Here is a 114855-nt window from a genome sequence, read left to right as displayed (position 1 = left end):
TATATAGTGAACTTCTATGGTGCCCGCAAGTCTGAACTTCCAAAATGTTGTTTAAATGCAGCTTCAAGGGGCTCTAAACTATCCCAGCTGAGGAAGGGTCTTATCTAGTGAAACGATTGGTTATTTATAAAAAAAAAAAATTATATCCACAAATGCTCATCTTGTCTAGCTCTGCGATACGCATGCATACTCTGTACATTCCGGTTCAAGACAGTTAGGGTAGGAAATACACTAAAGTTATTTGTTTTTGGGTAAAAATATTGAATATTGTAAGTCAAATCATTGGTAAAGTAATTCCTCTTGATCCCAGGTTGTGTATATTACATATTTGTCCTCTGAATTTTAAAGTTACCAAACATGAAAGATTGTTGTTAATTATCTGTTTGTTGGAAGCTAAATGTGTAATTGTATGTTCTTGGAAAAAAGAAGAAAGTCCTGCCGTGTCTCAGTAGATAAAGGGGATGACTTCATGCCTTACCTTAGAAAAGATTACATATTTTTTGAAAAACAAACTTCATGTAATTTGGTTCATCTGGAAAGTGTTCTATGACTTTTTGCAAAGTCTAGATGGTGACTCTTTAGTGGAACTGATGGGCATTGAGACAAGTATATAGACAAGTTTTTGTATTTATTAACATTTTAACATTTACATTTTGTCATTTTGCAGACTCTTTTATCCAAAGAAACTTACAATAAAAAAATAAATAAAAAAGTAAAAAAATAAAAATAAATAAATGATCGGTTCACTAGAGAAGACCCTTATTCCTCAGCTGGGATCATTTAGAGCCCTTTGAAACTGCATTTAAACTGCATTTTGAAAGTTCTCCTTGAAATGTGCAGAGCTCATTTATATAGTGAAATCATAGCCTTTTTAAGTTAAAAGTAGCGACCTCTCCTGGTTGGAGATAGTTTTAACATATTAATCTGAAAGGTATCTTTTTTTGTGACTTACTTTTCAAATGTTGTAAAATTGATCATCCGATTCAAATATGATCCAGCAGGCCGTGCTAAAAGACATTGGTCTTTTTGACATGGGTCGCCAGTTGCCCATCCCTGCCTTAAATAGATTTTCTTTATCAATTAACTTCTATTAACTAAATTAAATAAACATTTGGTGTGACCATCCTTTGCATTTAAAGCAGCTTTGCCCTATGTGCACTTGTGCATAGTTTTTTAGGTAGGTCTCTTGAAGTCTCTTGGAGACATTGCCACAGTTCTTCTGGATTTAGTCTGTTTCAGTTTGCTCAGTTTTCTCAGTGAGATCAGATCTCTGTGTGGAGCACTGTCAGAGTCCTTGTGCAAACAAAAATCTATATTACAATTAATCTCAATGAATGTTTGGAAATGTTTGTAAACTAATATTTCTACTGACACACTACAGCAAAAGGTTGAAATAACTGACTTAAAACAATTTTTAGCTGGTGAAAATACTAGTGTTCTAATAATTTTGGCCATCACTGTATTAGGGCTGCACGATATATCGAAAAATTATCGTTATCGTGAAAGTAGTATACGCGATATCAGTATCGCAGAGAGTTGCGATAATTTACATTTACTTTATGTGCCAAACATTTGTGCGTTGCATGCATAGGTTGTCCTCATTTGACCAAACAGATGGGGGCTTACTATCTTTATACCCGCCTCCCAAGTAGGTTCTATAATGCTATTGGCTAGAACGGGCGAACAGGTGAACCCGGTGGCTCAGAGCAGAGAATGAAAAATAAATACGGCAGGAGTATGAAGGGAGAAAATGACAGCAGCGCTGAACTTTTGCCTAAAAAGAACTGTACAGGAATCAAAATTGCCACCGTTTATGCTCCCAAAATTTAATCTGCAAAACCTCAAATTATATTTGGGAGCATTTGTGCGAGTGCTAGAAATTGTTGTGGTGCGACCTAGTTTCATATCTTTACAAAACTTTTGCTAACCTAACTACTGCACAGACTGCTGTGAGCTGATGCGTTCGCCGTTCTCTCCAACATTACATAACCATTTAAACTTAATCTTTATTGCTACCTTTAAAGGAACACTTTTTTTGGAAATGGGCTCATTCTCCAACTCCCCCCGAGTTAATAAGTTGAGTTTTACCGTTTTGAAATCCATTCAGCTGTTCTCCTGTTCTGGCGATATCACTTTTAGCATAGATTAGCATAGATCATTGAATCCTGTTAGACCAATGGCATTACGTTCAAAAATGACCAACGAGTTTCGATATTTGTCCTATTTAAAACTTGACTCTTAGATTAGATTAGATTCAACTTTATTGTCATTACACATGTACAAGTACAAGGCAACGAAATGCAGTTTAGGTCTAACCAGGAGTGCAATAAGCAGCAAGTGCAGGATAAAGGTATAATTTATAAGTTATAAGTGCACTTATAGGAGATTATTTACAGATGAAGTACTGTGAACATAATTTACAGATGATAATTAACTACAATTAGAATGTATAAATAGATGAACACAATATACAGGTTACTATTATCTACAATGTAAAAATTGCAGGTAGATTTGAACATAATATACAGGTTGCTGTTTACTAAAGCAGACTCTTCTGCAGTTATATCGTGTACTAAGACCGGTGGAAATGCAAAGCTTCAATTTTCTAGGCTGATAAGATTAGGAACTACACTCCCAGGACAAATATGGAAACTTGTTGATCATTTTTGAACGCGATGCTATTGGTCTAATAGGATTCAATGATCTATGCTAAGCTATGCTAAAAGTGATATCGCCAGAACAGGAGAACGGCTGAATGGATTTCAAAACGGTAAAAATCAACTTATTAACTCGGGGGGAGTTGGAGAATGAGCCTATTTCCAAAAAAAGTGGAGTGTTCCTTTAATGAAGATTTGAGATATTAGCCGTCTTCCTGTCAGTGACAATGCGCACCGCTGAACTAGGAACCGGACGTTTTTTTTCTGAAACCTTTGTTCCGGATTTGCACAAACTGCATTGCAATTAGGGGTGTGTGGTATGACGATTTTTGATTGTGGACAGTAAAAAGGTTCTGTACAACGTGGCATTCATTCACATCAGATGATAACTCAGCGGCCGAGTTCCACTCACGAAGGGGAGTATTTTCCACTGGGGACACGCTTTTCAAAATCCTGTTGGTGTCCTCCGACTTTCGAATGGTTTGTTAAATTAATGTCTTGTATTGCAGAGTGCATGCTATGCACTGCCGAAAGTTTCGTGCGATCCTTAAAACGAAACCAAAAGTAAAACGCGTAGGCTATGCGCATTTAAAAGCAATTTTAATACCCCACGTTTAGAGAGCGACTCCCCAATGCACACAAATTAGGCTAGATAAAATATCTAGGCTGTTATTAGAATGTGGGCTATAATAAGTTGTGAAGTTGTCTATAACTCTGTTTCATACTTCGGTCTCTATATTGCAATTTGAATATTGAAAGAGTAGTCTACTTTGAATATGGCTGCATTTATTGTCTATTTTTTGTTATTTATACTGTAATTTAAAAAAAAAATTGATTCTGAGGCTTTCAGAAACAGCCCATTTGAATTGCCTGGCAATTGGAATCAGCCATGAAGAATAAAGATCAGTGCATTACTAAAAAGAAATCGGGTGTTCCTATTTTTTTTTTTTTTTTTTTTTTTTTTTGATGCTCCTAACTTTTTGAAGTTTAATAGTAATTTTAATACAATTTTTGTTTAATAATATGTTTTATTAAAAAAAAAAATAATAATAATAATATCAGGCAAGGCAAGGAAATATTTAGTTTAAAAGATGCTCTTACATGTAAATAAAAAGTAATGTTTGAAAGCAATTCATTTTGTGTTTTCAGGTCTATGGTAACAGCAAACCAGAAATCAGAATATCTGCCGAGGTTTTAAGTCATTCATAGTGTTTTAAAGTCAAAATTTTTGCAACTTCCTTGACATAATTTTTTTTTTTTGCCTGAATTAGATTTATTTCAGATGACAAGAATATCTATTACCTGTTTATTTTAGCATGATCATTACATATATAAAAGATTTAAAAAATAGATAATAACAATAATAATTATTAAAGCATTTCTCTAGGGAAATGTAATATCGCAAGAAATATCGTTATCGCAATATTCAACACCCATATCGCATATTTTCCCAATATCGTGCAGCCCTACACTGTATGCAATGTTTAAAATATGTTTGCTTGCATTTGGAATATATTTATTTTATTTATTGATTTTTTTTTTTCTTTCAACAAGTCTACTGGCATTTGAATAAATATTAGTTGCTTAATTTCTTGTCTTTATGTAATTGAAACAGGTTTGGGCTGGACTTATAGAAAGGTTACCAGTTTATTTTATTCAGAACTTTTTAGGGATACTCTATCGTGTAGGTGGCATCAAATCTAACACACATGGATCTAATGCCAGTGTGTAATGTATTTATTTATTTTTCTCTCAAATAGAGTAGAAGAGACTGTAGATGGTTCGCACTCTGAAAAACTAGACAAAGTCTTTAACAACAAGAATCAATTATTTTAATAGAGCAAGAGCAGACGTTTCAGCCATCCAGCTATTCTCAATGCTCATAATCATAATTAATTATTAATTATTCTCAATGCTCATAATCATAATTCGCAATTGGCGCCCCAATTGCGAATCAGAAATCCTGATGTGTGGGGGGAGCCCTGAGGACAAACACGCTTACGAGCTAGAGATTATCACATGAAACAAAACAATATCCAATCAGAAAGCGAGCTGACCGAAGACGGAAGCATAACAAACGCAGTCGTGGCCATGTTTTTGTTATTCAATTTATTATTATTATTATTATTATTATTATTAACTAGGTGAAATGACATGTGTTTGACAAACATTATTCAAGATATAAAGAATAAAAATTATATAAACCAATTATACGCTGTATACATATTCAGGTTTTTATATTTAAAAAATTCAAGTGTTTACAACCTTTCTCCATTTTAATGGTTCTGTTTCATTCCTCCTGACCGCCAGAGGCGGTGCTTAGCACTAGTGGATAATCGCTGCGCCAGCTAGATAGGTCGAGAAGAAATACCAACAAAGTCATGTAATGACGTAGACCGAGATGCAAGGATATAAACCACAGCAGCTCGGCACCCAGCCTCTTTCGCTTTCTCGCTTATGATAGGTTGTTGATTAGCGCTGTTCCGTGCAGCTTACCTGAGTTGCGAGGACTCGCCCTCCTAAGCTGTGACAGCGCGTTCTGCACTATCATCGGATATTTCGGATCCTTTTTTCTTCATTTACGTGAGTATACATTTACATTTGATTGTGGTGTCGGCGATACCCTGTGCTTCACGGTACTATCCGGTGGCTGGTTTCGACCGCACTTAGGTAGCGTTTTCCCGCTGACCTATAACGTTATATATTTGAATTGTCGCGTATTTGTCGTCGTACAAGATTTCATTTGCCCCGCGGTTCTATCCGAAGGCAGCTCTGATATTCCAGTGTGATTCATCTCACTTAATCTTTCGGTTCTATCCGAAGATATTATCAACGCCTGATCTCCTGTGCGTGTATTCGATCAGTTTTGAGTTCCTACGGTGCTACCGAGGACCTGTTTTTGACTGAGTCATGGCACACAGCTCTCATATCGCCATCTCTCCACCGAGCTGCAAACTGTGCCCAAACACATTACTTCCCGATGACGGACACTATCGTTGCGCATCGTGCTTGGGGATTCAGCATCTGAAAGAAGCATTGACTGACCCATGTTTGAATTGTGCTATGCTGCCGCTATCAGAAAGACAGCTTCGTCTTGCAGAGCTAGATCCTAACTCGTCTGCTAGCCTTGCACAGTCGCATTCAGTGCCACGGCGTGCTCAAAAACATAGCGCATCAGTGGCTGCTGGTGCTCCGCCGACTAAAAAGAAATCTTCACCGCAGACAGAAACATCGCTGTCGAAGACTGTTGCTACTCTCTCCTCAGAGATGGCAGAGTTGAAACGTCTTCTTCAGTCATTACAACCCCCAGTATTAGCCGCACCTATTGAGGACGCTTCAATGAACGAGTTTGATTTCCAACCTCCAGATACTGTCGATGTTGACGTTCTATCCATGAGTGCATCTAATTCACATTTCCTTGATGAAGCGTTGGTGGAACCTGCCATACAGTCTGCCCCTCCACAGGATGTTCTCTCCGGCCTGTCTGCTGCTGGTGGTTCAAGCGGTGGGTCTGTACATTCATCTAGTGCAGACCAGTCTTCTCCTGATGACATTCTTTCGATTCTGCAGATGGCAGTGGCTCGTTTGGGTCTTGATAACTGTGTTCAGCCTGCTCAAACTAATGTGTTCTTCAAGCAAAATGCTGATAATACATTTGCTATGCCTCCATGCAAGGACTTTGTGACTGAATTCTCCAATGTGTTAACAGGCTCCAATGTGCCTAAGAGGAGGTCAAAGACAGCCCAAACTCTTGCATCAATGGCTGAGTCTGACTCTATAGGAGTTGGTCGGGCACCTGAAATTGAACAGCCGGTGGCAGCTTTGGTGGTATCACCAGATGAAGCGCTTCGAGGCGATGTCCGCTGCCCAAGCGCCCAATGTAATCGTACTGACATGTTATTGAAAAGAGCATACGAGTCTGTAGCTTACATAACTCGGGCAGAGAATACAATTTGCCAGCTGCTGCTTGCCTGTAACACCACATTAGTGTCTGTGAATGTTGACCCCTCTGTATCTCAGTTCTTACAGACTGCCCTATTGACTATAGGTCATGTGACGCATTAACTTGGGACGCTTTCGGCAACCCTTCTAACGGCCCAACGCCAGGTATGGCTCGCTCAGGCAAGGTTGTTTGAACATTGTAAGAAGACGCTGAGGGAACTTCCAATTGTGCCGGGACATCTTTTTGGCTCCAATGTTTCTGAACTATTAGAAAAGAGATTGAAGTTGTCAGAGGCCACCCGTCAGTTAACCCAGGTCCCACGGGCTCCTTCTTTTAGGATGCCATTGACGCCAGCTCACCTACGCTACTCAAGCTTAGAGCAGCGGATGCGTCATCATGGTGGTCCTCAACTTCAGACGTCACAGCGACACAGAGTGACCGAAGAGGCTCAGTCACGTCGCCCTTTTCCCCGTCACCATCAAGGGGGGCCACGTCTTCGTCCCCCCACAGGTTCAAATGGCAGAAACCAGAAACCCTGAAGTTTCGGGGCTGGCAGTCGGTCGTTTCACTGCACAGCATCTACATTACTGGGAAACATCAACATCCGACCCCTGGGTTCTGACGACTCTGAACAGGAGATACACATTGCAGTTCCGACGCCGGCCTCCAAAGTTTTCAGGAATTCTTCCGACAGTCGTCAAAGATGCAACCAGTTCAATGGCCCTTTCCATGGAAATTCGTTCGCTGTTGTTGAAGGAAGCCATAGAAAAAGTTCCCCCTCTCAGACAGAGGGACGGTTTTTACTCAACGTACTTCCTTGTTCCAAAAAAGGATGGCGGGTTCCGACCAATTCTGGATCTTCGACGCCTCAATGTGTTCCTAAAGGGTCTTCATTTTCGGATGTTACAAACAGTCGACGTTCTTCGGTCTGTGATGAAAGGAGACTGGTTTGTAAGTGTGGACTTGAGGGATGCTTACTTCCATGTTCCTATTGCTCCCCACCACAGGAAGTTCCTAAGATTCAGTTTTCTGGGTCAAGTCTATCAGTTCCGAGTCCTGCCATTCGGTCTGTCTCTTGCTCCTCGTGTTTTTACGAGGTGTGTGAGTGCAGCTCTATCTCCTCTTTGGTCCAAGGGCATGAGGATTCTGCCTTACTTGGACGATTGGCTACTCTGCGCCCCAAAAAGATTGCATGCTCTACGCGATACCAGGATTGTTCTGGAGCATATGCAGAAGCTAGGCCTTACTGTGAACGAGACAAAGAGTCATTTGGTTCCAGAGCAGACCATAACCTTTATAGGAATGACACTCAATTCTGTCACAATGTCTGCCACACTGTCTCACACTCGGAACGTCAGTATTCTTCAGTTGTTGACTCGTTTCCGTCTGAGGGCAAAGATACCTTATGGTGTTCTTTTACAACTGATGGGGATGTTAGCGGCCGCCACATCCGTGATTCCCTTAGGGTTACTTCACCTCAGGCCTCTTCAGAGGTGGAGCAACAGCTTAAGGCTAGATTCAACAAGGCATCGCCGTCGCATGATTGTTGTTTCTTCCGTTTGTGTCAGAGCACTGAAACCCTGGAGACGGGTGACATTTCTGAGGGCTGTAGTGTCACTAGGAGTGGTACCTTCTCGTCGGGAAGTGATCACAACCGATGCTTCTCTAACAGGATGGGGGACAACATGGAACCAGAGGGGGATTGGAGGCCACTGGTCAACAAAGGAGGCTTTCGAACATATCAATGTTCTGGAACTGAAGGCAGTGTATCTAGCGCTACAACACTTTTTGCCAAATCTGTTAGGCCACCATGTACTTGTCCGGTCCGACAACACGTACACAGTCTTTCATTTGAATCACCAGGGCGGCACCCGGTCTCTTGCGTCCTTACAACTAACTCACAAGATTCTCAAATGGTCTTAAGGCCGACTGGCTTCATTAAAAGCAGTTTATCTTCCAGGCTCGGACAATCAAGTGGCGGATGCTCTGTCCAGGGATCTGCTGCTTCCGGGCAAATGGAGGCTTCACCCGGATGTGGTGCAGCTGATTTGGCAACGGTTCGGCAAGGCAGAGGTCGATCCGTTTGCCTCGGAGCTAACCACGCATTGCCGTTGGTGGTTTGCGAGGAAGGAGGCATCCAACCCATTGGGACAGGATGCGTTGGCTCACGAATGGCCGAACTGCCTATTGTACGCATTCCCTCCTTTTCCACTTTTATGGGAAACCCTACACAGAGTGCTCCTGTCCAAACACAGGGTGCTTTTAGTGGCACCTCGTTGGCCAGCAAGGCCATGGTTTCCTCTTCTTCTGAGTCTGCTACATGGCGAACCGTGGCAGCTTCCCATCAGACACGACCTCCTTTCTCAGCTGAACGGCTGTGTTTGGCATCCAGATCCTGCTTTTCTTCAGCTTTGGGTTTGGCCAGTGGGTCCACTTCTCACTTAACTGATTGTGAGCCAGCAGTGTTGAACACTATTGGTAACGCTAGGGCTCCTTCAACACGACAGCTTTATGCGGCTCGTTGGAGGATTTTTTCATCTTGGTGTGGGGATCAAGGACTTGACCCAGTTCATTGTACTGTGCCAAAAGTATTGAGTTTTTTACAGCATCTCTTGGATGACAACAAGGCGGCTACTACCATAAAAGTTTGTTGCTGCCATCTCTACTTATCATACCCCGGGTCGATGGTGCATCCTTGGGGTCTCACAACCTTGTATGTCGTTTTCTGAAGGGAGAAAGGCATTTAAAGCCTGTTCGTTCTACTCCCTTTCCTGTTTGGGACTTGTCGCTTGTTCTAGAGTTTCTTTATACACCACAGTTTGAACCATTGGAGGTTGTGGATATTAAGTTTCTGTCTTTGAAAGTGTCTTTTCTGTTAGCCATTGCTTCTGCTAAACGTGTTGGTGAGCTTCATGCCCTGTCAGTGAGTCAGTCGCGCTTACACTGGTTACCAGAGGATTCTGGGGTCATTCTTCGGCCTAATCCAGCCTTTCTTCCTAAGGTCTTGTCACCTCAATTTGTAAACCAGTCTATTCATCTGGCTGCATTTCAATCTGCTCATTCTTCCTCCGATGCAGGTGGGGGGAGGTCTCATCTGCTGTGGCCTGTATGGGCTTTGAGGGCCTATGTGAAGTCTTCTGCTTCTTTCAGACGAACAGATCAGTTATTCGTCTGTTATGGTGAGGTACGCAAAGGCGCTCCTTTGTCTAAGCAAAGGCTAGCACGCTGGATTGTCGAGGTGATAAAGTTAGCGTTTAGCCATTCTAACTAACCTTTACCAGTGGGTGTTACTTGTCACTCTACTAGGGCTGTCTCTTCATCTTGGGCCACTTTACGGGGAATTTCCTTGGCGGAGGTCTGTGCAGCTGCTACCTGGTCCTCTCCATGTACGTTTGCACGATTCTACAAGGTCAACGTGGCTTCCCATGATGTGAGTTCTGCAGTCCTTCTGGAGCATCTTTGATGCAAGTGGGTGGCATTCCTCATGACTGTGTTGGCACGTGTCATCCACTAGTGCTAAGCACCGCCTCTGGCGGTCATGAAAAATGAAACAGAACGCTAGTTACGTATGTAACTGTGGTTCTGTGAATTCCGGATGACCGCCAGAGCTCTTCGTCATTCGGAATGCGCGAGAAAGCATTCTGAGGCTGGGTGCCGAGCTGCTGTGGTTTATATCCTTGCATCTCTGTCTACGTCATTACATGACTTGTTGGTATTTCTTCTCGACCTATCTAGCTGGCGCAGCGATTATCCACTAGTGCTAAGCACCGCCTCTGGCGGTCATCCGGAATTCACAGAACCACAGTTACATACGTAACTAGCGTTTTGTTTTATAGTAAATCGTATAGTATCAATATAATGCTGCATTCCTTCCTAAAAGAAAAAAACAAAAGTTTTTAACTTGAACTTTAGATTTATCATGTAGATGTGACTGAGCTTTTCTTTGCTGTTCTCCAAGATACCAAATAATACATTTCTATAACAAAAAAATATCAATATTTTGTACAATAAAATCACAGACATTTGCCAAAATAGTTTTACAAAAGGAAAATGCCTAAATAATGTACCACTGTTTCAGGGCAACTGACACAAAAGGAGATTTTGTGAGATTTCCCGTGTTCACTACCGGGACTCTGGTTGAAAACCTGTAGTGTGTGGTGTGCTGTCTTTGTCACATTGTGGCACACCACACACTATGGGAGCAAACTGGTTAAATCTAGGATTTTTTGTCCTCAAGTTTGTGGTCTCTTACATTTCAAAGATCTTATAAGATTTAAAAAATCTTTTTGTGTGTACCCATCTTAAGGCCCGGTTTCACAGACAGGACTTGGCTTAATCCATGACTAGACCTTATTTAAATAAAGATATTTAAGTCAAGTCAAGATTATTTATACAGCGCTTTTTACAATACAAGTTGTGTCAAAGCAACCTTACAGTATTAAAATAATCTGGGGCTCATCTAGTTGACACGGTATCCGCTGACATTCGGCTGTAGGTGTTGATCCACCATCTGCTCTAGGTTTGGACTGGATCCGGGCGACTGCAGTGACCATCTGATCTGGATATGGACTGGATCTGGTGGCTATGGTGACCTGGGAATAAGAAACAAACAGACTAATATTAATGTAGATGCAAGAGTTCCAAGTTGCCACAAAATCAGATTGGAGAGGACTCATCTGGTTTTCGCTGTCTTGCGTCGATGGCCGTCTAGGTGATGAGGTCTTCACTGATGATCTGTCTTTGATGTGGTCTCTGCTGACATTCAGGGCTGTAAAGGATATCTCTGGGTGCTGATGGGTACGGACTAGATCCGGGAGACTGCAGTGACCGTCTGATCTGGATTCAGGTGGCCAACGGTGACCTCGGAATAAGAAGGAAAGATACTAATATTAGCATAGATGCCATTCTTCTTCTGATGCAACGAGTACATCAGGTGTTATAGGAAGTGTCCCTGGTTCCGGTTGACCTAAATAATGCAGCCTAACAATCCTTTAACGGATTTGGATTATGAAATGTATTAAGTGTAGGCCAGGTTAAAGAGATGGGTCTTTAATCTAGATTTAAACTGACAGAGTGTGGCTGCCTCCCGAACAGTGTTAGGTAGATTGTTCCAGAGTTTGGGCGCTAAATATGAAAATGATCTGCCGCCCGCAGTTGATTTTGATATTCTAGGTACTATCAAATTGCTGGAATTTTGAGAACGCAGCGGACGTGAGGGACTATAATATGATAAGAGCTCGCTCAAGTACTGAGGAGCTAAACCATTCAGGGCTTTATAAGTTATTAGCAAGATTTTGAAATCTATACGATGTTTAATAGGGAGCCAGTGCAGTGCTGACAGAACCGGGCTAATATGGTCATACTTTCTGGTTCTAGTAAGAACTCTAGCTGCTGCATTTTGGACCAGCTGGAGTTTGTTTATTAAGCGTGCAGAACAACCACCCAATAAAGCATTACAATAATCCAGCACTTCTCAAAGTCCGGACTCCGGTCCGGATCCGAACCCGGAGGGAATTCAATCCGGACCCGCCACCATCTCGTATTTCAACAGCAGTAATTTAAGGGATTAAAAGTCTGAATTTCCTACTTTGATAAACGTATGTCAGAATCATTTGTTTAGTGTTTTATGTCTTTTTGGAGATGGTCCGAAATTAAAGCGAGGGCGAGATATTTAAAGTTTTTCTTCGTGATTCAGTTGCCATGACATCCAGTGAGTGTATACTTTTGACGTAATCGGGCGCGAGCCGCGCAACGCGACACTTCACCGCAGTAAGCGTTTGAATGGGTCTGGAGGATGTCATTGTCCAGGAAAAGGAAAGTTGACGAAGAAAATAGAGTTTTCAAAGATGATTGGACAGAGAGGTATGCGTTCATTTTGCCCCAATCCAGCACGAAGCCATTCTGTTTAATTTGTAACGAGACAGTTGGAGTTGTGAAGAGTGGAAATGTCAAACGGCATTATGAAACAAAACACGGTCATTTTGAACGGCAATATCCACAAAATACAGAGGTACGGACAGCAAAACTTCGACAGCTAAAGTCTTCATATGAATCATCAAATAAGTTGCTTGTGAGAGCTGTGACACAGCAAGAGAGCTACAGAAGCATCTTTCCGAGTGGCCTGGGTACTAGGCAAAAACAAGAAGCCATTCACTGATGCAGAGATAGTTAAGGAGTGTTTAGTGGAGGTAGCAGATGCTTTGTTTGAGGGAAAGGAGAGACAGGAGATTTCAGAGAAATTAAAGAAAATTCCACTGTCCAATGACACTTCAACTAGGAGGACAGAGGTACTTGCCGATGACTTAGTAAAGCAGTTAACTGATGATATCAAAGATGCACCCTGCCTTTCACTTGCGGTGGATGAGTCAACAGATAGCACAGACCAAGCCCAGCTATGTGTGTTTGTCAGATATTTCAGCAAGGCAAAGGGGACATTCTGTGAAGACATACTGGGCCTTACTCCACTCTGTCACTGTTCCGTTTTCTTCCCACGGAAAGGGCAACCCAGTGTACAAAGAGGATACTACTCGGTATTCCACATTTGTTTGTTTATTTTTGGTTCAAAAAAGGGTAACCAGGTAATAAACCAAGTGGCTGCACACCGGGTTGAAAGTTATTACAAACTGAATGAATCTCACGCTTCCTTTTCACGTAGTAAATACCGGTCACATGTGCTCATAGCACACTCCTCTCTTAAAGAGCCACTACACTATTGGGCTGTTAAATGTAACTTGCAACATTAGTAGCTCTAATTTAAAGTAAATTTAAACATTAAACATTTAATTAAACATATAAATAACAAAACTCCACAGAAAACACAACACCTCCCACTTAAGTTCCTGATTTTATAATCCAGGAAACTTACCAAAATCACTCAACGGCCCCCTCTTAATGACACCCTCTTCATTTTTTTTTTTTTTTTTTCCACAAATTATACACACATATATATATATATATATATATATATACACTTTTTTTTTTTTTTTTTTTTTTCTATATATAATTGTCTAATGAAGGCACAACTAATGGAAGAGCAGCAGCTTAGTCCAATGTCCAAGTCAATCACATCCCTATGGCAGGTGTGATGTACTGCCCGGGTATGCGATGTATGGGATGTGCATGCTCTAACTTCTTCATGTATGTGCAATGTGATAGGCATGGTGGCAGCGCTAGGCTTGCACCAACCAGCCAACAAAGGTAAGGGCCATGACAAGGTGAAAGGGGTTTGAACACTGAATGATATGGGTTTGGGCCAGGGGGATAGGGCAGTGTGCAGAATGAGAGGGGTTCAGGAAGAGACGGGTGTCAAGGTGGCTGAGGTGGATGAGTTTCGTCCACCGGGAGAAGAACCACCAGTCTTCTCACGTCTCTTCTGATAACTGTCATGGGCAGTGAAGAACTCCTCTTCTTTCGGCCATCCACTAAGGAAACAGGAAGGCCAGTACATGTTACAATGTCAGCATCCCTGACAATTCCTTTACTGTCAGGATAAACTGTCAAAATCCGGCCCAGACGAAACTGACCTCTCAAAGCATTTGGGTCAGCAATCCAGACGAGGTCGCCGACTTTGACGTTTCTCTCTGTCCGGTGCCACTTATGTCGGATGAACAGATTTGGGCCAGCTAGTTCCCTCCACTTTGCCCAGAACCGATCAACTCCGATTTGAATAGCCCTTAGACGACGCCAGGGATGGGTCTCTAGGTCAAGCCCGCTGGTATCTCCTCCAAGCGATGCTCGACCCAGTATGAGGGAGTTGGGTGTTAAGTACTCGACCAAATCCTCCTGTTCTTGAGCTCTGGCATCGATTGGGCGTTCGTTTGTCAGGTTGGCTGCCTGATAGAACAGAGTTTGGAGCTCCCCCCATGTGAGAGATCCTGTAGCTCCTCCGAGGCTCATGAGCGCCCTCTTCAACAGCTTCACAGCGGCCTCCGCGGCTCCATTCCTGTGGGGTGCATCTGCTGGGTGAAAATCCCACTTCCACTCAGTCCCGTTCTTAGCGGCTACATCTTCTATGGACGCAGCCTGCAGGCAAGCTAGATGTTTATTCAGCTCACACAGAGCCAACTTAGCACCAACGAAGTTGGTGCCTCTGTCAGACCATAGTTTCCTTGGATGCCCCCTCAGAGCAACAAAGCGGGAGTATGCTTGGAGGAAGCTTTCTGCCGACTGGTCATCGGTGAGGTCCGCATGGACGGCTCTTGAGGACATACAACAGAAAACAATGCCCCAGACCTTCTTGCTTGTCCTTCTTTTAACAGCGTCCTTCACCTCAAAGGGACCAAAAAGGTCGAGGGTTGTATACTCGAATGGGCTTGCTCTTTGGGTACGCTCTTGAGGGAGATCACTCATTACTTGCTGGCACATCTTGGCTCTTTGCTTTCTGCAGGCGACACAGTTGTTCAGCACCTTCTTAACTATTCTTCGTCCCTGTATGATCCAGGCTTTCCCTCTTGTCCGTAGAAGGGTAGAGGCAACACCTTCGTGGTTTTCTTCATGTGCCTCCCTGGCCAGTAGGGTTGCGAGCCACGACTGGCATGGGATTAGCGGTACAGCCACTCTATCCTCATTCCAGCGTTGGATTCTCCCTCCGCAGAACAAAAGTCCTGTCTTTTCCTCTTTCTGAACAACCAGACGATCCAGGGTTGTGTCCCGGAACTCGACACCATCTTGAGCTGCAAGAGCTAGATCTTTGAAAGCTGTTGCTCTTTCTTCCACAGACAGGTATGGTCTTGCCTCCCACTTTGACCGAACTGGGGCCTGGCTGTTGCCCAACCAGATTTGTACTGCTCGTCTCATCCAGGCGATGGTCCCGCACAATCGTGCCAGTGAACTGAACCTTCGGGGGTCCACTAAGCACACAAGCGCAACACTGGTTGGGCCTGACCATTTCCTGGGCTGGGCTCCTCCTGTGACCAGTGCCGAGAACGCCTTCCTCCGAAGTCCCCCTATCTCTTCAACAACAGAGGGGTTGATCTCTCTGGCAGTTTTCACAGGCCAATCTGATTCAGGCAACTTCAAGAATTCTGGGCCTTCCTGCCAGACTGATCCTTCAGCAAGCTCCTCAGGGGATGCCCCCCTTGTGACGAGGTCGGCGACATTCTGTCTTCCTTCAACCCACCTCCAGCTATCTACTGATCCGGCCTTTTGGATTTCTCCAATCCGGTTTGCAAAAAATGTCTGATAGCCATAGCTATCCTTTTGGATAGCTCCCAAGATTGTCTGACTATCGACAAAATGGATCCACTGATCAATCTTGATGTAACAGTGTTTCTCGAAGTATGTCTTCAGGCGGGATGCAAAGACAGCCCCGCACAGCTCTGCTTTAATAACATCACCTTTCTGGTCTAAAGGGGTGAGCTTGGCCTTAGACTCAACCAGCTTCACTACGACTCCATCTTCTGTCTGCCACCGTAGGTAAAGAACAGCTCCATAAGAAGCTTCACTACCATCAGAAAATGTGATTCCCATCGGGTGACCTATGGCTCCAAGGGGTGTGAGGCTCCTGTCGAATCTGAGTTGGCCAAGCCTCACATATTGCTCAAAGAGTTTTATTGCAGCCTCTCGAAGACGTGGTGAAAGAGGATCGTCCCAGGTGTCCTTGGAGGAATGGTCTCTTCCTGCTTCCTGAAAAGACTCTCTTATGAGCATCGCTCCTCGTTGCTTGGCAGGTGAGGCCAGGCCAATGGGGTCAAAGAACCCTGCAATCTGACTCAGCAGCATGCGTCGGGTGAGAGGTTCGGGAGTGCTGCCTCTGATCTCATCCTCTCGTAGATCCAGACCTGTTCTCATCTTTCCTCGCCTCCTTGAGAAGTTCACCGACGTCAGCACACGGAGTTTATCAGATTCGGGTTCATATCCCAATCCCAATGCCTTATTCTCCTCGTCCCGCATCTGGTTGGGAAGTATCAGGGTCTTGGGTTCTGTTGACCTGACGTTGCTGGGGTCAGTGGGTTTTCCACTCCTCCCACTTTGGCCTGTCAGAATCCAGGGCTTGAGAGAGAAGCCACCTGCTCTTAAGATCTCTTCTACTCCTTCGGTCATCCTGATCAGAGTCTGAAGATCATCATGCGATGTCAAGATGTCGTCGACATAGCAATCCTCTGTCAGGATCCGGCGCTCTTCAACCATGGATGTAAACTGAGGCAGGTTTGCCGTCTCTCTCATGGCAACCTGAGCGATGCATCCGGCAGGTTTATCGCCGATGTTGACCCTGACGACGGCAAACACACCGATTTCATCTTCTGGGTTATCCCTCCAAAGGAATCGATGGAGGTGGACCTCCTCGTCCTTCAGCCACACTGAATTATACATTTTTTTAACATCGCCAAGGGCAGCATACAATCTGCTTCTAAATCTCAGCAAAACACCTCGGATTGGATTGAGGACATCAGGGCCTTTGTGCAGGAGGTTATTCAGGCTCAACCCTTTAAACTCCTGGCTGCTGTTCCAGACTATCCTCACTGGCGTTGAGCTAGAATGAGGATTTGGGGCAACCAAATGGCTGATGTACCAGATTGGGCCGTTCCATCCCTTGATCTTTTCCTTCGTGAACTTGATGGCTGCTCCTCTTGATACCATCTCACGGATCTGCTCTCCATATGCCGCTTTCCACACAGGTTCTCTAGCCAGCCGAGCCTCGGTGTTCAGGAATGTTGCTTCCACTGCTCGGCGGTTATCTGGCAGAATCGCTGGGCTTACTTTCCATGGGTAGGCCGCATCCCAGTGTGGAGCGTCGCTGTGTTTGTCCGCTAGCACATAAAAGAGGCAGTCCTTTATCTTTTCTAAGTCCCTTTCTTCTCCAAGGGTCATCTCTTTGCCTCCCGGAGGGCACTTGCTGCACTTGCAGCTCCCACATTTCGGGTCACACGCTGCTCCAATACTATCCCACTTGAACCATTCAAACACCTCCTTATTCGTAGCAGTGGTGCTGCTGAAGGTCACTTCTTCCATCCTCGTTGGGTACTCACTCAGGCCTTTGGTGTCTACAACAACCTCCTTGTACACCCTTGAGGATGTTCTCATAGACCTTGCAAAGTGAGTTTCAGACTGGTGCAGCGTTAGGTCGACTACCTCGAAGAGGTCAGGGTGAGTACCACCAACAGTTTTGCCCAATGGGCCGTCCCAAAGGACTAGATCTCCCTCCAACTTGAACGGCTGTGGAACTAGACGACCTTCCCTGTGGCTGATCAGAAGATCGATGTTCTCAGGGCGGACCAGCTCTTCAATAGCGACATCAGGAAAGATCTTTTGCAGTTGTTGCGGAGTGACAGATTGACTTATCTCCGCAATACTCTCCAGGCCATAGCAGAGCAATTTGTGTTCCATTACTATCCCCTTGGTGGTCTTCACTCTTAGTCGCAGGGAGTACCTCTTGGTTGTGACTGTTGTTCTCATCCCTCCTATTCCATGGACAATTAACTTGATGCACTCACCAATCAGTCCAAGGCGCTGAGCAGCGTTGTTTGTTATGTAGTTGGTGTCAGAGGCAAGATCAATAAGAGTGCCTATTAGCTGGCCTGAGTTAGTTGTCACTTCCAGTAACATCATTATAACTGGATACTCTTTCAGTCCACCTCCAGCAGTGCAGACCGTGGTTGAGGCTTTGTTGGAAAATGCCTTCCTAAATTCTGCTCTTAATTCCGGAGTGACTTTCGCCAGGAGCTCTTCTTGCTTGCTGGTCAGTCCGAGGCCTTTTCTCTCCACCCTTTTGGTACCTTGCACTTCTCTGCCAGCGTCTTTCTCTTGAGCGATGGACTTGGGGCAGAGCAGATAGTGGTGAGGCTCTTCTTTGCGGCAGTCCATTTTACTGCAAAGGAACTTTGGGTTGCAACGGCCATCCTTTAGGTGGAGGCACAAACAACGATTGCAAATCCCATGGGTATTTAGATGGGTCTTTCTCTTCTGGAGATCCATCTCCCTGAAGCCTTTGCAAGCAAATAGCCTGCCAGCATGTGTCTCATCAGCACAGGCAGTGCACAAGCCCAAGCGTAGCTTCGACTGAGCCTCTCTACGGCCTGAGGTAGCTTTGGAGAATGCTTTCTTGACTCCTCTTTCTGGTTTGTCTGCCAGGCCTTTCACTGAGGAGCTTCCCTCTCTAGGGCTTACCTCCAGCTGATCCAGTTCCTCCAGGATTGCCTCCTGCTTCTTCAGGAAGTTCAGTAAGCAGTCAAAATGATTATGTGGAGCAAAACCACTCACAGCCTCAGTCTTGTGTGCAATCCATTTCTCTTTCAGAGAACTTGGTAGCTTGCTTTCAAGAGACTGCGCTACCCAACGGTTCTTTATAACCTCTTCTTCTCCCAGGATCACAAGGTTACTAAGGGCCCGCTCCACTGCTTGGATTAGTTCAATTGCTTTCCTAGGGTTGTCACCCTTTACAGGGGGTAGGCCCTGAACCTCCTCGGATATCTTCAGGACGATTTTCGCCTTGTTCCCGAAACGGTTGTCGAGGCGCCTGAACATTTCATCCGCCGACGCACAGCTAGACAGAACCAAGTCTTTCTTAACTCTATCGCTGAGACTTGCCAGGAGGTGGAACCTTGTAACACCAGCCGTTCTCTGTGGGTTTACCAGCTGTTCCAGCTCTTCCCACTCAGTTTTCCACCGATAGTAGTCGGTCATGTCTCCCGAGAACGTGGGCAGGCGTGTTCTTTCAAGACTGATCTGTGGTCTGAAGCCGTACGCTCCAGGGTGCAGGCCAGGGATACTTTGTGGTGGTGCATATGGGAACGCAGCTGCTCCAGTACTGGATACAGGTGTTACACTGGGGATTTGAGGCTGCGTGCAAGCTCTAGTGGGCTCCTCTTTGGACTCGCTATGCTCTTCGTTAGCACCTGCTTCTTCAACCTCTTCTGTCCGCTTCAACTTTTGCCAGCTCCGCACCCAGTCATGCAATCTGTTGACCAGCTTGTATAGCTGCTGCTTATACACTGTTATCTTAGCTTCAGGGACAAGACCTTCCCATTCAAGCACCTTCTGCTCAAGCATTTTGATTCTCTCCACCAGGCCCTCTCTCAGGACTTGAAAGTCTTCATCTGCCAACTCCTTCAAATCAGTGTTCTCCACTTCAGCACACTTCTCCTCTGCACCGTCAGCATACAATTTAAGGTCAACATAGGCAAATTTGGACCATAACGTCTCTTTAGCGAGCCGGAGCGTTTCTGTATAGGTGGCAAGGCACTTCGCCATTTTCTCCTCTACATGAGCCGCTTCTTTTTCTGCTTTTTCTTCCTCACTTTCCACTTCTCCTAGAGCATCAACATATTCGAGTCCAGTGTCGTGCAGCTTTCCAAAGTCCACACCAAGTGCTCTGATCTCGTCGATGAGCACCGTTTTTTCTAGGAGGTCTACAGTGAGGAACAGCTTTTTGGCTCTCTTGCTAAAAGAGCTCTGTGCTGTGGAGCGTTTTCCTTTTAGGGCCACTAATTCTGCCAAATCCATCTTCCTTTCTCTGCACTGACCAAGGCGCTATTGACAGAGGGGTCTATTTGGCCTATCCTCTTCCCTTGGTGCTCCTTCACTGGTCAATGCTGATAGGGCAGTGGCAAACTTGGCTTAACGCTCTCAAGCAATTGGTTTATTACTGTTCCGTTTTCTTCCCACGGAAAGGGCAACCCAGTGTACAAAGAGGATACTACTCGGTATTCCACATTTGTTTGTTTATTTTTGGTTCAAAAAAGGGTAACCAGGTAATAAACCAAGTGGCTGCACACCGGGTTGAAAGTTATTACAAACTGAATGAATCTCACGCTTCCTTTTCACGTAGTAAATACCGGTCACATGTGCTCATAGCACACTCCTCTCTTAAAGAGCCACTACACTATTGGGCTGTTAAATGTAACTTGCAACATTAGTAGCTCTAATTTAAAGTAAATTTAAACATTAAACATTTAATTAAACATATAAATAACAAAACTCCACAGAAAACACAACAGTCACACTAGAGGAGAGGACATATATGAAGCTATCATGCAGATGCTTAATGAACGGGGAATTGATGTCAAGCATATTGTGTCCATCACTACTGATGGTGCTCCAGCCATGATAGGGAAGGAGAAGGGAGCCGTTCAACGTCTGAAAGAGCAGCACTCCGACCTGCTGACATACCACTGTATAATACACCAGTCGGTGCTGTGTGCTAGCCTTGGAAAAGAATATTCAGACGTCATGGAAACTATTATGAAGCTTGTGAACTACCTGAGAGCATCCTCTGCCCTTCAGCACCGTCTTCTGCGGGCATTCCTGACTGAGGTGAGAATTTCTTTGACTTTTTACTTCTACTGTGTTTTTGTGTGTGTGGGTCAATAGGGGTTTATTAAGTGTTGATCACACGCACGCACACACATACACACACACACACACACACACACACACACACACACACACACACACACTCACCTACTCACTTACTCACAGAGAGAGAGTAAGAGACCCAATAAAAAAATAAAAAGCATTTACATCTTTAACAATTTGAATCAATGTGTAACTAAGGCATAATTAATGCAGGAAATGCTGAAAATCTCCCCACTGACTGATCATAAGTCAACCCTTATTCCACAAATGTTTTTTATTTATTTAATCATTTTTAATTGTGAATAAAATGTAATTATATGCATTTTGAACTATTAAAGGTTGGCATCAAAATCTACTTACAACAGACTTTAACCATTTACATTTACAGAATTTACAAAGGTGTTTGTGTTCACTTAATGAATATTTATGCAACACAAAAATGTCATGTATTTATTTATTTGTATATTTTTTTTTTTCTTTCTCTTATCAGGTAAATGCTGCTTATGACGACTTACTCCTCCATAACAATGTTAGGTGGCTGAGTAAGGGAAGAGTCTTGGAAAGGTTTTGGGCCATCAGGAAAGATTTGGAGATGTTTTTGTCCCAGCAGAAGAACGTCAAAGCCAGCCATTACTTGGATTTTCTGAGGGATAATGACACCATGGAGGTTGTGGCCTTTTTAGTGGACATAACATCTCATCTAAATGAACTAAATCTGAAGCTCCAGGGCCAAGGCAACACAGTGTGTGATCTGATGGCAGCAGTACGCTCCTTTGAAAGGCGGCTGGAGATATTTAAGAGTGACATCACAGGGCCACATATCCACTTTCCAACTCTTCTCCAGCAGACTAATGGCAATCACCATCGTCACCATCTTTCCTTTTTGGAGAAGCTAGCTGAAAATTTCAGGATGCGCTTTGAGGGCTTCAATGTAGGCAGACAAGTGCTGCTCTGCATTCCATCTCCATTCCTAGTCAAGAATGTTGAGGAATTCTCAAAAGAAATCAAGAGCATCTTCCCGTGGGCAAGCATGGCATCCCTGCAGACTGAACTCATTGACTTGCAGGAAAATGTGGCTTTGCAGGAAGTGGACTGTGACACTGTTACCTTTTGGACTAAAATGGTCACAGCTGAAAATTTCCCCAATCTACAGAAAGTAGCCATCTGTGTTCTTACCATGTTTGGGTCAACCTATCGGTGTGAGCCTGCATTCTCAGCAATGAATGCTGTAAAGAACTCACACCGCAGCAGCTTGACTAATGAACATTTAGGCCAGTGTCTCCGTCTAGCAACCACACCTTTTGTGCCACGGTTTCGGCAGCTGATGGGAGACAGACAGTGCCATTTCTCACATTAGACTGCTCTGTATTTTGCACCATGTTACTTTTGTGGTGTTTTGTTAAGAGAAATCCAGACTCTATAATTATTTTTGCAACTTTTGCACTTGTTATTCATGTATTTTGAATGCAAAAGGCACCTTATTTTTTCATAAAATGAATGTTGATTTGTTATACATGTTTATTAAAAACAAGTTTTGTAATTACCAATAGTTCCGGACCTTTGTCATTGAGGAAAATTTAGATTTGGACCTTTGAATGTAGACTTTGAGAACCCCTGCAATAATCTATCCTTGAGGTCATGAACGCATGGCAGCTTTTGTAAAAAAAAGCAGCTTTTACAAAAAATGCCTTAAAAGAAAATGTTACTGGTGTGTATCTGGAGACAGAACAATGGAACTGACATATTTTAAGATACGTCAGAGCAAGGTATTTTCAGTTAAGACAGCTCAAACATGCATTTTAGTCTGAGACTAGCTTAAGCCTTGTCTGTGAAACCGGGGGTATATGTTTATGTATTTTAATTCTGAAAAAATATTTTTATTTTTAATTATTTTTTCATTTTTATTTCACCAAACAGCTTGTGAACAGTGCCACTGATATTTGCAAACAGGATTTACATGGGAATCACATGAGTTAAAAATTTAATGTAAAGTTGTACAGCAAGGTTGATAGGTGAATTCATTGCACTAAATCAAAACACTGTTTAATTTTTACCCTGGTTCAGTACCATAGATTTCCACTGTAAGCATATTACTCTAAACACAGTTTCTGTTTGTTTTTACAGACCGAAAGACAAGTCAAAATTCTTTTCTGTGCAATTCGACAATCAGCCACAGATGCTGTCGATAGAGCTTAGCTTTAATTGAACTGGAACGTTGGTTTTAAAAGCATTGCATATTTCTAAATACACATATCCATTTGGGAGCAGTGTTGTTTTAAGATTGCTTTTAGTCCCTTGCTCAACTATTCTCTTTCACATTCCTTGCCAATCCTATTCTCTCTCACCTCAGGGCTGGTGCAGTTGGATGAGGGCAGGAAGATAGTGTTTGCTCCGGGCCAGTCTATTCCCCTGACAATTGTCAAATCGGATGGAGGCTACACTTACGATACCTCCGATCTAGCTGCCATCAAAAACAGGCTGTTTGATGAGAAAGCTGACATCATCATCTACGTGACCGACAGTGGCCAGGTGTGTGAGTATGCCACAGAAAGTGTTGATGAACAGACCCCAGAGAACAAACCTTCCCACAGTTATCTAATATGTGAGCCTGGACCACAAAACCAGTCTTAAGTCGCTGGGGTATATTTGTAGCAATAGCCAAAAATACATTGTATGGGTCAAAATTATTGATTTTTCTTTTATGTCAAAAATCATTAGGAAATTAAGTAAAGATCATGTTACATTTAAGATTTTTTGTAAAATTCCTACTGTAAACCTATCAAAATGTAATTTTTGATTAGTAATATGCATTGTTAAGAACTTAATTTGGACAACTTTAAAGGTGATTTTCTCAGTATTTTGATTTTTTTGCACCCTTATATTCCAGATTTTCAAATAGATGTATCTCGGCCAAACATTGTCCTATCCTAACAAACTATACATCAATAGAAAGCTTATTTATTGAGCTTTCATATGATGTATATATCTCAGTTTTGTAAAATTTAACCTTATGACTGGTTTTGTGGTCCAGGGTCACATATGTATGAGGACACATGCAGCAGAGGTCAAGGGCACCAAGCAAGATAGAAGCACACCCCAGATTTGAAACATCTGTATGTTTATAAATATGTGCAGTAGATTCTTCACCTCAAATATTAATGCGGTCTAGGTCAGGAACCAGTGTCTGCTAACATCATTGTCAACACAGTTTAGTTTACGATTCTGCTCTGTTTAAACAGAAAGAAAGATGTGTTCCATTTTCCATGGCTAAAATTGATTTATGATGAAGATCTTGAACTTTTTTGTTTATTCTGTAAATTTTATTTGTATTGATGATGAGATAACTGAATGTTTTTCAATGTGTCTTTTTTTTTTTTTCTTGCAATTGTCTGCAATGTATTTACAGGCAATGCACTTCCAAGTGGTCTTTGCTGCTGCTCAGCTGATAGCCTGGTATGACCCCAAGGTCACACGGGTAGAACATGCAGGTTTTGGTGTGGTGCTCGGGGAGGATAAGTAAGTGCACTAATCAATATGGGAGTAACCTTTATCTTCTTTCCACCAGGTTGACCCATAGGGTTGTAACAGCTAGTAATCAATAAAATTAATAATACAAATAATCAGCATATTTTAATTGGTTGAGACGAGATGCATAGAGCGTAGCATAAACAGAAGCGAATTAATTTTAAATAAAGCATTATTTACTGTTGATCATGTCAGATTAGTTAAAATCCTGTGTGCAACGCAAGTAATAGTATTTTTATATGAACAGCCATTAGATTACTTAGGATAACTGAAAGATTATTACATTCTGATGTTCAAAGGAGAGAACTTTGCTTTTAAGCTGTGAAATTATTACTGTGTTGTAACAGAACTATTTTAAACCATAGCATTACACTAATGTTCAGAAGTTTAGGGTTGGTAAGAATTATAATATTTAATATATAATACATTAAATTATACTTTAAAATCAGTAATATGTGACCCTGGACCACAAAACCAGTCTTAAGTCGCTGGGGTATATTTGTAGCAATAGCCAAAAATACATTGCATGGGTCAACATTATTGATTTTTCTTTTATGCCAAAAATCATTAGGAAATTAAGTAAAGATCATGTTCCATGAAGATTTTTTGTAAAATTCCTACTGTAAATATATCAAAATGTAATTTTTGATTAGTAATATGCATTGTTAAGAACCTAATTGGACAACTTTAAAGGCAATTTTCTCAGTATTTCGGTTTTTTTGCACCCTCAAGTTCTAGATTTTCAAATAGATGTATCTCGGCCAAATATTGTCCGATCCTAACAAACCATACATCAATAGAAAGCTTATTTATTTCATATGTTGTATACATCTCAGTTTTGTAAAATTTAACCTTATGACTGGTTTTGTGGTCCAGGGTCACATATTGTAAAATATTATTGTAATTTTCTATGTTAATATATTTTAAAATTTATTCCTCTGATGGCAAAGCTGAATTTTCAGCCACCATCTCTCCAGTCTTCAGTGTCACGTCATCCTTCAGAAATCATCATGCAATATAATTGCATCTCAAGAACATTTCTTGTTATCCGTGTTGTTAATCAGTTTTTTCACTGTTGACATTAACATATTTTAATGATGGTAATAATTTTACCACCAACAACGCAATTTATTAACACCTTAATCTTATAGAATATATCAAAGAATATTAACAACGTAAAGGAACCGTATGTAGGATTGTGGCCAAAACTGGTACTGCAATCACTTTCAAAATACTGTAGAACGGTGTATCCCCTCCCCCTCCCCCCTGACTCGAGGTTGCCAGCTAAGCTGCAGGAGTAGGCTGCTACAAGGAGCTTCCAATGGCAAGTGACGAGTCCTACACAGTAATTTGTTTTTCTTCTGTTAATTATGTTTATGCTTCACAAGAGATGTTTTGCGAAGTAATTATGTATCGCAAAAATTTACAGATGGCGATTAGCCAAATATTTCGCAAAGATGTACTGTAATACCACATTTCAGTCGGAACATAGATTGTTTTCATACCCTGCTAGTGGTGCGATATAAAGCTTTTTATGAACGCATTTAGCACGGCCGACCGTGGAAAATCCACTGTGTACGGAAGCAAAGTTAGCCAAACATAGATGAATCTTACCTGTACAGGAGAAAATTAGCAACGTTGGTGTCTATCTTCAAATTCTTCTTCGTTTTCAGCCGTCTCCATCTTTCAAAGGCATCTCCTATACCAATCCTTGTTTTATTTCGGACTTTGTCACAACGTATTTCGGATTCATAACGAGGTCTTTTAGGTTTCGTAACGTTATACATGTTTTATCCGACACGTTCGTATAGCTGCAGCTGTAACAGAGCGGGACTCACTAAATTCCAGGGGTTTCATTACCACGACATAAAATGGGCGTCCCTGGGGGCGTTGGGAAAACGCCCCTTTCAAAAAAAAAAATTATTAAGAGAGGTCACCGACCATGCGCAGTAAGTCAGTTTTTTTGCGCGGGCATTTCAAAACCTAGGAGGATCAGCACTGATGGATAATGAAGGACAACACAGTCATACAGGTTATTTTTATGTTTTAAAATCTTACATTTAAACGATTTTCGAAAACAAATAAACAGCCGTTATAGAAATGTAAAACGTGTAGCGTCTATTTACGAAAATAAATCATGGTTTACAACGGTATCGTGGACAGGTATTTCAAGACACTGTATATTAAATATGAAGGGCACGAAACCCCTGCAATCGTGGCCAGGTATTTCAAAATACTGTATATGAATATAATTATGAAGTGCACGAAACCCCTGCGTTCGTGGACAGGTATTTCAAGACACTGTATATTAAATATGAAGGGCACGAAACCCCTGCGATCGTGGCCAGGTATTTCAAAATACTGTATATGAATATAAGTATAAAGTGCACGAAACCCCTGCGTTCGTGGACAGGTATTTCAAGACACTGTATATAAATATGAAGTGCACGAAACCCCTGTGAATGTGGAAAGGTATTTCAAGACACTGTATATAAATATGAAGTGCACGAAACCCCTGTGAATGTGGACAGGTATTTCAAGACACTGTATATAGATATAATTATGAAGGGCACGAAACCCCTGCGATCGTGGACAGGTATCTCAAGACACTGTATATAAATATGAAGTGCACGAAACCCCTGTGAATGTGGAAAGGTATTTCAAGACACTGTATATAAATATAATTATGAAGTGCACGAAACCCCTGCGTTCGTGGACAGGTATCTCAAGACACTGTATATTAAATATGAAGGGCACGAAACCCCTGCGTTCGTGGCCAGGTATTTCAAGACACTGTATATGAATATAAATATAAATATGAAGTGCACGAAACCCCTGCGATCGTGGACAGGTATCTCAAGACACTGTATATGAATATAAATATAAATATGAAGTGCACGAAACCCCTGCGATCGTGGCCAGGTATTTCAAGACACTGTATATGAATATAAATATAAATATGAAGTGCACGAAACCCCTGCGATCGTGGACAGGTATCTCAAGACACTGTATATAAATATGAAGTGCACGAAACCCCTGCGATCGTGGACAGGTATTTCAAAATACTGTATATGAATATAAATATAAATATGAAGTGCACGAAACCCCTGCGATAGTGGACAGGTATTTTAAAATAATGTATATGAATACAAATATAAATATGAAGTGCACGAAACCCCTGTGAATGTGGAAAGGTATTTCAAGACACTGTATATAAATATGAAGTGCACGAAACCCCTGTGAATGTGGAAAGGTATTTCAAGATACTGTATATAAATATGAAGTGCACGAAACCCCTGTGAATGTGGAAAGGTATTTCAAGACACTGTATATAAATATGAAGTGCACGAAACCCCTGTGAATGTGGAAAGGTATTTCAAGACACTGTATATAAATATAAATATGAAGTGCACGAAACCCCTGTGAATGTGGAAAGGTATTTCAAGACACTGTATATGAATATAAATATGAAGTGCACGAAACCCCTGTGAATGTGGAAAGGTATTTCAAGATGTATATGAATATAATTATGAAGTGCACGAACCCCTGTGAGTGTGGAAAGGTATTTCAAGATACTGTATATGAATATAATTATGAAGTGCACGAAACCCCTGCGAACGTGGACAGGTATTTCATGATACTGTATATGAATATGAAGTGCACGAAACCCCTGTAATAGTGGAGGTATCTGAAGCAAATTCCCTAACTGCGCATGATCGGTGACCTATGCAAATTCTCAAATAGGCCACGCCTGCCTGGTGACGCAGTATCGATTACGCTGTACTGAAACCCCTGGAAAAAAGTGCATCCCGTAACAGAGCTGGCAACCCAGATCACAAAACTCTACTGATTTCGTGATTGGTAGATAGCTGGAGGGTGGAGCCTCAGACCAAAACACAAAATGACAACAATAACATCAGTTGAGGGCTGCAACTCTCACTTTTAAATGGCAATATCCTGGCCGGACCACTGTTGTCAGTGATATAAGTATTTGAAATGAACATGATTTCTTAATGTCTAGTGACATGTCAGGGCCATTTTATGATTAACTGACATAAATTTCTTACATACGGTTCCTTTAATATTCTAGTTTCCATGACTTAAAATGCATTATATAAAAATGAGGCAATAATGATTGGTTTCATTGAATACAAATTTTAATGTAATACAAAATAATATACAGTATGTATACAAATGTATTTACATTACATATTATTTCAAATGCCTACAAAGGGTGCACCTACAGAACAATCAAATCCTTGTTTAATCTTTAATTTTTGGCCACCTTTTGCAATAGAAATACTACAGCCTTTATACTTTCTTCAACAAAAACATGTGGACATCACAACCCTTTGCCATGGTTTTATAGTAGTAAAACTGCTTAATTTTCTTTTGGTGATTTTGGAATGCTTGAGACAATAAAATCAATCAGACAACTGTATTAATAAAATCATTACCATAGGTAACTGTCTAAAGCTATAATAGTAATTTGTAAATAATACAGTTGAATTAAAAATGAACTTTACCATAATATTTAGGGAGAGGACAATTCTGCACCCATTTGGCCAGCAGCGGCTCTGTTAAAAATAGTTGTGCTGTGCTGATTTTTGTGGATTTTTTTTTTTCAGGATTCTTAAAGAACAAATTTAAAAAGATCAACATTTATTTAAAACAGAAATATTTTGTAACATAATGAATGTCTTGGGTTGTCACTTTTGATCAATTCAGTGTGTCCTTGATAACTAAAAGTATGAATTAATTTTGGTATTAATAAAGAAAAAATATTTAATGTAATAATAAAAACATACAGACCCCAAACATTTGAATGCAAATATATATAAACATATAATTAGTTAGACTTTGATTTAGACATCATTTTGGGGAGAATGCTGGGCAAGATATTACATAGAATATTAAAATTTGATTACTCAACAGTCAAATCAACAGATTATTTGGTTCCTCAACATAGTTTTGTTTTAGTTGCAGCCGTAGTGCCTCGTGAAAATATTGTGTTGAATAATGTTTTATATGAATTTATATTAAATCTCCTTTCCAGGAAAAAGTTTAAAACTCGTTCAGGGGACACAGTTCGTCTAATGGACCTTCTGGAGGAGGGTCTGAAAAGATCCATGGACAAACTGAAGGAGAAGGGGAGAGATAAGGTGAGCCCCTTAAACTGAGAAAATTTGCACCTTATTATGTCACCCTGAAAGCCTCCATCTGACTTCCCTTGTGTGTCTCAGTTCAGTTCAGAGGAGATCAATAGATCTCAAATGAGAACAGGGACCAGTTATACCAATTATTGCCTATATTACGCACAGCTTCTTTGCACTCAGAAATGAAGCACCTCCTAATGCCTAATACACTTGATTGATGTCTCACAAATAGCCCAGAGTGCTTTTGACAGTGAAGGATTTTGAAAAAAGTACAATTATGTTGTTTTAAACACAAGTAGGCGAAGTAAAAGTGTTTAAAAATCTGCATGACATCTAAATGTCTAAAGTTTTTACCTGCAAAATTTTACTTATGTGTCTGCATCTTAAATGTAGCTATTTTTTTCCTTCTTGAGTATTTGGGACATACTTGGTAACTTGTTTTTTTTTTTTTTGTTTTGTTTTTTTTTTTGTAAGGGTGGTGAAAGGTCTTGCCTGCTCTAACTTCACAAGTTTTTGAAACCATATATTGCAGGTTCTGACCCCGGAAGAGTTGGTAAAGGCTCAGCGTGCCGTGGCTTTTGGATGCATTAAATATGCAGACCTTTCGCACAACCGCATCAATGACTACGTCTTTTCCTTCGACAAGATGTTGGATGACAGGGGAAACACTGCAGCCTATCTCCTCTATGCCTTCACACGCATCAGGTAAACCCTCAAGTCAAGGCATCTTCTCTATATATATGTATGTGTATATATACCAAAACTATACCTCGTAGATTATTTCTTATTATGGAGACTCTTTGAGGACTGGTTATTGACACAGATTGCACAATTTGCGCCAAATTCTGTTATAACTCTGATTTGATTGATTCAAATTCATGATTGATGCATTTGGATATATATCCGGTACAGTACGCCTCAGTTTTTCATAAGGAAAAATAAATAACTCTCAATTAAAACTGTAAATTCACCCTACCTCTAAAATTGTATTTGCGTATGGCAGTATAATTATCGTTGATGACTAAGTTAAAATATTTTTGTTAACAGAAATAAAACCTAGCATAACTAGGAAAAACTTAAACTATGGAGATATTTTAATGTCAAAATGATTTGCATACGCGGGGTAAGAGTTGCGTAAGTGTACGTAAGACTGTAGGCGTAAATTAAATTTGCATGCGCAAGAGAAGCTTTGTAAAGGTGTAAATCGCGTTTCAAGCGTAAGAAAAAAATCATTTGCAGCATTTTACTGTTACTCGTACGTAAAATCCATGTATTGTGAAACTGCAGCTTCATGCTAATGCAAAATAAATATGATCTGCATTCTTCTGACTTCCATTTCTCGTGCTTACACTTTTGGCACGTTGTTTTCGACAAAATACGGTCAAAAGTACTGCAAGTCTGTGAACTGTGATTTGCACGCGAAAACAACAGTTTAAAGAACGGCAAAACGTATTGACTGCGTAGAACCAATCTGTATGTGTAAAAACAAACTGTTGCAAATGTCTAAAGGCTTGCTGTGTATGTAGGGCAAAACGTTGCCGTAATAATCCGATATGTACAGTTCCGTCTTTTTTTTTTATCTGCGCTTGCACTTTTGGCACGATTCTCTCACTCACTGAGTTTTGCAAGCGTGAGAGGGAGGGTGGGTCCGCCACCTTCTTGTAGCCAATCAAATGAGGCTCTCGCGGACTCTCCATTTACTCTTATCTGATTGGTTCAGTAAACACAGAACACACCAAAACAGTTATCTGTATTTAGTTCAGGATCGTTCTCTCTGCCGGTGAAGTAGTATTTTAATGTACACATACATAAAAAAGTAAATAAATAACAATTAAAACATGATACTTCAAGTTGTGTATCATTAAGCTGTGTGTTCATAATGAATTTCAAGCTGTATAGTATCCTTTTTAGGATATATATGATGTATTAGTTCATTGTAATATTGTAGTTTTGATAATAATTGCTGATGGCCTAGTATTTGCACTATGCACATGCATAACTTCACCTGTCTACTGATCAGGGACAATTAATTTTTTTTATACGAAAATTTGGTTCAATATAATAATTGAACTAACAGTAATATTTTTTTCACTTTAACACGTTGTAATTTAAGGGGATTTTGCTAAATATTAATAAAATATTTATTAAATGTTTATCTCTAACTTATTTGCCATTTATTATCTGTAATACCATTGTGTAAACACTAGATGGCTGTTTTGCTCTCTATATAATCGTTGCTGTGTGTAGTCCGGTGACGCATTGCTGCCACACATTTTCCACTTAATTCTGTCTAATAACGAGATGTCATGATGTTATGTTACGTTAAAACAACATCTTTTCTCGTAATAAAATGTTTTCTTGTTAAAACGACATTTATTATTATTTTGTTTTATTTGAAAAGTGGACAAACGAAAATTAAGCTAGAATTTTTGTATTTTTTGTTTCTGCACTTCTCAGGTCAGCTGCGCCGGTGCGATCCCTTACACTGTGATAACAGGAAGGAAATATAAATGTTTGCTTTATTTTATGTACCTCCACAATAATAACTAAACGTTACAAATTGCTTTTGTTTCGCGACTTTCTGTCGCACCGTGTTATGTCTAGCCTATAGACAGCTTAAAAGGTCTACTTCGATAAAACAATTGAAAACAAATTTGTGTTTATTTAATTCATATAAATCCAACAAGAGGTACAATCTTTCCCATGTGAGCTCATTTTCTGTACTATTGTGCTCACACCCAGGCACAGTGCAGCCTTAGTATAAAGCCTGGAATTCATCCCAGAAGAACAATGCGATGCGACGTGCAGCTTGATTCAGCTAAAGTTACCATTTAATAATATATAATAAATATAATTAAAATATGATCAGACTAAGTATCTAATCCGCCAACGCATGTGACAGAAATATTTAAGCGATAACGAAAATAATAATAATAGGCTAATAATACTAATGATAACAATAATAACAGGCTAATTATTATTATAAAATCTCTTTATTTCTTTCTGTTCGTATTTCGATTTGCTATTAAATCAAACGATATTCGAATAAAGAAATATTCCAAGCCCGATTATTCAAGTCATATCCTCTGGGTCTGAGTTGGATAGCATTATATTGTGGACAGATTGGAGATTAATCCTAATAAAATAATCAAATCTGGACACAAAGAAAGCATTTTGTTACTCACACTTATCATGTAGTAGCTTATCATCAGTCACATGAAATAATCAGAATTAGTACCGAAATTTCAAAATATACAGTGTTAAATACGATATGGTCTGAAAAACTGACAAATTCCGATAAATGTAGCTTTATTGTTATAGTAAAAAGATTTTATGAAGTATAGCACTCGGATACTCTAGTGTTGAGCATTGTCAATTAACATAATTTTGACTGTAATGTTTAACATCAGCTCAGTGGTGTAAGCAGATTATATGATGTATGAAATTTCAATGTAAAGGCAAAACAATCCAATAATGTTAACACCAGCTCGCAACACATAGGAATTTAGCTTAATGGTGCAGAACTTATAAAGTATTATGTTTTTATTTATGTTTTTATACATTTATATAAAATACCATTTGACCGGCAAGGAGAACAATCCTGAACTAAATACAGATAACTGTTTTGGTGTGTTCTGTGTTTACTGAACCAATTAGATAAGAGTAAATGGAGAGTCCGCGAGAGGCTCATTTGATTGGCTACAAGAAGGTGGTGGATCCGCCCTCCCTCTCACACTTGCAAAACTCAGTGAGTGAGAGAATCGTGCCAAAAGTGCAAGCGCAGATAAAACAAAGACGGAGCTGTACCTATCGGATTATTACGGCAACTTTTTGCTCTACGTACACAGCAAGCCTTTAGACATTTGCAACAGTTTGTTTTTACACATACAGATTGGTTCTACGCAGTCAATACGTTTTACAGTTCCCTTAAACTGTTATTTTTGCGTGCAAATCACTGTTCACAGACTTGCAGTACTTTTGACCGTGTTTTGGCGAAAAAAAACGTGCCAGAAGTGTAAGCGTGGAGAAATGGAAGTTGGAAGAATACAGATCATATTTATTTTGCATTAGCATGAAGCTGCAGTTTCCTAATACATGAATTACACGTACGAGTAACAGTAAATGCTGCAAATTATTTTTTTCTTGCGCTTGAAACGCGATTTACACCTTTACAAAGCTTCTCTTGCGCATGCAAATTTAATTTATGCTTACAGTCTTATGTACACTTACGTAACTCTTAGCCCGCGTATGCAAATCATTTAGGCACAATTATAACACCATATTAAACTAATATACAGTTTCATGTGTAATTTATTGACAGTGTGCACATTAAAGAACACAATGCAGCCAGATAATTTCCATAATGACCAGCGCAATCTACCAAGAGCAAGAGCCTGTTTAAGACATGCTTTTTGGGGGGCGTTAAATAATGGCGCAAATAACAGTAATTTGACGAGCGCAAACGTTAGTAAATAGTTTCATGATTCATTTTAATACTCTCCTTCAATATATTTTGCATCTGAAAGTGAAATTCCTAGTAATGCATATTTAATAAGGTCAGGCGCAAAAATAACTGTGTCCACACCTTTTCAGTGCTAATTCTTCACTGCACGTCAATTAATAAATCCTGACAGTAGTATTTTAATGCCAAAAGATGATTTGTGCTGGCGCAAACTGTTAGTAAATCTTAATTGCTAATTATTAATACTAAAGTTTAATATTGAAGGTTTGCTGTCTAAGCTCAATTTGATTTTCAACCGAACATAATGTGTCTAGATTGACAATTCGGAAATGTCATAACACCCATTCTCCTTCCATTTACGTCCAGGTCTATAGCTAGACTGGCTAACATCCATGAGGCCACCTTGCGCAAAGCAGCTGAGACCACAGAGGTCCTACTGGATCATGAGAAAGAGTGGAAACTGGGTAGGTGCATCCTGCGCTTCCCTGAGATTCTGCAAAAGATCACAGATGACCTGCTGCTTCACACACTGTGCGACTACCTCTACGAGCTGGCCACCACCTTCACAGAGTTCTACGACAGCTGCTACTGTGTGGAGAAGGACCGACAGACAGGTGGGTCCCCCTAACTAAGAAAGAAAAACATGTTCTGTGCCCAAAATCTTTTATGTTTACAAGCAGTGTTTAAATTGGGCCGGGGCCGTTCAGGGCTGAGCCTTGACACATAGACTCCAGGGCTCGACATTCACGCTTCATTAACGCAGACAGTTATTCTAATTAAAACATCAATAACCAAAAATAATCAGGAAATCACCAAAAACACAAGTATTATTCTGATTGTATTACATTTAGAGTAAGTGGCTACTGTATAATGCATACTTTAGGTTATGCTGCTAAGATGAGGCTCACGCTGCCTCTCCAGGAGAACTCAAAATGTGCAACACAAAGAAAATAGTGAAAATAATTCCAAAGAAAGACACAGCAGAACCACAGCGCATGTTGTTTTGAGCTAGTCAGTTGAGTCAAAGTTTTATTAGCCCATGCATAACCATCTGATGAATCAGCTGATTGAACGAATTGTTTATATGATTGACTCAATGACTCACTCATTAGACGATTATTTGTTGTTACCTACTGGCTTTTTAATTTAATTTAAAAGTATCATTTACCCCCATCATGTCTTATCTGTATATATATATTTTTTTAATATTTAAAACAATCTCATTAAATTGGTTAATACAGTTGTATTTTTTTTTCAGTGTAAATGATTTCATTTGATAATGTACAGATAACAACAATCATATTATTGTAATTGAATTCATAGATCAAATGTAAGATTTTGAAATTAAAGAGGTTAGGGGGGGAAATGCGCTCTATAAAGGTAAAAACATACAACAAATCCTAATTTAACCCATGAGTTCTTAATGGATAATTAAATTTAGGTTGTGTTTTTTGCTCTTTAGCAGATGTGTCAGGGGTGTAATTGGTCCAGAAATGCATTTAGTTTCAAAACTTTTAATGTAATGACGGATGCTAAATAGAAGAGCTGTAATTTTAATTAAATTTAAATAAAACAATTTACAATTTAGTTTTCTCCCATTTTAATGTCCTCATTAAAAGCTAGTTACTTCAGCACTGATAAAACTACCGTCTCTTGATTTGTACAGCTCCTTTAGTCTTTTTATATATACTAAAAAAATTGTACTGTACTCAAGAGTTTGAATATGGACTTCTGAGTTTTCTTTTATAATTCTTTAGTTGTAAATACAGTAATTTAAAAGCTTGTGGATTTGAAGATAAATAATGGGTTACTTATGCATCTTGCATAAAACTAGGAGAAAAAGTATTTTACGATAGCAATAAAAATGATAAAACTTTAATAAATTTTACTGACCAAGACATGGTAAAACATCCTTGATTTTATTGAAATGAATCTGCCTCTTTGCAAATGGCTCTTTTAACTAATGTATGCTCTGCATCATTCTTCTCAGGGGAAGTGGTCAAAGTCAACATGTGGCGGATGCTCCTCTGTGAAGCCACTGCAGCAGTGATGGCCAAAGGTTTTGACATTCTGGGTATCAATCCAGTTGAGAGGATGTGAACTGGTCAATGTCTTCCTATTCTGAACACGAGACCTTTTTGAAAAAAAAAAAAACATTGATCTCTTGAGGGATTCTTATACAGAAAAAAAAATTGTACAACTGTCCATAACAAAAGCTTTGACTTGCTGGTCATTTTCCTCATGTAAATGCCAGGACCATCTGGACCCTGAAAACAACCAAAAAGTTTTTCCATCCCTTCTATATAACAATCTTATTCTAGTCAGTCAAAAATAATTTGCTCACTTAATTTTGGTTTACCTAAAGCTTTTACAAAAAAAAAAAAATAATCCTCATTTAGCTTTTGGACTTCTTAATCCACAGTATGTATAAAATATTATTCTCCCTTGTATTGTAATGCAATAAATGAATTTCTTAATGTGATTCTGTTTCCTGGTTTATTTCTGTGTCTGCTTTCCATTCTTGCTAGAGGCTTTTGGAGCATTATTCAGTTTGAGTGAGTAAGTTATTTAATTTAGGAGTTCAGTGTTTGTTTTGCACTTGCCATCAGGATTAAATTAATTGGGGCTGATAAATGCATCATCTACGCCTGATAATCTGTATGAAGATCAAGTGGAATAATGTAATTCTCTAATGGGGTCAATGGTTATTTACTCACTGGATGCCCTGCAAACTGGGATTTTCTTGATTTCTAGTCTGAGATAATACGTAAAGATACAAACATTTAATCACTTGGTTAAATCCAGGTGATCCATGTTTAGTAGACCTACTTTTCAACCCAAAACACTGTTTCCAATCAAGTGCAATTCAGTGCAGTTCAGTTTGGAAGCTGGAGAGGCAATAGCAAGAGGCCTTTCAAAAAGGCAGTTGCTCTCTCCTTATTTTTCCTGACTGCTTTGTCATTAGTATTATTTTGATAGAGTCATTGTCACTCTTTTTAGCATGAGGCAGTACCTGCAGCCAAATCTTGTTGCACAGGTAGTCCTCTGTTGAGGTTTGGTGTGTTTCCCAGCACAGTTCAAGAATATGGAGGAGATACCTGGGCCCAGTTTTTCAAAAGTAATCCAGTGGGATTTTGTATCACGGAATGGATCAAATCTTGGAAATGGGTTTTTCAGAAGTAAAAGAGGCATTTTGAATTAAGATCAGACCATGTAATCCAAACTTACATTTGATTTGGATCAAACCTGCCCTTTGGGTTATTCAAAACTTTGAACTCAGATTGGGATCTATTTGATCCAAAAAAAAAAAACAGGATTATCCTGATCCCATCAGAAGGGTGGATTCAGCTGTGATTTTTTTTAACCAAATAAACCAAATAAAATAAAAGTTTTATTTTTTAAGTGAATGATCACAAACTTAATGGTTACTGATTATATATAAATTCCTTCATATTTGAAGCTTATATGAAGCATGTCACATCTAATTAGATGGTAAACAACAACAACAAAATAATATCAAAGCTATCAGATGTCAAATAAATGTCACTGTTGCTCATAGCTCTATAATTCCACAGTATATTAATGGCAATGACCACATCAGATATACTCAGTCATTCAATAGCCTAGTTAAAAGTAATTTCTCACTATTGCATCTCTAATTGCATGTCCAGCGTGTCCTTCGTTATGTAAGAACATTGGTGGCTGTTCTGGTTCTACATCAGGCTCAGGTTCATCAAAATTGTCATCAAGAGAGACATGATGCCTGGTTGCAATGTTATGCAAAACAATGCATGCAAGGATTATGTTGCATGCCACCTTGGGTTGCACTTTCAAGTAGTTAAGACATTTAAATTAAAATTAAAACAATTAAAACTAACAATGGCTATTTGTGGCCACTGGTATTTTGCCTACCTGTTGTTCTTTGCTGAGCCAGTAGGCTACACTGTTGGTTCCATTTAAGGCTCTGGTAAACAGGATTTGGTAATCCCAAAATTTGGTATTTGGATCACAGTGATCCAACCCAATGTTCCTTTAAAAACTGTCATAGAAGTAAGATAGATCAGTTAATCCTGCATAGCAAAACATGGGATTTCCAAATCCGGACCAATTTGATCCAGATTAAATTTTTTGAAAAACTGGGCCCTGGGAGATTTAGGTGAGAATAGTTTGACAGGTCCATAGAAGGGCAACACACCAGCAGCAGGATTGGTATCTGCTCTTTTGTGCAAAGAGGTACAGGAGGAGCATTGGCAGAGCCCTACAAAATGACTTTCAGCAGACTACTGGTAAATGTGTCTGATCAAACTGTTAGAAAAAGATTCCATAAGGGTGGCATGAGGACTTTGACTGGCCCTCACATTCCTGAGACCAGAATTCAATTCACACCATCCGCCATCTCATCAGGAACATACCCAGACGTTGTCTGGAGTGAATACAGGAAATTCATACACGTTGGATCCTCCTGTAGTTCCTGTAGTTTTTTTTTTTTGTTTTGTTTTTTGTTTTTTTTTTGGGTGTGATTTTGAATTCAGCCCTCATGTTGTTTGAAACCCATAAGACAATTAAGATATTTTTTTATGAAATTCAAGAGCTTTCTGATCCATTATAGACAGCAACCCATCTACCACATTCAAGGCCCAGAAAGGTAGCGAGGACATTGTTAAAACAGTCCATGCGACATCAGTGGTTTAACCTTTTTATGAAGCTACAATAGAATACTTTTTTGTGCGCAAAGGAAACTAAATTAAGTTTATTCAACAATTTCTTCACTTCTGTGTCAGTCTTAAATGTACATTCAGGGGAGTACCATGACGTACTGACACAGGAGTCAGCGATCTGACGTAGAGTGTTCATCTTTCTTAGTTCAGTTTCAGTCCTCTTTGTGGCCCCACTCTGGAGGAATCAGACATGGTTTGCCCTAGTTGATCCAGCTGCTATTGGCAGCCCCTTGGCCAATTCTATTGAGGAAGGACCTCCCCTCTCAAACGAGAGGCAAGATCTTGCATCCCTGGCCCAGGCTGTGGAGCCTTTATGTTTGGCCATTCGAGTCTTTACAGCTCCCAGTGAGGGTGACTAACAGCATTTGGAGGCTAGAACCCCATCTATAAGATGCCTCTATGCCAGGGTTCCCCAAATCTTACCCTGGAGGTCCAATGCGCTGCAGAGTTTAGCTCCAACCCTGATCACACTCACCTACCTGTTATTCTCTAATGATCCTGAAGACCTTGATTAGCATGCTCAGGTGCGTTTGATTAGGGTAAGAGCTAAACTCTGCAGGAAAATGGATCTCGAGGTCCAGATTTGATGATCCCTGCTCTATGCCATAAAATGGTCAGTCTTTTCTGACTGGTACAGATGGTGTGCAGCACGGAGCGAGGACCTGTCATATTGTCCTCATCTGTGATAACCTTTATGCAAAGGCTGCTGGACACTCCGCTTCTATGCTGAGGGTTTATGTGGCAGCCATTGCGGTGAAGCAGAAGTAGTGGCTGACTAGTCAGTCAGCAAAAAAGACCTTGTCATTAAGTTCCTAAAAGGAGCTCAGAGATCGAATCCACATTGTCCTCATACTGTGCAGACATGGGACTTCTCCAGTCCTTAGGACTCGCCTGACTTGCGCCCCCTGTTGCTTAAGACCACCCTTCATGCCTTGAGTTTGGGCCTAACGACTGTAGAGTTGTCCTCGAGCCAAGACACGACTATGTACCTGAGGTGCTCTTCATTCCTTTCAAAGCGCACATCATTACCCTTCTGACTCTTCCTAACTCAGAGGATAAGAAGGGTCAAATTTTCTCTGCCCGGTTCAGGCTCTTAGATTGTATGTAAAGCGCTCTAGCCTATTCTGGCAATCAGAGCAGCTTGTTTGCATCAGAGGCTGCTCTAAAGGGCTGCCAGTCACAAAGCAGAGACTATGTTGCTAGATAGTTGATGATATAGCCCTGGCTTATGTCTCAGTGGGCTTGCAGTATCTTATTGGAGTTGGAGCCCATTCTACTAGGGGGATGGCCTTCTCCTGGGCTTGTTCTAGCAGAGTTTCTATTGGTAATATTTGTATGGCTGCCAGCTGGTTTGATAACTTAGATATTCCTGCCCTCCAGACACAAATGTTGTCCACCTAATTTACCTAATCCCCTCTGTAAGTGGAGAAGAAGCCTAGCGGCTTGGGTTTCATAATTGGATCATGTTTATAGGAGCACTCATTATGGGCACTCCAGGGGCTTTGTTCTGCACTTGCTTATAGCACTGCATTACTAAATTATATAGTAGTAGGCGAGCAGAAGCGCCATTTATACGTGCAACTACACAAACATGAACAAATCTGCCTTCATTATTCAGAGTAAACAGAGTTTCCCTACAGCATGCAAGGTTACATTAGTAACCAGAACATTTGGTTCTCATTTTTCATCCAGACCAATAACTACCATAAGTAGTCTCAAATGATAAGATGTGTGAAAGTTTGTTGTGATAGCGCTATTTTAAAAAAAGGCTAAGTGCCCCCAACTCTTTTTTTCACCACTTTTGAATATGTATTACTATGTATAATATATCTGTGTTTTATTAGTTGTAGTTGCTCCCTTCTTTCCACCCTCTATACTCCCATTTTATACAGCTTTACATGTTTATTTCGTGAGTTTTTTTTTTTTTTTTTTTTTTGTAAATCTGAGGTGTGAATGACTAGTGCTAAAACTGGGATTTCACGACTCGTACTAGCTGGTACTAGCTGAAAATAGTATAGTTTAATGTATGATAATGTATGTTTAATGTTCTACTCACATAAAACAAGTATTTTATTTTGTTCAATAATCTTATAAATGTATGAGGTGGCAAGGGGGGCCTTTTATCTCACACAAGGGGTAAAAGATTAATTTTAAAATACTGAAACTAAATAATTTTAAAAAGTAAAGATTCTGAAAGTCTTAAAGAAGATCTGAATAATTTAATGTAGATTTACAGTAGTAACAACAAATTATATTTTATTATATGATATAATATGTTTTAAATATAATGATTTCATTCTAAACATGGCGATTATCTCTAAGATGGACACCCAACATAATACATACCTTCTAAATCTAACCATGTCATGCCAACAAGTCAGCCATCAATTAATTATCATGTTAATTAGTGTGCCTTTTGCCCCAATAGCAGGGCTGTTTTTTTTTTTTTGTTTGTTTGTTTGTTTTTTTACCTCAAATTCCATACTTTTACATATTATTTTGTTATTTAAAAACTGTTGCTTTAATTACAGTAAACTAAACTGAAAATCATTAAGTAGACCTAAAATAATTTTAATGATTCTTATTTGGTACTTATATCTACAAACAATAGGTCAAATTAGCACAGAATCAACTGCAGATAATCACATTTGATTTTTTTAAATAATCTGTTATATTTGGATGTATGTCACAATACAGAAGAAAAGATCTGTCATTGTTTTCATTTCACTGAAAACATTTAAAGCTTCAGATAGGAATACAAATAGTTAATTACATTGTAAAAAGTAGTCAGTCTAGAGGCTTAACCAATCAGAATAAAGTATTCCATAAAACCATGTAATAAATAAGAAATACTTAATTAGAGCATCAAGAAATAACTCCTGTCAAGCAAAGGTGTACTTCCTTGATACAGTATATATTTAAATAAAATCTGTGACAAAGCAATAAAACATCAAAAAATGTTATATTAGAACTTACTATAATATAGTTTTTTTTATTATGAAAATAAATGCGTAAATGAAATCACATTTTGATCGGATCATATACTTCAAAACTGATGGTAAAATGCTAAATAGTTGTAATATAGTGGAAACATTGGAGTCTGACACAATAAAGCTTTGTAATGTGCTAAGTTACATACATGTATATCCTCAAATGGCTTGGATTCAGACAGTTTTAAATAAATAAAGCGAACATGGCAGCTTTCAACCTAAAACAGCACCTACTTGAATCGGTGTCATTGCCACTGTACACAACATGGCTAATCTGGCCTTGTGTTACTCAAAGGTTGAAGCATGTTTGTAATGGAGGTGTCTCAGTACCAACAATGACACAGTAGTTGAGTTTACAGAGTTGTATATTTCCAAATCATGTCACTCATTTCATCGTTTAATGCTTAAAACAGTAAGAGTTGTGAATTTTGGAGTCAACCACTGCAACGCATTAGCCTGTAGAATGGTCCTTTAAATAAGATGAGACATTTCATTACTCTGTCACTCTCTCTTGTCGGTCTTCATAATCCCAAATGCACTGGCTCTCATGGAGCACCTCGCCAAACTATTGTTTTTCCTTGTTTGCAGGCTAAACGGTCTTTAAAATGGTCCTGTAACTCTCTACGGAGATTCTGGAATGACTTTCTGAGGATTTCACTTCATCTTGGAGCTTTGGAGCTCACTCACAACCACTTATTAATTGATTGACTGATTGATTGATTGAGAGGTGACACATAGCTTGGGGATTTTAAAGCCGTCCGGTGTTTAACAAATTACTTATTGGAGTCCTTACTATGCTTTTGAGTGTTTTGTTTTGTGTTTAAAAGAGTCCCTCAAGGCCGTCAACACAGATGAAACCAGGTGTCCTCCTACTTTATGGTGCCATGCAGGAGATCGGCCTCTGATAAGAGAAAATAATGAAAAGTTAATATATGGGTTCATGCAGCATATAAATAAAAGCTTTAAGGATTGAAGAGTATGACAGATTTACTTTACTACAGGTGTACGTGTCAAATCTGTTTTTAAAAATCTGATTCTAAAAATACTTCCGCCTCTGTGTTCTTGACCTCTCGCCATGATTCTGAAGTCAGACTACCAGTTGTGAGTCAGCTATGAAAAATAAATTAAGGTTTTTTTTTCTTTTCTTATTTCTCTTAGGCTGGTGTAAAATGTTGCAAAGATAATAGAAAGAAGAATTGTTCACACATTTATATTTATTTTACGCACAAACACACGGTTTAAAAAAATAGTAAATTAAAAAAAAAACAGTAAAAAATTTAATGCTTATTAGCAGTTCATATAAAATGTGCAGTCCTTTTGGAAATATAGTCCATACAGTCACTTTGTAAAAGCCTGCTTCTTTAATTGAAAACATAAATTCATGCTCCCAACCCACCAATCAATATGCAGCATTGTTTGGACTGTTTATTTTAACAAGACATGATGCAATCAGAAAAAGTCTTCATGTCTCAGAAAGTGTATCCATTCACCAGCACTCTCAAATGTGCCAGCTAGACAAGTTCTAGCCAGTGGAGGTAATGTAGTATGATTGTGCTGCATGTTTGCTCTGTCACAACACATCCCCAGGAATGCATCTCAATTTTCAAAGACAACTGTTTTCTGTATTGCAGACCTGTGTTTCATTGATTCTACCCTAAAATATGAATCTATAGGGACTCTTGTAGACCAACAGATGCTTGAAGGGAACAAATTGATTATAAAAGAAACTAAATCTTTGAGCCAAAGCAAGAATTTGGAGCCTGAAGCTTTTTCTCCTGTAGGCTATGCCCTCATTTTTAGCCTCTGTTCACCATTTTATTTAAGATACACACCTTGTGTCGGTCCGGCAGAGGTGCGTGACTCGTGACTTTCTGGACCCCAGTGGCTCGATTAGAAAGAAGCTGCAGAAAACTTGTGCCCGTACTCCTCTGACAGCAACAGCAGCATGCTCAACAGAAGTGGAGGACACAAACAAGGACCCTATGGAAAGATCCGACTGCCACATCCTGCAGGAAGAGCATGGAAAGTTGTAATTGAAAAATCATGTAGAGTGACATCACAAACAGAACAGCACTACAAGCTCATTGATATGTGGAGTGGCTTAATTACAGCCACGGCAGCGGGTTAACAAGATTACATGTGCAGTGGTGTTCATGTCATGAGGTCCCTTTGTAAAGAGATTTACTTTTTACTCCGGTAATTTGTCACTGAATTTGCAAAATTAAATCCGAGATGGAACCCGTGTTAAGTCTCAATTTTCTGCTGAAAGGTACACCATTATCATTCCAGCAAGCTAATTTAAACATCATTAATATTACTTGTCCCAGATGTTAATATGCGAAATTATGCAAAGGTGAAACACCTTTGAGTATGAAGTACAAAGTTCTTGCTCTCAATTCATTCTGTGAGCGTCATCTCATTTCATGGTTTCAAACTACTTCATTGCTGTGTTGTACCCAGATACTTACAGGACCACAAGCTTTTGGGCTATGGGTGATAATTCTCAAGTTTCCTAATGTCTGACCTTGGTTTTCCAAATATTGTCCGGTTTGCAACTTTATTTCAGTTACTGAATTGTCATCAGTTGGGATAATGTTAATGTTTATATGCAGATGTCTAACTGTTTTGAATTTAATTTTTACCCTCATATTATATTTATAAATAGAATTCAATGTTGGTAGTTATTGTAGTATTAGTTACATGCTGTTATAGGTTTTAATATTTTGATTTAGCATTTAAGTACACTGCAAAAAATGATTTTATTAGATTTTATTTTTATTTTATTAAAATTTATTTGTCTTGTTTCCAGCCAAAATATCTAAAAATTCTTAAATCAAGAAGGATTTTCTAGACGAGTAAAAATTGTCTCGTTTTCAGAAGAAGAAGAAGAACAACAACAACAACAACAACAAAAAAAGTCAAATTAAGTGTGTTTTTGCTTGATACAAGCAAAATAATCTGCCAATGGGGTAAGAAAAATTATTTTGTTTGAAATAAGATTTTTTGCTTAACCCATTGACAGATTATTTTGCTTGTTCTAAGCACAAACTCACTTAATTTTGACTTGTTTTTTTCTGAAAACAAGAAAATAATTTTTACTCGTCTAGAAAATCCTTCCTGATTTAATAATTTTTAGATATTTTGGCTGGAAACGACAAAAATCTAGGTAAAAAAAGCATTATTTGCAGTGTATGAATTTATTTTTATTTTATTGTTTGGTTATTTGTAAATACATGTGCTTTTGTCATTTTTATCAGTTTAATTTTAATATTACTGTTTTGATTAAATGTATTTTTATTTCAGTTTTAGTTTTACTGTAGTTCAGTATTGGTTTGTATAGTTAGTCATTTTAGTGATTTAGAGCTTCATCTTACTGCTGTTTTATTTCAGCGTTATTTCAAACAAAGAATTTTTTTTTTAGTTTTTAGTGTTAGATTTAGTTAATAATAACCTTAAAAATATAAAATAATATATTAGAATGCAATTCTAATTCTATGTTTTTTTTTTTATTTAAATGTATATATATATATATATATATATATATATATATATATATATATATATATATATATATATATATATATATACAATACAATGTTTGATACAATACAATGTTTATATTTATAATTATGTAGTTGGAAATAAAATTAAAATCAGATTTTTATTTCAAGTTTCAAACCACATTCATGTTAAAATGTATATATCTGATCACACAAGTATGATTGCATGCTTGCTTTTAATGTGGTTAAGTGCAATTGTGATCCTATCAACATAAATGCTTTGTAATGACTAGTGTGAGGGGGCCATTGAGACTAAATTGAGATTCCCCAGTAGCTCTTTACCTTAACAGAACATGCTGCAGTGGTGGTCTGGCCCCTGCAGCCTGAAGTATATAACAATACACCTCTGCATCCTTGTCCAGAGTCTCCACCACCTCAGTGTGCAAGAGGTCTCTTTGCCACTGACTCTGTTCTCTTAAAACACGGTGAAAGACTTCCTGCTGTGGAGCATCAACTTCTGTCGTTCCTCTCCATAGCCGCAAAGGATAACTGTCCTCCACCTGCAACAATCATTTTAGAGTCATTACCTTCTTACCTTTGTTTGTACAATTTTTATGATGACAAATTGTAAGTGCAAATACCATGTGATTATGGATTTGGCACAAAGTTATACTTTTTGTGTGTAACGTATTTGAACACTTTTCTCTGGAGCGGGGATTTTATCAGCTTGTGAGTGCTGTTTGTCTGATTCTTGATATTGATATAAGTTGGAAGAATGCGTACAAACCTTTTTAACTGCCACATCCACATGATCGCAGATTGAGCGTGATATCCATCCTTTAGACTTGTCTCTGGCCTCCCTCTGGAGTTTTTGTGTTAGTAGAAACAGCCTGACACGATCTGGAAGTTCATTTTCTCCAACGTGAGACAAAGAATTTAGACCTGCGTCATTTTGGAGTAAATCTTCAGTAAAGCTGCCTGCTTCCTGGTCTCCCTGGTCAAAGTATTTTGGTATCTGTATTGATAAAAGGTACAAATGTTATATACAGTTGTAGGAGTAGATACAAGCACCTCACACATAACTGAATAAGAGACACAATTCACACAGCACTGACATTCACATACATACATAGTTATGCGGTATGTTCCCCTTTAAGAAAGAGAGTTGTTGGTAAACGCGCTATCTGGTGTGTTGTTGAGACAGAGCATTAAATAAACGAGACCGCTGAGTTCACTTGCATCCTGCCTCCGTGTATCTTTGCTAGCATGAAAGCTACATTGGTGACCCAGACGAAGAACAAATCGTTTATTTGGGATGTCGACGAACGCTGTATCTCTGAAGCTGCTGGAGTTTTGGGAGCAACAAGCGGTCATGTGTTTCGCTCAAGCAGAGACTCAGTTCACATTACGAGACATTACCGTGGACGACACAAAATATTATTATGTTGTCACAGCCCTCGGCAGCTACACAGCCCGCTCGGGACAAATATTCTACGCTGAAGGCGTATTTGTTAAAGACATGCAGTTTATCAGAGACTGAACAAGCACACCGTTTACTTTCCCTGCCCGGCCTTGGAGATTCTTGTCCGTCCAAATTTAAGGAATAACATGCTAGCACTACTTGGTGAGCATAAGTCATGCTTTCTGTTTAAGGAGTTGTTTTTACAACAGTTACCAGAACGCATTCGTACAGCTCTTGCAAATACTAAAGTGACTGATTACAGAGAACTGGCACAGTTGGCAGATGAATAGCAAGCAGCATCGCATAAATGTGTGACAACTGAGTCTGTGGCTACATCTGTGTACCCTGTGTAATTAAAGCTGCAACACGACACACAAATGAATGACAAGCTCCAGTTGTGCGGCTATTGAATGAGCAAGGACTGTTTCTTTCACGCTCGTTTTGGGGTGAAGGCCAAAAAGTGTCGGCTTCCATGCATGTTTAGCGAGTCCTGCGGCGATACCCAGTTCCACACATTCAGGATTTTTCCGATTGTCTTGCTGGAAAAACGATTTTTTTCAAAAGTGGACCTAATTCGGGGATACCATCAGGTGCCAGTCTACCACGAGGACATCCCTAAGACTGCGTTGATAACACCAATTGGCCTATTTGAATTTTTGCGGATGCCATTTGGCCTCAAAAATGCAGCACAAACTTTTCAGTGAATGATGGACTCAATCATATGAGGCCTAGATTTTTTATTCGTATACTTGGATGACAACTTGGTTGCTAGTATCTCAATGGAAGAACACCTAGCCCATCTGCAATCTCTGTTCTTTCGCCCTCAGCCAGCATGGCTTAATAATTAACCCTGCCAAGTGTCAATTTGGCTTGACTGTAATAGACTTTCTTGGCCATCGGATTACAAGTGAAGGAGCGTTTCCCCTACAATCCAAAGTTGAGGCCATTACAGAGTTTCCCGCTCCCCGCTCCCCGCACAACCAAAGCACTGCAAGAGTTTTTGAGAATGGTAAAAATTTCCACCATTTCATTCTATGGGCAGCTGCACTCATGCATCCTTTGTACAAGGCCCTTAAAGGGAACAAACAGAGCACTTGGTCAGAGGAGATGACTAAATCATTTGAAGAGGCTAAACTTGCCTTAGCACAAGCAACCATGCTGTCTCATCCGATTCCAGACGCCCCTATTTCTATCACTACTGATGCCTCAGACTGTGCTGTAGGTGCTGTACATGAACAGTTTGTAAATGGTGTTTGGCAACCCCTTGCATTTTTAAGTTGACAGCTCCCCCTAATAAGCAGAAGTACAGTGCATCTGACAGGGAGTTGCTTGCAGTGTACCTAGCAGTGAGGCACTTCCGCTTCTTTTTAGAGGGATGATTTTTCACAGCATTCTTGGATCACAAACCTTTGGTTCTGGCCATGTCTAAAGTTTCTGAGCCCTGGTCAGCACAACAACAATGTCACTTGGCCTTCATATCTGAGTTCATGACAGAGGTTAGACACATTGAAAGAAAAAGTAATGCTGTGGCACCACTGGAGCTTTTTGGGGTGTCTGAATGACGTTTTGACCATGTTAACATTGCCCTGGTGGGTCCTCTGCCACCCTCCCATGGATTTAACCACTTTTTGACTACAGTATGATGGATTGAACTAATAGGTAGCCGGAGGCAGTGCCATTGAGCTCGCCGACTACGGCAGAGGTCGCACGGGCCTTTATTGACACCTGGTTGGCACATTTCTGTTCTCCATCAGATATAACTTCTGACCGCTGCCCTCAGTTTTGGGCAGAGATTGCTCGAGTCCTTGGAGTGCAGCTTCACCGTACCACAGCTTTCCACCCTCAGGCTAATGGCCTTTGCGAACGTTTTCATCGCTCCCTCAAGACTGCACTTAGGCCCAGTCTGACAGACAACAGATGGGTGGAGCGGTTTCCTTGGGTCCCGCTGGGCCTGCGGACAGCTCCTAAAGCGAATCTGCAAACTTCCTCAGCGGAGTTGGTGTATGGTCATACATTGTGTGTGCCAGGGGATTTCATTCTAGACAGTACAAGGCCATGGGCTCTACCCTCTGACCAGCCTGCCCTTTTAGAGAGAGTCAATGCTTTCAAACCAGTCCCTACCTCTCAGCACGGCATGATGGCAGCTTGGGTCCCCATGGACCTCTCTACAGCTGAGTTCGTTTTCATTCAGCATTACGCTCACAGGAATGCATTGCGTCCCCCATACGATGGACCGTTTCATGTCCTGGAGGCTGGAGTCAAATCGTTCCTGGTCAACATTGGGGGTCCTCCTGAACGAGTTACTGTTGACCGACTTAAACTGGCTCATGGGGACCCAAATCAGCCAATGGTTTCAGCGGCAGCCTCTAGGAGAGGGTGCCCAGCTACCAACAAGGAGGAGGACTCCAGGGCGGAGAGTTCGTCTGCCAAGGAAGTTCAACATTCACAACACTGCACACGTTCAGGGTGACAAGTTCGTGCTCCAAGAATATGCAACTAATGTTGCCGGTGTTGGTGAATTCTGGGGGGACCGGTGTAGATACAAGCACCTCACACATAACTGAATAAGAGACACAATTCACACAGCACCGACATTCACATACATACATGCATTATGAGGTATGTTCCCCTTTGAGAAAGAGAGTTGTTGAATGTGCTTTCTGGTGTGTTGTTGAGACGGAGCATTAAATAAACGAGACCGGTGAGTTCCGTTGCACGAAAGCTACACAGTATTATATATTGTACACGTGCTTGCATATTAAATCTTCCAGCCACGTGGCACATTTTAGTTTGTGTGGAACTTGTTTTTTTTTTGGCTTTACCTGGCATGAAAAAGAAAAAACTCAGATGGGGTGGTAATGGTCATTAGTATAAAATCAATGTACATGGCACTTTGTACCTGGAAAAGGCTAGAACATTCGGTAACCATATGTGACAGTCCCTGTGTTGCAGCCAGGTTCTCGCTCAGATCCCTCTGGTCTGGCCTCCCCAAGCTGTATTTTCGTTGTCTAGACCTGTGTCCAAATGCAGAACATGAGAAAATTAGAGATTTTTTTTTTTTTTACACAGGATTGCAGCCATCCAAATTATTAATACTACGCCCTTTACAGAGAGAGAAGGGGTATTGACATTAGACACTGGAGTTCTCTTGTGTTCTTTGTCAAGGAAAATTAAAACGTATGGAATGGGATTGCTGCCTGCATTTCATTTCACAACATTCATCCGTTTTGCTTGTATTCTAGTGTTCTTCTTATAGCATAATGCTGATACTAAGCATTGAAAAGTTATCTGCAGTGCTAGTGCATAGCAGCGCATCCAGAGCTCAACGGAAGGGCACAGAGAGCTTGTTGGCTTGGAAGTTAGGGGAAGTTTCTTCAGTTGCCATTAAGTAAGTATTTTGAATGTATTTACCCAGGCAGACCTCTGACGTAACTGTCTCAGTTTCCTCTTTACCCTCAAGTCACTGCAAAAAGCAAACTATATAGCATCCTTATAATTCAGAGCCTCAAGTATTAAATAACATGCTGTGACTATTGTGGAGTGCATGCCAAACATTCATTTGTCTTTATCTTCTCAAGAATAAAGTTAGAAGGGACCTCATTTGGAAATATTAATCTCACTTTCCTGCCATATCTGTTATTCAGCTGTTCTCATCGCTGCACCTTCTCTGTCACTTATCCAGTGGTTTATTAACTGAATTGTATTAAGGAAATAATATCTATCCTTTATCTGTGAAATTAAAGCCAGATGTGGAATTGTGCTGTTACATAAGCTGCACAAAACTGACCCAACATTCATGGCACTTAAAATCAGGTTAAAAAGCTTTTGACTCTTTGTCTGAAATTAATGTAATCTTTATTGTAAAATATAGCATATTGAAATGTATCATACAGTGACCGCCAGGGGACATGATCGGTTCACTTAATTTTGTCCTTGCCACGACATAAACTTGTGGGAACGTGATCATTTTGTCGAGGTAATGACATCCTTATGTCGTGGCCACGACTTATGTTGAGGGAACAACATATTTTTCTTGTGGCCACAAGTACATCAAAAAATAGGCCTACAAGAAACATTTTATAAGTCCATTAACTGATCCTTTTTGTCCGTAATATTTGTATTAGGCCTATTATTATTTTTTTTATATTCATTTATATTCATTTTTCCCTTCATTTCACGTCATGTTCCATTATTATTTTAATAACTCGTTATGACTATATTTTATTAACTCTTGACAATTATGCCAATAATGTTTTGACTTAATTATTGTATTTATGCCCATGTGTGACAATATAAATAATTTACCGGTGCAAATTAAACTATACGTGAATGATTCACTCGTCAATGAAACACTATACACACCGCAGAGGTGGGTAGTAACGAATTACATTTACTTCGTTACATTTACTTGAGTAAATTTTTGGGGTAACTAGTACTTTTAGAGTATATTTAAAGATAGGTACTTTTACTCTTACTCAAGTACATTTATAGTGAAAAAAACTTTACTTTTACTTCGCTACATTTGATGGCGTTCCTCCGTTACTGTCCTCAGAAACGTGTCGTTGGAATTTTCATTTCATGTCTGATAAAACTGCATTAATACTGCTGTGTATACAGCTGTTACTATGGAAACCGTAATATTTCAGCGCTCCTAAAGCGCCCCCTCGTGACAGAGAGTTAATACATTTTTTTCAGCTGTTTATGGTCAAATGATTGCAATTATCGACCCATGTTTTTATGCAGCAAACACAGAGTTGTAAATGTAAAAAGTTAAGGTGCCTTCTAAAAATCTAAACAAGTACAGTAATATTTATGTTTTAAATAAATATAATAAATTATATACTCAATTTATCCCTTTTAATGTTACAAAGGATGAAATGCCATAGTGTAACATATTTTGTTTTTGTGTGAAACTGTATCTGAATTTTAAATCATGCCATTTTATGGCTTAATATTCTACTTTACATTGTCCAATCCCATTACTGTTTATTTTACTTTTGCAGATCTTAAAAATGGTTATGAATTGCTTTAAATTAATATTTAAAAATTCTGCAGATACACTAAATGCAATAAATATAATGAAATAAAATTACTTCCTTGATATTTGTTTATATTTGTGTATTAAAAACATTTTTGATTAGACTCCTATCTGATTTTCTATATTTAAAAAAAGGTCTTTTTTTATTTGGGCTAGTTAAATTAATTTTCGGGCTACCAAAATCTGAAGAGTACCTGCCCGAAGGGCTACCAGAAATTTTGTGAGCCCTGTGTGTGTATATATATATATATATATATATATATATATATATATATTAGTGGTGGGCTGTTATCGGCGTTAACGTGCTGCGTTAACGTGGGACTCTTATCGGGCGATAAAAAAAATATCGCCGTTAATCTATTCTCAAAGTTGGGTTGGGAGCTGGGTCTAAACTACGCAAGATATGATGACTTTCACCTTGATATTTTAGCGTGGATGATGTATACATAGTCTAATTGCACTGTAGGGGGCGAGAACGAGTCTCCAACTTCTGTGAAATTACCACATCAAATGAGACGTGCAAAGTCTGCAAACATGGATGCAGTTATGAAGCCGCTTCAGGGCAGGTGCGTTCTTAGACCCTTTTTACTGGGGCACGCGCCCCAGTGAAAATCTGCTGTGCCCCTGTAAAATCTCAAGTTTGAGTTATAATTTACTTTGATAATCCCGAAATAAAGACATTATGCAAAAACTGAATTGACGCTTCTAAAAGCAACGCAGTTTAATCGAAGACTATGCACGCAGATAGGTTATTCTTTCCCGTGCGCATCTCTGTGTATTTAACGGCAACGCGCAGGTCGTGCAGCCTTTTGCGCAGAAGTACTTGGTTACACAAGTTTGTATAGGTAATTATGTTGTAAATGCAATTGTCAAGCAGTTTGTGATGCATTTTGGAAACAGGAGATGAGCGCCTGATCTACTGTAATGCGCTACCTGGCCCGTTCTCGAAGACTTACTTTTAGTCATTATTTGGGTAGCACGCATATTCTGAATGCCTTCAGCAGAATTCAAATTAGCCATTTTAATCTAGATTAATCTAGATTAATTCCAAGATTTAATCTAGATTAATCTAGATTAAATAAAAATAATCTATGCCCACCCCTAATATATATATACAAATATAATGTTTTCAAGGAGATGTGTCCGGAAGCTTTCCAAACAGTTTGAAATTCAGGGTTTTCACTTCATATCAAGAAGTAACTAGCTACTTGAGTACTTTTTCCATCGGATACTTTTTTACTCTTACTCAAGTAACTATTAAGATTGTTACTTTTACTCATACTTGAGTAAATATTTCCATAAGTACTTGTACTTTTACTTGAGTACAGATTTTGGGTACTGTACCCACCTCTGTACACACGTGGACAAAATTGTTGATACCCTTCAGTCAATGAAAGAAAAACTCACAATGGTCACAGAAATAACTTTAATCTGACAAAAGTAATACTAAATAAAAATTCTATGAATGGTAACCAATGAAATTCAGACATTGCTTTTCAACCATGCTTCAATGGAATTATTTAAAAAAATAAACTCATGAAACAGGCCTAGACAAAAATGATGGTACCCCTAGCTTAGATAAGGTACCCCTTATTTTGTTGCACAACCTTTTGAGGCAATCACTGCAATCAAACGATTCCTGTTACTGTCAATGAGACTTCTGCGCCTCTCAGCAGGTATTTTGGCCCACTCCTCATGAGCAAACTGCTCTAGTTGTTTCCGGTTAGGGTGCCTTTTCCAGATGGCATGTTTCAGCTCTTTCCAAAGATGCTCAATGGGATTGAGGTCAGGGCTCATAGAAGGCCACTTTAGAATAGTCCAATGTTTTCCTCTTAGCCATTCTTGGTTGTTTTTAGCTGTGTATTTTGGGTCATTGTCCTGTTGCAAGACCCATGACCTGCGACTGAGACCAAGCTTTCTGACACTGGCCAGCACATTTCTCTCTAGAATCCCTTGATAGTCTTGAGATTTCATTGTACCCTGCACAGATTCAAGACACCCTGTGCCAGATGCAGCAAAGCAGTCCCAGAACATAACAGAGCCTCCTCCATGTTTCACAGTAGGGACAGTGTTCTTTTCTTGATATGCTTCATTTTTCTGTCTGTGAACATAGAGCTGATGTGCCTTGGCAAAAAGTTCCATTTTCATCTCATCTGTCCATAGGACATTCTCCCAGAAGCTTTGTGGCTTGTCAACATGTAGTTTGGCATATTCCAGTCTGGCTTTTTTATGATTTGTTTTCAATAATGGTGTCCTCCTTGGTCGTCTCCCATGTAGTCCACTTTGGCTCAAACAATGACGGATGGTGCGATCTGACACTGATGTTCCTTGAGCATGAAGTTCACCTTGGATCTCTTTAGAAGTCTTTCTGGGCTCTTTTGTTACCATTCGGATTATCCGTCTTTTGATTTGTCATCAATTTTCCTCCTGCGGCCACATCCAGGGAGGCTGGCTACAGTCCCATGGATCTTAAATTTCTGAATAATATGTGCAACTGTAGTCACAGAAACATCTAGCTGCTTGGAGATGGTCTTATAGCCTTTACCTTTAACATGCTTGTCTATAATTTCTTTCTAATCTCCTGAGACAACTCTTTCCCTCGCTTCCTCTGGTCCATGTTGAGTGTGGTACACACCAAATATAACTGCATAAAAATGTTTCTTGTAGGCCTAGTTTATTTGATGTACTTTATGAAATATTTATTCATGATAAACTTCTTTGGAGAGTAGACAGCATTGCCTATTGTTAATATAATAATTTAATATTTTATTAATTTCTATAATAATTAATATAATAATTTCTTAATTAAAAAAAAATAAATAATAAACCTATCTCTGATAATCCCGGGTTGCAGATTTGTTTACGCATTAAACAATAAAAAATGTTGTTACCTCGACAATATCATCACGTGGCCACAACGTAATATGACGTTCCCACAAAGAGTTTATATGTGGTGGCCACGACAAAATTAAGTGAACCTATCATGTCCCCTGGCGGTCACCGTAGTATCATGTATGAAATATTGTCTAATTGATGCAGGAAGTCGGGAGCTGGTTTCAAATAACTGTTTGTGCTAGCATATTGGATGTATTGTGCAAACCATTACGATGCATCTGATTATAGTTTTGACTGCTTTGACCAACCTCATGCTGGTTCTGTCTCGTTTGAAAGAGTTGAGGTGGAACAGGGAGGGCGCCAAGCACACAGCAATGTTGGTTGGGGTCATCTGATTCTCCTCCACGCATGCGACCACCTCTTGGAGAAAGAGAAGGAGGCTCTGAAGGGCCTCCCTGTTTTCATCAGGCAGAAGGTAGATGGCTGCTTGAACCCCTGCAAATTGTTGCTCTTTGGGGAAGTCTGTAGGGAAATCAGACAATAAATACAGAATAATGGCTTAGGAACAGATGCTTCAGCTCATCTCTAAACAATCAAATTCAACAATTTGTTACACTTGGTGTACAACAGTATATTATTAGTTACAAATTTTGCTTTGCTTTGACTTGAGTTTGGCTTACATTGGTAGATGTGCAAGAAACTTTCACACAGTTTGCTGGAGAAGATGGGTTCAGGCAGGTCTCTGAAATACTGCTTCACCATGTCGGCCACATCAAAAGCCGACTGATTTTCAAAGGACATGCCATCGGGGTCAGCCTCCACCATGTCTCTTAAATTTTGAATACGGGATTTGACCCCAGACTTTCGGAAAAGCCCAACCTGTCAGGTTCGAACAAGATTTGTGTTGGCAAAGGGGATAAACTGTTACAGAGTGAAATGCTGCAGTTTACTCTGCATCAGAAAGACATTATCAGCAGAAATTATAATATCATAACATTATAGTATTCATGGATAAATATTGATATGGGTTTAGCCTGTCTAGTCTCATAAGAAAAAAAAAATTACTCTGTTTCAAATCAATATAGTGCAAGAGCACCTTTGGTAGACATTTCACCTGAAAACTTGGTTTGACTATTTTTTGCTTACGTTACATAATTTTATCACTACATAAAATAATTTTTTATTAATGACAATTTTTGTTGATGAGGATAGAATGAGAACTGATGTAGACACGTTTTCCTGTGAAATCTGGTATTTATAATAAGGGGGAAAATAGTTTTATATTAGCATAATTTTCATATAACTTTGCACATTCATTTTTTTTTTGTTGTTGTTGTTGGTAATTGGATTGCATACCTGATCCAAACACTCCGTCCTTAAGAACTCCATTGCTTTCAAAATACTTGGTGGCAAAGGTTTCCCCGATTGCTGGACATTTCGGAGCAAAGACACCCCAAACACCTTTCTGCTTTTATGTTCTGAAGGTTTAACCTTTTGGTAGACTTTCGGCACAGTCCTAGAATGGCAGAAGTGTACATTGATGTATTTTAGATAGTCATTTGCATTACTTATCTATATTTGTTTGAGATAATGTAGTATTGCGCTAAATTGAACGTAAAAGTAGCAGCATATATTAAGCAGATCACATTAACCATATTAGCAACATTGTGAAGCCCTCATGCACATTAGTGATAAATGTTCACATGTGTTTAACTGGCATTTCATCTGATTTTTGTAATAAGATTCTTATATATATATATATATTTGTTTTACCTCTCTGAGTTTGAGGAATCCAGTAGTAAAGAAATGAAGCATTTAAAAATGGATGTAGCGATTTTATTCTTTGGGTACATGTTGGCCTGCTGGTGAAAGCCTTGTGATGAATTTTGAACTATCCTATTCATTCAGCAAAGCCCATATTGATTTCCATTCTGAAAGACCTATTTTCATTAGATGGTGAACTTGCTGCCATGACTATAGGCTGTGTAGTAAAAAAAAAATAACCTGACAGCAATTTAGGGCCTGCATCTCATTATTTCTAAATAAATCAGGTTCAAGAACCTGAATATAAAGCTTCAAAGCTAATTAAATTCTGTTTTGCCAGAGCTAACTAATTTGACAAAAACTATTCAAAATTTCATACAATTTAGTTTCTCTTGATAACTTTAGCCTCAATTACCTCTTCATTTCTCTTTTCCAGCCTAACTCTCATCAACATCTAGCCGGTTTGTTCAATTAAAAGATAATATTGTGACGAGTCGGCTGCCTCCCCCCTAATTTTCATCACCACCCCGTCCCTTATTCGCCGCCCTTCTCCAGGCTCCCGACGGGAGTGGGTGTGTAGGGGAGAGGAGGGGCGAGTAATCGGCTCGGGCTGGCGGCGTGTGATGAGGATACGTGAAGGAAATGAAGCCTCATCACCGCCGCTGTTTAAATCCCGAGCGCGCCTCTCCTCAGGAGACCGGTCTCTCCCCCGTGCATGCACGCTGGTGTCCTCGCGGGTCCAGGAAGGGGTGAAGAGGGAATCCCGCGCCGCCAAGAGGACGAGCCGCCGGACCCGCCGTCCGGTTGAAGACCGCACCAGAGACGGCCGACGGGCCAGGATGCCGGGCCGTATTCCCCGCTGGAAGCTCCGGACAGCTCGAGAGGGACGAAGCCGCCAGAGATGCTGCCGCCCCTAGCACCCCGGTCCAGCGCGGGGAGCGCGTGCGGCCGCCGGACTCCGCCCCTTACCTGGACCCTTCCCCATCGGACACTCCCCATCCTTCATGAAACCCCAGCACTCGAGGACACCAGATCCCCCTTTTATTTTGGACACTTTATTTCCCTTTTGGACACTTTTCTTTCATTTTTCTGTTTAATAAAAGCCTCTCCGAGGCCTGACGCCACACCCACTGTGTCTGTCGTATGCTCCTCCCCCCACAATATCAATATCCAACTTATTCTTATTCTTCTATTCAAGCGCCCTGCATTGTGTACATATCTGCAATAACCAGTCTCATATACTATTTTTTGTAAAAGAAAGGAGAGGGAGAAGTTTTAAATGTTTTAAACTTATCTGAAATCCAAGTGAACTGACTCACAGTAAGGATGCTGAATACTAGAGCAAGCGATCAATGTGAATACGGGAGTAGACTTAAGAGCTTTGTAACTTTTGTAGTTAAGCTCAATGGTTGTTAAAACAAATAGCCCTATTAACTCCTTTCTCAAAAAATCAATTATCCTCGCCTCAAGCATTTTTTTTTCTTCTTCCAATTTGTCCAGTTAACTACACAAATAAATAATATCAAACATGTTATTAATTGCACTATTGGGAGCTTATTTATCAGATTTGGGTTAAAATATTTAGGGCAAGTACTTTCAACCTAGCAAATTTTCCCTATTAATGATCTGATCACAGAGAACATACTGACATTGCTTCATGTCAGTCTTGCAGGAAGTGTCACCAAACTGTACTGCACTTATGAAGTTGTTGATTATGTTCTTGTACACATAATTATTCAAGACAATCTACAGTAAGTCAAGCCTTGTGTCCCACTAGCATCACCGAACAGAAAATCAAACAGGGTTTCAAGCAGGTTTTCTGAACACTTCTCCATTAGTCGTGCCCAAATTCTTTCTATTAGTTGCTATTGTGGCTGTGTTGGGCTACTCAAGCTCTGATATCATCACAGATTCACAGTGTGTACCTTTTTGGGGAGAATGTGAACCTGTTAAACTAGAAAATGAGAAAAGTATTTTACCATCAAAAAATACACCCTTTGCTTTTAATTATGAATAAAATAAAAAGAGTTGGGGGAAAATCATTTTCTCACAAATTGGACATCAATGGCCCTAATCTCACAAAGAGCTAATCCCTGTCTCTGTTATGCTGTATCTTCACATGCTATCACATGATATAATCACAGTGTGAGAGTCCACTTCCAAAGTGGAAAAAAGAGCAAGACTTTGCTGTGTCATGCAGCCTGTGGTGTGAGAGGGTTCACTCTTGTTTTCACTCACTTGTTTTGAACTCAGTACTCTTAAAACCTTGTATATTTTGTCTGCTGAGAGATTTTTCATTGTTGTAATTTAGGATTAATAATGAATGAATCTCTAAACAGCAAGAATCTCACTCTCTCCTTTTCCTCCTCTCTCATCGTTCAGTGTTTTTAAGCAAGCTGCTTTTACCAAATTATATCTATCCCTCTTCCCCTCATGCTTTTCTTCCTAACCCGCCTTACCAGTTCCAGCCTTGTTTGCTGAAGGGTGAGTGCTTGTCCATCAGAGCTGTGAGCCTGAGAAGGCTCAGTCTTTTCAGCATGGAGACATGTGGTGCTGATTTGGCCTCTATGCCTGTGCTGGGGTTACTCACTGAAAGCATCTGTGCACTGGACCAGTGGGGCCTCTGTATTCTGAAATACACAAAATCAACCAAATTTTGTATGCTTTGTCAGTGAATGAATAATGTTATTTGCAAGGATTTTCTGTTGTTTGCTTGAAGGAAATGTATATTCTACATCCCTATAATTTATCATTAATTAGATCAGACACTTTTTCATCCCAGCTGCCTTAATTAATTGGTAGTTTATATCTCTTACCGATCAGTATGATCTATAGGCTGAGAAGTGTGTGCAAATGCATTTGTCTCCTCTGGCTCTTTGATCTCAAGGTGAATGTCAGTCAGAGAGGAGGGTGAGGGAGAACCCGAATGGGAAAAATCTGAATCCCCATCCTCTGACAAGTTGTCTGTCCAAGAGGTTACCAACTGTTGCAGGCAACAAATGCGTTCCATTACACTGTCCAAAGCTGAGAAAACGTCATCATCTAAAATATGCATATGATCTGGAACATTGTCATAAATGCTTACACGGTGATCACAAGTAGCCAGTGGGCTGCAAGCATGTGCCTGGTCCTTGGAGCTACTGTTTTTACATTGTCTACCTTGGTAACCATGGAAACTTCCAGTCCTCCAATTAACTGAAGTGTCGTTGATAGGTGTGAAGGTGCTATTGTGGGAGAGCACAGTTGGGAACGTCCCTGGCTTATGTCCGTGGGGAATTTCAAAGACGGGGTTGACATCAAGGTTGTGTTGGTTGTTGAAATGCTGCTCAAAGATTTGCTTCTGACCGTGTTCTTGTTTGGGCAGCCCATAGCGTTTGGAGTTGCTGCGCACCTTGGTCACAGGGCTTGGTGTGCTGACCACACTGCTGCTTTCTGAGCGGCTGCTACTTGATTGAGAAGGCGATGAGCAGGATGCAGGATTTCCAGTCTCGTCCTGGAGCTTCAAGTCTAGACATTGAAGATACTTCAGCTTTTCCTCACTAAGACCTTCCTGGATAATTGGGATAATTGGCCCACTTATGACAAGTTTGGTTTTCCTACTTTGGGTGTGTTGCTGTAGCGTGCTTCCTCTTAATCTAAGTTTCTCCATCTTCCGGAGAAGACTTTTGCCTTTTTCCACTGGAGGCTTTTCAGGAAGGCACTCTTCACTGCTCAAAATGTGATCTTCACTGGGAGATGGAGGTCTGCTGGATGAAGTGTCGAGAGATTGGATTTTATAGTTCGATGAGCATCTGGAGGAGCTACGACTTGTTTCAGGTTCCTCAGCCATTTTGTTAGAAGTGCTTCCCCCATCGCTGTCACCATTACTAGAGCTATAAGTAGAACAAAGCTCATGGCACTCCCCGCTATCAGTAAAAGAGGTCTCACAGCTCCCAGATCTCATCAGTCTTGAAATGGGGCTGTTCAGTGAGTCCAGTAGCTCATTGTCATCCACATGGATCCAGCGTTTATTCGTCCTGTCGAATGACCATTTTGGGCTAATGGCATAGAAATCTCCATCCTCCTCTTCATCTCCCTACATGTACAAAATTATTTGTTATACACAGCAAAGGATAGGGAGAAGGAAATGATTCCCCAGGCTTTTTTGTTTATACACAGTGTTTACATGGATCTTCTCCACAGTTTTCTCTCACTCACCCTTCTTTTGGATCGGCTCAACTCCAACTTTATCTCCACACACTTGTTTAAGGTACTTAATCTCCTGAAAGCAAAATAAAACATTGATGTCAAACGGGAAGACAACATGATGTCCCTCTCAAATTCCTCTCACTGAGATTAACAAGAAGCATTCAGTCTACGTCAACATAACGGACACTCATTCAGCCGAGGGGTTAAAAGCACTACCTGCAAAGAGAATCTAAGGCATCTTGATCCAGAAATTCATGATCACTCTTCACCCAGTCTATGTCAATGGGAAAACAGCAATCTGGAAGGCAAACAAAGTAAACTTAACTGCAGTAAAACGATTATAGTTCTAATAACAAAACTGTACTTTTGCGTAGTTATGCTGGTTTATTGCATTGTCTCTTTTCTAGGGCATGAGCAAAGTCCCATTCACAAAGCCCCCAATGAATCTCTATTTAGTGTCAATATAAAAAAAATAGGCTGTTGGAGCTTTGCTCATATCTTCAATACAGTTTTTAGATACTCTTCCCATGTCTAATTAGGACACATGGTTAAAGTTTGCAATTAGAAATAAAATAACTATTTACCGGTGAATAACTGTGCGTACTGAGGAAAACCAGCTGCACGAAGCCAATCACAAGCCTCTTTTGCTTCAATCTCTGGAAAGAGAAACAGTGCATTCAACACCATTATCATTTAAGTTTATTATTTTTTTCATATTTTTTTAAAACTGAGCTTACAAAGCAATTTTTTTTCCACTCCAAGTTTATCAACCATTCTTTAATTTACTTAATTTCTTGTAGATTAAAAGCATAGGCTGGCTAATTTGCTGCTAATTGAATGTCTTTGCCTTTAACATGATGGTCCAAAAGAATGCAGGCAGCAGGCACACATAATTTCAGTCTCCCTTGCTGCTTTTATTCCTTTGCCGCTCATTTACTTTAACCTTTTTATTTATTTATTTTTTTAACATAACACAGCTGGGATCAGATGGTGGCACTGACTAGCGATCCATGAAACCCTACATACGATTGTTTCACATAAGTGGCAAAGGGGTCAGAGAAAGACAACTGGATCTGTGGTACAAAGAACAGATGTCTCAGATATGTAAACATAGGGACCAAGTTAACGCTGCCACTCCCTGCTCTGATGCAGGAGTGGTCTGTAAAGGACCGCATTGGGATGATAGTCTCATGTAGCTGTTAGCAAGTTAGCACCGTGACTTGCTGTCAGATTGCATTATTACAGCTTATCTGGACTTCTAAATTCTGGTCTGGTTAAAAGAGCTTTGCAAAAGTTTCTTAGGCAGTTTGGAAGTCAACTTGTGAGGAATGTGTACTCATACTGGTATCTGACATAACCTCTACTTCTGCAAATTACTCTCTTCCAGACATTTTTGAGAACTCCAGTGTGGACATTATATAAGTGTGATCATATCGCATGGCTCTCCATTGTTTAATAGAGCTAAGCAGGGAAAGGCACTTCCTTTTCCAAGTACCTCAGACGGCCCTTCAGGAAGTTTTGCTTTTAGGGTTTGGATGCTGATAACAGATGTGGTTTATGATTGTCCTCCACCCACCCCAGAGGTCTCTGGAAGCCTAAGTGTCTAAACGTTTTGGGCGGGTCTTGGCTAATGGTGCTATGTGCTGCACAGGCTGTAAGCTATGAATGATACAAAATGCTGTTAGATTGGTTCTCTGATACCTCCCTTCCCCATTGCAGGAGACACTCAAGGTATAAGCCACTGAATAAAGTACTACAGCAATACCCCTGAGGCTTCAGGAACTGCCATAAACACCTACTTTCATAGAAGCTCTCAGAGAGTCGACTGACATGAGAAAAGCATCTATGGGACCCCTGAGGGGTGAAGAGCATCTTGTTTGGCTGACAGCTTGAACAGTTTTAACCTTGAGAGTTTTGACAGAGCTCAAGCAGAGCAAACTTTAGCTTTTGAATGAGTTAAAAAAAAATTCAAGAATGTTATAAGAGAAACTATAAGTTTCCCCAGAGTGATTCAAGATTATGATTTGACATAGAATTGAAGTGCACAAATAGAAGATCAGCGCTCATTCTCCAGGATCTTACTACTTTTTACTTATTCTTGTTTTGCAGTTCTTCCCTTCTGTTTATAACCTGCACTCACACATTCTTTAATTGTTTCTAAATTGTTGTAATTAAACTGTTTGTTACATTTTTCTTTAAAATCTGTATATCATTAGAGATAGGAGTGGGATTATAATTGTATTTTGTAACTAAAATTATTGTCACTGTACATATTTCTGTTTTTTTTTTTTTTTTTTTTTCCTATTTATATTACATGTTTAGGTTTTGGAATAGGGTTAATAGATAATATCATAAAATGGCCAAATCTATCTATATAAATACATGTATGATGCATAAAAAATGTCTATAGCTATAAATAGGAATTACTGCTTATGTTCCGGCAACGTAAACACTGTAAAGTTTCAGCAGTGACAATTAAATATGCGTTTAAAAACAGGAGTGAATCCTTTAAATGATTGTTTATTAAATAGATAGTTCCAGTCCTTGACTTTGATTGGTTAAGGCTCAACTAATCAACGTGCTCAACCAATCACTGTCTGTGTGTTGCTGTGGTCCCATGTATGTGACTGACTCCTGCTGGTGTTATGTCAGCTTTATTCACCTTTAATTTTAAGACCGCCACACTACTTTTCTACTGAAGCATGTATGCCTCCCCAATGGATGAGGCATTTATACTTGTTGTGATCACCATTGTACAATTATTTGAAGAAAGGGGGTGACTCAGAGTAATTGTCCTCTAAACCATTGGGAGGCAGTGGTGTTAAGTAGAAGTTCGCTAGAACAGCACTCAAAACTTGGGTTCTCATGTGGAGTTGGGGAATTAATTAATTTATTTTACATATAACTTTCTTTTACAACTGAATAGGTGTGGGTCAATTTGGAGGACACAAATTAAATGTTTTAGTACACTTAATTAAACTGAGAGAAGTGGGAGAAATGGTAATGTGCACACACGTGGAAATCCACATTTCCTTTTCATGATGGTCTCTCAAATTTATACAATGCATACAGCTAGCTGACGTTATGGAGAAGCAGCCTTATCTAAGAAATACTGGAGCTTAATTCACATAACATTACTGCAAGAATAATCTTGTAAGCAGTAAATGGTTATGCACTTTAGTTCACCTGTAGGCCACCCCACTTCAATGTGGTGGTGAGGTCCAAGGTTCAAGCTCAAAACACTTTTAGAGCAAAGACCCACAACCTCCTCGTCAAAGGGGCTGCGGAGGTGATGTCTCCTAAGGAGTGCAAAACTGTTTTTACAGCCACTCATTTCTGAATCCAAAAAAGGACAGTGAAATTTACCCCATTCTAGACCTACAATGGTAAAACAGTGTGCTCACAAAACAGTCATTCGAGATGGTTACGATGAAACTCTCACTCGTTTGACTGGGGGACTGGCTTGTGTCTGTGGATCTAAAGACATGAATGATTTTCATGGAAACATAGGGTTACATAAATACACTTGTCACAAATTTGTTTTATTAAAAGTCTTCCGCAAATTCCACGCCTATGTAAGCAGATGTAAGGAAATATTATATGTCAACAATAAGGTACAAGAGGCAGTGCTGTATTGTGAATTAGTCATGGCTAAAGGGAGTTGTTAAGCACGACACAAAGCCTTATTGCTTTTATAAAACGGTTACCAAAAAATACAAAATATTAAAACCAAAAATGTATGTATTGATATGTTACTTTTTTGAAGCAAGTTCGTTAAATGCTGTCCGTTCAGTAAACAGTAAATGGCAAGAGAATGTTCCGTGGAAACTGTGTGCTTCCACACACACACGCACACACACATCAACATATCACACAAGAAGCATTTCTCTGACGAGGGAAGGGCGTGATCTCAAAGTTAAATCATTAAATAAATGACAAGCAGTTATCTCTGCCGAAATACATAATACATGGAAAAGTTTTGATGCTATATTATTGATTATGTTGCTAAGGGTGTTATGCAGTGATACACAGAACCGTTGGGTGAAGGGGTAATAGCCGTCCTCTATCATGAATAAAACACAGCTGCTGACCAATCAGAATCAAGGAATGTAACTAATAATTTTACAAATGAGCAATATCACACTCGTAGATGGGAGATTTGGCGGTATATCAGCACTGCTATAATTCGGGTCATAGTTAATCACAGTGTGCCAAAATACAGCCATAACATCTATGAGTATGATATTGCATTTATACAACAGTTTGACGACACGAGTGTGTAAATACATAAGAAACAACAGCAGAGTGTCTTTAAAACCCTCTTGTGCAGAACTACTTCCACAGATTCAAATCTCAGTTTGACACTTGTAGTAATGAAGGAATGTTAAGTTGCTTCATTGAAAACTTATACTACTGTATTAAAAGCTCACTGTATTATGTAAAGTTTTATGAGAGAGATCTGATACAGTATTCATTCTTCATATTTACAAATAAACATTAATTTGAATGTCCGCTGAGGAAAGCGTTATCTTTGTTGTACGTTAATATCCTTAATATCACCTGTTAAGGTGGATTTCTGATGATAGCGCGGCTCAGTGCATTTTTTTAGCTGCATCAGGCTGTTGTTGAAACTAAAAATAACTTCCGTTTCTAACGTGTTTAATTTTCTATATAAAAGTCTTTACTGCTGACTCATAAAACAGTCTCTTGTCGCCAACTAATGGTGGAACAATGTAACTAAAATCACCATCACGAACAATGCACCATTTCTCAATACTAAACACTTTTATCTATTATTTATATAAAATATTATTTATAGAACTATAATATTTAATAAACACAACAGCAGCCATCATAAAAGGTGCAAGACAATTCAATCAAATTTACAAAGACGGCACTCTGATATACAGCATTGAATTTACATAAACATGATGAGATTTTGCCAAAACTATTTGCTCTGGAACAAATAATAGTTTAATGAAACCAAAGACTGCCCTTTAGATTTACCCAAAACAATTTATATCTCATGTTTAACCACTATCCTCTTAAGTCTGACGTCATGCATCACCACTTCCGTGTCCAAACAGAATGCCAAAAAAAAAAAAAAAAAAAAAAAAACGGTGCTAATATACTACCAAAAAATTATAATCTTCCCCTTTAACTCTAATTAAAGCCTCTAATTAAAAAACCTCAACTTGATCCCAATGAATTAAACAATTACAGACCAATTTCAAATCTCCCTTTTCTGTCAAAGATACTAGAAAAGGTAGTGTCCTCACAATTGTGTTCTTTCTTAGAGAAAAATGATATCTGTGAGGATTTCCAGTCAGGTTTTAGACCGTATCATAGTACTGAGACTGCTCTTATTAGAGTTACAAATGATCTTCTCCTGTCATCCGATCGTGGATGCATCTCTTTATTAGTACTACTGGATCTTAGTGCTGAGTTTGATACTATTGACCACAATATTCTTTTTAATAGACTTGAAAATTATGTTGGCATTAGGGGTAGTGCACTGGCTTGGTTTGAATCGTACTTATCTGACCGGCATCAATTCGTAGCAGTGAATGACGAGGTATCATATCAATCACAAGTGCAGTATGGAGTACCTCAAGGCTCAGTACTAGGGCCATTACTTTTTACACTTTATATGTTACCCTTGGGAGATATCATCAGGAAACATGGTGTTAGCTTTCACTGTTATGCTGATGATACGCAGCTCTATATTTCTTCACGGCCCGGCGAAACATACCAATTTGGAAAACTAACAGAATGCATAGTTGAAATAAAAAATTGGATGGCTAGAATTTTTTTACTGCTAAATTCTGAAAAAAACAGAGGTGTTAATTATTGGACCTAAAACCTCCGCATGTAATAACTTAAAACACAGTCTAATACTCAATGACTGCTCTGTCAATTCGTCGTCATCAGTCAGGAACCTAGGTGTGCTATTCGATAGCAATCTTTCCTTCGAAAGCCACATTTCTAGCATTTGCAAAACTGCATTTTTTCATCTAAAAAATATATAGAAATTATGACCTATGCTCACGATGTCAAATGCAGAAACGTTAATCCATGCGTTCATGACCTTAGGGATAGATTATTGTAATGCTTTATTGGGTGGTTGTTCTGCACGCTTAATAAACAAACTCCAGCTGGTCCAAAATGCAGCAGCTAGAGTTCTTACTAGAACCAGAAAGTATGACCATATTAGCCCGGTTCTGTCAACACTGCACTGGCTCCCTATTAAACATCGTATAGATTTCAAAATCTTGCCAATTACTTATAAAGCCCTCAATGTGTTAGGTGTAGAGAGAAGGACCCAGAGGCGAAGTCCAGGATAATCAAACAGAGGGTTTATTTAGTTCTTTGCAACGACAAAAGACAAAAACAGGCTGTCTGCCGTCCACCTCCTCTTCGGTAGCGCAAACAGGATTACAGAAGTTGAATAACAGGAACGAAAAAGTCTTAGAGACAGCTGGAGAGCGCAGTCACCGGCAGCGCAGCCAGGGGAAGCTCCTCAGCAGTAACAGGTGAGCCAGGGGTAGCCTCCAGGGGGGGCGAGACGCCAAAAGGCGCAAATACAGCAAAACTGGGCAGACACAAAAAGTCTAGACGGTTACTTGCAACAGACAGGACTGGACAGCAAACACGACAGGACGTAGACAGAGCAAGACTCGCTAAAGTAAAGGATCGTAGTAGCAGACGTACTGGCACACAGAGAGTAATAATCAGCAGTAATGCCTAGAAACAAACAGGTAGAAATAGAGAGGACAATCAGAGCAAAGATGGGGAACAGGTGTAGAAGCAATCAGCGCGAGCCCCGATTGCGATAGCAGACAGCTGGGGAGAGGGAGAAAGAGAAAATGACATAGAGAGAAGAAACTAGATGGCGAGAGTCAAACCCGGCTCGTGACAGTACCCCTCCCCCGAGGAGCGCCTCCGGGCGCTCCCGAGGCAGGAGACTGACGCGAGCGAAGGAAAACATCGATGAGCGAGCGGTCCAGGATGTCCCGGGACGGAATCCAGCTTCTCTCCTCCGGCCCGTATCCCTCCCAATCGACCAAATACTGAAAGCCCCTTCCCCGAGGGCGGACAGCCAATAATTTCTTGACCTTAAAGACAGAGGGGTTCTCGACAATGACAGGGGGGGAGGGAGGGGAAGGACGGGAGGCAGGCCGGACGACAGGTTTGATACAAGAGACGTGGAAGACCGGGTGAACTCGACGTAGGTAATTGGGAAGTCTTAGACGCACCGCTACCGGACTGAGGACCTTGACAATAGAAAAAGGACCGATAAACTTGGGTGCAAGTTTGCGTGACGGTGGGTGTAGAGGCAAATTGCGAGTGGACAACCAGACTTTTTGACCACAGACATAGCGAGGGGCACGGGAACGGCGTCGGTTAGCGGTACGGCGTGTGCGCTCTCTAGTTTGACATAAAGCCTGCCGCACCTTTCTCCAAGTGCGCCGACAACGAGAGATTAGGGCTTGGAAGGAGGGTACGGAAGCCTCTACCTCTTGAGAGGAGAACACTGGAGGTTGATAACCGAGACACGCATGAAAGGGGGAGAGCCCGGTTGCGGACGACGGTGAGGAGTTATAAGCATATTCGGCCCACCGAAGATTTTCACACCAGGAGGTGGGATTGTGGGCAGCTAGAGTACGGAGGAGGCGTCCGAGAATTTGGTTGGCGCGTTCGGCTTGACCATTAGTTTGCGGATGAAAGCCTGACGACAGACTGATAGTAGCCCCAATCTGTCGGCAGAACTCCCTCCAAAATTGCGAGACAAATTGTGGGCCTCTGTCTGAGACGATATCGGAGGGTAGGCCGTGGATCTTAAAAACGTGATCAAAAACTGAAAGAGCCGTTTCCTTGGCGGATGGGAGTTTCGGTAAAGGAATAAAATGAGCTGCTTTCGAAAAGCGGTCCATAACGGTAAGACGGACGGGACGGAATGGGTAGAGGGCGGAGCAGACCGGCCGGGGGAGAATTACCAGACTTGGACTGAGCGCAGACAGGACAAGAGGTGACGTAACGGCGAACCTCTCGGACCATAGCTGGCCACCAAAAACGTTGGCGGACAGAGGCCAGAGTACCCCTGACTCCGGGGTGAACCGCTAGACGAGAGGCGTGACTCCAACGGAGTACCGCAGAACGCACGGTCTCGGGAACGAATAACTTGCCTTCAGGACAACCGCGAGGGACCGTAACGAGAGAGAGGGCTCGTTTGACCTGTTGTTCAATTCCCCAGACCACTGCCCCAACCACACGCCCCTTGGGTAGGACAGTCTCGAAGGGTGGGGGGTCGTCTGGTGATTCGAACTGACGGGAAAGCGCGTCGGGTTTAGTGTTCTTTGAACCGGGTCTATAAGAAATTGTGAAATCGAAGCGGTCGAAAAATAACGCCCAGCGTGCCTGTCGGGCATTTAACCTCTTAGCCGAGCGGATATAGGCGAGGTTGCGATGATCTGTCCAGACAATGAATGGGAGGGTCGCACCCTCAAGCCAATGTCGCCATTCACCGAGTGCCAAACGGATAGCCAGTAGTTCGCGGTTGCCCACGTCATAATTGCGCTCGGCGGGCGAGAGACGATGGGAGAAAAACGCGCACGGATGGACCCGGTTGTCCAGCGGAGAACGTTGGGACAACACGGCACCCACACCGACATTAGACGCGTCGACTTCGACAATAAACTGACGTGTGGTGTCAGGGGTAATTAGGATAGGTGCCGAGGAGAATAATTTCTTAAGTCTGTTGAAAGCCTCCTGAGCCGACTCGGACCAGACAAAACGAGTCTGAGTCGAAGTGAGGGCGGTCAGGGGAGCAGCTACTTGACTGAAATTTCGGATAAAGCGCCGGTAAAAATTTGCGAACCCCAGAAATCTCTGGAGGGCCGTTCGGGAATCAGGAACGGGCCAATCGATAACGGCACGAACCTTGGCAGAATCCATACAAAGGCCATCGGCAGACACGACATAACCTAAAAAGGCTACCGACTTGACGTGAAAGGCGCACTTTTCAGCCTTTACGAAAAGACGATTCTCCAGTAGACGTTGCAATACACGACGCACGTGCTGGACATGATCGGAGACGGACGACGAAAAAATTAGTATGTCGTCCAAATAGACAAAGACGAAAATATTAAGCATATCCCTCAGGACATCATTTACGAGCGCTTGAAAAACAGAGGGCGCGTTAGACAAACCGAAGGGAAGAACCCGGTATTCAAAGTGACCTAGCGGGGTATTGAAAGCCGTTTTCCATTCGTCTCCTTCCTTGATGCGCACTAAATGGTAAGCGTTACGGAGGTCTAGCTTGGTAAAGATCTTTGCTCCCTGCAAGACCTCGAAGGCAGACGACATAAGAGGCAAAGGATAACGGTTTTTGATTGTTATATCGTTCAAGCCACGATAATCAATGCAGGGACGCAAAGAGCCATCTTTCTTGGCGACAAAAAAGAACCCCGCGCCAGCGGGAGACGAGGAAGGAACGATAGTACCGGCGGCAAGAGATTCGGAGAGGTATTTTTCTAGCGCCTTGCGTTCGGGGATAGACAAAGAATACAATTTCCCTCGCGGAGGTGTGCTACCAGGAACGAGATCAATACTGCAATCGTATGGTCGGTGAGGAGGGAGAGAAGCGGCCCGGGACCGGCAAAACACCGCTCGCAAATCATGATACTCCTTCGGGACGCCAGAAAGATCGTCAGGCTCCTCCTGAAACACAGAAACAGAGGACACAGCAGGTACAGCCGAAACAAGACACTTAACATGACACGACAATTCCCAAGACAGAATGGTCCCCTTAACCCAATTTATCTGAGGATTATGCTGAGTTAACCATGGGTGGCCCAAAACAATAGGAGTAAGGGGGGAGCGAAAAACTAAAAAGGTAATAGTCTCTTGATGGTTGCAAGAAATGGTAAGACTAACCGGGATGGTGGCACGGACGATCTTGGATAAGACACTTCCATCCAGAGCGAAAACTGGGAGAGGATCACCCAGCTCATGAAGGGGAACGCCGTGCTGGAGAGCCCAATCCTCATCAATGAAATTGCCCTCGGCCCCTGAGTCAATGAGGGCAGAGCAGGAAAGGGTGGCCCCTTTGCAAAACAAAAGTGCTGGGAAGGTGGTGCGAGGAGAATTCGCTGGGGAAAAAGTAGTCACACTCGCCCGTACTCCCCGATCTACGGACGAGCTCTGCCTTTTACTGGACACTGGATCGCGAAGTGCCCCTCAGCGCCACAGTAGAGACACAGCCTATGGTGAATTCTGCGTTGGCGCTCGTCTCCAGAGATGCTAAGGCTGCCCAGTTGCATAGGCTCAGGATCAGTCCTAGGGGCTGCAGAAAAAGAAGAGGTTGAGAATGGCAGAGGTGTCGGGGCAGGTGCACGAGCGCGGCGGCGCCCCTCAAAGCGCTTGTCAAGGCGGATAGCCAACTCCACCATCAAATCCAGACTAGACGGAGGATCGCGGGAAAAAATCTCCTCCCTGACGTCTTCCGTCAGTCCCTCCAGAAAACGTGCTGCGAGAGCCGGCTCATTCCACTCGCAGGTAGCAGCCAGGGTGCGAAACTCAATCGCGTAGTCAGCCGCGGACCGCTTCCCCTGGCGCAAAGATGAGAGTAGACGAGAAGCCTCTTGGCCAAAAACAGAGCGGTCAAACACCTTTATCATCTCATCCTTGAAGAGAAAAAAATTATCACAAAAGGCGGCCTCCTTTCCCCACACAGCCGCTCCCCAGTCTCGAGCTCGTCCGGAAAGGAGAGAAATGACGAAAGCGACCTTGGCACGATCCGCCGCGTAGGTGGCAGGCTGTAGGGAAAAGACCACCTCATACTGGGTTAGGAAAGCGCGGCATTGTGTGGGCTGACCTGAGTAGCAGGGCGGATTGTTAATCCGGGGCTCCGGGAGAGAACGGGGAGGCGAGACGGCAGGCTCGGAGCGCAGGGACTGCAGCTGGTTAGTCAAATCAGCAACTTGGGCTGACAACCCCTCCACGGCATACCTAGCAGCGGACAGTTCCTCCTGGTGTCGCCCCAGCATGGCTCCCTGAAGCTCTAACGCTGAGCGAATGGGGGTCTCCTTCGCTGGGTCCATGTTCGGCTGATTATTCTGTTAGGTGTAGAGAGAAGGACCCAGAGGCGAAGTCCAGGATAATCAAACAGAGGGTTTATTTAGTTCTTTGCAACGACAAAAGACAAAAACAGGCTGTCTGCCGTCCACCTCCTCTTCGGTAGCGCAAACAGGATTACAGAAGTTGAATAACAGGAACGAAAAAGTCTTAGAGACAGCTGGAGAGCGCAGTCACCGGCAGCGCAGCCAGGGGAAGCTCCTCAGCAGTAACAGGTGAGCCAGGGGTAGCCTCCAGGGGGGGCGAGACGCCAAAAGGCGCAAATACAGCAAAACTGGGCAGACACAAAAAGTCTAGACGGTTACTTGCAACAGACAGGACTGGACAGCAAACACGACAGGACGTAGACAGAGCAAGACTCGCTAAAGTAAAGGATCGTAGTAGCAGACGTACTGGCACACAGAGAGTAATAATCAGCAGTAATGCCTAGAAACAAACAGGTAGAAATAGAGAGGACAATCAGAGCAAAGATGGGGAACAGGTGTAGAAGCAATCAGCGCGAGCCCCGATTGCGATAGCAGACAGCTGGGGAGAGGGAGAAAGAGAAAATGACATAGAGAGAAGAAACTAGATGGCGAGAGACAAACCCGGCTCGTGACACAATGGTTTAGCTCCTCAGTACTTGAGCGAGCTCTTATCATATTATAGTCCCTCACGTCCGCTGCGTTCTCAAAATTCCGGCAATTTGATAGTAGCTCAAATATCAAAATCAACTGCGGGCGGCAGATCTTTTTCACATTAGCACCCAAACTCTGGAACAATCTACCTAACAGTGTTCGGGAGGCAGACACACTCTGTCAGTTTAAATCTAGATTAAAGACCCATCTCTTTAACCTGGCCTACACTTAATACATCTCCTATTCCAAATCCGTTAAAGGATTGTTAGGCTGCATTATTTAGGTCAACCGGAACCAGGGACACTTCCTATAACACCTGATGTACTCGTTGCATCAGAAGAAGAATGCAATCTACGCTAATATTAGTATCTTTCCTTCTTATTTCGAGGTCACCGCAGCCACCTGTATCCAGATCAGACAGTCACTGCAGTCTCCCGGATCCAGTCCGTGCCCATCAGCACCCAGAGATATCCTCTACAGCCCTGAATGTCAGCAGAGACCACATCAACTAGATGAGCCCCAGAGACAGATCATCAGTGAAGACCTCATCGCCTAGACGGCCATCGACGCAAGACAGCGAAAACCAGATGAGTCCTCTCCAATCTGATTTTGTGGCAACTTGGAACTCTTGCATCTACATTAATATTAGTCTGTTTGTTTCTTATTCCCAGGTCACCATAGCCACCAGATCCAGTCCATATCCAGATCAGATGGTCACTGCAGTCGCCCGGATCCAGTCCAAACCTAGAGCAGATGGTGGATCAACACCTACAGCCGAATGTCAGCGGATACCGTGTCAACTAGATGAGCCCCAGAGACAGGTCATCAAGAAAGAACTCCTACCCTAGAGGGAGGAGAGGACGCTGGCGTTGAGTGTTCGCCGCTTCTCCACTCTAGATACTAGATGCCTTGGACATACGTGTATGGATACTGAACAAAAAGGTGTTGGACTTTTAAGGTTTATTGTTTTTATTGACAATCTGGTTGATAGTGGACGGAAGCGAGTGCTCGCAGTTGCCGTGTAGTTAACCAATTCACGGTTTTCCAGCACTGTACTTAGCGCGATACCACTATCTGCCTTCCTGGCTTTGGTTCTCTGCATACGATACGGATGCATTCTCAAGTTCTTTACCACGTTCTGCTTCTCCTCTGTATACTGCCTTTGTGGCTAGCGGCTAATAACAAATGCGGTGCCCGTGTGGCTAACATAATGAAGTACTCAGCTGCTCAACTAATGGAATATAATAACTACAATACTCCAAACTGTAAAACTGTTATTAAAGAACTTGGACTCTTACGTCGGCGTCGCTACATCCATAGAGGCTCTCGACGAAAGCTTGTCTACTCTCGACCTGGCGATACTGTTTCTTCCGTCTGGACTGCTGGGCGCTCGGTCGCATCTCTTCCGCGTCATCAGAGCACTGATGCTCTGTGGACTACTACTACTGGAGACACTGCTACAGCGCCCCCCACGGAGTTCGCTGGAAAACGTGGAGTGGATTTCAGCCTTCTCCGGCCAGTACATAGATGTGTTGATCCTTATAACTTTAAAGTTGAATTGTTCAATACACAATCTCTAACAAATAAATCTGGTTTTATACTTGACCATATTCAGGACAAAGGATTGGACATAATGTGTCTCACAGAAACCTGGCTTCAACCAGATGTTTTCTCAGTTTTAAATGAGACTTGCCCATCTGGCTATTCCTATCTCCAAAAAGCCCGTAAAACTGGCCGTGGTGGTGGCTTGGCTGTTATCTACCGCAGCCATTTGGATTTTTCCCCCCTAGCCCTCCCTGAACTGTCTTCTTTTGAATGTCTGGCATTTAATTGTAAATCTCCACTCGCAATGACAGTATTGCTAATTTACCGACCTCCCAGAACAAACTCAGGTTTTATCTCTGAACTATATGATCTTATTTTAACTTTATGTGCAGCTTCTTCGAATATAATAATCCTTGGTGATTTTAATATCCATGTGAACAACATTTCCTGTCCTTTTGCTACAGAATTTCTGCAGTTATTGGACTGCTTAAACCTGAAGCAGCATGTTGATGCCCCTACACACTGTAAGGGAAATACGCTTGATCTGGTCATTACTGACTTTGCTTCTTTAAGTACTCCCTCTGTTTATGATTTGGCTGTATCTGATCATAAGGTCATCTCTTTTGAGCTGTTCTGCCAGTCCCCTTATGCTAAGCCCAAACGTGAAATAAGTTTTAGAAACTTGAAGAATATAAACACAGATGCCTTGACAGTAAGCCTACAAAACCTCCAATCTGAAAATGTGCCATCAGTTATTGAATCTGTGGAGTTTTATAATAAGACATTGACAGACATCTTGGATCTACATGCACCTATCAAAACCAGAACAGTTGCATTCTCCCGCTCAGCTCCCTGGTTCACAAGAGACCTGCGGAAAATGAAAGCAGCTGGACGTGCCCTTGAGCGTAGGTATACAACGACTGGACTTACTGTTCACAAATTGGCATATCGGGACCATCAAAAAGCCTATCTGAGGTCCATCAAAGAGGCACAGACACAGTTCTACTCAAATATTATTCAAAATACTCCTGGGAACTCTAAACAGTTGTTTTCCACTGTAAATCATCTGCTTAAGCCTCAAAGTGCACCATTCATGGGAGCCACAGAAGAACAATGCAATGACTTCATGGCTTTCTTTAGAACCAAAATTGCTCAAATTCGCTCCTCCCTCCCCAGGCCTTCCACTACAGCTGTACCTTCTGCTGACCTGCAGGTTGGTATTTCTGGACTGTTCTGCACCTTTCCAGAAGTTACTCTTCTTGAGGTTGAGGATATTATTAAGCGGATGAAATCAACCTCATGTGCCCTAGACCCTTTCCCTACAGCACTTCTGAAAGCAAATGTTTCTGCTATCAGTCCAATCATTTCAAGGATAGTAAACCAATCACTACAGTCTGGTCATGTTCCAGCTTCTTTAAAAATCGCTATAATCAGGCCACAACTTAAGAAACCTTCCCTTGATCCTAAGACTTTTGCTAACTATCGGCCCATATCTAATGTGCCTTTTCTTTCTAAAGTCTTGGAGAAAGTAGTTGCTAGACATCTCTGTGATCATCTACAACATAACAACATTTTTGAAAAGTTTCAGTCTGGCTTCCGCCCTGGACATAGCACGGAAACAGCATTAGTGAGAGTTACAAATGACCTATTGATGACGGCTGATGCTGGATCATCATCACTCCTTGTCCTTTTGGACCTCTCTGCTGCATTCGATACTGTTGATCATGGTATACTTTTGAACAGGCTTTATCACTCGGTTGGACTTAACAATGATGTCCTGTGTTGGTTTGAGTCATACCTAACAGGCAGGTCAGAATTTGTGGCTATGGGAAGTTCAAGATCGCGCTCACACGCTGTTGGATGTGGTGTTCCACAAGGATCAGTTCTGGGACCTATTCTGTTTATTATTTACATGTTACCCCTTGGCAAAATCATCAGACGCTTGGGAATGTCTTTTCACTGCTATGCTGATGATACACAATTATATATGAAAACTGGTACTCAATCATCGTCCATGTCATCCTCATTATCTGCACTTGCTGTGTGCATGGAGGAGATACGGGAGTGGATGAATAATAACTTTCTCCAGTTGAACAGTTCAAAAACAGAGGCCATTCTCATTGGCTCTCCTCATCAGATTAGAACATCTACCATAAAGTGTATTACATTTTTTGGTCAGGATATTCCTTTATCATCAGTGGTCACCAATCTTGGTGTTAGATTCGATCCGCATTTAACCTTTGAGGCTCATATTAAGCATCTCTGCAAAACATCCTTTCATCATCTCAGGAACATAGCTAGACTTCGCCCTACACTCACCCTACGCGATGCTGAGAAACTTGTTCATGCCTTTGTTTCATCTAGACTTGATTACTGTAATGCGCTTCTCATTGGGATTCCTGATAAGAGCATTCAGAAACTTCAACATATACAAAACTGTGCAGCCAGGATCCTAATGAGAGTACGTAAACATGAGCATATTACTCCAATCCTCCAGTCTCTTCACTGGCTTCCCATTTCGGCTCGGATAGAGTACAAAGTTTCCCTTCTTACACATCAGTGCATCCATGGGGAGGCCCCTATGTACCTTAAAGAACTCCTTATTCCTCATACTTCAGTACGCTCTCTCCGCTCCACAAATACTCACCGGCTCCTACTACCTAGGACTAAGATGCGCACAATGGGGGATAGAGCATTCTGTACAGCTGCACCTAGCTTATGGAATGCACTGCCTGATCACTTGAGAGCTCCACAGGCAATTGATGTCTTTAAAAAGGGACTAAAAACACACCTTTTTAAAAAGTTTTTTTGTTAAGTTTTACTGTGTTTTACTGGAGCTGTTTTATTCATACTTGTATATTGTATCATCTATTATGACTCTTCTGTAGCACTTTGAGATTTTTTCGAAAATGTAAAGTGCTTTATAAATAAAATGTATTATTATTATTATTATTACCCTAAACGGCCACCGGCACAAGGCCATGGGAACCAGATGAGTCCTCCCCAATTTGACTTTGTTGCAATATGGAACTTTTGCATTATTATTGACATTTTACTTTATTATTTTAATACTGTAAGGTTGCTTTGACACAACTTGTATTGTAAAAAGCGCTGTATAAATAATCTTGACTTGAATTGACTTTAACTCATACCGAAATCCCAGATCGCCAGACAATGAAAAAATACATATAAATAAATAAGTATAAAAATAATTTGTATTTGGGATGCTGTGAGCAAGGAGACTGTAGTATATACCATAGGTTTGAAAACGTTTAGCTTAAATGTTTAATATGAATAAACAATGCTCATAAACAGTTGTTGAGATAGTATTAGGACTTGGAAACAGCATTTGTTGGACGCGCATTATGTCATCACTTAACAAGCAAATAGAGAAATCAGAGCCAGCAGTAAATTCCAGAAGATCTGGCCGCGGTGAGGGGCTCTTATGAGACGTTATCTTTATTAACAAACTGCATATCTGAACTATAAACAAGTACATTCTCACCTGAAAACCTCTTAAAACTACATTCCGTGACACAAAAACAGTAATATTTATAAAATGGTACTTGATTTGGGCATCTGCCATTACACTTGCTGTAAGTGGAGTGATACGATTGCAAACTGTGAAACGGCTGCTGGAGTTCTGATATCACTGTAATATTGCACTTTTATCAGCCAATCAGATTTGAGGACCAGAAAGAACTGTATAAATTGTGTTAAAAAAATACATAAAACATTCTATTGCCATTTACATCTAGCAGAAGGATGGGATTTAATGATTTAATTTTTTAAAAATGACATATTACTGCATATTTTTTGCCTTTAATAGCCTGTATGCATTGTGTTGTAATCGTTTTATATAAGCAATAAGCCCTGTGAAGCCATGGTTTACAGTGAATTTAGAATAGCTAAGTGGCTCCCCATTTTTGGGGCGATTTGGATTTGAGTGTATGTTTTTTCCCCTCTTTATATAAATTAAAACTATAAATTAGGGGCCGCATTTCCGCATTTATCCAAACATACAAAAAGTATGTTTTTGTGACTGTAAGTTTAATTTATGACATATGAGGCTGTGTGCTCTCTATCCTGCATCTAGTTTTTGAGATCAAACGTCAGGAATAAAAGTTACTGGCTTTATAACTATGACCATAATCATAAGATGTGGCAAAGAAGTTTTCGAGCCATGTTAGCTGTTTTTCCATGAACTTGCATAGCTGTTTTCTGAATGACAAATATGCTCCATTTCAACAGAGACATGACTGATTTCAATGAAAAGCTTGGCAGCTACAAAAAAATTAGGTCATTGGGATAATTACTCGGACATTCTGTTGTTACTCCTGGTTGCTAACAACAGTCGTTTCATAGATCAAATGTGCTAGGGAAAATAGAGACTGTATCTACTCAGAGGTATAGTTACCACTTTCCAGTAATCAGAGATTATCTTTGCTTGTATACTGTCATAGTTATGTCAGTTTATGTCTTTGGTTTCTCCCTTTGTCTCCCCCTGTAGATCTGTGTGAATTGGTTTAGCCCTCGTTTGTCCTGATCCCCGTCACCTGTCTGTAATTATAAGTTACCCTTTATAAGTCTGTCTTTGAGTTCAGTGTATTGTCGGTCCTTAACATTATTCTGATGTGCGTGAAAGCCCTTTGTGTTCCTGTCTGTTCCAGCCTTGTTCATCTTGGAGAATTCTATTAAATATATTGTTGATTGTTAATCTCGTCTATCGTCTCGTCTCGTCCTGCACACACCCGTGACAGAAGGACCGACTGACAAGAGTTTACCCGGCACCTTTCCCTGCGTTTCTTTTCCGTTTTTTGTATCAGTGTTTATTTTATTTATTTATTTTTTTTCCCGTCATGGATGATCCTAATGTCCTCATCATCCTCCTGAAGCAGGGGAACCGCTCTCTCGAGGACCACACCAGAGACTTCATATTCCTCGCCCCGTTAACGCACTACCCAGACAGTTGCCTATGCACGTTCTTCCGCATCGGACTTAATGATACCATCAAGAGGCAGCTGTCCGGGGAGGGTCCTCGAGAGAGCCTCGCCGGATACATCGAGTGGGTGCTGGCGTCCAGTGGATCTCCCTGGACTGTCGGCTTTGTCGAGGAGGACGTCAGCCCCGCTCACGACCCAGAGAACAGCCAACCATCGCCCCGACACGCAGAGTGTGAACCCGAGCGCACCGCGGATGAGGGATTAGAGCCGCGAGCGACAGAACCGGAGTCCTCTCCGGCTGATCAGGTGCGTGAGCCGGATTCTACATCTGTGACGGTGGATTGCGACGTGGAGCAAGTGAGGGAAATGGAGAGCCCTGCCCACTGCAACTCAGCTGGGGGTGAGCTGGAAAACATCTCTGGGGACTTAATTGACTTTGTTTCCGAAGTTGTGGAGTATAACACGCCTGATTTAATAGACTTTTTCTCTGAACCTCTGGATTACATAAATTTCCCACCCACCCGCCCTCTTCTGTCTGAATCTGCCTGGTCCCCGCTGGTTCCGCCCAGCCGTCCTGAGTCCCCGCTGGTTCTGCCCAGCCGTCCTGAGTCCCCGCTGGTTCCGTCCAGCCGTCCTGAGTCCCCGCTGGTTCCGCCCAGCCGTCCTGAGTCCCCGCTGGTTCCGCCCAGCCGCCCAAAGTCTCCCAGGCCATCAGTCAGTCCCCTTGCTCACCCTCAGCCCACCATCTCTGCAGTGGGCTCGCCGCAGGGATGCCAGCTTACATCGGTGGCATGGCTGGAGGAACCCTCAGCTCCGCCTCCAGCCTACGAGTCCAGATCTCCACCTTGGCCCTCCGACCCTGCGGCTCCACCACGGCTCTCGACGCCCTCCTCTCCACCGTCGCCCGTCGGTCCACCAGCTTCACCGGGCTCCATCGTCTCTCCGGCTCCGCCCTGGTCAGTCGTCGTCCCTCCTCCGCCTCGGCCGCCAGAGCCTCCTGTTCCGCCTTGGCCCTCCGGATCCACGGTGTCGCCCTGGATCTTCGGCTCTCCATCTCCGCTTCGGGTTCCTCTGCCAGCTGCTCTGCCTCTGTCGGTCGGCCCCACGGAGTCGGCGGTCCTTCCTCCACCATGGCTCCTCCCTCCGTCGGCTCCGCCGTGGGCCGTCATCCTGGCTGCGATCTGGGTCCTGCTCTCCTGCTTCAGGTCCCTCCTGTGTGTTCCCTGGCTCCTCCCACCGTCGTCGCCCCCCCTGGACTGTCTTGTCTAACCCTTGGACTCTTGTCTTGGTCCCCCTCCCGGGGTTGCGTCCTCCACCTAAGCCTCCTCCATGGATTCTGTTTTGCTGCCCCTCTAGTCTGTTTTCTGTTTCTGTTTTGTACAGCGCGAGGACGCGCCTATGCGGAGGGGGGCGTAATGTCATAGTTATGTCAGTTTATGTCTTTGGTTTCTCCCTTTGTCTCCCCCTGTAGATCTGTGTGAATTGGTTTAGCCCTCGTTTGTCCTGATCCCCGTCACCTGTCTGTAATTATGAGTTACCCTTTATAAGTCTGTCTTTGAGTTCAGTGTATTGTCGGTCCTTAACGTTATTCTGATGTGCGTGAAAGCCCTTTGTGTTCCTGTCTGTTCCAGCCTTATTCATCTTGGAGAATTCTATTAAATATATTGTTGATTGTTAATCTCGTCTATCATCTCGTCTCGTCCTGCACACACCCGTGACATATACATTTTTACTAATTGTTACATATAGTGCTGATTTTTAAATGTTTTATTTAAATTACCAAGAATTTGTCATAATCAGCAGCCAAACATTAGTGAGACCTTGTCATAGAAACTGTTTCTGCCCTTTAATTTCAGTCTAGACAGCCGACAAAAATATGTACTCCTATATTATGTGACTCATACATAAAAGTCAAAATAAAATAAAACAAAATCGATCAAAAATAAAACCTACAAACAGGTATTTAGATCAATAATAACATGCAACATCATTTACTACGTTGACTTTTTCGCAGGACCTTTTAAAATTATTCATGTAACATTAAGATGTTACAACTGCTTCACTGATAACATATGTCACTGCAGATTTACAAGCAAAAGACTGTATTCATTTAACAAAATTATGATTATGCTTGTTCTGCCCTATTTATCAGAATATCGAACAGCTCAAATGTACCATGCACTCATTACTAGGAGCAATTTATTCATAAAATGGCTTACATCAGCTTTAGATTCATTGTACATAACACTTTAGAAAAATTTAAAAGGCAAAATGAGCAAGCGTAAAGATTTTTACTTACTTGTAATAAGCATTGCTCTTCGTTTGGTTCTTAACAAGGAAATGCCAGACAAAAACCTCAGACTTATTAAGTATAATAAAGAGTGACAGGCTTTACCACAAGAACATGAGATAGGCAATATGTTTTAAGCTTAGATTAACTGATGCAAAGTATTGATACTTTTAGTAGAAAGCTAGCCTTCTCATTCACACTGGTCGTCATAATGAAATCACAGGAAAGGCATTCCCCTCTTTCCTCACTGGACCAAACACAACACATCTTTGACTGGGTGGGTTGTTCCCAAAGAGAACAAAGTAAACAATGACTTATCAAGGTTATTTACAGTGAGTGCCTGTAATTATTCTAAGCATTCAACAGTTCTTTCTTGTCCTTGAATCTGATTGCCTAAGAGGTTGTTCCAGCCATGAGATATTAATGAGATATAACATTTCTCACAGTGAACGTCATGGTGGATGACCAAACCCACTATAATTTTACAAATACTACTGCAGTTATGTCATAGAATGTACTTTGTAGGCAAGAATGTTGTTTAGACTGCAGAATGCAGTTTATTAATAGAGATAGCGCCTATTTGAAAATTTGGTGAAATACATGAGATGTGAGCTCTAAGGTTTCAGTGGGCGTTCAGTGCTCACATTTGCCTACCTCAACCAGTTATTCTACTATGTACTTATACACTATATACTTAACTGTGTAGTGTTTGAATTATATTAGATTATTTTATCATTTATCATCAGAGTCTGATTAAAGCTGCTTCAGTTGAGTGCATGAAGTGCCCAACACTACACACTTTTTCTTTTTCTTTCAGTTAATTAAGTGCATCATCCGGGTATTTAAAGTGCACTATTCACACTATTTATACTAAAAAAAAAAAAAAAAAAATGGCATAGGATATTATAAAGTACATAGAATTTGGTAATTAAAGAGACTTTAATACGTAGTAGCTATAGTTATAAACAAGGACATTATTTTTACTTTCAACAACACCTTGTAAGACGCAAGCAAAAAAATGCATTGACCAGCATTGTCATCGGCAATCCGTAAAAATTTTTGTCGGCAAAAAAGTAAAGGATACTACAACACAGATATGGCTTTCCTCAGTGGACGTTCAAACTAAATTGAGCTAAATAATGCAGAATCAGATGCAAGCAATTACACACGTCGTCAAATCTCTCTCTCATAATAAACTATATAAGCTTTTAAGACAAATCTGCTATTATTTTAGTCTCCAGTTTGTCAGTTTAGATAGTTTTTAGACACTAACCAGTTTTAAATTCCAGTTGTGCAGATAGGTAATGTTGTAACACTGCGTTACAATGTGCCCCACTATTATTAAGATATGCTATTCTATGACATTAGTGATGTAATTTACGCTATTTACTTTCATAAGTTTTAATGAGAAACCACAAGAAACAGGTGAATAAAGACTGACAATCAATGTTTAATGTTCAGTAATTATTATTTCAAGAAATGTAAAGCATTTTGCCTTGTTTATGTTTCTTGTGTTCTATGAGAGCTGTGTGTATCTCTTAATGTCTGAATGTGTTTCATCTATTTGCCCACATTGTTTTGAACTATACTATAAAGCTGTGTGTTGCGATCAGTGCCGTCCCAGGCATAGTTGCAATGTGTTCACTGCCAAATTACAAAATTAGATTAATTTTAATTCTTAAAAAAAAACACCATTAGTTTATTTGAAAAAAAATATTGACAAAATATTTTAATTTGTCTTGTATATATTTTTTTTCATTATATCAGATAATATGTTACAACGTGCCCCTCACATGCTACAATGTAACAACCCCACCTACGGAGCATGTTACCACATTTCACTTCTTTTCTAAATAATGGAACATGTATACACTGTTATTATTACAGTTAATTAATTTCTGTTATTAATGCTACATATTTTAATAAACGTGTGAAATTAATGTGAATTAAAAAAAATATACTCTGAACCCCATGTGGATTTACACAAACTGAGAAAGTCAAAAGTGTTAGGTTGTGCCCCGCACTCCCCTACTCAGTTTTGGAATGTTATGTCTAGATGATACCAGTTTACTGTTAGTTGAAGATCTGCTCTTTTGTTGCTTCGAAGGACAGATCCAGAGCTATGACACTAATGAGTGCCCTAAATCCGATACGGATTTCGATACAGCCCATCACAGCTAATAGATTTTGACTCTGAGGGTTCATCAGGACTTACTTCATAGTAACCCATTAGCACTAATTACTCTCATTAAACATACCGGTGTTTGATTACATCCTCTTAGGTGAGAAAGTCTAAAGTTCTCAGTCAGACATTCTCTTCAAAGTGAACATGCATGAAAATACAGATGCTTTGTTTTTATATATTATAGATTTGACTGGAAAAGACTAAGTGTTTTATAATAAATGCACTACTATACAGCTCTATCTGACCTTTTTGTTTATTTAAATAAACCTTTTTGCTTTAAATCAAGGAGGAGTTCTAGTACTTGGAGAACAAATTAAAATGTATAAAACATTTTATTTGTTAAGTGAATGGTCGATCTTCAAAAAGATCAGGGGCTTTTGGCAAAACACCAGGGGCTTAACCTCCCATATAGTATTAAAAATAGCAGTGTCCAGTGGAAATTACAAATCAGGAATGTAATAAGTTAGCGCAAGACATGACAGGCGTCCTGGATCCATATTGTCCCCAGCCTATCCCACCCTCAATAGGAGGATGGGATGGAGTCCTTTGGCGGCACTCAGCATTATAACAGTACAGTTTCTTGTCTGGCTGTATGTCAAGTTGTTTCAAAAGCCTGTTAAATCAAATGAAATTGGAGAAGAAAAAAAAAGGATGCATATATGGAAGAAATGTAATGCCATATGTATTTGACACAAAGCATGCTGAATAGCACTAACTGGAAAATAATGTATTGCATTAAAGGGGTCATCGGATGCAAAACTCACTTTTACATGTAGTTTGAACATTAATGTGTGTTGGCAGTTTGTGTACACAACCACCCTACAATGATAAAAATCCAACCAATAAAATAAAAATAAAATAATATTGCCTTTTTAAATTCAGGTCATTCTCAGCTTCTTGTCGGTGTGACAACACAGGGGAAGACAAGAATGTCTCAGATTGAGTGAATGTCTCAGATTGAGTGATTGAGGTGTTCTGTTGTTGGATGTAATAGTGAACATAGCAGTCGTCATTTAAATTTTATTTAAAAATGTTAAATTTCAGGACCTAAAAAAAACAATGCAAGCCCTGGAAATACAAGGCATTAAAATGCAAGCACTGTTAATGCAATACATTATTTTTTCAGTTAGTGCTATTTAACATGCTTTTTTTGTTTCAAATACAAATGGCATTACATTTCTTCCATACCCATACATGTTTGTATGATGTATGCTGAAATGTACATTTTGAATATATAGTCAGCTTATCAAATGGCATATTATTTGGAAGTTTGAGTTTATGTATGCACAACTTTAGAAAGGTAAAAATATAACATAACCCCTATATAAATAATTCCTATCAATTTTTTTTTAAATGTATGTAAATAGTGCGGTCTAATCAACATTTCCAAACTTAAAATAAATTTAGGGCATGAATGCAGTTTTGGAGTTTTTCTTTGGGAACATAATCCCATTTATCCAGTAGAGCATTTGTGAGGTCAGACACTGATGTCCAGTTCATCCCAAAGGTGTTTAGTGCGGTTGAGGTCAGAGCTCTGTGTGGGCCAGTCAGGTTCTCATCCACCCATGGCTTTATGGACATTGCTTTGTGCACTGGGGCACAGTCATGCTGGAATAGAAAAGGGAAATAGGGGGTCTTGAAAACAGCCCTTTTCCACCAAACTTGCAATGGGCAACACAGCTGGCACATTGCAGTCAGTCATCCCAGACGCATCAGACAATCAAATAGAGAAGTGTTATTTGTCATTCCACAGAACACGTTTCCATTGCTCCAGAGTCCAGTGGCAGTGCACTTTACATCAATCCATCCAACTCTTGGCGCTGTACTTCAGTCTACTAATACTCTACTTACTCTCTATTAACACTTCAATTCAATTCAATTCAAATTTATTTGTATAGTGCTTTTCACAATACAAATCGTTGCAAAGCAGCTGTACAAAAAAGTAGGCTACTACAATATATTTAGTAGCTTATTAGTGGTGACTACTGTATGTTAAGTCAATGTACATATGGTATAAATATTAAAAACAGTAGTGGTGTAATCAAAAACAGATGATGAACACTAATAGAATGATTATGTGTTGCAATCAAACTTGTAGAAAAATTGTGTAGTGCTGTATGTTGTTTCAAGGCTGGCATCATCGGCGGTCCTCTGAGGGGTTGGCATCATCTCTTCTTCTGAATCCAGACTGAATCTTGTGTACTTCCTAGTTACCACGGGATGGAAATCCTGTGGCAGAAACAGAGAAACAAATAGAGAAATAATTAGCGTAGCTGCTGTTCCAACCAAGCAAAAATTATGTGTTTTGCCCAAGCTGAAGAATGTTGATGTGCATTTGATCAGATGTAGCTGAAGTACAAGGTTATGATACATTATGTGAATGCTTGGCTAAAGAGATGATTCTTTAATCTAGATTTAAACATACAGAGTGTGTCTGATCCCCAAACGTTATCAGGAAGGCTATTCCAGAGCCAAATGTGAAAAGGCTCTCCGTCCTTTAGTGGACTTTGCTATCCTAGGTACTACTAAAAGTCGAGAATTTTGCGACCTTAGGGAGCGTGATGGATTGTAGCGTGGTAGGAGACTAGTTAGGTATGCAGGAGCTAAACCATTAAGGGTCTTATAGGTAAGAAGTAATATTTTGTAAGTGATACGGAACCTAATAGGTAGCCAGTGTAGAGACCGTAAAATTGGGGTAATATGATCATATTACTCTAGCAGCTGCATTTTGGACTACCTGTAGCTTATTTATTGAAGAAGCAGGACAACCACCCAGTAGTGCATTACAATAGTCCAGTCTTTTCTGCATCAGGAACAGGTAACATGTTCCGTAGCTTAGCAATGTTTCTAAGATGGAAGAATGCTGTTTTTGTAACGTGAGAAATATGATTTTCAAAAGACAGGTTGCTGTCTAATATAACACCCAGATTTTTGACTGTAGAGGAAATAACAGTACATCCGTCTAGTTGCAAATTGCAGTTTAAGAGATTCTGTGTACTGTTTTTTAAGTAATATCTCGGTCTTATCTGAATTTAATAGTAGAAAATTATTGGTCATCCAGTCTTTCACATTTTTAACACACTCTGTTAACTTTGCTAAGTTAGAAGTTTCATCTGGTCTTGTTGAAATATATAGTTGAGTATCATCAGCATAACAATGGAAACTAATCCCATATTTCCTAATAATATTACCAAGGGGTAACATGTAAATTGAAAATAGCAGAGGACCTAAGACAGATCCTTGTGGCACTCCATACTTTACTGGTGATAGCTGCGATGACTCCCCATTTAAATAAACAAAGTGGTAGAGATCGGACAGGTATGATCTGAACCATCTTAAAGCCTGCCCTTGAATACCTGTGTAGTTTTGTAATCGATCTATGAGTATGTCATGATCTATAGTGTCGAACGCAGCACTAAGATCAAGTAAAACTAACAATGAGACGCAGCCTTGATCTGACGCAAGTAGCAAGTCATTTGTGATTTTTACAAGTGCAGTTTCTGTGCTATTATGGGGCCTGAAACCTGACTGAAATTCTTCAAATAGATTATTATTTAGCAAGAAGGAGCACAATTGAGCAGACACAACTTTTTCTAAAATTTTAGACATAAATGGAAGATTAGAAATGGGTCTCTAATTTGCCAATTCACTAGGGTCTAGCTGTGGTTTCTTAATAAGAGGTTTAATAACCGCCAGTTTGAATGGTTTTGGGACATGACCTAGAGATAACGATGAGTTTACAATATTAAGGAGTGGTACTTCTGCTACAGATAATAACTCTTTTAGTAATTTAGTGGGTACAGGATCTAATAGGCATGTTGTTGGTTTAGATGTGGTGATAAGTTTATTTAATTCTTTGTGTTCTACTGTATAGTTGTAAAGCACTGCAGTTTTTCTTCGGGTGTAATGAATAATGCTGAAGTATTAGTTGCTGTAGTATCTATATTTGTTATTTTATTTCTGATGCTGTCTATTTTATCAGTAAAGAAATTCATAAAGTCGTTACTATTAAACTGTGCAGGAATATTTCAGGTCAGGTGGCGTTTGGTTATTTGTTAATCTAGCCACTGTGCTAAATAAAAACCTTGGATTGTTTTTTTCTTTGAGTTGGTGGATGTACTCGGCTCTAGCAGCTTTATTGAGGATTGGTAGACATGCAGGTGCAATGTTACCTATAGTTAACAGAATGTGTTAAAGGGACCACCAAAATAAAATGAAACCGATACGTATTATTTGGGTATTATTTATTTGTTTGAGTATTTGCTTTGAATGTTATGAATTTTTGAATGGAGACTCTTTATGTTTTTGCTATTACGCATTTTGTGCAGGTAAGGAAGTGGGTGGAGTCAGTAGGGGGAAGCGGATACAATTTCTGGCCGTGTATTCATGTGGCAGTGTGTGCTAATGTTTAGCTGTGAAGCTATGGCTCAACTGTTGGTTTTATGGACTGTTGTTTTGTGAAAATAAATGACTAAGAAGCTATGTTATGGACTCGTGCGTCAATTGTCTGCCCCCTACCTGGAGAGTGGCTTATGCTGCTTATCACAAATGTGCCACTACAAGTTCTCTGAAAAGTTGTTTGTGTACAATTCTTACATTTTAGAAGCTCTCAACACTGTATGTTGAAAACTCTATGTTTCAGTGTGTATGCAAACATAAAAAAGGTATATGTGCAACAAATATACTATGTACGTATGCAGTTACTGAATACTCATGGTAGTTTTTATTTGAGGACAAGTACATGCTGACATTTTACAGGACTCTCCTAATAAGTATATAAAATGTTCACTGTCTGGTTTCCATGGCAATTTCTGTAATCTGAAAAACAATTTACATAATGAAAGAGACTGGAACAAAGATATGTATTCAGGCATAATAAAAGTTTGTTCACTTTTGTAACAACTATTAAATGTTGAAAGGTCAAAAGCTTGACTGACAGTATAAAACATACATAAAATAAAATAAAATAAATAAAATACACTCTTTTTACTTTTGCAACTGGCCTCTTTGGATATCATAGAAGATGCACTCAATCACCGAAATGAATCATTGATTTGTGTGTGTGTGTGTGTGTGTGTGTGTGTGAAAGGATTGCTCTTGTTCTGGGTAGAGCTACTTTGACACCTATGGATAATTACAGTTCTGTTTAAGATTTGATTTTGTATGCTGCTTGGTATTTGGATTGTCACATACTTGTCAGGTTTCTTCAAGAAGAAGTGCATCTAAAAGGAAGAGTCGTTTGGTGAACGAAGCTGGCACAGACACAAATATACCCCCTTGAAAAAAATAATCCAACTCAGCTCAGATAATTGCATGTTTTCGGACAGACTGACTTGAACTAGTGATAGCAGGACTGTCAACATTTTTTATTTCAAGAGGACACAACATGCTACTTTACTCCAGTGGCAGCCTTCCACATCAATTAATTTCCCAAGACATCTGTTTGATCAGATAGTGTTGCGGCATTTCTCAAAAGCAGCTGTGAACGGACAGTGAGATTTGCATTAAAAGTGTTAAAAAATGAATACTAATGGCTTTGTTTTGGACTTATGTGTTTATTTGTAAGGGACATTGTATGCAACTGAAAGGCCGATGGGCATCTTTCATGAACACTTCATAAACAGCAGGGTGAGCACCTTGTGTTTTGGTTATATTTATAGACTGGTTCTTTTGTAAATGCAAGGAAGAGCTTTGATAACCGGGCCAACTTGAATTTGTGGCTGCCTCTGAGTCTTTCCAGTGGTATTTCCTATATTTCCGTAAGCATCCTGCTCCAAGAACTGGCTGTCCTTCCTGTACGCACATATTCTGAAATCACAGCAGCAAGTATCAACTCTGCTTCCACAGGGCCCGGAGCAATCCGGCCCCTGATCTGACTCTTGTGTAGTCATTCTTGGTAATAATCTTCTCTGGTTCTGTGACTGTGACCTTCTCAGAGGGCGGTGGAGATAGAAAATTAAGAGTGTGAAATACATTATCCAGACAGCGGAGATGACTGGTATGAGCCTTTTCTTCAAGTAATGGCCCTGAAGAACCCAGCTAATCAATCCGGCACGGGGGCAAGAGGAGATGCATTGGGCTTGGGTCCAGATGCTTTCAAATGAGATTCAATTAGGAGTGAATATGATTACAGATTACATTAACAAGAGCTCATGTGGCACTTAGTGTTTCCTGCGGCCTTGGAAGACCTGGCAAACCACTGTCAAACTCATCGAGTCCAAGTGGCCCTCAGGTTTTTTGCATCACTAAATCAGCATGTCCAGAACTTTGGAATTAGAACTTTGTAAAAAGACAAGGTGACATTACTCTTACTGTTCTTATGACAAATTATGAGAGATCTATGTTATTTTTTGAACAACAAGGTGATTCCAAGGAAAAACACTTTTTGTCCAAGTTGTTGAAAGGTTTTGAGTCTAATTCAGTTTAGTGATAACAACACTGTTCTGAACTGGAAATGTTCTCAGTTTAAACCATCTAATGTAGTTCTGAATGGGCAAACCTACAATCTTACATATCTGTATTTTTTTTTTTTTTATTTATTTATTGCCACATATTCATAATTCAATTTTGACTAGTCATGTGTCACACCCCTGGACTATCTAGTTGGTTTCTCCCCCCGCTGCACTGTGTGTTTTGGTTTCTCCCCTCATTCCCTACACCTGTGAGTATATCCGGCCAGAACTGTTTTTCAGCGTCTTACCCCGTTTTTATTTCTCGTTAGTTTTTTCAGTCTTTTGTTTCCGTAGTGTTTCACCATGAATCCCCTACTCCGTCCGGAATTCATCCTCGTTCGGCTGAAGCAGGGGGATCTACTGCTCAAGGGATATACTGTCATGTTCCAGCTAGTAGCTCACACCACCAACTACGCAGACGACGCACTCTGTGTGTTTTATGACGTAAGCCTAAACACGTCATGCAGAGCGTCGTCGTCAAAGTGGAGTGGAGTGCCACTCCGGACCCAGAACCCAGCCAGCCACCACCCCGACATGCGGAGCACAAGCCCGAACCCACCATAGACGGAAGTCTGAGCCCATAGCGACAGAGCCAGCACCACCAGGAAGGACGGCGCAGTTCATCGCCGTGGAGCAGAGACCGAGACCATCTGATCAGGTGCGAGAGCTGGCCACTGTGACCGTGACGGTGGAGATTTCTGTGGAGCGTGAGGATGCTGAGGACAGCACCTCGTCTAAGGATATAAATATTGAACTTCCTATATATTCTGAACTGTCAGCCTGCGTGGATTTCCCACCCACCCTTCCTCCCTCAGTTACCTCTGTCTAGTAGCCCTGCTACTTCAACCATGCCACCGCTGCTTCCTGTCAGCCCCTCAGCTAACCCTCAGCTCACCATATGTGCGGCGGGTTTGCCGCGGGTCTGCCAATCACTATCGGTTTCATGGCTGGAGGATCCCTCATCTTCATCTCCAGCCTTAGAGTCCTGGACTCCACCTCGGTCCTCTGACCCTGCAGCTCCACCCCGGCTCTCAGCTCCCTCGTCTCCACCATCGCCCGTCGGTCCACCAGCTCCACCGGGTTCCATCGTCCCTCCGGCTCCGCCCCGGCCAGTCGTCGCCCCACCTTACTCTACCACTCTACTCCTCCGGCTGCACCTCGTTGCTCCGTGCCACCGGCTCTGTGGAACTCCTCCCTCCCTCTGGCACAGCCTCGGTCCTCTGTCGCTCCGGCTCTGCCGTGGACCTCCGCCTCCGCCTTGGTCGCCAGAGCCTTGGGCTCTGCCTTGGCCCTCCGGATCCTCGGTGTCACCCAGGATCATTGGCTCTCCGTCTCCGCCTCGGGCTCTACCGACACCTGCTCCGCCACCTGCTCCACCACTGTCGGTCGCCCCCCTGGAGTCGTCAGCCTGTCCTATCTCCTCCTTGGCTCCTCCCTCCATCATCACCTCCCTGGACTGTTCCGTCACCACCCTGGATTCCATCTATTGCCCTCTTCTTGGAAGTCCGTCATCTGCCGAAGCCCCCTCCTAAGGCTTTGTACAGTTGTTTTCCCTGTTTGTCGGCGCAATGATGAGCCTACCGGGAAGGGGAGGTAATGTCACACCCCTGGACTATCTAGTTGGTTTCTCCCATCATTCCCTACACCTGTGAGTCTATCAGCATGTCTTTATAAGTGTGTGTATTTACCCTGATGTTTGCTGGATGTTGATGTTACTACCCTGTGTTCCTGTGTTTCCTGTTCTGCTCCTTGGATTATTAAAGTCTTTTAGTTTGTATTACATCGTTGTTTGTCCGTTCCTCGTCTCAACGTGACACATGATTCCATTGACTTCCATTGTTTTTTATTTAATTTACTAAATATTCTATTAAAGGCTACAGCTGCATTTGTATTAGTAATTACAATTTTAGCTCTCTAGTTTTTTTTTGTTTGAGCTCTCTAGTATTTTTTTTTAATTAATTAAATAAATAAATAAATAAAAGGACACTTGACTCTTGTAAAGGACACCAGATAACCAAACAATATAAGGAGTCCAACAAAAATCTGAACAGTACAACAAAAAAATAAAAACATTATCCCGAATGTGTGTGGAAAACAAAAGGAATGTATTGTCTGTGCATAAATACAATGTGCAGTCATCAATATATGAGTACTTACTGTACGATATTATACATCACCCCACTTATCTTTACACACACTGGAATAAATAATCCACTGCAAAGGCAATGTGATTCTGTCTCTGCTTTCACTTAGGCAATTGTTCTCTGATGCTTTCTTTACATTAGTGCTGTTTTGGACTGGTTATTTGAAAGTATTCGCGTACTGGATCATTGGAAAATTGGAAAACAATCTGTTCGCAAACAGAAGCGAAAAAACACCTTCAACTAGAAATTACCGCCTGTCAGGATTACTAGTGATTGCAATTATAGATGTGATAGATGAACTCCTGACTTCCAAGATTAAATAAATTGAGAAGTTTAAATTAATCATGAGTTAACAAGTTTACGTTGACAGCCCTAGCGTAAGGAAGCTTAGTTGCATATCAACACTATGTAGAGAAAAAATATATATATATATCACTGAACATTTATTTTGCCATAGCCAAAGTAAATATCTGGCTAAAGTAAATTTTCATCTCAGTTTTTAGTATTAATTTAAAATGAGACAAATCAGCTAATGTTTTAATATCCAATTTGTTATTTATCAGTTTAGTTAACTTTTTTTTAAAGCTTCGCTAACTGGCAGAAGACACTTAGGCTACTAGTTGTACTTAATGCTGTAACACTGCATTACAATGTGCCCATTATTATAAAACTATGCTATTGACATTAGCAATGTAATCATTTACACTATTTACTTTTATGAAATTTTTTATGAATATTTCAAGAAATCTAAAGCATTTTTGCTTGTTTAATTGTTTTCTGTTCTGTTTTCTGAGAGATGTGTGTGGAGGGAGGTGAGTGTTCATCTCTGTGTTTTTCTAAACGCCTGAATGTAAACGTTTCATCATCTATTTGCTTACATTGTTTTAAACTACACTGTATAACGTTGTGTTGCAATCAGGACAGTCCCAAGCATGGTTGCAATGTATTAACTGTCAAACTCTAAAATTAGTATTTTAATAGGCTACATGAAGCCTTATGAAGTGTTTTCTACGGGAGGAAAATGCTTAAGGAGAGATTTATGTAGGGGATCTACAAGTTCTATTTAGTAAGAGTTTTTATTTTGAAATTCGTCGTGGGCGCCGCCATTACTATTTTCTTGCGTGAGTGTTACGGTGCGTTCACACTGGCACGTAGCGAGCGGGCGAAGCGAGCGTTTTCAATTCATTCATATGGAAGTTGCGCGTAAACGGTCGCGTGGTGCATTTTGGGATTGGAAGCGGCGCAGAGAAAGCATTGAGAGCAGCTGACAGCGTCAAAAGGTTGGGCATTCCTCAACATTATGCAAATTTCGAGCGCAAAACGCCGGCGACAACCAATCGGTGTGAGAAGTTGGCAAGGAAAGACTATGACGCGTGTTTCCGAAACTGGTGGATTACTGAGCTGAAATCACATATTATTGAAAAAGTCACGCAAAAGTAAATGTACTTTGCATGTTGTTAGTATACGCTACAGTTTAGTTTGCGAACCGCCGTTAAAAGAAGACAATGGAACGTAAATAGGGTGTGAACATTGTTTTTCAGAGGCTTGCTCTGTAGAGTTGTGACGTTCACGAACGAACCGATTCTTTTGAACGGCTCATAAACATGAACGATGGGAGCCGATTCGCGGCTGGGTGGGAGCCGTTCTTTCTGTCGTTCTTTTTTCCTATGCGTGTTTCACACAGATGCACACAAATTATTCCCGGATGGTCTACTACTTAATTTAAGATTACGAAGTGTGGATCAATGCACACTCTAACGGCTAATATTGCCCACAACACATTGCCCGGTGAACGAGGATCCGATTAGGACTACAAACACGCATAAAAAATGTTAAAAAAACTACAAACATGGCGGATAAGCGCGACCAACGGACAGGTAGAGAAAGGGGTTTTAGTGATAAATAATCAATGTGTAACCTAATGAGAAATATTTATTTAATGTTATCCATGGTATATTTCATGTGCAGCAACATTATGAACTTTTGTAATGATAGGTATGGTCATTAACTTTTAAATGCATCATTATGCATACACGAGCAAAGTTCTCGGCCTAAAAGACTCGTACAAGAATGTGCCTTTTCATTTCTCTCTAATACGGTAGGAAATCAAATTAAACGAAATGTAGATAATATTAACTGACAGGGCAGTTTAAACAGTGACAGGATTTAAGTAACTAAGCAACAGACGAAGTAGTATGTCCCAAAGCTTGCCTACTATTCTGCTACATACTCAAAAGTATGTACTTTTTCCTCACAAAAAGAGTACATACTTTAAGGGCATAGTATAATTATGCGAATTGGGACGCAGCAACACACTTTGTACTAAAGGTAGATCCAAAATAGTGATGTCACTGTCTAAGCAGAGGGATGTTGTGCAACCCTATATAGTCCACACATGACAAATAAGGTAATAATCAATATTTCAGAATAATTCAAACTCAGATATTGGTGTGATATCTGAGTTTTAATTATTTGACTACAAATCTCACCTCATCATTCCTCCCAGTGATTATTTCAAGGATAAACTGAGATGCCCCCAAGCTGGCTTCATAAAACTGACTTAATATTTAAAAAGAGCCAAAAGAGCCGTTCTTTTGAACGGCTCTTTGAAAGGAACGGATCACAAAGATCCGGATCCCCTCAAAGAGCCATAAATCCCATCACTATTGCTCTGCCCTAAATTTGACACTCCCCAAAGCAGTGGCGTTGTAGCGTTGCCAGCGGCACTGAGCGCGGATTTGACGCTGTAGTGTGAACGCACCGTTATGGTGCGTTCACACCGGACGCGAATGAAGCGGCAAGCGCGAGTGATTTACATGTTAAGTCAATGCAAAGACCCGAATAGCCATCCTGCGGCGCGAAATGCGCGAATGAAGTGGCGCACATTGAACGTTTCAAGTGATTGCCGCGCGAATCGCGCGAAACGCGTGAGTTCAAAAATCTGAACTTTGGCGAAAATCCGCGCCGCGGTAACCAATCAGGAGCTTACTCTAGTAGTGACGGAGGCAGAAATCCGAAACAACAATGGAGGACAAAATCACCATTACTGTCTGTGGTTACTTGGAGCTGTACGATACATCTTTGGACTTTTGTAGAATCAGGAATAAAAAGGATCTTGCTAGGAAGAAAGTGAGTGAATAGGTCGGACAATCTGGTAAGTTTTAAAAAACGCTCTTTACTCAATTTGACCTACATATACATATATATTGAGACTACAAGCAAGCTAAAGCTGGCAAATTGAGCTCATTCACCTATTTTACAACTACTTTCCCACTGACGAGTGGCAGAAGCCCCTCCCATGACGCGAATTCGCGTCTGTTGTGAAGAAAATGTCATGCGCGAATGGCGCGAGTAAACTCAAATGTTCAAGCGTTCAACTATGCGCGAATAGCGCGTTTTTTCCACGCAAGTCGCGTCCGGTGTGAACGCACCTTTAGACGCACGGAGAGAGAGCGATAGAGAAGAGAAGCAGCGGTGAGCTGATTAAGAATGAGTTGTTTTTGAGAACTTTTATCGAGTTAAAAGTTGAGTTTAGACCGGTGACATGCATTAGAACTGCATGTTGATGCATCTAAGTCTTCGTTTGTCTTAACAAGCCTATTTACGAGCCGAGTTATTTATAGTAACAAGTTTACGTAGTGCTCGTACTTGAAGCTGCAAACAGACTGTTAAGTGTTTAAAAAGTCATTCAGTGTTGGAGTTGAATATTGCCGTGTTTTTCGTGCGTTTGCATCCAGTTTTGTTAGTTCGTACGAACTCAAAACGTGGTGAATGCTGTTGCATATTTTTTGTGAGGAGAGTTAGCTGAATCGTTAGATTGGTTCGTATATTGTTCGTGCTCTTGGACTGATCTTCGTCGGACTGGATTGCGGCCTCGTCGGATAAAGCTGTTGTCTTTAGGTTCACGGGGACAATCGTTGAAGATCATAGAGTTAAAGGAACAGTACCCTGCCTACCCGGACACCTTTCAGTGCTCCATCCATGTCCCAAGAGTGGTGATGTGCTTTATTTTCTTAATTTTCCACTGAATGCTGGTAAGCAAGAAATCTTTTCTTTACAACGTGTAAAAGAACTGAACTGTGCTTTAAGAGAAAACTCTCATACATGGAACTGTAACATGAATTTACCTGCAAAGTGATTCACATACTTTATGCAAGTCTATGAACATTCTGACAACTGAATGGACTGAATATTATTTTACCTGGATTTTTGAAGTGAACTTTTCGAAGTTTGAGTTGGACTGAATCACACTGATTGTGAATGTGAAACCTTTCAGTGCATTGAAAGAAGAACACTGATTGTTGTTTAAGTTTCAACAGAAACTGTTACAAATTGTTCATACTTTCTTTATTGTTGTCTATCTTTGATTTTATTCCAAATTGACTGAATTTGAAATACTTTCACTTTTCCTGTGAAGAAATTAAATAAAAGAAAGAAGTAATTTAATTTGTCTCTTGAGTTTAATGTTTTTCATCTGGATATTTCTAGTTAGTTAAACTAAAGCTGTGTTTAATAATTTGAGTCTCTTACACTAAGGAATGGGGGCGTCTCATCTATCCTGTTAGATTTGGAAAAGGTGGGTTTTGTAGTTGAAAGCAAAAATCTTTAAAGTTATCTGCACACACACACTCCAGGTGGCACCGTGTACAAAGTAAACCCTGGAGCCCACTTCACCTCATCTATAGCACCACACAGCAACACGATAGACACCAACATATAACCACATGTTATACTGAGACCTAAAGCATTGGGTGGGGGGACTAAGATCCTGTTGCTCACTCAGTCTTCCTTAGGTGTAAGGGTTTAATATTTCCCCCACAAGGCGGTGACATATTCCCCTCCGCCACATATTGGCGTCACGAACAGGATCATCTCCTGATTCCTGATTAAGTGCAAGTTTCTGGTCATTGAGCCGACGCTATGGCGGAACTTGAAGAATTAAAGAAACAGTTTGAAGAGATGCAAAGACGGTTCGGTAAGCAGACAGGAATGTTAGAGCAAGCCAGATCTGAACAGAGAGAGGCACTTTCACTTGCTAAAACTGTTATTGAACAGCAAGCTGCTGCTCAAAGAGCACCATCTACTGTACATCCCAAGAGATCGTAAACTTCCTGAGTTCAGCGGATGTCGTTCCAAGCCTGGTGAGTTGAGTATAGAAGATTGGATAAGTTCAATGAAGTCTGCCTTCAAGGTGATGAAAATTCCTGAAGAAGACAGAATTGAGTTTGTTAATCAATATTTAAGAGATGAAGCAAAAATGACAGTCAAGTTTATGCTCAATGGAAAGGAGAAGTCAGTGAATGAGATTTTCGATGCATTGGACCAGACGTATGGGGACAAACCTCCCATTGGCAGCAGACTAAAATAGTTTTATGACTGCATACAAATGCCTGGAGAAACCATCCGTTCTTATGCTTATGATTTACAGGAGAAGCTGAGTATCATCCAGGGCCGGGAGCTGTCCAGAGTTCCTGATGCTGATGGCGTGTTGAAGGAACAGCTTGTGTTAGGCCTCAAAGATGATTCGCTACGGCGTGAAATGAAAAGGAGAGTTAAAGCTGAGAAGGACCTGACATTTATACAGTTTAAGCAGGAAGCTATTACTTGGTCAGAAGAAGAGCAGGTGCAGGTTCCAAGCAATCTGAGAACCAGTATTCGTTCACGCGGTGTTGTTCATGCTACCACTGCTGCAGAGAGCTCTTCAGTCCCTCTAACCTTGGAGTCGCTTCATGAAGCAATTCAACAGATAGTTGCCCGACAAGAAGAACTGTTTCAAATGGTAAACAGCAAAGAAAAAGTGAAACCTCTTGTGAAGGAAAGCAAGGTAAAAAGTGTACCTTTAAAAGATAGTGAAGGAAGATACATCTGCTATACTTGTGGTAAGCCAGGGCACACAAGTCGTCGTTGTCTTCAAAGCAGAGAAAATTCAAGTAGTGTGCAACCTCACATAGCAGAGATGGAAAAGACAGCTGACCGAGACACGTCAGTGCTAGAGACTCCAGGTCCATCCGTTATTAGAAGTCATACTGCAGACTGTGATAGAGAGAATGTTCCCAAAATCCTTTGTGAAAGTACTTTTGGAAATTGCCTGACCATAGAACTGAAGATTTCTGGTATCAGAACTATCTGTCTCTTGGACACAGGTTTGGAGGTGACTACTATCACTGAGTCACATTTTAAGAATCACTTTGGAGAAGTTGTGCTGTCGTCCGCCAACTGGGTCCGACTCACAGAAGCAAATGGCCTAGACATTCCCATCATTGGATGTCTGGAAGCACACATAGAGTGTATGGGGAAGATGTTACATGGAAAATGCGTGTTTGTGATCAAAGAGAGTGATTCCAATGGAACAGAGTTGAAAGGATTGCCTGGCATTGTTGGAATGAATGTGTTGAGCGATCTCAAAGACCTGTTTATGGCCACTGAAGGTGTAAGGAAGATGGACAGATATAGCCATGGTTTCAAGGAAGCAAAGGTCCAGCGAGTGTTGGCTAAGATTAAGATGCAACCTGAGACACTGAGCTGTGGTGACAAGATTGGCTTTGTGAAGGTAGCTGGGAAGCAAGCAATCACTATTCCTCCATTCAGTGAACGCGTGTTGGAAGGCAGTTGCAGAGTTCCACCAAAAGTGAGCTGTCAAGTGTTGGTGGAGGCCTCATCAAATGTAAGCCTGCCTAAAAGTGTTCTGATTGCTAATGTCCTCACCAAAACAGCTGATGGTAAAGTCCCTGTTAGAGTGTTGAATTCTAGTGAAAAGCCGGTAAAGCTCCCACCATGATGTAGGATTGCTGCGTTGTCCAAGCCACAGGAAGTTGTTTCAAAATGCTTTGCATGTTAAGGCTGTGCAGCAATGTCAAGTGAAAGAAGAGGTAAGCAGCATGGATCAATTGCCAGTTCCAGTGAAAATAAATTTAGAGAACCTCACAGAAATTCAACGTCGCAAACTTCAGGACCTACTGGTTAAGCACAGTGATGTGTTTTCAAAGAACGATTGTGATTTTGGTTATACGACAGCTGTCACTCACAGTGTTCCAACAGGAGATGCTCCTCCTATCAAGCAAAGACATTGTAGAATCCCACCTCAGGTGTTTCAAGAAGTGAAAAAACATGTTCAAGATTTAGTGTCTCAAGGTATTCTCAGAGAAAGTTGTAGTCCGTGGGCATCTCCAGCTGTAATCGTTATTAAGAAGGATGGCAGCGTACACTTTTGCTGTGACTACAGAAAGTTGAATAAAGTGACCTGTAAAGATGCTTATCCCCTCTCCCGTGTGGAGGAATCACTGGACGCATTGGGAAATGTGCAGCTTTTCTCCACCCTTGATCTTACTTCTGGCTATTTCCAAGTAGTGATGAGTGAAGAGGACAGGGCAAACACAGCTGTCACCACTCCCTTTGGACTATTTGAATGGACCAGAATGCCCTTCGGCCTTTGTAATGCTCCTGCGACATTTCAACGTCTGATGGGGGTGGTGCTGGGTGATCTGACGTTTGATATACTGCTCATCTACCTTGATGATATTATTGTTTTTTCGAACCATTGTCAAAGGCTAGAAATGGTGTTCAACCGGTTGAGACAGCATGGTTTGAAACTAAAACCCAGTAAGTGCTTTCTTTTGAAACCCGAAGTGAAATTCTTGGGTCACCTAATTTATTCCCAGGGAATAAAGGTGGACGGAGAGAAAACCCAAGCATTGGAAACATGGCCTGTACCCAAGAGTGTCAAGGAGTTGAGGCAAGTACTCGGATTCATGAGTTACTACAGGAGATTTGTTCCTAGTTTTGCTCAGTTGGCCCGACCTCTTCATGCACTGGTTAGTAAAAGAAGGGAAAGGAAAAACGGTTGAACCACTTGACTGGACAACTGAGTGTCAAGCTGCATTTGATAAACTCAAGCAGTGCTTAATTTCTCCACCAAACCTCTCATACCCGGATTTCAGTCAGTCATTTGTAAGGAGGTGTTGAGCGTGTGATCGCGTATGCAAGTCGTGGCCTTCGTGGTTCAGAAAAAACGACAGAAATTACAGTGCTTTCAAGCGAGAGTTGTTAAAGTTCAAAGAATACTTGATCTACTCCAAGTTCTCTGTGATTACAGATCACAACCCTTTGCGTTACTTGGAGTAAGGGAAACTAGGTGATTCATGGGAATTTTTCAATTCAAATAAGTTGCCATTGGACGCATAGTTGGGGCGAGGGCTCGTGTTCACTTTTTGGACGACACAAGCCACTTATTTCAATGGTGGCGTGGACGTTTTGCGAAAAAGCTGGTAAGTCCATCAGATTGGCCATAGGCTCTGGACGGACGCCTCTAGGGGCACCCTGGCACCACGAGGAAGGCCACGAAAGGCCTTTGGATGCCCCTAACCACCTAATCTTCACCACAGTCTTCCTCAGTGCCACGGAACGCCTTTTTGCCCCCTAACCACCTAAACTTCCCCACAGCCTTCCCCAGTGCCGTGAAACGCTTATTTCGCCCACTAACCGCCTAAACTTCACGATAGTCTTCCTCAAAGCCCGCAGAGTGCCTATTTTGACCCCTATCCACCTAAACTTCACCAAGGTCTTCCACAGTGCCACGGAACGCCTATTTCGCCCACTAACCACCTAAACTTCACCACAGCCTTCCCCAGTGCCGCGAAATGCCTATTTCGCCCACTAACCACCTAAACTTCACCACAGCCTTCCCCAGTACCGCAAAATGCCTATTTCGCCCTCTAACTACCTAAACTTCACCATAGTCTTCCTCAGTGCCACGGAACACCTATTTCGCCCACTAACCACCTAAACTTCACCACAGCCTTCCCCAGTGCCGCGAAATGCCTATTTCGCCCACTAACCACCTAAACTTCACCATAGTCTTCCCCAGTGCCGCGAAATGCCTATTTTGACCCCTAACCACCTAAACTTCACCAAGGTCTTCCTCAGTGCCACGGAACGCCTATTTCGCCCACTTACCACTTAAACTTCACCGTAGTCTTCCTCAAAGCCCGCAGAGTGCCTATTTTGACCCCTAACCACCTAAACTTCACCAAGTTCTTCCCCGGTGCCGCAGAGTGCCTGTTTTGACCCCTAACCACCTAAGCTTCGCCACGGTCTTCCTCGAAGCCCGCAGAGTGCCTATTTTGACCCCTAACCACCTAAACTTCATCTTTCCACTATCGTGGCCGGTCGACCGTACGGGCATGGCCGCGAGGTGCCTTTCGTGCCCGCTAAACACCTATTTTTGTCCCAGGGAGAGGTCACTCTAAATCGGTCCCGAAAGATCGCAGGACCTCGAAATTCGACACGAGGGTTGCCGAGTTGAAATTTCTGCGTCCTTCCTAAGTGCGCGTTTCGGCAGTTCGGCATGATCCGTACGCGATTCGGCTTTCTCCATTACTGAGGGTCTTTCTGGGCCCCAGTGACTACCAGCAGGCCAAGTTTGGGGCCGAACGGCAGAGCATCCCACATACCACTTATCCCATGCATTTTCACAGGTGTTTCGTGGACAGCAGAGCACGAGGGCTGTTTTGCGTAGCAAGAAATTGCCGACTCGGTATGTCGTCAAGGGCCACGTGACACCACGCTCCGCGAAATTTGGGGCCCCTCAGACACCCAGGGGCCGAAGGAGGGGCGGCGACAAGCGCAACTTATTCCATTGACTTTTTATAGGCACTTCGTGGATGGTGGCCGATCGGCCCAAAATCGACATATACGGCACGTTACGGTCAAAAGGGGGTCAAAAGGTCGCAGGGCCCCGAAATTCGGTACGGCGGCAACCTTTGGGCCCCCGACTCAGGACCCGGAGTTTGGTAGCTCTGGATCGCTTCTAAGCATTCGTTTCCGCAGTTCGCAAAACTTTTGACATCAGGGCACTCGAACTGATTCAAGAGACATTGTGGTCAAACCCCTACACATCTCTGACCATTTCTTCATTACACTAAACCTACATCTTGCTACTTGTGCACCCCATCCCCCCTACCTGTTACTTTTAGACGAAACCTACGCTCTCTCTCACCCTCCCATCTTTCTTCCTCAGTATCCTCCTCTCTTCCCTCTCCTACCCACTTCACATCCCTGGATACTAATGCAGCAACCGACACGTTATGTTCCACTCTTACTTCTTGCCTAGATGATATATGCCCTCTCTCCTCCAGGCCAGCACGGGCTGCTCCTTCCAACCCTTGGCTATCCGATGTTCTTCGTGAGCATCGGTCCAAACTTAGGGCAGCTGAGAGAAAATGGCACAAATCTAAGGATCCATCTGACTTGAGTATGTATCAGTCTCTGCTTTCATCTTTCTCTACCCAAGTCCATACTGCCAAATCTTCATACTTCCACAAAAAGATCAACAATGCTCCGGACACACGCAACCTTTTCAAAACTTTTAATTCACTGCTCTGTCCCCCTCCACCACCTCCCACCACTTCATTTAACAGCTGATGATTTTGCCACATTTTTTACAGACAAAACTACATCTATCAGTAATAAGTTCTCAGCTCCACATATACAGGAACTAAAACTGACCACACCCACGGCTGAAACTCCCCTTTTCTCCTTCCATCCCCATTCTGAGGCAGAAGTAACCAAACTTCTCCTCTCCAGCCATCCGACGACATGTCCTTTAGACCCCATCCCCTCACACCTTATCCAAGCAATCTCCCCTACAATCCTACCAGCGCTCACACACATCATCAACACATCTCTTCTCACAGGCACTTTCCCCACTACATTTAAGCAGGCCCGGGTAACCCCACTGCTCAAAAAACCTACACTTAACACTTCACTCATAGACAACTATAGACCTGTCTCTCTCCTTCCGTTCATAGCAAAAACATTGGAACGAGCTGTTTTCAACCAGCTATCTTTATTTCTCGCACAGAACAACCTATTGGATGCTAACCAGTCAGGGTTCATTCAACTGAGACGGCACTACTGTCTGTCACTGAAGCCCTGCGGATTGCAAAAGCTGATTCCAAATCATCAGTACTCATCTTGCTGGACCTATCTGCAGCATTTGACACGGTAAATCACCAGATCCTTCTGTCTACCCTCTCATCGTTGGGCATCACAGGGACTTCACTTCGCTGGTTCAAATCCTATCTCTCTGGCAGGTCTTTCAGAGTGGCCTGGGGAGGGGAGGTTTCCAAAACTCATCAACTGGTCACTGGGGTTCCTCAGGGATCAGTTCTTGGACCCCTCCTCTTCTCCATATATACCACATCTCTTGGCCCCATCATACAGGCACATGGCTTCTCCTACCATTGCTATGCTGATGACACACAGCTCTATCTTTCTTTCAAACCAGATGATCCATCAGTAGCTGCAAGGATCTCTGGCTGCCTGGCGGATATCTCTGCATGGATGAAGGAACACCATCTTCAGCTCAATCTAGCTAAAACTGAGCTCCTTGTCTTTCCCGCCACTCCAACTTTACAACATGACTTCTCCATCCAGTTAGGTTCATCAACAATTACCCCATCGACTTCAGCCAGAAATCTTAGTGTAATCTTTGATGACCAATTGACTTTTAAATACCACATAGCTAAAACTGCTCGATCCTGCATGTTTGCATTGCACAACATCAGAAAGATCAGGCCCTTCCTAACAGAGCATGCTGCACAACTCCTCGTCCAGGCCCTGGTCATTTCCAGGCTGGACTACTGCAATGCTCTTTTAGCTGGTCTTCCAGCATGTACAATCAGGCCTCTACAAATGATTCAGAATGCAGCAGCACGGCTCGTCTTCAATGAGCCCAAGAAGGCCCATGTCACACCTCTCTTCATATCCCTGCACTGGCTACCGGTTACACCACGCATCAAATTCAAGACACTGATGCTGGCCTATAGGACAGTCACCGGCTCATCACCGGCCTACCTCCATTCACTACTACGCATCTACACTCCCTCCAGAAGTCTGAGATCCTCTAGTGAAAGACGCCTTATTGTACCACCACAGAGAGGCACGAAATCACTTTCCAAAACATTCTCCTTCAACGTCCCTGCCTGGTGGAATGATCTTCCCACCCCCATCCAAAACGCAGACTCCATTACTGTCTTCAAGCGACTGCTGAAAACCCATCTTTTTCGACACTATCTGACTCAATTAAAAAAAAAAAAAAAAAAAAAAAATTCTTCTCCTCTCTTTCCTGATCTTCCCTTTCTAGCCCGTACTCATCTAACAATGCCTGACATATAGTATTTTTGAGCACTTCCTATGTCGATCTGCCTCCTTAGGATGAATCACTTGTTGTATTCCCAATTGTAAGTCGCTTTGGATAAAAGCGTCTGCTAAATGAATAAATGTAAATGTAAATGTAAATGTAAGAGGGTCATAGAGGCTATGTGAGGAAGAGGCCTGCGAGAGAGATTTCTGCCGAACGCGCACCCACCGCTTTGCGTCGGTGGTAGATGCTCGCCCGCTCGATATAGCGTTTGGGGGCCCGTAGGCTACCAGCACCTGAAGTTTGGGACCCCTCGGACCCTCGGGGGCCGAACGGGAGCGGCTGACATGTGCAACTTATGCCAATTCGTTTTACAGGTGTTTCGCGGTCGGCGGACAGAAAGGTCCGATTGCCCTGAATCCGACATATACGGCCCGTCACGGTGCCCCGGGTCAGCGACCGAAGTTCCGTATCAGCCCGAACGGCCGAGAAAGACCTCAATGACCGTGAACCACCTGTGAAATTTCCATTGAAATAAGCTGCACGTGGGACCTCGGGTACGCGGGGGTCAAAAGGTCACGGGGCCCCGAGATTTAACACAGAGTACCATCAGGGGCCCCCGAATCGGGGCCCGGGGTTTCGTGGCCCTAGCCGTTTCCTAGACCTGCACAACAGGAAACGCCCCTGTGTAACTTGTCCGATCGCCCCCAAATTGACATATACTCTACGTCGCGGTGCCCCGGGTGAGCGCCCGAAGTTCCGTGTCCGTATCGGCCCGAACGGCCGAGAAAGACCCCAATGACCGCAAACCGCCTGTGAAATTTCCATTGAAATAAGCTGCACGTGGGACATCGGGTACGCAGGGGTCAAAAGGTCACGGGGCCCCGATATTCACCACAGAGTATCGTCAGGGGCCCCCGAATCTGGTCCCAAGGTTCCGTGGCGCTAAATGCTTCCTAAGCCAATTAACCAGCGAGAAAGAAACAGCTCTGCGTGCCCATCCCCCCACAGAGCTCAATGGGAGACAGAGAGCTGTATGAAAAATAGTATAAAATATTGTTAGCGACTACCGACCTAAACCTCTCGGTATGTCGTCGAGGGCCGAGTGACGCAACTTCTAGTGATATTTGGGGACCCTCGGGCCCCCTCGGTTCGAACGGGAGCGGCTGACACTTTCAACTTATTACATTGTGCAGGCACCCATGAAATAAGTTACAGGTGGGACTTCCTGTGATTTTGCCGAGTCATAAAGGAAGTGCCCACGTGCAACTTATTTGACGGGGCCTACACAGGCGTTTCGTGGACAGTTCATTTGTAGGCAAAATCATCCATTTTAGGTATTGTAATGTACATGGAACTGCTGGGTAGTGTTCCCTGAGCACTGTACTGTAGAAATTTGTTCATAAAACCACTGTAGTTATGAAATATGACTTATTACAGTATCGTCCACGGAACGCCTATGGAGGCCCAGTCAAATAAGTTACAGGTGGGAAAGTGACACGTGCAACTTATTTGACCAGGCCTACACAGGCGTTCCGTGGACAGTGCATTTTTATGCATATTAAGCCATTTTAGGTGATCTAATGTACGTAGAACTGCTGGGTAGTGTTCCCTGAGCACTGTACTGTAGAAATTTGTCCATAAAACCACTGTAGTTATGAAATATGACTTATTACAGTATCGTCCACGGAACGCCTATGGAGGCCCAGTCAAATAAGTTACACATGGGCGTTCACCATATGTGGTGAAATTACCGAAATTCCAACATCAGAAAGTGACACGTGCAACTTATTTGATGGGGCCTACACAGGCTTTCCGTGGACAGTGCATTTTTATACATATCAAGCCATTTTAGGTGCTGTAATGTACATAGAACTGCTGGGTAGTCTTCCCTGAGCCATGCACTGTAGAAATTTGTCCATAAAACCACTGTAGTTATGAAATATGACTTATTACAGTATCGTCCACGGAACGCCTATGGTGGCCCGGTCAAATAAGTTACAGGTGGTCAAGTGACACCCGTAACTTATTTAACAGGGCCTACACAGGCGTTCCGTGGACAGTGCATTTGTATGCAAATTAAGCCATTTTAGGTGATCTAATGTACATAGAACTGCTGAGTAGTGTTCCCTGAGCACCGTACTGTAGAAATTTATCCATAAAACCACTGTAGTTATGAAATATGACTTACAGATCTGGCCATTTAAAATGCGCGCGGGAACGGAAGTGGTCTCGCGTGACACCGGTGTATTGTGAGGGATCCTAGAAAATGCTTTGACACAGGAAAGACATGATCAGTAGGGGGCAGTCATGTAACGCACTGAACTGAAGTGGCAGCAAACATCGCTGCAAGCTAAAAGACTCGTTTGTACAGTGACCTCGTGGGAATGTCATATTATGTCGTTGCCACGAGATATTAATTCGTGGGAACATAATATTAACTCGTGGGAACGTCATATTATGTCGTGGCCACGAGATCATTTTGTTGAGGTAACGAGTTCTTATATTGAGGGAACAACATGCATTTCATAGTAACCCAGGATTATCAGAGATAGGTTTATTAATATTTTATTTTGAGTTAAGAAATTGTTATATTAATTGTTATAGAAATGAATACAGTATTAAATAATTATATAAGCAATGCTGTATATGCGAATGCGGTCTGTGCGCGATGTACAGATCTGGCCATTAAAAATGCGTCTATTTTCACGCGGGAGCCTGCAATTCGGCACGCGTGGCCACGCGTCCTACCGCAGCGGCTTTTTTAGATCTTTTTACAACGTTGTTGCACTTCATATAATATCCACCAGGTGGCGCAAGGAACAACATTCTGTAGCCAAACACCATGGCCAGCTCTAGGGGGCGTTGGTCACAAATACCAGTACCATAGTTCAATGATTCCTCTTTCCTGAAATTATGGTTCAAACCAATAGCAAAAAGATAGCCTATTCATAAGCAGGTGCAGTTGTATTGTTATTTTGTTTTCTTTCTTTGTTTTCCTGACGAACATTTATTAGACTGCATCGGAAATAGAAATGTTAATTTCGGTTATTTTATTTTTCCAACCGACAACTGACATAAACCGCTAAATTCGTTTTCAGGGATTAATTATACACAAGCAAGAAGCAGCATAAACATCAGAACCTCACGCGCAGAGCTTATGCACAGAGAAAAACCCAATAAACCTATATATAATAATAAATAAAATAGGCCCACATTGTCACGATTCACCTGACACTTCATGTCTTCTGCATTTGTTTAGCACTGTTTATCATTTGGTTTCTCCCTTCTGGTTTCCCCCTGTCTCTGTGTTCATTTGGTTTAGCCCTGTGTTTAGCCATTATCTGTATCACCTGTCTTTGATTATTAGTCATCTGTGTCACCTGTGTTCTATCATTAGTTACTCTTTATAAGTCGTTTGTCCCTTAGTCTCTTTGTGTCTTCTTAACGTTATGGTTATTTTTGATTGTGTGCTCCCCTGTTATCGGGATTTAAGTTATTAAAGAACTCTTTTTGATTTATCTTCGGCTCCCTCATCTCTCTGCACAAACCGTGACAGAAGAAGACACCACATTAAAGATGGCTGAGGAAAGGTTATGGGGACTACGGCAGAGTGGTCGGTCATTGGAGAGGTATGTGGAGGAGTTCATTGAGCTTTACCATCAGGTGAGCTGGCCCGACGCCTGTATCAGCATTGTGTTTCTGTTGGGGCTGGACCAAGACATGATTCATTTCGATCTCTCTGTTCATGATTTCCCGTTTGTCGAATTGGTCAATATCATTCTTTCTTCAAACCACTCTAATTTCGAGATTGAACAAATAGAGAATGTGAGTCAATTTTGGCCAGCCCCCTCAGAAGCACAACACATCGCGTCAGCTCACCCAACGCCAAGAACCTCCACATACCTCACCAATGGTCCCGGCCACCTGCCAACCCAGAGACACCCCAAGATGTCCAGCCTTCCTGAGCCTCCGCTGGTTCCGCCCAGCATTCCTGATCCTCCACTGGTCCCGTCCAGCCTGCCTGAACCTCCGCTGGTTCCGCCCAGCCTTCCTGATCCTCCGCTGGTCCTGTCCAGCCTTCCTGAACCTCCGCTGGTTCCGCCCAGCCTTCCTGATCCTCCGCTGGTCCTGTCCAGCCTTCCTGAAACCCCGCTGGTCCAGTCCAGCCTTCCAGAGCGCCCTCCAGTGACTGCGCCGCCAGAGCGCCCTCCAGTGACTGCGCCGCCAGAGCGCCCTCCAGTGACTGCGCCGCCAGAGCGCCCTCCAGTGACTGCGCCGCCAGAGCGCCCTCCAGTGACTGCGCCGCCAGAGCGCCCTCCAGTGACTGCGCCGCCAGAGCGCCCTCCAGTGACCGCTCGCCCAGAGCTAGCTCCTTCAGTGTCTCCGCTGGAGACGCCCAGCCCTCCTGAATCTCCGCTGGGGTCATCCAGCCGTCCAGAGCCCGCTCCTCAAGAGCGCCGTCCAGAGCCCGCTCCTCAAGAGCGCCGTCCAGAGCCCGCTCCTCAAAAGCGTCGTCCAGAGCCCGCTCCTTCAGAGCGCCGTCCAGAGCCTCAGCTGGTCCCGTCCTGCCGTCCAGAGCATCAGCTGATCCTGGCCAGCCTTCCAGAGCCTCCCCCCTATGAACTGCTGAATTTCCCAAAGAAAATTTTGGGGGGGGGCTATATACCCCGAGTCCACGTGGCCTGGCCGGGGACTGCCCAGCCATGGCCACCTAAACTGCCAGTCCGGCCATGGCCTCCTGATCCACCATGGCCTTATGAACTGTCCACACAGCCATGGCTTCCTGACCCGCCATGGCCGTATGAACTATCTGCCTGGCCATGGCCTCCTGACCCGCCATGGCCACCCGACCCGCCATGGCCACCCGAACTACCTGTCCGGCCGTGGCTGCCGGACCCGCCATGGCCGCTCGAACTGCCTGTCCGGCCGTGGCCGCCTGACCCACCATGGCCACCCGAACTACCTGTCCGGCCGTGGCCGCCTGACCCGCCATGGCCGCTCGAACTGCCTGTCCGGCCGTGGTCGCCTGACCCACCATGGCTTCCTGTTCCGCCCTGGAGGCCTTCCCAACCCAGCAAGGTCCTGCTCCGTAACAGCCTCCAGGGCGCCCGCCCCCCCTCCCCGGTGTTTCCATCACGGCGCGAGACGCGCCTACCGGGAGGGGGAGGTACTGTCACGATTCACCTGACACTTCATGTCTTCTGCATTTGTTTAGCACTGTTTATCATTTGGTTTCTCCCTTCTGGTTTCCCCCTGTCTCTGTGTTCATTTGGTTTAGCCCTGTGTTTAGCCATTATCTGTATCACCTGTCTTTGATTATTAGTCATCTGTGTCACCTGTGTTCTATCATTAGTTACTCTTTATAAGTCGTTTGTCCCTTAGTCTCTTTGTGTCTTCTTAACGTTATGGTTATTTTTGATTGTGTGCTCCCCTGTTATCGGGATTTAAGTTATTAAAGAACTCTTTTTGATTTATCTTCGGCTCCCTCATCTCTCTGCACAAACCGTGACACACATAAGAAATATATGTTTTTCTTTTCTGAATGAATAATAATTTAACAAATTAATAAGTAGCAAGCTTGTATGCAGAATTTTAGGCAATTTCTGTGATGCGCCCTTAAACCAGCATCTTTTGTTTCCATTTTTTTTTTTTTTTTTTTTACAAATAGCCTACACATCTGTTTTTTTTTTTTTATTGTGATTGTACACAAATAACATAAATATGTAAAATAGCATAGTTTTGAGCAATGCCGTACTCTTGAACGAGTATTGTAAGCTGTATCCACTTTATTAAGGGGAAAAAAATCAAGTGATCCTGATGGCGCAGTGGGCAGTTAAATAACTCGACAACTTTCACCTTCAGAATAGAATACATTATATATTTCAGCGTTTTAAAGCAACATCAAATTAAGATATGCATGTTTAAGAGGTAGTTCGTCTTTTTCTTTTTCTAAGATACACAATTTTAGATACACTGACAGTTAATTTGAGTAGAGACAAATAGAAATGGGAAGGATAAAAATAAACTACAGTATTTTTGCGATTTTGGTGCTTAGAAATTTATTCTAAGCAGGCAGCGGGCGAATAATATAGTTAATATAGCGCGGAGCCGGTGGATGCGGAATAAAACCTCGTGGAAGCGGGACTGGAAAAGCACTTTGTTATATCCTATAGACAGGGTTCGAAATTAACACCCGCCAACCTGCCAAATGCGGGTTAAAAATCATTTTGGCGGGTATTGATGAAAACTTACCAGCCAGTTTGGCCGGTGATGCTTGAGCCAATCATGCAAATCATGTCAGAGACGCTCTGGGTGTCACACCCTCAGCACGTTCCCTCAGTCCCAATCACCGTGATCCATCACAAACCAGCCAATCCCCACTGCACCACGCCCGTGAACCATCACCAGAGTTCTAATCACCCACACCTGGAACTGCAATCACCACTCCCTTTATATACTCACCTCTGTCATTCACTCACCGGCTGGAATCAAAGTTACATGGACACCTCTCTGTGGATCTTCTCCTCCTTCTCTCGATTCTCCTGTGCTCTTCAAGGACTGCATCTGGGTGAACCTGTGAAACACATATTACCCACTTTAAGGGAAGTGACTGTTGCTCTTGCTGACGATTGCCTATGAACTTATGTTTACCTGTTTGGACTGTGTTTGAAGACTCGGATACCGAAGTCTATACTCACCTGTTTTCACCTGTTTGAAGTGTGCACGTCTGTTAATAAATACCTTGAAATATACTTACCTTCTCCTTGTGTGTGTGGACGTGACAGGATTCCAGCCCTGAAATTACTACAGCTCGCTCATGGAGGCGTCTGCATCATCAGCCGCTGCTTCTCCCGATCCATTCGCGGAAATGGTGAATGCTCTCCGCCAATCTCTGCAATCTGTTCCCACAACGGCCAGTGCTAACCCCACGACGATCTCCAACACGCCCATTTCTCGCCCCCTGAATTATTCCGGCGAGCCAGGCGGTTGTAATGGTTTTCTCCTTCAAAGCTCTCTCTATATTGAAGCGAATGCTCACCATTTCCCTAACGAAATCTCTAAAATCTCATTCATGGTTTACCTTCTCACCGGACCGGCACTTCAATGGGCGAACGCGCTCTGGGAATCGAGAAGTCCAGCGCTAGCCTCACACAGTGCGTTCATCTCTCACTTCAAGGAAGTGTTTGGAGCAGCTCTCACTCCCCTATCAGTGCACGATGAACTCATCACTCTGCGTCAAGGTACAGCCAACATACACGAGTACACCTTACGCTTTCGCTCTCTAGCAGCTCATAGTGGTTGGAATCAGATCGCTCTCCTGGCAGCTTATCGTAAAGGACTCAAGCCACAAATTCGCAAACACATGGTCATCTATGATGATAACGTACCGCTAGAGACTTTCATTAAGAAAGCTACTGGTGTCTCGCAGCATCTCTCTGCCTGTCCCTCTACGTTGTCTGTGGCTAGTTCTCCTCCATGCAGAGCACCGTCACCCCAACGAGACAATGAGGAACCTATGGTCACCGATTCCTATCATCTGGACCCTGCAGAACGGAGACGTCGTATTAACAACCATCTGTGCTTGTATTGTGGAGAAGCCTCACATCTCATCAACGTCTGCCCAGTTCGACCACCTCGTCCAATGGTGAGTACAGTAGCCATTTCTCCTGCCATATCTCACTTACCCCGTATTTCTGCAAACCTAATTGTGGACTCTCGTACTTTCCCCATACATGTCCTTGTGGATTCTGGAGCGGCTGGCAATTTTATCTCCTCACATTTCATCACCAAGCATCGAATTCCCACCGTTCTAAATGAAATCAAATATCGTATCATCACTATTCAAAACTCACCATTGGGCGACGGTAAAATCTCTCGACGGACCAAAGAGGTAACACTAGTTTCTCAATATGACCATCGTGAGAACCTAACCCTTCTCGTACTTCCCCGAGCCAATGTTGACGTCATCCTGGGCAGACCGTGGCTTGCAAAGCACCAGCCACACATAGACTGGAGCACAGGAGAAATCCTAGGCTGGAGTGCAGGATGCCAGAGCCACGGTTACAGTTCTCCATCGTCAGCTCCGAAACAACCTCGTCTCGCTGTTTCACTCAATGCGACCACCATAGAGAGCCCCAACACTCATTCCTCAGTCACCATTCCCACCGTCTATCAATCCTTTTCTGACGTCTTCAGCAAGGAACGAGCCACCCAACTACCTCCTCACCGGCCCTGGGATTGTAGTATCGACCTACTGCCAGATGCTAAACTACCCCATGGAAAGGTCTACCCTCTCTCACGTCCTGAGCAGGAGGCCATGGAGGACTACATCCAGGAGGCTCTTCAACAGGGGTTCATCAGACCTTCCACGTCTCCAGCAGCGTCCAGTTTCTTCTTTGTCCCAAAGAAGGATGGAGGACTCCGGCCCTGCATAGACTATCGGGTGTTGAATGAAGCTATGGTAAAGTTTGCCTACCCACTTCCACTAGTTCCAGCTGCTTTAGAGGAGTTACGAGAGGCCCGCATATTTACCAAGCTCGACCTCTGCAGTGCCTACAACCTGATCCGTATCCGAGAAGGGGACGAGTGGAAGACCGCCTTCATTACCCCGACTGGACACTATGAATATCAGGTGATGCCCTATGGCCTGGCCAACAGTCCGTCCTTATTTCAAAACTTCATGAATGAAATCTTCCGTGACTTTCTCCATCGTTTTACCATCATCTACATTGATGATATTCTGATCTATTCACGCAACCTAGAAGAACACCAAGACCATGTTCGCCAAGTCCTTCAGCGTCTCCGTGAATATCAGCTCTACCTGAAGGCGGAAAAATGCGAATTCCATCAGCCCACCGTCTCCTTCCTCGGATACGTGATCTCTGCGGAGGGAATTCGGATGGAGCCTGGTAAGGTGGATGCAGTGACCACATGGGCGGAACCCAAGACGGTGAAGGAACTCCAACGCTTCTTGGGATTCGCCAACTTTTACCGTCGCTTTATAAAGAACTATAGTCTCCTCTCAGCGCCGCTTACCTCCCTCTTGAAGGGAGGACGAAAGGTGCTTCAATGGACCCCTGAAGCTCAACAAGCCTTCGACCACCTTAAGCTCATGTTTACATCAGCTCCTATACTCCAGCATCCTGACCCATCGAAGCCTTTTGTAGTGGAAGTGGACGCGGCCGACGTAGGCGTCGGAGCTGTCCTGTCGCAATGGTCTGGTGAACCCCAATCCCTCCATCCGTGTGCGTACTACTCCAAAAAACTCACCCCAGCTGAACGGAACTATGGAATAGGTGATCGCGAGCTGCTGGCTATTAAGTTGGCCCTCGAAGAGTGGCGGCACTGGTTAGAGGGAGCCCAATTCCCTTTCACGGTGGTGACCGATCACAAAAACCTCCAGTACCTCCAACAAGCAAAAAGGTTAAATGCACGGCAAGCTCGCTGGTCACTATTCTTTGCACGCTTCAACTTCCAAATCACTTATCAACCCGGTCACAAGAACACCAAGGCAGACGCATTGTCCCGTATGTATTCACCTGATCCTACTGTTGACACACCTGACCCTGTTCTACCTCCATCTGTCTTCCTAGCGCCTATCCAATGGCAACTCGATGAGGACATCCGGACCGCCACCTTCGAGGAACCTGCACCTCCTGAACTTCCTCCAGGCCGTACCTATGTTCCTAACAATCATCGGTTTCCGTTACTGGATAGTACGCACACGTCCCCTGGCTCAGGACACCCTGGCAGTAGGCGAACCCTCTCGCTCCTTCAACAGAAATATTGGTGGCCTAACATGACCAGGGACGTGGATCGGTACGTCCGGGGGTGCTCGGTCTGCGCCATTAACACCACACCTCGTCGCTTACCTGAAGGGAAACTCCAACCATTGCCCATTCCCCGCCGACCCTGGACCCACCTGGGAGTGGATTTTGCCACGGATCTACCTCCCTCTCAAGGGTACACAACAATTCTTGTGGTTGTTGATCGTTTCTCAAAAGCCTGTAAACTAATTCCTCTCAAAGGCCTTCCCACTGCTCTAGAAACAGCCGAAGCACTGTTCCATAATGTGTTCCGGAACTTCGGGATTCCTGAGGACATCGTATCCGACAGAGGGCCTCAGTTCATTTCCAGGGTCTGGCGGGCGTTCTTCCAACTGCTGGGCACCACAGTCAGCTTATCATCTGGATACCACCCTCAAACGAACGGGCAGACCGAGCGGAAGATACAGGAGATCTCCCGGTACCTTCGGACGTACTGCTCCCAACACCAGGACACCTGGAGCCAGTATCTACCGTGGGCTGAGTATGCACAAAATTCCCTTCGTCAGACATCTACTGGTTTAACCCCGTTTCAATGTATCCTAGGCTACCAACCTGCACTATTCCCATGGACCGGGGAACCCTCCGAAGTGCCTGCGGTAGATCACTGGTTCCGGGAGAGCGAGAGGGTGTGGGACTCAGCTCATGTCCATCTACAACGGGCAGTACGGAGGCACACGGAGTACGCCAATCGCCACAGGTTACCTAATCCTGTTTACCTTCCTGGAGACCAGGTATGGCTCTCTACCCGGGACATCCGCCTCCGTCTGCCCAGCAAGAAGCTGAGTCCCCGCTACATAGGGCCATTCACCATCCACTCACAAATAAATCCTGTCACCTACCGTCTGAACTTAGCTCCACGCTATCGGATCTCTCTCCCACGTTTCACGTCTCTCTGCTTAAACGTCACACTGAACCTCTGTTCCCTTCCTCTGCAGAATCGGAACCACCTCCTCCTCCAGACCAACCTGAAATCCTCGGTGACAACATCTACCAGGTCCGAGAGATCCTAGACTCCCGGCGGCGGAATGGCCGACTCCAGTACCT

The 114855-nt window shown here is 41.9% G+C and overlaps 3 protein-coding genes across 3 annotated transcripts; 2 read left to right on the top strand and 1 right to left on the bottom strand.

The window, feature by feature from the left end:
* Positions 1–20568: 20568 nt before the first annotated feature.
* LOC141292891 (protein FAM200A-like) lies at positions 20569–22249 on the top strand. The gene is made up of 2 exons (XM_073824943.1): positions 20569–20850; positions 21383–22249. The coding sequence occupies exons 1-2, from the start codon at positions 20569–20571 to the stop codon at positions 22247–22249; spliced, it is 1149 nt and encodes a 382-aa protein (XP_073681044.1).
* An 899-nt stretch (positions 22250–23148) lies between these two features.
* On the top strand, positions 23149–36517 carry rars1 (arginyl-tRNA synthetase 1; the record flags this gene model as incomplete). The annotated part of the gene is made up of 6 exons (XM_073824941.1): positions 23149–23421; positions 24299–24408; positions 29474–29579; positions 30106–30278; positions 34402–34649; positions 36026–36517. Coding segments are annotated over 6 exons (1020 nt in total), but the record flags the coding sequence as incomplete, so codon positions are not given.
* A 4910-nt stretch (positions 36518–41427) lies between these two features.
* On the bottom strand, positions 41428–81213 carry LOC141292303 (rho GTPase-activating protein 7). Its single transcript, XM_073824309.1, has 14 exons — positions 81071–81213; positions 61115–61186; positions 60747–60828; positions 60540–60603; positions 59159–60417; positions 58802–58972; positions 55935–56094; positions 55259–55457; positions 54887–55100; positions 49605–49719; positions 46031–46258; positions 45586–45803; positions 43576–43749; positions 41428–42644 (listed from the first exon to the last, which is right to left on the bottom strand). The coding sequence occupies exons 1-14, from the start codon at positions 81081–81083 to the stop codon at positions 42536–42538; spliced, it is 3078 nt and encodes a 1025-aa protein (XP_073680410.1). The 5' UTR covers positions 81084–81213; the 3' UTR covers positions 41428–42535.
* Positions 81214–114855: the final 33642 nt, after the last annotated feature.

The sequence above is a fragment of the Garra rufa genome, chromosome 19 (genome assembly GCF_049309525.1).
Source record: "Garra rufa chromosome 19, GarRuf1.0, whole genome shotgun sequence".
Taxonomy (NCBI): Eukaryota; Metazoa; Chordata; class Actinopteri; order Cypriniformes; family Cyprinidae; genus Garra; species Garra rufa.
Note: the sequence above shows the minus strand (reverse complement) of the source record. Positions and strands in the feature narration are given on the sequence as shown.

Excerpts from the sequence above, each read along its gene's own strand:
- LOC141292891 (XM_073824943.1), top strand. The coding sequence starts at position 20,569 with ATGCAGATGCTTAATGAACGGGGAATTGATGTCAAGCATATTGTGTCC. Across the intron at positions 20,851-21,382 it reads TGCGGGCATTCCTGACTGAG|GTAAATGCTGCTTATGACGA; the intron begins GTGAGAATTTCT and ends TTCTCTTATCAG.
- LOC141292303 (XM_073824309.1), bottom strand. Across the intron at positions 60,418-60,539 it reads TGAGCCGATCCAAAAGAAGG|GGAGATGAAGAGGAGGATGG; the intron begins GTGAGTGAGAGA and ends TTGTACATGTAG. Across the intron at positions 43,750-45,585 it reads CTGCAGCATGTTCTGTTAAG|GATGTGGCAGTCGGATCTTT; the intron begins GTAAAGAGCTAC and ends CTCTTCCTGCAG.